This window comes from Mya arenaria, chromosome 7 (genome assembly GCF_026914265.1).
Source record: "Mya arenaria isolate MELC-2E11 chromosome 7, ASM2691426v1".
Taxonomy (NCBI): Eukaryota; Metazoa; Mollusca; class Bivalvia; order Myida; family Myidae; genus Mya; species Mya arenaria.
In genome coordinates this window covers 9,447,807-9,591,985 of record NC_069128.1, presented here as the reverse complement: position 1 = coordinate 9,591,985, position 144,179 = coordinate 9,447,807, and the positions used below count along the sequence as shown (strand labels likewise).

Below are 144,179 nucleotides of genomic sequence, written 5' to 3'. Positions count from 1 at the left end.
TATTCAAAACTCTGTCAGAGCATTGAATATGATTAATATATCTAAACAATGTCAATTTATTCGTGATTGCCCTTATACATTCATTCAGAACATATCATCGGTTAATATCGTTACGGTAACTAAATTTCTTTTTCAAGATGTACACATCTTCGTTTGAATTATCCTGTTTGATTATCCACATACAGCTAACCTCGGACAAATAACTAGGCAAATATGAAATCAACTAATTAATAACATTATAATAAAGCTTGTAAAATAAACGACTTATGACCGGTAATGACCTTAGACTAACCTTAGCAACTAATAAATTATACACATAACATTATAAAACACCTTCCCGTACCCTAGATGTTAACATACACAATGTTTGTTCATTCACTTTGATTTCTCAGTCTCAGTAAAATCAAATTATTATTTATTTTAGTGACTTTAACATACGTCATGTACAGAAACAATTTCGTAACAACTTATGTAGAAGCAATATTTAACAACATTGAATTCATTCATGAATTTTATTACTTCTATACATCCTTTCAAACATATTTTTCTAAAACTAATCAGACTCTGATTATCATTCAAGTGCCATTCTGACCCTGCAAAGAATGAAAACACATTCTAAAACAGGTGACTGAATTTTCGAAACATCATAGACAGAAGTGTAACATCGCTCATCCATCAATATGACGAAGAACGCACGAGTGCCAACTGTGTTGATAATTGAAAAGTCAGTCCCATTTGATACCCAGACGTAGTAAGACTTCATTAATTTATCATTGCCTGAACTCCTTTAAGATAACTCTTCAAACACGGATATGGTAAGGCAAAAAATTACATATTGTTTCTGTTCGTTATAAAGATCAGTTCAGAATGTTATGATACACCTGGAGGGATGTAAGCGTAAAGGTTTTATATGCAATTGTATAAAGAAACATGCGTGCTGTAAGGCCTTAACCTTAAACTTTTGGAAAGAGTGTACGCGTAATACTTGCAAATCCTTTAATCCAAGAAATATATAGTTATGAACAATTATCAATGTATTTAAAACAAAAAAGCAATAAGTAATTAAAGATATATATTGAATACAAATCAATTGCTTATGATCTTTAATGAGAAGCATTAAACGACCAAGAAATAGCATTAAAATATTTTACCTTCAGCGAGCCCTACACGTTACCTACTGCACTATGCTGTCGTTCTTACATATAGTTTGTGTTAAGCAGTTATACCTAGCTATATATTATAAGGTTTGTAGCTCCGAGAAGGAAATTCTAAAATTACACCTATTAATAAATCTAACAGTGAAGTTGTTCAAAAGGTCAAAGCTCACTGGTCAAAATCGTACTTTGCTTAGTTATAATAATACATTGATATGTTTCGTATTACATAGATCAGATTAATTTTCAGGGAATTCAGCTCTTTAGTTTGATTAATTAAGTCACACGTTACAGAATGGACTATGCCTAGACTATGGTTAAGTCCATTTTAAGAGAACAAAATGTGTTCATAAGTACTAAATTATAAACACATGATGTTAGGTGGAATTATATCCTATTTAATGGGCCGCTCGACGGAAGGCTACATGTTTATTGCCTATGATCAGCATACATTATTGCAGGCGTTTTACAAACGCCTTCTTGTCATAAAATGCTTTATTAAGCCCTTGTAACTGTGATTCAGTAGAGACAATGTTTAGGGGTTTCATATACGTTTATTAATTCCAGCATGTCAATCAGTTTTGTTTATTTGATATATAACCACATAACTTATTACATTGTAGTTGTTGATTGTGTTAACATATCTAAGAGACCAGATAAATATCTAAGTCTTGACTTTTAATCGTCCTCTACTGTGAATCCTGCTCGCATTTTCGTAATGAAAGGCCCATCACTCTCAGTGTCAGATAAATTTTGATCACGGTTCCTTGTATTTTTTTTTTAAATTGCGTTAAAATCGATTTGAAAAACTATAATTCAATATAATAATTACTATACATAACAGATATATCATTGTATTTTAAAACGTTACAATATTACCGTTTTGCCTAAGAAAACTTGGCAGATTGTGTCTAAATTTTAAAAGGAGAACAGGAAATCGATTTATTGTCAAAGCCTTACGTTAGTATCGTCGTGCAAAATACACAACATGAATACCGGGAATATAATCTTCATTACACAGCAATGTGTAAAAAATAATAAAAAAATAAAGATGTGATGAATAAAAGTATGACACCCGGGTTTTACTTTCATTTGGTTTAGATTTTTACCTTTAAAATGGACTTGTTAAAGGTTTGTAAAATATCACTTTTTATGGATGTTTTGCATTACAAAATAAAATTTAGCGAATTAATAGGAATGTTAAAACTAAGATACGAACGGCTGGAACACTTCAACAAAATGTTTATATATGCTCATTTTTAATTAAATCCGCAATTTATAAATGCGATGGTAACGCGATTCAATCAAATGAATGATTGGTTGATTAGCATTATCATGGGATGCTTTCAATGTTTCCAGTAAAAGGTAAAATATCCATCAGCTTAAAATGGATCACTATGACAGAGTGGATAAGGTATCGGTTTGTTCATTTATTTTCTTTCACTGTACCGGCGTGGGCTCGCTCCTTACTACTATCAATTTTATTATTAAATAGTTTAATGAATTTGTTTGCGATTTCGGAATCAAAGAGTTAAATAAATCAAAAAAATCAGCAGCATTCCCGGGAAAAATAATTTTGGTGCATAAACGTGAGCAAGTCCATTTAAGGGCGGAGGCCCTGATGTAGGAAGCGTACATACAAATGGTCATAAAAGGGGTAGCCCTGGCGACGTCGCTATTTATTCAAAAACTTGTTTGTATAGTTGTTCTATCCTCGTCTTAGTATATTTCTCTGGATTGAATACATATGCCGTTTTTTTTATAAATGAAATGAATAGTCTGGTTATACGATCGTATATATCGTGTTAGCGCTATTCATTAATACGGCTGCAGGCGTAAAAGTTTGCAAGACAACCGTTTCAAATCGGCATTAAATGTTTGGAGTTAAAAAAACCACATTCGCAATACAGTTAAACAGCAATCGTTCAGTATGTATTTTTTACCAATGGGGAAATCCAGCCGTACTGGAATAAATGCCTAAGATTTTATTATGGATTTTTGTGCCGTTTCTGTGATCGTTATTGGTATTACCCATCCTGCTTACTATGACATTGTGTTACATTAATAACGTTAACTTAAATTGCTTCCTTAATAAGGCTGACTAATCTCCTTAATGGCATTTAAATCCTATTTGAACCGAAGTTTTTACGGCATTATTCTAAATGATAAATGTTTGCCAGTATTTTAAATGTAATCGCTTAAAAAAAACTTGAAATTAACGTTGTTTATAATCTTTTCTTTATTTCCAAACGAGCTGTAGTGACTTCCTCATTCAGCTTAATATATCACCTTTGTTGGCAGATGAAACTACGTCAAATTGGATTTATTTACAAGTTTTCCTAAAACATTAAATATATGAATCATTTCTAGAATGTTAATAACATAAAGTTCTGCTCGGAAATTCGTTTAAGACTCAAATTGAAAAGAAAAAATAGTATAAAAATGATTTTTTTTAACACTTATATCATGATTACAGACTGCATCTATGCGAAAGAGGTTGATTTGGTGTGTTCAACGGTTCACTGCAAAGTATAATAAAATAAAACCTCAACCTCAATTTACATTCCTTAAATGAACTGCCTTTTTGCAAATGCAAATATTTTCCGATCATCGGATATGTTCGTATCGCGAATTATCGAATAACAATATACGAGATGTATATTGAAAATTGTGTATCTTGTTATTGTTTGTATTATGTCAGCAGGCCCTAAAACACTTTAATCTACATGTAAGAAAGTGTTAATTTATGATATGCTAAATGTATTGTAGTCATTAGTGTTTCAATTTTACGTTTAAAATGAGTAGCCTAAGCAGTAATAAATCACACACAAAGGTAAAGAATACCTGTCCGATGCACGATATGCTTACACACACAATGTTTTTTCGTTAACCTGATTTGTGATTGTACAAAGTTTATCATGGGGAATGTCTCAGTCAAATCAAATGTCATTTATAATGACGTGAATATATGTCGTATCTCAAAGTATATACCTATTGTTTTGGTAACAAAGTACTTATAACCAATATAAAACAACAGTGATTAACATTTCATTACTTCTTGACAAACTTCAAAACATATTTCTCCGGAGCTCCTGAGACTCCGATAATCATTCAAATGCCATGCTGAATAATTACACAATTCAACACATTTGACAACACGTGACTTAAGTTCTGAGTTCTTAACATCAAAGACCGAAAGGTAACTTCGCTCATCAATCATTATGATTAACGCCAAGTGTTGTTTTTTCATTGAATGATAAGCTCTATTTGACACCCAGAATTCTACACAGACTTGATTAATTTACCATTGACTGAAGCCCTTTGAGACCACCAACATTTTTACTGGAAGGCAATAAATAACACATTTTTTTTCAGTTCGTTGGAAAGGTTAGTACATGTTGTTTTGAATCCGATACAGTTTATGAATATCCTTAGAGCACCCGAAAAACATGAAGGCGTTACATAAAGAAACGTTTAAAACATGTTCGTTTTAAGGCCTCAATGCCTGAGTCTGCCTGGATGAATATACGTTTTATGCATGCACTTCAGCATAACCAACTATGCAAACAATCTAATTTTAAATAGGTACAACTTCAGTATTCTGCTACATTTTTATTACGGTTAATAACATTAAACTTTATCCAATTTACTATTCGTATAAACAATGCGGGTCATTCTCATAAAATACTAATGTTGTTTATTTAATATTGTTTTCTTCTCTTATTTCCACTGACGACTCATCCATTTCTTGATGATCCTTATCATAACTGTACCAAACAGTTATACACCACTGCTCAAACATTATACTATCGCTATGATTGCGGACGTCAGGCAGAGGTTTATCTGTAACAAGGTGAAGAGTGTCAGGTATTTTGAAATTTAATAACAAGTGCATATACACTCTTACCGGGTAGTCAATAGGGAACAGAAGAAACGCTGGAGAGTGTTTGCATACTGGCAGAACAGTTTTCTCAATTTTTCCTTTCTATTTTTTCATTACCACATTTGTTTTTATATAAACGTCCTTCAAGTTGATTGACCAGCTTTCTCTAAAAACCTATTATAATTGCGGCTGCTAATGCATTTTCTTGTCCAGGTTTACAATAGCACCGTTGCAAATTAGACCCAAACTGACAATTTACTCCAATCCTTGTTTTGAAATATCAAAATGGCTTTTGCCTCTCAGACCAATACACGTTTCACGCTAAGATAAACGACCGAAGATAAAGACAATTTGGCTCTGGTTTCTCAACGGGGAAACACTTTAATACCGGAACAGCCTAATGATGGTGACAGAATGGCTCATTGAAAACTATTGCTTTTCAGATTTTAACCAAAACAATAAATACCATTCATGATTAGTTGACTAATATTGCTTTACAAGCTTTTACCATCGATGCAAAAGATTAAGAATGAAAATAAATTTATTATGTCTAAATTAAAAATCTTCTTTTAAAAAGATATGTTGTTCATTCATTTAAAACAAGCATTCTTAAATCGTTTGTTTTTTTCAAACTATCTTGATTTGTCGCTATGTGTATGAACACTATGTAAACGTTATTTTTGTTTTCATTCGAAACGAATGATTAACAAACATGTTTTGCTATAAAAGAGATGGAAATATTGAGAGAAAAAAACTTGAAATATCCAATTTGATACAGTGACTTCTTGTTTAGATGTCACTGACCCTGCCAAGACGGTTATACCAACAATTACCAGCGATACCTTGGGATTTGTTTTATGTTTGGCACAGCTGTGTTTCTTTCTTAGTGTTGGTAAAAAGGTGAAGAACCAACGTATATTTATTTTCGTTCATATTTGATGTTAAAACATGTTTTGTGATATATCATATATTTTTGAAGTTTATGTTGGTCTTAGTGACAGTTTTGACTGACCGTATCCCGAATTTACCAACAAATGAGGCGTTGGTAATATTCTATACAATATCGTCAAATTTACCGACATTTATCGCTTGTATACCTATTTTGTGAATGGTATAAACGATAAATAATAATTTCACTTTACCTTGTACCATTCAGAACCATTACACGATGGCTTCGTTTAACTATATAGGAAAGATAAATTGCAGTCATGAAACGAAACAGCATTATTAAATTTAAAAAAAATCAAAGCATTCAAGTCGTGGATGTTAGATTCACTCGAATCATAGAAGTAAAGCGTTGATTATTTTTAAATATTTCTAATGCAGCAATGCCTTGTGATGTGTCTGTAGCACTAACTTCTTCACATAAGAGGAGGTTTGCAACACAATGTGTTTGTACACTGTTACGTGCCGCTACACGTACAGGAAAATGTTTTAGTTGAGTCACAAACAAGTACGCACAATTTATTTTTCAATTTGAACTTAAATTGCTTTTCCCTTCTTTGGTAGTGAAGTTCTAAACGTGTATATATTTTGTCTGTATGCTTGCTAAAAGGATCACGTAAAACACGCCAATATGTTCATACGTACACGTTCCTCGGGATCCTCTTTTTTGTTTGGTAATTCGTGTCTTAAAGGGGAACATTTTAAACTGTCAAAAAAGAATTGTAACGTGAAAAATGACAGTACCGCATCGTCGCATCATTTGAAAGCAGCTCATTTTATGACATACAATTAATAATAGGTCTAGGAGAAGACACTCCTTTTCAAGAAGCAATATTTATGCATTGAATTTGTAATAAAGATTGCATCTATTTGATCCCGTAATTCTAGCCCAGAAGTAAATAAGAATATCCTTAATCCTACAATGATGCACATACTCTTATTATTTGCGTTTGAAATAAAGTAAAGAGCAAACTAAACATTGTCTGTTGTGATAAGTATAAGATGCTTTATATTACAAACGCAAGAAAAAGATATAGGAGACGATGCGGAAAAATGTCTTGTATACTGCACTTTCTCTTAGTGTGTTTAACCAGTGTATGGAGTTTAATTGTCGGTGTATGTTTCCAAGTTATACCCCGGACAAAAAAACAAAGGGCAATAAATTAAGTTATTAGTTTAGTTTTATCATTATATATTTTACAACCGTGAAGAAGGCTATGATAGCTTATACTAATTCACTCTCGTTGGCACGATGTTGCGCGAGAGTGTGGTCTTGTGTAATTAAGTAATTAGCTGGAATATATTTATTTCGTAGTTATGGTACTTCTAGAAGGCAATTCCTATCAGTGTGCTTAACTAGTGTGTAGAGATTGAATAAATTTTGATTATATATTTTAAATTAGACTCCGGACAGGAAACAAAAACAATGGGCAATAACTTTACAATTAGCTAAAATTTAGTTTTGGTTCGCATTCACTGCACTTCCTCTGGTTGAAAAAATTATAGAATGCCATTTATAATTATTTACTAGGAATTGTTGGTAAAAAACATCAAAAAGCGACATGAAATATAGTTTTTTATGTATAACAACTCATAAAATTATATTGTTAAGTACGAACGAAAAGTTCGCTTGTAGCCAATTATTTTGAAAATTACATATACACAATAACACCATTCCAGTTTTCGTTTCACTGCTGTTGTTTAAATCAAATACATTTCAAAATTAAATTTCCTCAGTAGGTTAAAACTCTGAGACTGATTTAAATTAAAGTGTTAGTGGAGGCATTGTTTTACTTTTAGCGAAAATATTCAAAATAAAAAGTCATTCTGAATTCATTATAACGTTGTCATATTTGATAAACGATGTCTATATTTATCTTGCTTGAGAAAGTGCATTTTTGTGGTGACTTTTCTTGAATAACACTACAATGGAAATATATTGTTAAAATAGTTGAATTAGTGTGATAAACACAATAAGGGATAGTATTTCGTTCGATGTGCTTAACTGCCGTCGTCTGTAGCAAAACGGGGGTAGCATTGAAAGCGTTAGAACAATATAAATATTAGTTATTTACCATACTTATTTGAATTGCAGTTGGCAGTTGGTTCCTATATGAGTCACTAATTTCCCTTGACAAATATAAAACACTGAATGAACAGTGGAAATGGTTGTTTTTTGCTTGAATGTTTTCAAGATCATAATAAACATCAGAAAACCAGAAAATGACATTTCCTTGTTGTACGCATTGTATTGAGTAACAAGGAATGATATTTCCTGTTTGTACGTACTTTATAACCGAAGTAATAATGAAAATTGTTAATTTGCCATATGCTACCTACTATTTTTCGCAACCATGATACTTACAAAAGTTTTCATCACTCGAGTAAAACCTCTGTTCCAAATGACAGATCCAATTGGACACTTTAGTTTACCGCTAAATATAACACTTCAGGATCATGTGTTGTCGTTATTTCCTGGTTATTTTAATATGTATATTACCTTTAAACCTCTTCTTTTCGAAATGATTCGCTATTCACTATGTATCCCACTCGATCAATCTTTCCAGCCACTCTTGCTGAAAGCCGACCCCATAACCATTCAGCCCTGTATAATTGCAACCACAAAGTGCCGCAGACCATGTTGGACACTACCCCTTATCAATCAGTTCAAACTCATATATTGCATTCTGTGAAACTACGCGATGATGCACTGATGCATGGTTACACAATATGTCAGAGTGCCAAATTAGTTGTTTAATTAGTTAAATGAATTATGAACTGATCTTTTTGAACTACAATTCGAAGAACGTCCTACCAACAAGTGTTGACTAATACATGTGTTACATGATGTAATTGGTGTTGACATAAACATGTTTTCGCTAAGAGCAAACTTACCATACATTTAATTTTATTTACAAGGACTAAATATGTACAAATGGAATTACTGCATCTAAAAAGCGCTTCGGATGCCGACATATAACATTTTGACAGGTCTTATCTAGCGGTTTAAGTTAACGAAGGATCGATAGGAACGATATATTCCGGATCTATCTACAAATATTAGGCACAAGTACTTGATTTCATCAACATTGTGACCATGCATTTAAAACTGTTATTTTACAGCTTACCAAATATATTCAAGTAAATAAAGTAAGAAAGCTCACATAAATATGTACTTAAGAAGGAAAACGTTTTTTAGTACATATCATGAACTAATGAAGCAGGAATATACAGCTTGATACAAATATTCAAGGATATTAAGTAGCTAAGTATGCATTTGTTCACATATATACATATATAAGCAGGTAAGCAAAGCTTATTTCACAATTTCAAGGATATGAGCAGGTACATATATCACAGAACACCTATTAACTATAGAAGCAGGTAGGCACACATTTTCAAGACAATAATATCATCATATTAAATCACATATTTTTTCATGGCGAAAATTATAGCTTTCCTAGAAATCGTCTCGAAAGTAGAATCTTATGAATATGTTTCCCAATGGAACACTTGTACATTTATTTGCTCTTTATTTGACAGACTGTTGTCTAGTTGTTATTCATTCGCACATTGTGGAATCTTCTTGACAATGCAATGTTCGACGAGGAAAATTATTGCTTGATTTTGTACTTTTGTCTGTAGGTTAGAACAAGTCTACATGTGCAATATTTGCAAGGCGTTTTGCATACTGTTGAACTGAGGTTTAAATGTAAACATGCGTTTCAATGTGAAATATCTCTACTCCAATAGGAACAAATATTTGAGAAATTTAAAATGATGTTGAAAGTCTACTTTGGTATGGATTTTTAAATATTTTCTGTTGTTTTTAACAATAAAGAATTACAAATGATAAACCAACAATGATCAGAAAACTCAACGACCAAATACCTTAAAACGAAGATGATATATTCGTTACGATACGACCCTGTTTAAACAAGATATTTCATTTTTATATTATTAAGTGTATTTAAGGCTTTGACTTTTGATGAAACATTATATTTTTATTATATTATATTATATTATATTTTTTATATTTAAAAAAATCGAATATCATAAAAATAATAATCGAGAAAAGTTCGATTCTACATTAAAAAATATAAATGTATAAAAGATTAAAGAAAACGTTCACAATACATAATGTCAAACGTGAAATGAAGCTTTCTCGTCTTTTCTTAATGTTCGGAAATATTAGAGAAAAAAAACTTTTAAAAGAGGAGATATTAAGGTAGTGCAAGATGCTTCCAAAGCATGAAACTTTACCAGTCAGCGACTTTTAAAGAATAATTTATCAGGAAAGTGAATAGATCCATGAATCGGAAAGACATGATTATAAATAAGTTCAAAGAAGTTATTATTTCATTGTAACACCTAAAGGATGAGTAAAATGGCATTGGGAAATATTTTGTCTTAAAGGGACTGTACACCAGATTGGCACCAAAAATGTGTTTTTTTCTGTAACGAATCTCAGGACAATTATTAAATAAATTGTTTTCACGAAATAACATCGACTAGCTAATCACGCATAAGGAATGAATTCTACTAGGTAGACATACCTAGTAAAAATGTAAATGTACAAATACGAAACAAACTGCAAATAAACGTACTACAGCCCCTTTACACATCAAACATTTTCTAATGATACTCTTTGAATTAAACTGATGGCGCAACATGGACTTTCAAAGGAGTTCAAAAATCAAAAAATCAATAACGTTCAAAACTATAGTCAGGTAAATGAATGAACTAACATGTTTTATTTATCTGGTCCCTTCTGTTTGGTAACATCGTGTATTTTAAGACCAAGATGTAGTAGTTTGAAACGGTCTGGTAAAACATGTTTAATCTGGATTGATCGTATTTCAAGCTTGAAGTACTTTGTACTTTTTTAACATATTTTTCTCCAGTTAAAGTGTGTTTAATGAAACATATGTTTTACTCAGTAAAATTACTAGCGTGTCCTGAGTGTGATTATTTTTATAAATCCATTTGCCATATTGTTGTGTATCATGTTTGTAGAAGCATATGTTAAGGTTTGGGCCTAAATATTGGCCTACCAGTGTTTAAGTTCCAAATATAATATTATTGTCTTTCCCGAAAGGACAATATATTTCGACTCTTAATAGTGATTAGGCTAATGTTTTACGAGACGAGACGATGTGTATTTTCATAGTATTTTTTGCATGTCAATCAATCGAAATGATGCACACTGTCAATCAGCATATGGTACAGACATTTAATGGTAAATGACACCGAACCACATTTATATAATTCTTTCTATAAGCGGTTTATTCGTCACATTATTACCATCGACATTTTATGCACATCGAATACGATTAAATTCATTGTTTAATGAAACTGATTTAAGCGTCAGATCAATTTCGTTATCAGATTAAAGCCTATTTCATAAAACTATTTATTCGTCATATCAATGTCGTATTATGATTTAAGCGTCAATTTACGACCGCCCTCGATAGTTACCCTTTTTGATTAAAATAATAATACATTGAATATAATATCACGCTCATTTGTTTTGACAGTTCGATTTATCTGAGTTGAATGAGAGGAAATAGCTCATACAAACCGTTTTAACATTGGCAAAACTAAGTTTAATTTACTTTCGCGATTTGGGGGACAGTTTTATTAAGAATGCAAGGACCGTGTATTGTCATTAATATTGCTACATTGTTTTATACGTGTCACACTCAATAATTCATGATGAAACGGACTGCTTGAAATGAAATGTATATTGAATGCTTTATCACATCTTTAACTGGTGCGAGCTTACGTTGGCAGTATTGAGGTTTACAGGACTGACACTCAAACCGAAACTTATTTCAAACTTCTGGTTTTATTTGTTGTTGTTCCGAAGCACTGCTTATCCGAAATGCATTGCACAGCCTTATATAAATATAATAAGGCCACATAGTACTACACCTGATAACACATCAGATAACGGCTATATACTGACATCTAACAGGCATTATTAGAACATACATAATGTTTAGATTTATAATTGAGATGTATTAGAGAGAGAGAGTTTCAAAGATAGCTTTGGGTTTTCTTATAAAAACAAATTAAGACATACAACTAATAGTCGTTACCCTTCTTAGCCTTTTCGATGTTATAATATTTAGTGTAAAGCTCACGAGCTGAAAGGATGTGTTATTTATGTGCTTCTTATTTTAGGGAATGTTTTCTCAAATGTGTTCACCTATTGGAAAATCTAGCAACGCTCAATAGAATGTCTTGGTGTGAAATAGGGCTTATCGGGCAATGAACGAGGCAGTTGGCTTTCGTGTTATGTTCGTCGTTATGATTGATGGAGTTTGTTTTAGTGCGGTCTCTGAGGTAACAGAGATTTAATAACCTGTTTTCATAGCAGTTTGCGTGCCAAAAAACCCTTTGAATTATAATAGAAAAAATGTCTAGAAATTAAATCAGTGTAGATAGTTATTGTTTATAAAAAAAGATGAAACATAAAGTTAAATTTTAGACCAGACTTGAATCCAAAATGATGCCTTATTCCTAATTAAATGACTAATTAAGCTAAAAACAAATGCCATCTCGATTTAATGAGACTTTCCTTCTTCAAATATATTAGGAACTTAACTGCATGAATCCAGTAGTCATTGTATCGACCATTAGGTAGCTACTTGTAGAAAGTAACCAAATAAAATACTTGTCTTGCCACGTAGAGAATAGTTCGTTAACTTAAACATTTCTTGCACGCCAGATAGACATTTCGGAACGTTTGAAAATTTCATACTAGATAAGTCGAGCATTACAATGCGCCATTACTCTTATGTCTTTTACTTTTAAATGTAATGGTACAACGATGGTCAAATATACAATTTTCCGAGAAGATATTTGATGTACACGAGCACACGTTATGCCACAAGTTAAAAGTCGCACGCGATTTTGTTCAAACGTACAATACATGTAATTTGTTCCTCAAATGGATCATTCAAATGGTGTAAGGAAAAATATCAGTTAGGACTTTTTGGTCCAGATCAAAAACACTGATCCGCTTTTCCGGTTAACGCGCGTGCCTTTATCTCGTACTATCTATCCGTGTCGGATACACATGATATTAATGTTATTATTAATCTAGAATGACAGCCTAAGCTTGGTAAGGAATACAAAAATGGTGTTTCAATATTTATTATTTCAGATGTATGAAACTCCAAACACAGGCAAGACTAACAGTGAACTTCTTGAACACCATCGTGCCAAACAGCGTTACACCCTCCACAATAGTTGGACCTAGAATAAAATTATAATACAACTGGAGATAAGATTCGTCGTTCTACGAAATTAATGAAGTTAGTGTTCTGAACAAACTGCTGCGAATTCCGCATGTCGCTGTAACTTCACTTATTTGATTTCGTAAATGATCTTTATGACAAAATATCCATCATAGCCAGTACAAGTTTTTATACAGTTCATTATGAAAGGAAAACTCAAATACATAACTCGTGCAGCGAAGAACATGACTATATATTTAGGTACACATGTTGCAACGTAAAACTATTTGAGAAATTTCTTCGGTGTACCCTTATTTGCCTATAAGTTTTTTAAGCATGAAACATAGTTCGTCGGATACCTTTATGATATTTAATGGATACGTACAAAAATAATTTATAAATACCAACCGTAAAAAAATAATGTCACACAAATTTTAAAGTTTGTCAATATCAAGTTATGCTTTAAACTTAGAATGCACTTTAAATCTAAGCTATCAGGCATAGGTATTTAAGATATCAAAGACGACTCCAAACGAAGTTTTATAATCTTACATATCTTAATCTAGTTTAATAGCACGAATGGTCTAAAAGCCATATGGCTATAAATATGAAAAAGGATATGTTTTATATGTAAAAAAAACAGACTAAAAAGAAAAAAAGAAATAATAACTCAAATAAATATAATATGGTTGCGAGTTGATTAGATGAGTGATTCTCACAATGTGTGCACACAATTTTAATAGTTTAGAGAAATCTTAGATGTATTCGATACTCATTAGTACATTCAAAATAAATATTCATGTATACAATTACAAATTAAATGATAAATTGATGTTCTTACATTTTCTAGTTAAAGTAATTAGCAATACTTTTTGTGTAATTGTGTTAATATAGCTGAAATATTTTTCACTGTGATTCACAGACTGTAACTTACTGACAGACGGCGTTAGGATATGCAGGACAGCCTCCCGACATTATCTCTGACTGACAGGGATCGATAAAACAGTTGACAAGACCGCCCAAACATAAGCCTGCCTTAGGAAGGACCGCTAGCTGCACACCTATTATGTATTCAAACATTAATTGAAAACAATGACTGACATGATCAATTGAACAGTTGACTCTGCCACCTTAACATTCGTCCGATATCTGCACACCAAATTCCTGAGGTTCCATTTCAACACCGACGATCAGAAGCCTAGTTGCACTAGGGCATTCAAATGTTCATGCTCATTGTATTTGACGTATGCAACTATCTCGCATATCTATACTGCTTTGAAAAGGCAGCAGCCAGTTCCCCCCTAAACTTTGATAACAATACAGTGATAGATAACATTATACGGACGTTTTCACTGGTAACAATCAGCACCGGACAGGACCCCAAAGCAACCTAACAAGTCGCAAAATATCAATGTATATTTATCAACAGTAACAGCGATGACCAAACATGCTCCCACCTTGGGCTGCTTGCTGCAAAACTGAATTGGAACAAAACGTGTACACTATTTTCGGATCAGTAGTGCGCGATTAAACAGTTGGTAATACCGTCAGAAAATACTCGGTGTTCGGAAAGGCGACTTTCGGCACATTTGTAATTTATTTCATCATGATATCCTTATTTGCAAACATGTATCAACAAATATGTCCAAATAAAATATTCCTGCCTTCAGTAGGGTTGCAAAATATACACATATACTAAAACATGTTCTAAATTGTTTTAGGAATCATTGTTTACAATAATGTTATGTAGGCATTTCTAGCATCTGGTAGTTCACAAAACAAGGGTTGCCTGCTACAATTTAATAATCATACTATTGCAGTCTTACAAGAATATGTGGACATTGTCGAACAAAATATTTATTTATTTAGTCTAAACACCGAATGATAAACGTATTGTTACAAACGGGTAATTTATCAGAATATTACCCATCATTTGTTTTCAATTAAACACTAAAAAGCACGAACTATTTGTTTCTAAATCATTGTTTCAAATAGGCTCCATCAGTCATTCGAAATAAATATGTATTTATCTCGTTATAGAACCTGTAGACATTTGTCTTTTTAAAAATGTGTGCAGATATGGGTTCAATTGACAATTTTCTTTAAACGATGGTCTTTTTCCGAATGATGTACGTTAACTCATTGGAAGTATATTATTTTACCAGGCATCACATAGTTATGTAAACCTTAAAATATTTTTAATTGTTACCTGCAACGTAAAATGCCAGCAAAAGGAAAGAACATGAAAACTTCATGATTATAATTTGTATGTAAGTCCGGCACTGAAATTCGGTAAATGAAATATGTCACATTGAATAAATTAGATTTCAGATAAGATTCTTAATATGGAAATTGCACTAAATTCATGACATTCACATGCGTCACTACGACAATAATAATATTCTACTTTACGGTAAGTTCATGTTAGAAAGATAAAGATTGATTATATTACATTTTCATATATCTGTTCTAAATTATATTTAACGTCATTAACGTATTATTTCAGATCCATGTATGATAGAGTATTAAGGATATATGCTATTTTAAATGCAATTATTTACATTGCCTAAAGTTGAGAAGGACAACATCAGAAAAGTATTTACATCAAGTGAAATTCATCCAAATTATACATCCCTCCTTTATATAAAAGTGTAAAAAAACCTTTGTGGCTTACGTTGCAATCTAGCTCGGAGATTGCAGTGTACGGGCTTCGCCGTAACAGTGATACAATACTAAACAGTTTGCTAAGTCTGAATTGTAATTTTGATTATATAACTCTGAATTGTAATTTCGATGTATAATTGAATCGTAATAAATCACTGTGTGGTGTAGATTGCCATTATCTCAATATATATACACAATCTAACATGTCTTAGCAGTCGTGTTCGTTGTTTTCCAGGAAGGTTTACATTCCTTGACGCCAGATGGCCAGGCTCATCGCACGACAGTTTTATTTATCGTGCAAGTGATCTTGCGGACCACATGGACGCAATGAACAGACGTTGGACTAATGGCATTTTAATTGCTGACAGTGGGTAAGTAATAATAACATTCAACACAAACATATATTGTTTTCACATGTTGTTAAATATGCATACATTTAAAAAAAACATACACGTTTACCAACTCTTTTAAAATAACCACCAAACATAACAAAACTATAATAACAACTTTAAATAGTCTGCATATTATATCATACTATTTAAAAAAAATAGAGTAGCCGTGGGGATGGAAGTGTTTCACCAAATTCTTCAAGTCAGGGGTTGAGATGGCAAGGGGAACTTGAGATGTATTATATCACTGGTCTGAAAAGAAAATATTTAACATTGTATATTAAGGTATGCCTGTTCACGTGTCATGATGACACCATACAGAGTGGCCGATACTCAGCAGAAAATTAATTTCAACCGGGCACACTCAAGGACAAGGGTTGCTGTGGAAATGGCTTTTGGTCGCTGGAAGCGACGATTCGGAATTCTACATGGAGAGGTAAATATAAAATACGAATAAAGCAGATTAGATTAGTAAACTATATTATTAATAAAAGTTGTGTTTTTTTTAAATAATATTACGGTGTTCAAAACAATATCAACTGATAGTTGGGCTTTTTAAAACGTCTTAAGCAAAGGGCTAGTAATTCAATAAACATGAATATCATAGTGTTATGTAACCTCGAATCATTTTCTATTTCCTTCCTTCTACATTTTCTTTGTGGTAAAACATGGCCTTGACATTCACGGAAAACGAAACAACAAAATGGAATATAAGTTGCAGTTGAAAGAATTTTGATATATATATGTAGGGAAATGTGTTGAACTAACTTAAACATCCTGCTATATACCTTACATTACGGTTTGTTTACAAAAAACACATCCTTGTTATGTCATTATTCATTTAATCTTTAGCAAAATGATGAAATGAATAATGAAATACCACCATTAGTTACTATGTCTTATGAAAGTTAAACAGTATAAGTGGATTAAGCCTTCCAGTGGATGGGGTAAGTTTAATTGTTTTTCGATACATAAACAAAAAGGTCCTTGGTTTGATTACCGGTTGGGGAGTTTTTAAATCAGATGTTTACTTTGTACAAAATTCCGTAATTGTTCAATTAATAAATCTTAGGTGTATTTCCCATCTAGCTACGTCTGAAGCCAGCTAAAGCGTCTAAGGTCACTGTAGCCTGTGCTGTACTCCACAACCTTGCCATCGACCTAAAGGAGCCTGATGTAGATGACGTTGTTCCTGTTGCGCCACAGCCAGGCGAAGACTACAGAGGACAGGAGCAGGGGCAGGCCATAAGAGATCATATTGCTAGAGCATACTTCAATTAATATAGGATAATTGTTTTTTTTCAATGTAAGATCTATTTCAACAAGTTAGCATCAAAAGATAAATTTCACAAGTGGCATAGCTATGAGTTAAGTATTTACTTTTGGTGTTCACGAGGTGAAATATATTTTAATTACACTGAAACATTTTTCGTGTTTTATTAAATGCCTTAAAATGACAATAAATCAGTCATCAAAATTAGACTTTTGGATGAACAAGCCCATATTCTTATTCTATTGCTTGGCATCAAATTTTTTAACAAGCCCTAGTATATAAAATTCAGAATTTGAGCAAGCCCGAAACACATTTTACCAGTGCAGGTCTTGCAGGCTTGTGTAAATTTCGACCACTGATAAATTGTTGTTTTTCAGAAAAGCGTGCCAATTTTCATGCAAATGTAACATCATTTCTGAAATGCGCTGAAATTTGATTTGTAATTGAGAGCATGCTAAAACTAAAACATTTGAGAAACAGCAATTGAAACAGTGAAATAAGCTTTTTATTTCACTGATAAATCTTTATTAACCACATGAAGGCATATAATAAAAAGTGTTTTTCGTGTTTATTATATGCATTGCCATTAGTGAAATATGGATAACACAATATAACAAGTCACACTTATTCTCTTGATCAAATATCTAGGCTTACCCATGAATCCCGCTAGTGTTTGGCTGAAGGATTGTTCCTTCCCTTGCATTTTTTCAGTGGCACACTTGAAGAATGTCTCCATTGCTGCGAAGCTTCGGATCTGGACATCGGCCAGCTCATTCTGAATTAAAATTGCAATATTGCAGTGAATATGGAAATCTAATTTTAGGCATTTTCTGTCAAAGTAAAAATTGCAATATTTGGATGGCTTCTAAGAGAATTCTCTATGATGCAACAAACTGCAGTAATTTAAAGAAAAAGAAGAATGTCTTTCAATTAAACAATTTTATTAACACCATTAAATCTTGCAACCCCTACCCAAATCATTGGCAACATTTACTGACAAATATGAATATATATTTATATGTACAAAGACTAGCTCATTACCTGTTTTTGGAAAAAGATGTACTGCATCTTGTTGATGTCTTCTGTTGTCACCTTTGTTGTTTCCTTGGCAGTTTCGTAAGATTTTCTTAAAAAGGGAAATGTATTTAAATATTGAACTGGATAAGTTGTCCAAATGTTATCTTTTGGCCAGAATGTTAATCTATATTATATGACTGGCTAGAAAAAACCATTGGACCATAAACATGGTTGAATTTCCCAATTTGTAGTATGTCAGGCAATTTCATATCACTTCATAACAATGCTTAACTATTGTGTTGAGTTAAAATTGTAACATAATCAACTACTACACATTGTTGAATTCACCACATCCTCTTGAAACCTTATTAAATTTGTTACCTTTTATGTCCACCAGGTATGCTGACATTTTCTTGTCCACTTCCACTGACAAGGTTGTTTATCTGTAACATTAATAATTTAATATTAATTTTTTTCAAAACTGCACTGAGAACTAAAGGGACATACCTGATAAGAAAAACAATTAAACAAACAAACATTCAATGAAAAATATCACATGGCCATGTTTGATGGTAACTGTGTCATTATATGAAAGTGAAAACAGACATATGTGCATATCAACATTTAAAATAGAAGACTTTTTTCCAAACTTAAAGTTTTTAAAGTTAAATTTACATGAGTCTATGTATAAAATCTGTACAGAACTTCAATTAATATAATTTTTTAACTAATGCTTCTTACGAAACTCATCCGTTCCTCTTCAGCTATGTAACTGACACTGCGTCTGCAAATTTATCATTTCCCGCAATGAGATGGTTTAACATGAGAAGAAACATGTTGAATTTATATCAGCTATAACAGAACACATTAACAAGACCTCACTGGAAATATGTTATACAACTTCTCTATCATTAAATATAATATATATATGCAAATTATATATATTTTATATACATGTCTTAGTAAAAGCTAGTTTTCAAATGTTTATGTAAAAAAGGCTAAATATCTGTGATAATGAATTATATGACTGTTCACAGTCCTATATTAACCTTGTGCAATCACGAATTTATTTTACATGAATCATTATGCACTTCAAATTACACTTATTCTGTTCATACATTTCTTAAATTTTGTTAATGATTTTTGTTATAATGCCATTTAATGTTATTATCTATGTTATTCAAATATGAGTAATAAACATTATTGTATCATATAGGTATTGGAACTCACGACTTCTTCACGGAGGGGCCTTGATTACCACATTCGTATGTCGTACCTGCATTCTGAAGATGCAAACAAATTAATATAAAAAGGCATTTGTTGGGGTAATTCTACACAGGCATTTGTTTAAAAAGCATACCCAACAATTTCAACATATACGAACAATGGTCTCTTCACCTGGCTTTCATTTCATCCTATTGCATTAATTATTTTTAAAGCCCCTATGTACTGTAGTGTGTGTGGGTAGCCTACCGGCTAGCTCAGTTGGTTAGAGCCCCTTGTTATTGTCCCGTCACCGGGCACACTTTTCCTCCCAGGTTTACTTGGTACATATAAGTATCTAGCATTTATTCTTATTAACATGTGATGTTCAAATTATATATATTGCGTATAAATGTATGAACGTTATACAACTGATTGAATTATCTATAAAACACTCACATCTTGTTTTGTAACTTCAACAAGTACGTTGGGAGGATGAATTACTGTAGTATCGCCAACAGTGGTCTCCTCAAGCAGTGAGTCTAGAAAAGTGCACACATGTTAAAATAAGTAAGTTAAAGTAAATTTTCAGTTTTTTTATTCATGTAAGCCTTTTAACTATGTAAGGTCATAAGACATTAGTATTGTGTTTGCAGCAGTACTAATCCGTTATCGATCAAAATCAAGAATTGTAAATGTACGGAAACGAAACGGTTAACGGGACCAGAGGTGTACGAAACCGAACGGGAAATAGAAGACCGGAAGTTTCAGCGAAATCATCATCGCGTGGAGGACAAAGTTTTCTAATACAAACAATCAGTTACTTTCAGGAATGTGTCAACCAAAGGTAATGTAACTTTTCATATTTCCGTTTTGTGTTAGATATTCTTTGCTCTTAATATGACGTTTATTCTTAATAAATGCCAGTTCTTATTAGTTCGTCTTCAAAATTTGGAGACTCCCGAACATCTATTTTTAGATCTTAAAAGTATATATTTAGAAAGAGGGCTTTTCTTACATGACAGACGAGCATTTACAATTTTCTAAAGATATAACTATGTTTTTGTCATATATATCGCCTTGTTTAAGTGCTAATTGGCTATAAATATATACAGTCTGACACTTACCAAGTTTTGTTGCTACTCCCCCAACAATTCCGGCATATTTCGTCGAATTTACCGTGGCACTTTCGACAACCATCTTGGAAATAATTGATGGGCTCCTTGATAGAAACCCACCTCCTGTGCCCTTCTGGTGTTTCTTGTAGCTAACATGCTCTTGCTTTGCTACCCTGTGGACATTTGCCCACTTATTTTTACACTCTTTTCCAGTTCTTAATGAAATCCCAACACTTGAAACATCCTCAGCAATCATCTCCCAAATGTTTTTCTTATCAACATTGCTACTTTTCAAATACTTAAGTTCTCTTTTTCTGTAGCTTTGCGTCAGCATTTCTAACTCTCCAATACTGAAGTTTTCATTCCTTTTTTCTTTTGTTTACTTCAGGAACTGAATTGACAGATTGTACAGCCTCCATCTTGGATTAAAGCAGACGACAGGAAATTGTTAAGGATTATGGGAAAACAAACAGGAAGTGAGCTTAACGCTGATGCTAACGCTAACACATAAGCGTTACATCAACGTTAGCTAACGCTTACATCAGGAGGGATTTGAACAACAGGATAACGCTAATGTCGTTAGTTAACGTTGACATTGATGATTTAACGCTAACACGTTAGCGTAAGTGTAAGTAATTTAACGAGTGTTTTGAACAACCGGGCCCTAAGGTCCTAAATGTAATAGTCAGTTAAAGGAAAGTTTATTTGATTTCAAAAATTAAACTTATAATTAAGTTGAAATAGTAACAGGTATTCAGTTGAATTTCTAGTTAATTGGTGAACGCTTTTTGATACGATCCCTTCATTGTTTGCTTCACGTACAGGTTAACATCTTGATAATACAATGCCAACAACAGGGGCAAGCGACGCAGCAGATGTTAACATAATCACAAAAGTCGTACAACTCATACATCAACCTGAGTCATGAAACAATTACCATCCTCCAACCGACAGTCTGTGTTCATAATATTACCATCTATCATATCTGTCTTTGAAAGTGAATCATCGAACAATATATCACCCTAGAAGATATTTAAATGGTATAAACATCCTAACACCTATCAATTCTAAATGTAACGAGTGCTTGGAACTTAGTTAAAAAATAATGTTTTGATGTACCTTGCCTTCTAACAACGAAGTAACAACGTTTCTGTTGACTATTTAGCTGAAATATTTTTTACTTGATAAGTTGATTTTTTTATGGTGGGTGCTGTCATTTTGAAGGTTCTGGACGATCCGCATTTTGACCCAAAACGCATAAGGAACATAAATATCAAAGTATTTAGTATGTACTGTCTTAACCTGTGAGTTACAGAGTCACTGTGCTGTTTGATATAATTAAGTATGAAGTGAATGGAAATGGAAAAAAAAAATCCTCGACTTTTAACATAAACAGTTACAGACTTAAAGGGACTAGACACAAGATTATACGATTGCTTGAATAAAGAAAACATGTTAAAACCTTCTAAGAATTGACATCATTGTGTACATCGCACTAAATCTTACTGGTGTATCACATCGCTAACCACGCATGTACCTTTCGACGTTTTTGCGCAGTCTTTCATTTCGAAATTTGTTGGAGTTGGGTTTTTATCACGATTGGATTAATATCATTACCAGCCCTGATCACGGTATTCATATTATTACCATCAATCACACCTGTCTTAGAACATGTTTTAGTTAAGTACTTATTGTAAGCGACGCAACAGAAGTTAACATATTCAAAGTCGTACAAATCATACACCAACCTAAGTCATGAAACAATTACCTTTCTCCACTTACAAGTTGTGTTCATAATATTACCATCTATCATATCTGTCTTTAAATGTTAATCATATAACATTTTATTACCCTAGAAGATATCTAAAATATATTAACATCGAGCCTATCTTTCAAAAAACGATTACTGGAAACTTCGTTAATAAATCATAATCTTAGGTATCGTTATCTGCCAACAACGCTGGTGTTACCAATAAATTATGAGCGACATCCCGAAAAACTCATAAGATTATCTAACCTGTTTGTTATTTTGTAGTAGTATAAAAAAGTGACAATTTGTTGGTAAAAAGAACATGAATTTACAGAAGAATCTTTCATTGAAAGAACATCACATTTAACGTAAAAATGCTACAAAGCTTATTCGTAATAAAAATGCAAAAATACAAAAAACTGATTCTTGCATTTTTTTACAAATTCACACTGTTTCATATGATTTGCATGCACTTTGATATTTGCATCCACTATGATAAACAGAACTGTCATAAGTGTACCATTACACATGAGAAAGTGATCAAATCTTATTTACTGAGTTTTCGAAAGTCTAACATAATGTATAGAATACACATACATAAGTATTTTAAGAGTTAATAACTAGTTACATGATTACTATGGATCAATAAAATGTCCTGTCTTAAGATTCAATATATTATTTTGTTTATAAGGTTATAATCGAGGGCGGACGTAAGCCTATTTAAACATCATATGAATTTTATTTTATTTAAAGGTTTTGGCATTTCCACTAAAATTTAAGAAAATGCTAAAATAAGAAATGCACCACAATATGCAACGTAGATGACTTATAGACCAATGATGGACATTGGTGATAATTTGCCCTAGATAAAGACAGAACATGCTGTAAATACCTCATAACCGATTTATGACAGGGCAGATCTTCAACGTATTTTAGTTATAACAAATGTAGTTTCTTACTTACGATGCAGAAGCAAATGACGACGCCATGATCCGCACCAAAGCCTTTTCAATATTAAATATCAGTTAAATAATTTATACCGTAACATTATCAACCTATTATTTAAATAGCCCAGGTTCACAAAATAGTCCCAGCGACCGGCGGAATATAATTTAAGTATATACAAGCATTTTTCATTTAACACTGCCTTTGGAATTTAGTTGTTACGGACACCACAGGTACGTCAATAGCTTTAGGAAAGCGAGACTATCTGGATGAGATTTTCGAGATGGATAATTACCCTGATAGCGAAAACTGTACACGGACATGCTTTCAAGTTCAAGTCTTTTTTTGTCGCTGAACGCCGTCATCTCATGGTAGTGGACAGCTGTCTTGCATACTCATTGCCGGGTGATTTTGCTAGGGAAAGGAGCGTCTGCCTAGTTCGACATACTTTTAAAAGTCCAATGTAATATATGATATGTTGAATCACGTTATATAAATATACAAATATCCTATGACTATTAACCTGTTTACCTGTCGGTATATGTCAAATAAAATTATGTGATGTTAAAATTTACATTCATTCAATGTGAGTAGGTCTGTTGAAAATGACAAATATAAATGTTTTACTCATTTTATGTTAATGTAACAAAGTTTGGTAATATTAAATAAAGCATCCGAGTTGTAACTTAAAAAGTTTTTGTTTATACAAAATTTACAGACCATGTTGTAAACAGAGCATTATGTGCACAATAAGTTCATCATGACCTGGATAATACCAGGTATTTACCTGTTATCCAAACTGTATATTACTGTTTATAGTTACAACATGTCTATATTAATCATTGATAAACATTGTGTTCTTAATTTATATCATTACACTGTCTGCATTATTGGTCGGCGACCTTAATTACTTATATAATACGTACTAGTAAACTCTTCGTTTCATGTCCACTTAACGGGGATTTCTCTGAATTATTCCGTTGATACAACAACAATGATATGTTTTTTTCTATAATTATGTTGTTATTGAAAGGACATTATAAGAATGCTCTTCATACGAATAAATTGCTGTAATTAATCTTGGGAACTGATACTTTGATGCTGGATTAGTTATTAATTATAATACAACTATTACCATTTGAATAAGTATCACATTGTTGGGTTTATAAAATAATGTTCAGTCATAATAATACAAGGCATACAAAAAGGTCCACTTTTTAATGAAACTTGGCTGTGTAAGCTTGATACCAGAACACTTCCTTTGAAACATTTACTGAAAACTAAAGCGGCAGATGAATCAAAAGCGGAATTTCGAATTCCTAACGCACAAGCAAACAAAAATTGTGCATACGTTTCTCATCAATATTCATATATCGGTTATCTATGACATATTTAAAGTAACCGCCCTGGAAAGGTCAGAGATTTGAACCTGAGCTGAAAATGGGCGAATGCAATGGTTATCGAAATTTACTAAAAGGTGTTTTAATCCTAGTTATAAAGGAAAACAATTCTGTAGTTAGTGCACATTATTTTCTGAGAAGGCACCATTTTTTTTTATAAATATGTGATTCGCATTAACTGATTCTGACGTCTAAAGTGTACTATATGTCATGGCGACACAAACGTCGTCCAAGATGGAAACACAACGACGATGGCAATACCTGGAGCTACTGTCCTTTATATGCATCCATTAAATGTAATATCATGTATTAAATGATAGTAAGTAAAATTAAGGTTTGCAACACGTGTGAGCGAATAACACATGGGATAGCATAATAATTATGTGAAACAAGACAACAAGGACGCGACAGAATCGTTTAGTCTTAGAGTATAATTATTTTAGGCAATTCAGATGTTTTAAGAACTAAACAACTATTAGATCCTTTAAGTAGGCATTCCATCAACTGACAATCCGCCAATCATATATTGGTTATACTCGTATGTACGAAATCCGGAGGACGAGGTACGGGCTTCAATAGTTATTTCTTCTTACCAGTTTGTCGTTTTGTGTTCTTCATCTGGGAATTTTACGTAAACTATGTTTTGTTTTAATAATTCAAGTGTACAAGTAACAAATACAATTAATTATACGGATTTCCGTTGAAGTAAAACGTCTCATAGATTGCTTTTAGCGTCGCTCTAGAAAAATCAATAAAGAGTAGGGAACGTAATTTGGTAAAATGATCTTTATAGGTAATATTCAGAGATTTAAGTAGACAAATTTGATAGTACCTAGCCGCTGAATTGTGATTGAAGGAAGTGGTAAAATCATTTAATTCATAGGTATTTAAGGTTAGCTATTGCTGTTACTGTGAGTATTAAATGTTTAAAGATGGCAGTCTTTCCTGCTATACAAACCAATTTCATTAATACGCGGTTTCCACAGCATTTCTATGTAAGAAAAACTACTTTTGTGTGGATAAATTTCCTTCTTTGGCATCAAACTTTAACTTCACGTCACCCAAAAGTTTGTGGCGGAGTCAACTCATAAGGCAGCCATATGAATCGGGGAGGCCATAAGCAACGCTAAGAGTTTGTAAGTAGTTATCCTGAGCATCGGATACAATTAATATTATTTGCTTACTAATCAGGGGACAAGGAAGAAAAGAAGTAAGATACATTATACAAGAAGGTTGTTTTATTTAAACCGTTCGGAAAACATTTAAACAGTAGATCTGAGTCTTTATCTAGTGTCACCTAGAACCGCGTTCATCCACTTTGTAAATCGAGTTCATCCGCCAGATGTTCAATGAATCGACAGAAGACCATTTCGGATCGAAAACAATCGTTTCTGACCTTTTTACCGTTTCATTTGTTTTGTTTCAAGTCAATGAACTAGACATGTGTTATATAGAGTTTTTCTCACATGATTTCACTGAATGGTAAATCAATCAATGTCAAGCTGAAATGTCTAGATGTTAAATAGGGTGTGTCAATCAATGGACAAGACAGTTGGCTTCCGTATATGATTTGTCTTAATGATTGATTATAAGCCATGTAACTCCTTGGAGAACTAATGACACTTGTTGTCAGAAGGTGTTGCCATTGTTTACTCTTTCGAAAAGAAGTTTGCATGATTCAGCCTAAAACTATTTCATTTCTTTTTTAGAGAAGTATGTTTTCAATAAAGTCTGCAAATAGAACAAAATTAATGACTGTATATATAATCAGTGTTGTAAATCATTGTTCATACGAATGTAGTATCTATATGCATATGTAGACGATATCATACAAGACGTATGTTAGATTCATTCATGATTTATTACTTAACTTATTTCAAAAGATACAAACTTGATCAGCCAGTTTCCTTCGAAAACAACCTCGAATGTATATGGACGGCTTACAACGTCAGAATGGTTTACTTTAAATTACACTCCAATTTGATCGCGTAGTAATTTCAATTTGAAAGCTAAGCCTGACGACTATAATTTTCGGAATCTAAATGGTTTATAACAACAACAACAACAACAACAACAACTTTTAATGCATTCAGGCAATAATGCCTATAGCATACAAACAGTTTATGAGCAAACAGGTAGAACTAAGCGAGAAGCATAAAAATAAAATGTGAACATAAAGATAAATGATTGTTAGTCAGTAGTAGTAAATTATTTTGCAATTAAAGGTAAATCTAGAATGCTTAAATAAAACATTTTGTTATTAACAATTTGATAGAACAAAAATTAATTCACCAAAGTCCGAGTGTTTGTTTAACAAAAGTTAGTATTTATCCAGTCGTAAATATCTTGAGCTAACTCGTGTTTTTGTATGTACTCAATGACTTGACACCCACGTGCTATGTGGTACTACAACCAACTTTCTATGAATGAAAAGTATTATACATTTGTGAATGACATTCCAACCGTGAACATATAGTGAATTAGTTGCAGTATTTTGTATGGGATTATTCATATGTAGACTGTCCAACTGGTGAGATTGAATAATGATGTTATTTATTTTAAGTTCATAGGTTATTTGCATGATATATATATTTTGCCATATTGATGGTTGTGTTAATGGTTTCTTCGCATAATAATTTTGTAAACTTGTGTATATTAGGCTGGATTCCCCCCTTTAAAAATTGGAACAATAATGCCAACCCCCCAAGATTTAGGATATTCTCCTTCGCGCAATAGTTTATTATATAAATCTAACAGAAATAGTATTTCAAACGTATCTTTAAACATTTCTGCAGTAATTTGATCAGGCCTTGGGCTTTTTGAATTATTTTGTGAAAATACTGCGTTTTTTAGTTCTGTGATTGAAAAAGGACTATCGAGTGTTTCATTTTGTATATTTCCTTCTGTTGAATTTTCATTTAGTTGGTTGTTTCTGTTTGGTTCGTCTCCGTAGAGCGAATTGAAATGATCGAATAATTCATTTGTTGGCGGTGCAATAAAACACTTCACTTTGAATCAATTTAAACTGAGTAATACGAATCATGTTAAAACAATCAATGTCTTTATTATAAATTGTACAACAGACTTGTTACTACTGCATCGGCAAGCATACTGGGAACGTCATATGGCGGAAGAAAAAGCCGTGGTATTCCGATCGAACCTTTATATGACTGAGGCTTCAATTAAACGGATGAGGAGCTTTATACAAATCCAAATCCAGTGATTGGACGAATATTGATTTCAGTTGTTTAAACCCTTGAACGAAATCCTAGTGGTAATATTTGACCAACCAAGTGGTCTTTTTTCTATATCGAAGTGGCCGTATTTACCGCGAATGCAGTTTTTGGTTCTGGGTATTTGTTTAAACCCGTGTTTCGGGGCTTAACATTTCAATTTTCGATGAAAGCTTGGTTATCTTACCGATGTCTCCTGATATCACACTCTGGTTCTCCACCTTATTGTTATTGATATATAGATGACACTGGATACTGCGATTACGTCTACCACATATAACTTAATAGCATTTAAAAACAGTTTTTTTTTTGTCGTGATGACACTTAAATTGGTCAATAGTTGATCTAACAAACATTCAATGGTAGTCATTTGGTCAGAACAAATACATATAGGTTTAAATATTTATTGTTTTCAAATGTTCACATGTCAATACACTTGAGCAAGATGACAATCGACCTTCACATCATTGACGTAGCAATCTGCGTGGCACCCTCGGCAGTATTTATCGCTTAAACGTAAACATATAATTAACATACAGGCAATACGAAAAACATGTCATGAAGAAGTAAATGAGAAATTAAATGTATAGTCTGCATACGCCAGTCCAAGTTTTACCATTTTGTTAATTTCTGTGACGAAAATGTACTTTCTAGTTAAACATCAGGTAATATTTGGATATTATATCATTTGTCAACTTAAATCAACATCTGCTGTAATAAAAACAACACTTTTGATGGATTAGGACTAAGTTTTTTTTAAGGAAAATATATCCATTTATATATCTGGTGCTCACATACTTCATATTGTTAACATTGCGTCAAGCGGCTCAAGCCTCACCGATGAGAAAGTACGCTCATTTATGCTTATTACCCTGCATCTTAATTATTTCCTGGCGTAAAAAGTGTTTTTTTAACTTTATTTTGCACGAAAAATCATCCATATACTGGTTAGATGTTATTAGCTTGCATTCACTAAATTAAATGAGACAAGGGCGACACATGCATGCATACTTATCACTTTTAACCAGCTGAAATAAGGTTTTGCCTACTGGCCTACCCAATTTTTCAATTAACCGTTTCATCTTATTTAAGTTTCTAACGACCGACTGCTGAATTACCAAAATATACGTATCACCTTATTCGACAAAGACATTACGAATACCGGGTATTAAGAAAAATTAGTGCCGAGCACGCAATTAACAATTCAAAGTTTTTAATTTCGTCAGACATTTATCATCATGTTAAAATACTACAAATTTCCATGAAAAATTGTAATCAATAAAGGTAAAAGCTTTTTTTCCGAAATGTCATTCAGTCATTGCAATCAAATGATGTACTTATGTTATTATTTTTAACAAAACGAAAGTCTTCCTCAAGATAAGGGTGACAGCGGCTTTATGATAAATAAATAATCATAAAGATGTTGAGATAAGCCAATGTCTTGATGGAAAATAAGACGTCAATGGTAAGTAAGCATCAAATTGCAGCAATTATAATGCATGAAATTATCATAAACTTAACCTAGGATGCAAGTATATATACTATATCGCGTACAATTTGAAAGTAAGAGCGGTCTAGTGGTATAGAAGTTCACTTCTTAGCAAAATAGGTAAGAAACTAAACAAAATAGACATTTGTTTTTTAAGTTTTTAAAGCATAAGGCAGCTGGCGTTCGGATATGCCGCGCAGCCAGAAGCCATTGCCAACTCGCATGGTTCAATGAAACAGTAGACAAAACCATCCAAACAATGTCCTACCTTGGGAAGGGACGCTAGCTGCACATTTGAATATAAGTTACTATAAGACTTACTTACAGGGCTCGAAAAATCAGTTGAAACTGTAACTTAAAACCCACTTCGGTAAAGGCCGTTAGCTGTGCAATTTAATTTTATCCAAATCTCACTAGTGATCGATATGAATAGCTGGCTCAACCTTTACTATATTTAACACCGTGTGGCCGATATTATAAAGCGATGTGCAATGGTGCAGAACACCTTTGAACGACCGCTATTGTAAAGCAGTGGTACCAAAACTACCCCTGAAAGGGCCTCTACCTTACTTTCTCGACACACACACACGACAATCAATTCAAAGAGAAAAGGCTTCTTGGCAACAAGGCAACATACACCCTTCATGATTATTTCTTTTGTAATATGACACTCTCTAAATGTGATATTTCAGAACAGCTAAGTTGTCATTCCAACTGATAGGATTCTCTATATAGAAAGTGCTCTAATTTGGCGACATAAAGAGGGGAGTCAGAGTATTCGACTTTATAAAGACAACCATGATATTAAACTTAGTAGTGAGCTCATAATAGTTAAACTAGTATCAAGGATAGGTTAAATCACGTTTTCTTCGTTTGTGCTATAAGTTAAATTTGTTAAAAAATATCATCAGGCGAAGAGGTATGATAGAACCGTACTAGAAGAACTATCTTAATACCGTAGTTGAATATGTGTTTTTTTCTATTCGCAAAATATTTATTAAATCTAATCGAACCGGAGACTGTGCTCTTTATATACTCTTGGACCGATAAACCTATTAACGTTAAGTTGGTCAAGTTAAAGAATCATTGCTTTCTTGACTAAAATTGTCTACAGCGCTTATTGGATAAATTTCGAAAGAATAAAAGAGATAATTTTCAGCTTATCATAGTATCAATTTTGTCTTCCTACGACGACTAGCTGCGTATGTCAATCTGAGGACATGTCCAAAATGACTCGATGAACTGGACATAGTATTTAATACTTCATCATTATAAAATTTAAGAACAAACCCACAAATAATCAAACTAGGTGGCTTGGAGATTCTATAAAGGCCAAACCGGGATTATGACTTTGAAAATGGATTTCAAATAATATATATTTGTGCTCTTGTCATACTGAAACTCATCATGCAAACCACGAATCAGTTGACATATGTTTAGAAATATAAATAACTGTATATTTAGCAAAATTTCAAGTTATCAAACTCTACAGAGCTATAAAAAAACTCAATTGGCTTTCATAAAACGGATCGATAACATTCGGAAAGAAGAGAGGAATTGTATGCCTTATTCAGTTGAACACAGAAAACTTGTTTTGAAAGGCCGAGGTGTGCAAGCAAATAGGTTATTACGACGTGTCTTTGTATGATATGTCTTAAGATTCTTGCAGACAATCGCCAAGACGGGCTGAGCAACTTAGGTCGACCCTTTTGCATGCGAGTTATTGAATTAATGAATTGTGTGATTCATGTCATTATCGAGGTATAAACACAATTGTGGTGGTCAAAGTGTGTGGAGTCCCAAGAATAATATAACATTAACAAGAATAATGATTGTTACGTAATGTTACATTTTGGCCTCTAGTGTGTTTGTATGTAAGTCATATGTTGTCAGAACATGTTGCCAATGTTTTGAGTGTCATCATAATTATCGATGTCTGAAATGTTTTATTCGTTTTCTTCATAGATATTTTTAAAAGGATGTTTATTTCTTTGAAACAAGACGTATATGAGAATCATAGTAATCATATAACAAAATTCAGTTCGGAAAAGTTGTATATTGAACACCACCCTAGAACTCCTTCCTTAAAACAGTCAAAATTACGATCCGTATAAACAGTGCGAATTTTACATTTCATTTATTTCAGTGAAGGCAAATCAGATTTTTGTTAAGTCTGTAGTTTAAAATTTGTCAATTTTATCAGTTGTCAATGAATAACATTTATCGAAGACGTTCCACGTAGATGAGGGTTAACTTATTCAGGCAAACATATCCTTGGACATTTCTGGGGATAGCTGAACTCATTTTTAATAATGATATATAATACCATATAGATAAAGATACCTTTCAGCCATGATAGTAAAATGTATTTTTCTTTAATTGATAAATGCAACATGCTGACGATTATTCTAGATAAATATTTGCTGTAAGCGTGCGTTTCCTTACTAGCCCATTACATAAAAGCTTACGGTTACGTTGCATTTCAAAATGAATTGGCTTGGGACATTGCATACTAATAACTATCTGAGTGTTGATATACGGCAAACGTTATCTGCTCTGCCGCTTCTTTAACATCTCGTAGCTTACTTCTGGTGCACATCAGTCTGAGATAAAACAAAACATGACTTCCATCTCCTGTGACAATGTACAGATTAAATCAGTATTCTACAATCAAAGTCGCATATTCGTATGCAAAACCTTCATCTTTGTTACTATAAATACTAACGTACGTATTCATATCAGGTTTATTAAACATTACTAGTATATTCAATGATCGACAACATTAGGAATTGCATGCTTTATTCGGTAAAACTAGGCAGACATACTTTATGTGACGAGTGGTTCGTGCAAAATTAATAAAAGCTAATAGTATTAGCTCTGTTGTCGTCTTACAGCAGTGTGTAATTAGCTCAGGGAATGTCCCAAAAACGATGTTTATGTTTATGGACATATGACAATCTTACAACAACGTGCGTTTATATAATAATTTATAACAGAAAACCTCCAAGACGGACTTGGCGACTAAAGCTTACCCTTACCTGACTACTTACCCTAAGTTATTTTCCTTCCACTCTAAATATGGATCATACTGCGATTTATCTCCCTAGCAAGTTATCCTTTTTTATTATCCTATGAAGTATTCATATATGACCAATTTTTAAGATCTTTTTATTAACTCATATTTGACGCAGTCGTTTCTGCCAATAACGGTGATATCAGCTAATGCAATTATGTGCGAATACCTCGAAATGTTAATTATATGTTCAGTTTAAGAGTATCTCCATTATTTGTTTTTCTTAGAAAAAAGCACATGAAACGAACCAAGTATTCATAATATTAAAACAAACAGTACCATTCATCGTACATGTACATGTTCAGACCAATTGTTTTATAAATATTATTGTTTTGAACGGATTCTATTTAAATAAAGCTTTACAATTGCTTTTAAATAAGCGTGTACTCCTTAAACAACTACATTTTTGTACAACGGATTGTCATCTTTGATTGCTCTTTGAATTAGTTGTTCTAACACAGTGTATGTTCTTAATGGATTTAACTTCATGAACACCAATAGGAAGAATTTTACTCATGACGGGAGCAAGCAATCTAATTCTTAGAATGAAAGACTGATGGGGAATTCATATAAACATAATACAAACAGTTCTTATATTTCGCGTCTCAATAATATTAAACGATTTTGCAAACACATTTGTGAAGTAATAAATCGAAATGTGTTAAAAAGGAATTCCCAATGACTTGATCGATAAAAAGCATGAGATAGCTTTTTAACAACATCAAGAGCATATGGATTTAAGACATGGACAAAACGATTATAACACATTTTATCATTTTGTTTTTCTCAAGGCTACGATATCTATTTGAATTTTTCATAAATATGGCAATAAAATACGTGATAAAGAAGCGTCACCTTTTTGATTTCTGAAATAGTATGTTCATGTACAGGTCAATTTCATGCATAACTCTTTGAGATTTTTATTATGGCAATAAACCATCCACTCCTCTATTATTTTAGTTTGTCAGCACATTTGTATCTGGCCAACAGTACAAAATGAAGGACATTGGGGGCAGCCTAGTTAATACAATTACCATAATAGGCGGAGTAGATAGTTTCTGAGACAATTAGGGCCTATGGGAGGTATCTGCTCTAGCCAAATTCCATATTCTTGCTATCTCAAGGGATATGGTTTAACTACGCAATAACAGTTACTCTCGATGTTCGTGCATAAAATCAGCATTATGAATTGATTAACCACTCCATAATAACTGAGAAGCAGGGTTTGCGAAACAACGCTCATAGAAAATTGCACACGAATTATTTTTGAGACATTACTGCACAAAACTGATAAGGTAAAACTATAAATAAAGCACTTCGTACGAAATACAACTATCCTTTGCTTTGTCTGTCTATTATTACAGATATCATTCGGTGTAAATGTATCTAGTATAGTTCGTAAACATATATTGTATACATAATAATGATTGTTCATATGTAAAAAAAGTCCATTTACATTACAAAACACAACCAACTACCCCTCAATCCATGAAATGAATAAACTCATGTCAAACATATATAGCATAGAGATCGACATAAAGGAATGTAGGTATTTTTTTCCTAACCCGGGATACTTAAACAACGGCATCATATCTCACGCAACACATCCGTGCATATAAAAGTTGCATTAAATTCGCTTTTATCCACCGTTGAATCAAAGCTGTAAACAAACGGCTTGTCTACAAACGGAACCCTTTAAAATGTTCGAAAAGTGACAAGAATACACACCAAATCTAAAAGACATCATAAACAATAAAGAGTATTATACACAACGAAGAAGATATACCCTGAATAAGATTTGCTTCGAGGTTTCGCCGAAAAGGCCTGAAAAACATGAAATACGCAAGCGGGCTACTCGTGTTTTGTTGAACTGAATGGCAAGCACATTTTAACAAGTTTAATTGCAAACAGTAATATCGAATCGATAATCGTAAATGAACGTAATAAACGCAGAAAACGATGCAGTCAAGAAATTTAAAATGTTGTTAGTTGCAGTAAAAACGTCCTTTTGAGAAATCTTTAGAATCGTTAGAAAAAAAACAAGGTAGGGAATCATGATAGATACCCTGACACTGAAACAAGGACTTTGTAACTTATTGTCAGCATAATGTAAAGTTTCCTTATACTTGTAGCATAATTGGCCACAATTGGGTTGACACACTTCGGTTGGCTCGAATTTCTCATTCTCTCGTTCTTTAAACTAAGGATCAAATTATTAATATATAAACCAAAATTTACTTAGTATGCATACAACAAGTCTTTATTTCGACTGCTTTGATTTTTCCACTGGCTAAGTTCTTTCTTCGGTTTTAGGTTCTGAATTATATTCCTATGTTTTGTCGCGTTGTCTTAGATGAAACTATATCTGTGTGAGTTTTAACAACATGTACATACGTTATTATTTATTCAATAACATGTGTGTTTTTCTACATTAAACAGCAACGACAGATACCACAAGAGCTGCCAAATTTCAGGATATAAAAACAGAATCGAAAATATCTTATACCTACATTCATACATCAGATCTTTATTTAACACATTCAGGCGTTATTTTCTTGACAGGCTTCTTAATATGAACCGACTAATTCGTGACATATACTACTATTTTCCGGCTTGTCCTTTTCTATAACAAGATTCATTCTAAAATGTATGAATTTTAACGTTACTGTGGCTCTAATTGGAAGAACAGTCATGCATTGGTATAAATCGCCTTGCACCAAGCTATTCATACTTGTGTACTATCAATACAGACACATACCAACCGTTGGCGTGAAAAGTATGATAATGTCTGAAAACAACACCGACAAATTTAAAAATAAGAAGTCACTAAGAACAATAAAAAGTAATTATATTACTATAATATTTAAATACATTGAACTATATTGAGTTAAACACACAATAATCTGTTTCACTGTTTTTTCTGGTCCCTTTTGTGATGGAGAGGGATATAAAATGACCTAAAACGGAGTATACAATTTCTTTGCATTGGAGCGATATGTTTGCTTTAATCCGAACATAGTTTACAACGTCCGAAAAATAAATCGAAATTATAAACTATAGTTTTTCTTCAGAAAAGAAAATCAGTAATGTTGTAAGGATACAAATTGAAGTATAATTTTTCACGTCCAGTGTTCCAAATTATATTTTGTCCAATGTGATGGCAATTTTTTTCCAATCTGCATGTTAACTGGATTCAGCAGTCAACCGTTATTGATTTCATTACAAATAATTGTAAGATTAAAATCCCAAATAATCATATTAAAACAAAGCATGTTAAATGTATATTAGTATGAATTTACCTTTAAACATTACTTAAATCTATACGACTTACAAACAGATCTGAAAACATTAAGTATTCTTCAAAACGCTACACCTCCGTGAAAAAAGTTAGAGACTATATCTCAACATATATTTTAATAACGGGATGCAATTTTGTAATACTGCAGTTTCATCTTTCAATTTTATAGCCGTTTTATTGCATGTCTTTTGGTCCTAGTGGCAACAAAGTGCAATTATTTGAAACATATTATATAACTGTAAGACTTCATGTAGATTAATTAAACACCAAATATAAAAATATATTAGAAATACTTTGTTATATCTTTTTACATATCCTGTCTATTCAAAAAAGCTTTTGTTGTTATCACACGCCCATACATAACACGTCATTTACCACGTTATCCCTAACTTAATACCAGAAATTTATGAGTGCTAGTTTAAACTTTTTGCTACTGAGCGTGTTTCTGTAGCTTTTTGCATATATATTAATATTTACAGCAGTTTTTTGAGTTCCGTGTGGAAGCTGTAAAAAGTCGCCCCGCACTTACATTTAATGTTGTCATAATTTCCAGTTTACAGAGAGTGATTTATGCACTGTGCTGTTTGTAGAGTTGTGTGCTGTTCTATGTTTTTTGTTTGTGAATTTGTGTTCTATGTTTTTGGCGTTTGCCCATTGCCACTAAACCGGGTTTATGTTTAAACTGTTTGCTACTGAGCATGTTTCTGTATCTTTCTGCATATATACTAGTAATTTATGACCTTCTTTCATATAATATCAGATCCATATGTGAGCACTGAATACTAACACCGTTTGAGTTTTATAACATTATTGTAAATACTTAGAATAACTGCTTTACTTGAGTGCCCTTTCAAATCGTCGTATATATTCATGAATAGTTTCTGATATATATTCATGTTTTAATTCAATGTTTGAATTGGTGGTTGGTTTATGTTCATGATCGGTTTTCGATGTTCTACGAGTACTAGGAATAGCTTTTCGGAAGATCTTAGAAGGGAAATATTTTCCGGCTTAAAATCCCGGAGTTTGGTCTGGAATAATTACAATTTAATCAGGTGGGCTAGAGGAATTTCCTTTGTGTGATATGCGACTTAAGTTTGTTTGTGAAAGCTCTTTTGATGACAAGTCCAGATAAAAAACACCCTGTTTTCAGGCAAATGATAATCGTCAACACGACACCAAAGGAGAGAAGTCTTAATTTAATCTCAGACAAAGCCTGTAATACGTACAGAGCTATCCTCTCATGAAAGAAATCGGTGAAATATATAAAAAAAGATGGGAAAACATGTCACATTCGTTCAAACTCTTTAAACATCTGTCAAAACGCCGCGGTGTGTGTGTAAATTCTAACAACAACAAGTGTTTGTATAATAATATATAATGCTTTTACAGAAAGCCTTCGGGACGGACTTGGCGACTAAAGCCACCGCTTACTTTTCCCTATAGTTTATTTTTCTTCCTCTGCGAATACAGCAATTTATCTACCTAGCAAGTAATTATATTTTTATTATCGTATGTAGTATTCATATGTGACAAGTTTTAGTGATCGTTGTTATTAAATCATATTTGATGCAATGGTATCTGCCAACAACGGTGATATCAGCTAATGCAAGTATGCGTGAATACCTCGAAATGTTGATTGTATGTTCAGTTTGAAAATATCACCATTTTCTTTTCTTACAAAAATAAGATCGAATAACTGATAAAACAGGGAGTATTTTTTTCAGGACAGGAGCAAGCCAACTAGCACAATGATGAATGACTGATGGTGAATGCATATAAACATAATTCACACAGCTAACGAGTTCATACTAATAGTCTTCACGATTTCGTACTTATCCTTGACGATTGTGTCTTCAGTTATCTACGTTTTCGGACTTTAATAGTCTTTACAATACCAGTTTTAATTAAACAAAATAATAAGTTTATACTCACTTATTCGTGAAGTTATAAATCGAAATAACTCGTTCGTTATAAAGCATGAGATGGCTTTTTCACAACAAAATGAACATATGGATATAAGACATGGACAAAAAAAAATATGACATATAAATCATTTTGTTCTTCTCAAGGCTACGATATTTATGTGTGTTTTTCATTATAAATATGGTAATAAAATACGTGATAAAGAAACATCACCCTGTTGCTTTCTGAAATTTTATGGTCATGTACAGGTCAATTTCAGGGATTCCCCTCTGATATTTTTCCGCCATTAATGCAATAAACCATCCACTCTATTATGTTAGTTTGTCAGCATACTAGTAGCTAGCCCACAGAACGGAATGTAGGGCATTGAGGGCAGCCTAGTTAATACCATAATAGGCGAAGAAGACGGTTTTTGAGACATTTTGGGCCTACGGGAGTTGTCTGCCTTAGCCAAATTTCCCATTTTGGCTATCTCAAGGGATATAGTTTAACTTCGCAAAACCTATCCACGTTCGTGCATTATGAATTGATTGAACCACTCCTTAAAGTTCCCGAAGGAGAAGCAGGGTATGCCAAAAAAAAACGCTCATAGAAAATTGCACAGGAATTATTTTTGTGAAGTAACTGTACAAAATTGATAAAGTACAATTATAAATAAAGCACTTGGTACGAAATACGATTATCCATTGCTTCGTTCGTTTATTTTTACAAATATCATTTTTTGTTAATGTTTTAAGAACAGACATAATTCGTAAACATATACAGTATATATTATAATGATATTTATGTGTAAATGAAAGCTCATTTACAAAACAATATTAATGTGATAAACTTCAGAAACAAGCTCAGTAGCCAAAAGTTTTCACATAAACCCCTTTTAATGTCACAGGGTTTACGCCAAAGACATATTACATAAAACAGAAAATCACAGACATGGAACAACAGCACAAAACTCAACAAACAACACAGTGCATCAACTCCAGAGACAAAGAACACAAAAACGAACAATTAGCCAACTATCCCTCAATATGTCAATTGAACATCAAGTCAAGTCAAAAATATTAAGTCTGTTGATCGACATAAAGGAATGAAGGTACACGGGAAACTTAAACAACGGCATCATATCTCCCGCAACGCATCCATGCATGTACAAAGTGCATTAAATTCTTTTTACCCACCATTTGAATCAAAGCTGTAAACTACGCTTGAATAAACCGCGTGTCTACAAACGGAACCCTTTTAAATGATAGAAAAGTCACAATGAAAACGCACCTAAACTAAAACACATCAAAAACAATTAATTTTTAGAGATTATTATTCACAACAAAGAAGATATAACCTGAATAAGATTTTCTTCCAGTTCTCGCCGACAAGTCCTGGAGTAACATGAACTACGCAAGCGAGCTACTCTTGTTTTGTTTATCTAAATGACGAGCACATTGTGCAAAGTTTTTTTTTAAATATTTACACCTCAACTTTCATTCCTTAAATGAACTGTTTTGGGGCATTTGCGTTTATCAATCGATGAACCCAACATCTTCGGATATGTCCGGATCGCAAGTCATCGCGTCAGCAGGTCCCGTAAAATATAAATCAACATTTTAGTAAGTGTTAATTTATTAAATTTTAAATGTAATGTTGCCAAAGGTGTTTCAATTTTACTTTTAAAAGTGATTTCAAGTAGTTGATCTTTTCCCGCGTTATTGTGACGTCATTTGAAAAAAATGTTTCCGTTTACAGTCGGGTCGTTCCATACACAGAATGGGTAAGAAACGATTTCTGAAAGGTTTTCTTAAATGAAATTTAGTAATTGTTTAAGAATTATTGAATGAAATAATGACTAATTGGTGTAAATATAAGTAATCAATTGCGTGGTTGATGTCATTATCGGGGATATGAACGCAATTGGGCTGGTCAAAGTACGCGAGGAGTTCTTCGTACACCACACAATTTGACCAGCCCAATTGCGTTCATACCCCGATAATGAGATCTACCCCGCAATTCATGCCTTAAATAGTAGTTAACTATATCTTAATATACTGATGTAAGCTGTTTGCTTCGTCCAAGAGTTGTCAGATATATATGTTAACGACTTATTTTAAGCAGCAACTAAGGTGAATTTAAGGATGATAACATGTCAGAATTGCTGCTTACTTATATGATGTCACCGAATTCTATTGTATTGATCAAAGCCAATTGTCCGCGTTTCTTTGATCTGGAGTGGGCTGTTAGATGTCAATTCCCCCGGAAACTATTAATCACATTGTGTTAACTAAGATATATATCGAACAATGATACAGAATGATATATGTAGGAGCAATTTGCCCTTGTTATAATGATCTTTGTACTCTTAATTGGCAGCAACTGCAAGCAATTCTGTGTGTTTGATAAATGACAGATGGTTTTATTTGTAGATACTTAAGAATATACATTAACGCATAGTTTATGGATGCCATTTACCAAGACACATATGCCTGATTATCAAGTCCAGGGCATGGTAATCTCACAGTAGGAAACGATAATCATATTGCCGGGACAAATTTCTATCGTATATTGTACTATATATAGTTACATATGTATTGGTATTTATTCATGCCCATTGATCCCTTTGAATTGACCTATTTATAGTTAAGTCATTTTGATTATGTTCTTTGTAAATATGCTCACCAATTCAAATAACTTTATTCCATTTAAATTGATCCAGACGAAAACTATCACTGTATTCATTGATAAATGTATACACGTGATGCCGAGGACGATACGCGCATCGGGGATAAAATGCACATTTGTAGTAATGGCCATAACCATTAAATAACCAAATAGATATTTATTAATGACGCGTAATGCGGAGTAAAACTTTGGAATACATTATATGTGTGCATTGAAATATTTCATACACCAGTGTCAATACCCACATGTATACCAAAAACTCTAGAAATGTTTCAATATGCACTGCAATTTACAGAAAAACAGAAGTACATTATACTTAGAATTACATTCCACTCATCTGGCGTTGTTTTGAATCGACGCCTTAACATAGCATTACTGTTATTTATGGTAACAAACAAGGTTCAATACAAATAGTGTTATGTCAAGCCCAGTTGTTTCAAATTTGTTTTAAATGTGCTTTTTTCAATAAGCCATATGATTGCTTTCGCGGATCCGCAAATTACAATAACCCTAACCCTTACCCCCATTAAATATGAGTCATTTTAACTCGGGTAAAAATAACTTCATATCAGACAGTCGTTGTGTTCTTTGAATACGACTTTAGGTCATGTAATGTGAATACTACTTAGGAGTGTTGACTGTGTTGGACGTATCATTAATGTTAATGAAAAGTCAAGAGGTTATACTAAGCCCAACCTTTTGAGACTCGTTTTCGCTGATCAGGCTTCAGCCGTGTTATTGAAACTCAACTCATTCGTGACTCGATTCGGATCTCGCTGGTCATTTTACTGCAGTATTATGTTTAAAAAATCACTTTTACAGTAATGATAAATATGATTTCTTAGTATCTGGTGAAAATATATTTTATAAATGTAAATAAACAGCTGTGTTATCAGATAATTTGAAGACACACTCGTTTAGGCAACTATTTTAACTGTCTCGTGTGTAGAGTTGTTGCGAGATTTCGTCATAACTAAGTACATATTTTAAAAGAAAATATTCAAAACTGCTTTAGCTCAATGCCCAATGAGGACCGGACATTTTCATGTAAATATTAACATGATTTATGCAAATGCTTTAAAGACCTTGAATAAAAACTGTTTAAGAAATCATTTTAATTTTTTATGCCTATTTGTATCGTGATAATTTGTCCTCACCTTATGCATTTTTAACATATTTTCACGGTAGTGTTTCGTTTTGTTGTATTACCTTTTGGATTCTTCTACTCTTTCAAAACAACGTATCATAATTTTAAACATTGATTTATAATGGAATGTTAAATAATTTAATCCAATGGACATAGAGAGGGACGAACGTTAGATTTTCTTTAACACTTCTTCACGCAGTTTTGGTTGATATCGAAAAACAAACTTAATACTTTATTCCTCTCTGAATAGAATTTTACATAATTGTTATATTTGTATACTGGTTAGCGACCTATCATTCGCCCGTACCACTTTTTCGCCCACCCAGTTAAAACCAGTCAAAACGAAATATTTTACACAAATCAGTCTAGCGTTTCATTGCGGAATCTGTTTTGACAGATATCAGCTGTTTTCTGCTTGGGCTATCAGACGACATTATTTCTTTGTCTTTATAAAGTATAAAACCGGTGTTAAATTATACAAATACCCTAAATTGCTGTATTTTAAGTTCAATTTTTGAAAAAGCAAGTGGTAAAACCTGAAAACGGTTAAGTAATCGCCGAATTTTTTCGTCTAAGGGAAGCAACTCAAATTTGAATTAATCATTACATTCTTGTACGGACATGCGTTGTCCCTCTTCGGAAGTCTATAAATATGCATACATTGTAGGTAATGTTTCAAGAAGGATATCCCAGTATTATTTTTTTAATTTTCTGCAAAGAGAAGGCTTACCGAGTAAGTGTTGTATCATTTTAAACATACATAAACAGTATGTAAGAGTTAACATATTATATTTATCGATCAATTGTCGTTTTAAACAGTCACTTGACTGGTCAAATAAAATAAAATTGTTTGAAGATATATTTTAGAGAGAAATATATGAAAAACATCGTACGAACAGCGAATTTATGGGGTGGGCGAATAATTGGTACAGTAGGGTGCTTATTTCAGCGAACGTATAGGGGTACTTTGCACGTGGGAATATTCGGAATCCCTAGCTTTTTTAAAAGACAAATTACACAGTTTTTGTCGGAAGAGCCAACCTGTCTGAGTGTAAAGTTTTATCGTAATAGCTATCTTGTGTCAAAAGTAACATAGGAAAAACCTCGATTTCCGGCCGAAAAGGGGTCGCTAACCAGTAATTAATAAAGGTAAAGTGCACACCTCATTTAAACTTACTTTGCATCTTTCAAACAAAACATACTATACTTTACTTATATCTGCACGGTAAAGTTTTTTTTTTAATTTATCTACCTGATATAACCCTAATAACGTTCAAGAAAATAATTCAGAAAATTGTTAAAAAAAAAATTAAATTGATATCGTTGTGTAAAACGCATTATTATCTGATATATTACAGGGCTTCGGACACCTGTCAGACACCTGTATCTTTCGTAATAGCGTGACTCTTTACTTTAGAGTGCTGATTTTTGTTTTATCCCAAAACACATTTTTTGCAAAGAATCGTATTTTCTTCTTTCAATTCATTAAATGTTTAATCGAAATGTTTTAAATCCCAGACAGAAAAAACAAACGGATTTCCATTATTTTTTTTACATTCTTGTTTAAAGGAGTGCCGGCATTCGAGACATGCAATCATATAAGTTTACCAGACTTGACTGATCTAAAAGATTGGTTACTATCGTTTAATCCTCAGAACTGGAATTTGGTGGCTCTTTAAAAAGACAATATTAAATTGATGTGGACTCATTTTTGACGCGGAGAAAGCGATATTTAAGACAATGAGTCTGATACATTACAATTCTAGTTCGAATCATATAATATTAATCATAATATGTTATTATTTGCGTCATAATCGTCAAAAGCAGTGATACTTTATTAGCAATTCAGTCATCAACATTTAGCAATTCTGGGATGAAGGTTTAACTTCGTAAATAAACCAGAGCTAATTTGTCTTTATTATCGGTTTTCAACGGCAAACAAGACATCGCGTTAAAAGATATTTGGTCTCAGAGCACACCAACAGTGTAATTGTATACTCTTTGGCAAGACAATGCGTTTGCATTCGCTAAAATGGGTAGCCTTCAGAGTAATCTGGTCCATCATCGACGTTTATTCTCAGAAAAATCCTTAGTAATGAGAAAGGGCACCGGAGAGAGGAACAGAGAAAGACAGTAGGTAGCCATTCTGATAGATTTTGCAGGTTTTACGGCGTTCCGAAATTTTCTAGTTATTGTTCGTTTTGGAAAGACATCACGCCTGTTCCTAATTTTTGTCAAAAAAACTTATTGCATTGTATTCCTACTTAAGTAAAAAAAAAGTGATTTATAAATCCGTTTTCTCTTTTTTTCGTCATTTTTTACGCATTGCGTTAAACCGATACATTTGAGTTTTTGTTGTGTTAAATATGTCCAGAGTACGATCCAACCAATGACACACATACCCACACTTTGTCCACCGTAAAGAATATCCAAAGAACCCTACCTGAAATATTTAACCTTCGATACACCCACCTGCATGTAACAGACTGACATTTAAGGGGGACAGAAATCAGCTGGTATGACACGATGATAAATTGTATTGAATAAACACAAATAAATGTTTGCTTCAGACATCTTTTATCTGTTTATAGATGTTACATGACGTCAAGGTCCTTGAGTTCATTAAATTTTAACGCATTTTTCATCTTCATTCGAAAAATTGAGACGAATATTACGACCCTGTATTAGTTATAGAATTAACATTTCGTATGCAGGAGACGAAAATATATATTGCCGTTACTTTCAAAAACAATTTTTAGATATAGTTTGCATGTACGCTCATTCGACCAAATAGAAGTGCAGTTCATATATATTGAAAGAGATATCTGTAAGAGTTAGAAGTTTCCAGTTTTTCTTTAGTAAACTCGTGCCATACATGCATGACAAAATGAGTATTGCAGTGAAGTTAGCAATAGTATGAGTGTTTGAGAATAACCCAAAACGTTGATCGAGAACGTCATACTTGTAACTACCTAGTTCATTTCACGCTTGTATTAAAGTGCAATAAATGTATTAATCATTTTCCTAATCAAAGGACAAGGAAGTAAAGAGAAAAAGTTGTAATAAATGAGAAGTTTGGACAGTTTAATACCGTTTGGACAGTTATTAAGCAGAAGTTCTCGTGGTTTAAACTAAACCTCTGTTCGGACAACACTACATATATTTTTTGGTAGATTTAAAATTTGGTCATGTGTAATTTCCCTATTGAGAAGACTGAATACATAACAATAAATATGACTAGCAGCGAGGTGATAATTACAGTAGTAAAATTTGATGCAGCTAACTATATACATGTTTCCGTACAGCATCCGTTTGCAAAGTATTACAAGAACATTTTTAAGACGTGTTCTTAATGCTTCTTGATATAATGACACGTAGAACCTTTACGCTTTCATCTCTCGAGATGTTCTAAGGAGATTATTAACAACCTGTTCTAACATTTTTAACGAACTGAAAATGTGTTATTTATTGTCATACTGTATACTTTTGTCTCACGGGTTTTCAGTCAATGATTAGTAAATCAAGTATGGCTGGATTTTTGGCTGTCAAATAGGGCATATCATTCAATGAAAAAAAACAGTTGGCACGCGTGCATTGTTTGTCATAATGATGGATTAGCGATGTAACATTTCTGTCTCAGATGTTTCAGAACTTCAGTCACCTGTTGTCAGAATGTGTTGCTATTGTTTATAGTGTCAGAATGACATTTGATTGATTATCAGAGTCTGAGGAGTTCCAGAGAAATATATTTTAAAAGAATTTACAGAAAAACTACAATGTACGTTTTAATAGAAACTTGTCTGACATTGTTTATAAATACGTTGTTACTAAATAAACAGGTATTTGCTTTTAGACAAGACGTATGTCAAAGTCACTCACAAAAGATGACAATTTGTTTTTATTGGGATTGTCTTTATAAGACCTTGAACAAGAACACATCGAGTGAATGAACAAACATTGTGTACAGTATGAAGTATATCGGAAAGGAATTCTAACTTTCTGTGTGTGATTAATTGCTTAGGTAAGTCTTTGGCCATTACCCAAAGTCGTTAATGTTTCAACCCTAATACATATTTGTTCCATACAGATATTCAATTAAGGTAAAACCAGGATAATTACGACGAAGATGTTAACATTTTGAAAAGGGAATAGTACCGATATTCACTACGAGCTTGCACTTATATGAATGTATAATGTCCACCACGAATCAATTGAAAACATGTTTTTAGAGTTACAAATCCTATTCCATTTTCAGTCAAAGTTTTCAATATGCAAAGATATATATATACCGCAAATGCATTCCATGTACGCATTCGATGTAACATAAACTTTAAAAAAGATAGCCTTTGCACGCCTTATTCTTTCAAACAAATATTTTAGAATAACTTAATAGTATTACCTCTGTTGTCGTCCTACAACATAATGTAACAAGTTCAGGATATTCCTAAAAGTCGTTTAATTACTGACGTAAGTGCTATAACAAATAAATACAGGTTCTGTTAGAGATTCAAATAAGGCCTAAACTTGACCATTACAATTATGAAGCTAGTGAAAATATTTGGCATTTGATTATGTAAAGTGTTTCACTTGTAGAATGCTCTAACAGAGATTCAATGCCGAAATATTGGTTTATGAATAGAAGCACAATACATTGAATAATACAGCGATAAGCCAAGACGACGACAATTTAAATATTAATCCAGTTTACACACACAAGGTTAAGAACAAACCTGAAGGAGATTAGACTAACTTCATTCTGAAACATCTATGTAACCTGTAACATGCCCTCTTAGGATAGTAATCGGTGGATTATGAAATACGACGGGAGAACAGGTTTTATTCGGTCCAACTCATATGTTAAAATGCCGATGATTGTGTGCAAAATCATTATAATAAAAATACATTTATATATTTATTTACAACACTGTTGAAAAAGAGCTTCGACACGGACTTGGGACTTAAGCCTCCACTTACCTTTCCTCAAAAAACACAGTACGTATTCAAATAATACCGTCAGTTTGTGATCCAGGACAAGCGCAAGCATGATAAAATGAACAATGAAAATTCTGGTTTTGACCATATAATTCACTGATTCATACTTCCATCTCCTACTTTACGATTCTTCTTCAAGACTTAGTTTCACGAGTTTTTACTTCAAAATATTCTTTGAACAAAATCACGATTTCAATTTTAAAACTTCTTACTTCAAGAGCTTTCGAAAACAATGTACATGTGCAAAGTAATTATTTTGTACTTCATAAATCCGAACGCAATACATTTCGAAAAATACGGTAGTCCGTATTTTACTGCAGTGCAATACGTCCGTATTCCACACTACTCGGTTCATATCATAACAAGTATCATAGTCCGTATTAATAAATTTATTACTAAAACATGTGTGAATTAAGTGTTTTTTTATTAGTTATGCGTTTTGATCCTGATGTCAAATTCGAATCTCGTCAATGTTTGCGGACTTCGATTTAACTAGCCCAGGGCCTCGTGAAATCCGAATCTTGAAAGCTATTTTAGTAAAATATAACCTCACGGAGCCAACTGCAGTACTAATTACGCTCTTTAATAACAAGGCATCATATTGTCCTAGCCAAGGGTTCAAGTTCTGGTCTTATTTTATGTTTATAAATATGGCAATGAAACGCGTGAAAACGAAACATCATCGTCCCTGAACTAGTATGGTCATGTACAGTTTTCCTCTGTGATATTTTGCGGCAATTATTACAAAACATAATACACTCAATTATTCAGTGTTCTGTCGAACACACTGTCATGTCCGCTTTGTTTCTATTAAAGCCTTCAATGATGTTCATAACACGTGTGTCTTACGTTAACCCCATTAGCAAGAACAACACTGCGCTCCATATTTCCCAACATAAAATGTCGTGGAACATAAAGAGACTTGCATAAGGAAAAACAGTTTTTATTTGTTTCAAAATAACAACCTTCAAGTTTTTTCCCTAAGCGATTACATTTTTTATACTGACAAACATTTATTATTTATAATAATGTCGAAATAACTTCGACTTAAATAAGATTTAAATGGCATTGAGCAAGTTAGTCAGCCTAATTAAGAAAGCTATTTAATTTTGTTTTTAAAAATAGCCATAGAAAGCGGGATGGATAATTCCATTAACGATCACGGATATAAAACAGCGCAATAAGCCCCTATGAACTGCTAAATCTTTTACTCCAGTACGGCTTCATTTCCTCATTGGTGAACAATTACATTCTGGACGATTTTTGTGTAACTGCTTTGCTAATGCGCTTTGTTTAACTCCGTTGCGAACATGCGTTGTTTAACTGGATTGCCAGCAGGTTTCGATTAGAATCGAACACAGTTACATTTAGTTGATATTTGAACGTACCATGTTGTGAACAAATAACTTCAATAACTGGCATGCGAAAAATTAAATATCGCTGTTGTTTATCCTTTCGCAAGAAACTGCATTATATGACAGAAAATGACAATAACTCATTTGCATCTTTCATTTTAGTATGTGTGAGCAGAAATTTCAATGTCATTGCATTTTAATATTTATTCTGTTTTAAATGTGTTTATCTCTGTATATTATAAAATACAATTAAATAATTACTATTGCATTGTAACGATCGGTACTGAAAGCAATCACCATGTATTCAAACAACAACAACAACAACAATCCAACAGGTCAAATGCGTCTAATTAAAACGAAATACTACGAAACAGCACTTCAAGATTTATATAAAACAAAGTTATACTATCATTTAATATATGTTTATATTATTACGATAATATCTATAATAAAGCATATGGCAATTGAAGCTTTATTGCAAGACTGGTTTTCAAATCATTACTAGAAGCCAAATTTCTGCAGCCTAAAATGACTATGCTTTTAGTCAATGACATTTTAGAGATTTATATTTTTCAATGCAACGTAACACGTTCTATCGTGCTGATATTAAGTTTTCATGTCGTAAATCAGTAACGAATACAATAATAACATGTGCTTCTTTGAAGTTCGTTTTCAAAATTCATTGCATACCGTTTAAAATGTTCTAACATGATATATTATCGTGTTTATGTAATCAAAATGGGTTGCTTTAGTTTTATTCTCGTTTGCTCATTCCACGAGGATCAAAGTCGTCAATGTAATTTCCCTATACTCCATTTTGTCAGTAATGCTAACAATCTTATCAGGATTGCGAGATATGTTTTAATCATTTTGTTTTGTATCGACTTAGTTTTAGGTAAAACAAGGACCTTGTGATTCATACAAAACAAAAATCCGGCTGATAACAAAAACAGACACGGATACAATAGACCCTGTTATTGGACAGAACGGGCGAGATAAATGATTCATTTTACGGGACAGTATAAACAAAACCAATTACACTATGTTTAGGTTGTTGACAGTGCAGTGTATTGCAGTTAATGAAAAATGTTGCGCAAAGCGATTAATTCGTTCATTGAATGCATTTCGTAGTACCAAAATAGCACCACTTTGCAAGTGTTTTAAGATTTGAGAAGAACAAGACATTTCTTTTCACGTTTCGTTTTTTTTTCTATATCTTTAAACTAACCTTAGTTTTGTTAAAATTGAAGGAAATATCAAATTTTACTCATGTAACCCAATTTGTCTTTATATTAAATAAAAACACAGACATTGCTTTAACACAAACATCAGTTCAGCCGCTTTAAAAAGTCTTGTTAAAAGTAAACATGTAGACTTGACCTAACCTACAGAAAAGTATAAAATCAAACCATAATTCTACTCGTCAAATATGACATTGTCAAGAAGATACCAATGCGAATGAATAACAACTGGACGACAGATTGTAAAATAAAGAGAACATATGTAAACAAGACTACCATCAAGAAATATGACCATCATATCGTACTTCCCTGGCAATTTCTATGCAAGCTTAAATGGTCGGTATGAAAGGATATTTGAGTTAATATCATCAATTCACTATTGCAGGCCAATGCCTTTATAACCATTTACTCCGTGTCTATGAAATGATATGTCATTGACTTCTTATAGCTGCGCGTAATGATACGTACTTTATAATGTCAACATTTGTTCATGAATATATAACGTATAACGTTAACGTGTTTTCGGGGCAAATCGAATTTGACCGTCGAACACGCTGCGTAGTCGTTATTTCTGCCGACCCAAATAACGGATTTTGTGTGTGCCTTGCGGTTGTTTATGCTAATCCGGCTTACACACACTTGAAAGATATGTATACTCCAAAAACGAGACCATTCTTGTCATATAGTACATCTTAACAGCAACAGGCAAACTGGTTATTTACTAGTTTAGTTTTATTTCAGAAGTTTTGAGCAAATCATATTTTGTTCGTCTTACAAAATAAAAAATATATATATATTCTTCCAATGTTTCCATGACCTGATATGGTTGAATGGGCACCACAAATCAAATATCTCTGTAGAGGAAAAATGATGACGATATTCTTTCCTTTGTCGTATTTACAATATAATTTGCCTATCGCAGTGATATTTACAAGACGAACATTTTTGTGAAACGTTGGAAATGGCATTTTTGACATGTTCGTTTTCCAAACTAATCAAACGACCCTTACTGCATACTCCAAGGCATTATGCTCTGCAATAAATAATGTGCGAATTCATAACTAATACAATTGTATGCGTTCATGTTTCAACTGTTTTAAAAGCGAATCAAATGTGTACATGCGTATAGATCTATATCCCTGCTTACACTCTTGTATTTGCTTTCTTCGCTACATGTACCTGCTTACATACTTAAAAAATTGTATTTAGTAAGGCTTACCTGTGTCTATTCTCTAGAATGTATATTAAGCTGCGCCTGTACTTGTATATGTGAACTTCGCTATATGTACCTCATTAAATACTTGACAAGTGTACTTAGTAATACTTACCTGTGTGTATTCTTGATTATGTGTACTAACCTGTGTTTACCTGCTTCTATACTTTGATATGTGTACTGAGCTATGATGTGTACTGGAATATGTGTACCTGCTTATATGCGTGATAAATGTGTTCTTAGATGTACGTTCCTAATTATCCTTGAATAAGTGTACTGAACTATAAAATAACGGACACCAAAGGCATGTAAATACTGAAAATAAAACGAATTTCTCTTGCATAAGGCAAGAACTCTCAAATTGCGGGATACTTTAACCTTTACCATTAGCTTTCAAAATTGCATATGTAAGCTACTGAAGCGCTGGTAAATTGCAGTTATTCTAATTGTACAAATTTGGCCCATGCGTATAAACGTAACTAATCTAAATGTATAGCAAGTTTGCTTTTACCGATAGCATGCTGATGTCAACAACAATTACAACATGTAGCAAAAAATTGGTTGGTATGCCGGTTTTCGAATTGATGGTCAAACAGATGGATGCAAACTTTATTTAACTAGCAAAGCAATTCTCTTGGCATCATGACAGAAAACGTTACTATGCATCATCGCATAGTTTTACAAAGTAAAACAAATGAATTTGAACTAATTGATAAGGCGTAATGTCTAACAATGACTGAGGCACTGTGTCATGGCAATTATATAGTGTTGTAGAAACACCGGGTCGACATTACACACTGTAGTGGCTGGACAGAAAGATTGAATGAAGAGATACCAAAAAAATACTTATAAACACAAAAGTTGAAAAGGTACTGCTTAATGTAACATATACATCTTCAAACTATCTCATACCAATTACGAAAATAACGGTTTTTTGCCCTGATTATTTCCACGCATGGTAAAACACCGAAAATGAAATATTTATTTCCGTTTCGTATGGATGACTGTCAACAAACTGGTAACCACTAGGTATCCACTATAATACATAAGATGTTGCCAAATATCGGATTTCAATTGAAATAAGGAAATTGCAATTACTATATTTGTTATGGTGTATTTGATTGTCCATTTCATTTATAAGTACTGAATGCCCCTTCAAGTGAAGCATACTTACATAGGAATTTCAAGCATCAAAATTTGAACAGTAGTTACAATGGCAAGCAAAACAATGACAAAATATTTAGTATTTCGGATACATAAGGTTAATGAGAGCAAACCCAGATGAAAAATACGAATGTCGCATTTAAACAATAAGAGTTCATGGCTAAAAAAAGGGACAACTTAATCAAAACCGTTCTAATAATCCAACATAAATCTTTCTGTAATCCCCTTCAATTCTCGTTACGTATGTGAAAAACTACAGAAACATGCTCAGCAGCCAAACGTTTAAACATAAACCCCGTTTAATGGCACAGGGTAAACGCAAAAGACTTAGAACACAAAAACAAAAAATCACAAACAAGAAACATGAAAAAACAGCACAAAACTCCACAAATAGCACAGTGCATATATACTATATAAAAAGTAAGTATGTTTATCAAGGATTGTTAGTTTTAACAACGGCGAAAAAATTATGAAAAAAGATAAATGTCTCTCTTTGGTTCACAGTTGTTTTTTATGTTTTTGAACAGCTTTAGGCAGTTCCATTTTAAGATTTAGTGCCCATGCATACAAGAAGCATTCCATTGTATGATTCAGTTTGTATATGATCTAATTATGTGAATAAAAAGAACGAAACGTAGGGCAGGTTAGATAACAACCATCAGAATTACCAATGCCCACTGTTCCTCATAAGGTGGGATACAGTCACCTGATAATGACGTCATTTGTCAAGAGATATTAGTGACCTATAAAACACTGGAATATATCTAAATATTAAGTAAGATAATAATTGATAAATGTTGTAAAACCATGCTTCCAATTCAAACCTACCTTTATAATAACGACGAGAATAAATCACCTCGAACGAAATACTATCCCTTCTTGCCTTTAACTAACTGCATCTCTGAGTAGGAAGTGCTTTATCACACTTACTGCACTTTTACAATACTTTTACATTGTAGCTTTTTTGTAAATAATAGGCATTCGCCTCCTTTTATACCACGTACAAACTTTATACAACTTTGGCTTTTCAATAATATAGAAATAAAAGATGAAATTGATATTCACCTATTTGGTGTGTTTTCATCAATTTTATTTAATCATGTAAAAAGTATGTTGACCTTTACAAGTTTTACCAAGTTTCGACACACTTCGTTCCAATGGGTTTGAGATGATATTCCTTGATGCAATCATCATATGTTTTTTTTGTCTATTCTCCCCAGAACAACATCCCTACCTTCCCCTTTACATTTCGTGGTGATTTATTGGGAACGACTCGTATTAATCGATTTGGTTGGGTGCCTATCCTCCATTTTGTATCCCTAAAATAAGTAATATAAAATGTTCATAAATATTTTGGCTATGCTTTGGTGTTTCAATAAAACGTTGTTCGTGGTCATGTTTGTAACTACCTTGCTGATTTGACGCTTGTTTATTGTTTGTGATTTCATGTTATATGTCTTTGGCGTTTACCCAGTGCCATTAAACTGGGTTTATGTTTAAACTTTTTGCTACTGAGCTTGTTTCTGTAGCTTTTTGCATAAATATTCATGTAAATGTACAATGGATTTAGTTACATTTTTCCTAATCAGAGGACATGGAAACCCAGAGGAAAAATGTATTAAACAAGACGCCTGTTTCATAAATACAGTTTGTACTGTTATGAAAAAGAGGGTCGTGAGTTTTAAACACAAAACCCTTTCGAAAAACGTTACATTGATTGGTGGTAGATGTACAATTAAGGTATGTGTAATTACCTAATTGAGCATACATAATAAAGTACAATAATAATGAACAACATCGTGAAAAACATTGCAATGGTAGCATTTTATGTATCTTACTATGTAAAATGTTCCCATTATCAGTGTGCAATATATAATTGAATATATTAATTACGATATATTTCTTTAATTTAAGGACTCGCATGTACAAATACCTGCATTCTCCCAGATAGATTCAAATTGAGGCTTTAAAGCGAAAATGATCTAAATATTTCTAGATTAAACTGTATATAGAACCATTTCGCTTTCATCTCACCAGGTGTTCTTGGGATAATTATAAGACTCATCGGTCTCAAAACAGCCTGTACTGACCTTTTCAACGAACTGAGCAAAGGTTATTTATTGCTTTATCGTAAATGTTTTAGAAGAATTGTCTCAAGAGGTTCCAGTTAATGGTTAATAAATCAAAGCTGACTGGAATGTCTGGCTATCTTATAGGACTTATCATTCAATGGATAAACACAGCGGGAATCACTCGTGCATTGTTCGTCATAATGAGTGGGAACCGATTTTTCATTTCGGCCTCTGATGTTAAAGAAGTTCAGTCACCTGTTGTCAGAAAATCGGGATCGGGAAGGCGTTCTATGCATGTCTGTGTGTGATTAATATGCTACCTAGGTAGGTCTCAGGTCATTTCCCATAATATCATCAATACAATTATTCTTCCATATAGGTAATCAATTAAGATCGAAACAGAATAATTACATCAATTACAAAACAGATGGATGCAAACTTCATTTAACTAGCAAAGCAATTCTCTTGGCATCATGACAGAAAACGTTACTATGCATCATCGCATAGTTTTACAAAGTAAAACAAATGAATTTGAACTAATTGATAAGGCGTAATGTCTAACAATGACTGAGGCACTGTGTCATGGCAATTATATAGTGTTGTAGAAACACCGGGTCGACATTACACACTGTAGTGGCTGGACAGAAAGATTGAATGAAGAGATACCAAAAAAATACTTATAAACACAAAAGTTGAAAAGGTACTGCTTAATGTAACATATACATCTTCAAACTATCTCATACCAATTACGAAAATAACGGTTTTTTGCCCTGATTATTTCCACGCATGGTAAAACACCGAAAATGAAATATTTATTTCCGTTTCGTATGGATGACTGTCAACAAACTGGTAACCACTAGGTATCCACTATAATACATAAGATGTTGCCAAATATCGGATTTCAATTGAAATAAGGAAATTGCAATTACTATATTTGTTATGGTGTATTTGATTGTCCATTTCATTTATAAGTACTGAATGCCCCTTCAAGTGAAGCATACTTACATAGGAATTTCAAGCATCGAAATTTGAACAGTAGTTACAATGGCAAGCAAAACAATGACAAAATATTTAGTATTTCGGATACATAAGGTTAATGAGAGCAAACCCAGATGAAAAATACGAATGTCGCATTTAAACAATAAGAGTTCATGGCTAAAAAAAGGGACAACTTAATCAAAACCGTTCTAATAATCCAACATAAATCTTTCTGTAATCCCCTTCAATTCTCGTTACGTATGTGAAAAACTACAGAAACATGCTCAGCAGCCAAACGTTTAAACATAAACCCCGTTTAATGGCACAGGGTAAACGCAAAAGACTTAGAACACAAAAACAAAAAGTCACAAACAAGAAACATGAAAAAACAGCACAAAACTCCACAAATAGCACAGTGCATATATACTATATAAAAAGTAAGTATGTTTATCAAGGATTGTTAGTTTTAACAACGGCGAAAAAATATGAACAAAGATAAATGTCTCTCTTTGGTTCACAGTTGTTTTTTTATGTTTTTGAACAGCTTTAGGCAATTCCATTTTAAGATTTAGTGCCCATGCATACAAGAAGCATTCCATTGTATGATTCAGTTTGTATATGATCTAATTATGTGAATAAAAAGAACGAAACGTAGGGCAGGTTAGATAACAACCATCAGAATTACCAATGCCCACTGTTCCTCATAAGGTGGGATACAATCACCTGATAATGACGTCATTTGTCAAGAGATATTAGTGACCTATAAAACACTGGAATATATCTAAATATTAAGTAAGATAATAATAAATAAATGTTGTAAAACCATGCTTCCAATTCCAACCTACCTTTTATAATAACGACGAGAATAAATCACCTCGAACGAAATACTATCCCTTCTTGCCTTTAACTAACTGCATCTCTGAGTAGGAAGTGCTTTATCACACTTACTGCACTTTTACAATACTTTTACATTGTAGCTTTTTTGTAAATAATAGGCATTCGCCTCCTTTTATACCACGTACAAACTTTATACAACTTTGGCTTTTCAATAATATAGAAATAAAAGATGAAATTGATATTCACCTATTTGGTGTGTTTTCATCAATTTTATTTAATCATGTAAAAAGTATGTTGACCTTTACAAGTTTTACCAAGTTTCGACACACTTCGTTCCAATGGGTTTGAGATGATATTCCTTGATGCAATCATCATATTGTCTATTCTCCCCAAAACAATATCCCTACCTTCCCCTTAACTTTTGTGGTGATTTATTGGGAACGACTCGTATTGATCGATTTGGTTGGGTGCCTATCCTCCATTTTGTATCCCTAAAATAAGTAATATAAAATGTTTATAAATATTTTGGCTATGCTTTGGTGTTTCAATAAAACGTTGTTCGTGGTCATGTTTGTAACTACCTTGCTGATTTGACGCTTGTTTCTTGTTTGTGATTTCATGTTATATGTCTTTGGCGTTTACCCAGTGCCATTAAACTGGGTTTATGTTTAAACTTTTTGCTACTGAGCTTGTTTCTGTAGCTTTTTGCATAAATATTCATGTAAATGTACAATGGATTTAGTTACATTTTTCCTAATCAGAGGACATGGAAACCCAGAGGAAAAATGTATTACACAAGACGCCTGTTTCATAAATACAGTCTGTACTGTTATGAAACAGGGGGTCGTGAGTTTTAAACACAAAACCCTTTCGAAAAACGTTACATTGATTGGTGGTAGATGTACAATTAAGATATGTGTAATTACCTAATTGAGCATACATAATAAAGTACAATAATAATGAACAACATCGTGAAAAACATTGCAATGGTAGCATTTTATGTATCGTACTATGTAAAATGTTCCCATTATCAGTGTGCAATATATAATTGAATATATTAATTACGATATATTTCTTTAATTTAAGGACTCGCATGTACAAATACCTGCATTCTCCCAGATAGATTCAAATTGAGGCTTTAAAGCGAAAATGATCTAAATATTTCTAGATTAAACTGTATATAGAACCATTTCGCTTTCATCTCACCAGGTGTTCTTAGGATAATTATAAGACTCATCGGTCTCAAAACAGCCTGTACTGACCTTTTCAACGAACTGAGCAAAGGTTATTTATTGCTTTATCGTAATTGTTTTAGAAGAATTGTCTCAAGAGGTTCCAGTTAATGGTTAATAAATCAAAGCTGACTGGAATGTCTGGCTATCTTATAGGACTTATCATTCAATGCATAAACACAGCGGGCATCACTCGTGCATTGTTCGTCATAATGAGTGGGAACCGATTTTTCATTTCGGCCTCTGATGTTAAAGAAGTTCAGTCACGGTCAGAAAATCGGGATCGGGAAGGCGTTCTATGCATGTCTGTGTGTGATAAATATGCTACCTAGGTAGGTCTCAGGTCATTTCCCATAATAACATCAATACAATTATTCTTCCATATAGGTAATCAATTAAGATCGAAACAGAATAATTACATCGAAGATGGTCACATCTTGAAATAGAAATGAGTAACGATATTGACCCATAGTATGCACTTATATGGATGTATAACGTCCACCGCGAATCAATTGACATATGTATAGAGATAAACATCTGATTTAATTATCCAACATAAGTTTCAATATGTACAGAGCTATTTAAACCGAAAATGTATTTCCTGTACACAATTGATTGAATATATAAAGAGGATAGCAACAGCATACCTTATTGGGTCAAACTCGGCTAACTAATTTTGATGAATGAAAGGTGTTACCTCTGTTGTCGTCCTACTCTAGATTGCGATAAGTTCAGGGTATGCTCAAAAGTCGTTGAACAGCATAATTTCGAACTATTACTATCAAATACAGGCTAAATCGCATATTCAATTAAGACCGAAACAGGTCCACTACGACGATGATGCTTGTGAATATATTTGGTAAATAAATATGCATTGAGTTTTACATGAAAGTGCTTTTTCAGAGATCCAAGCCCGAAATTATTGTGTGTTTTTTTTGTTTAGAAACATAAAACAATACAATTTTAATACAAAGCTAAGCCCAGAAGACGACATTCCCAACATAATCCCTGTTTAGATAGACAAGATAGGTGTCAAGAAAGGGGAAAGTCCTACTTCATTATCGGTAGTCTGTGCACAGTTATCAAAACGCACATTCCTTTAAGGAGAGATAATATTAATATAAAAGGGAGATGGAATCAATGCTTTTTTCGGTCAAACTCAGTTGTTATATTTTTAAAATGCTGAAGGTTGAGTGAAATAATTTTTATGCAAGTCTATTTATAGTATTATCATTAGTCGATTATCTTAAGCAAGTGCAAGCAAGGTAAAAAGAAGAATAAAAGAAATGTGTTGACTTCATATGTAGTTATAAACATAATTTACGATTTTACACTTCCATTTTTTTTTAAGATTGAGTTTAACACTTATCGAGTTATTACTTCGCGATTTTCTTTGAAAACAAAATCTCGATTTCAAGGTATAAAATTATTACCGCAAGAGTTTTCTTTAAAAAAAACCCACACGATTTCACTATTTGCGACGGTATTTTTAGATATCGATTTCTCACGCCAAAAAATACAAGTATAAAGTTTTTATTTGTGAATTGTGAATAAGGTGGCTTATTAAAACAGTTAGAGTATATGGATTTTACGCATTTCATATCGCAAATAAAACGGTAGACCGTATTCCAATCCACACGGTACAAAATGGCAGAATGTTTCAATTCAGTGATTTAAACCAATAACAAATCTCGTTGATTCTTTCAGACCGTGACATCGCTCTGAAAGCGCCTCGTGAAACCCGAATCTGAAAAATCCATATGAATCAAATACAACCTCCCGGTAAAACCGCAGCTCTATTTCCCCTATTTTTAACGGCCCACATGGCATCAAATTGTCATGCCAAAGGGTTCACTATCTTCTCTAATTTTCCTGATAATAATGGCAATTACAAGTTTGTGAAAAGGAAACATAATAACTCCTTTGTTTTCATAAAAAATTGTGGTCTTGTACAACTTGAGGCCTTTCCCCTTTTAGATTTTGCGGCAATTATTGCAATAAACCATCCACTCCATTATTCAGATTTCTGTCTATCACACTGTCATATCCACTCTGTTTTTTTTATTTTAAAAGCCTTCAATAATGTTAATAATACTTGTGTTCAACGTTATTACTCTCATCAGCATACCAAAGCCATTACACTCCATATTTTTTCAATGTCAAATACCGTGGATCATAAAATGACAAACATGAGGCAAAAATGTAGTTTTTGTTTTCAGAAAACAACGGTCTTGTTTTTCCCTAGGTGATCACATTTAAAATGCTGGCAAACATTTATCATTTAGTATAACGCCGAAATAACTTCGGTTCAAATAAGATTCAAACGTCTTTTAGCAGAGTAGTCAGCCTTATTTAAAAAGCTATAAAAGTTAACTTAGATTTTATATCATCGCCACAGAAATCAGGATGTGTAATACCATCAGCGATTACGGATTTTAAGTGGCAATTTTAGCCTCTCCAGTAACGCTTCATTCCTCTTTGGTGAAAACTCACATTCTGTGCAATGTTTGTTTAACTGCATTGCGAATATGCTTTTTTTAACTTCAAACATATAATGGATTTTTTAAAAAGTTGTCATGTTAAAGTATTTGCTTGCGGCCGTAGTTAATAAAAAAGCGGCAAAAAAGATTTATTACGAGACGAATAATTTCATTAATTAAAGATAACATGTTGTTTGTTGGCTTATTCAATCCAGAGAAAGACGAGGATAGAACAAATACACTTACACATTTCAGGTGAAATAGCGACGTTTCTAAAGCTATCCACCTTTAGCATCAAGTGTAAGTACTTTGAGTCATAAGGGTTACCACCTTCGAAAGGACTCGATTATGTTTTGACACCAAAAGTATTTTTCTCGTTAATGCATCTGATTTTTGTTTAACTCTTTGATACCAAAAATGCAGAAAAATAAACTTTAAGATTTTATAAAAACAACCTGATTGTAGTAAGCAGCGAACCCACGTCGGTAGAGTCTGGAAAATAAATATAAAACCGACACCCGCCCACAGTAACCAATTCTAAGATGATGAATAGTTTACCCTTTATTGGAAACATTGGTAGCATCATATGGCAATGTCAATAAGCATATCATGTTACAGCCTTTGATTGAATATTTGAGCATATATCAACATTATTTTGTTAAGGGCTCCAGCCGTCTGTATCTTAGTTTTAACACATCTAATAATTTGCCACACTTTAATTTGTATTACAGTTAATCCAAAAAAAGTGCATTTTCAAACCATTAACAAGTCCCTTTGAAGGGTAAAACAAATCAAAATAAACCCCGGTTGTTTCATTCCCACACCATATCCTAACATATATTGAATCCAATTTTACGCCTTGCCGAGTCATGTACATAAAAGTTACGGTTTGTATATTGTGCCTATATCTATTTTGCACAACGTAATTAACGGAAGGCTATAGGATATATATATATATTTCCTGTTTTGTTGTTTGAACACACTGTGTCAAGGTTTATCAGCAAACACTGTACTATTGTACCAGTTTATAATACAATGATATCAACTGAGTTCAAAGCAATACAACATATACAAGGAACTATGATCTAAAATGTGCATTGACACTGATAATAAATCGGCAATTCACTAAGAAAATGTGTGCAAGAGAATGATTAGATAAAAAAAAAAAATTTTAATATGACTTGGTCTAGAAAATATGTTCATGGACGCAACAAATGGGTAGGACAAAAGGTTTCGAGTTCAAATCGTTGGGGGTAAACAATTTATTGCCATTTCCTTGGTCTTGTCATATTAAATTATTAAGATCATTATTTGCTTTTATTAGAAAATCTTCAATTATCAATTGCTATTTATTTTTCGATGTCCATCCATTAATATTACAAATTATTTCATAGAAAATAAAATCAATGTTTTTAAAATATTATGTTTGAAACCGTTTAGTAAAAAGTCTAAATTTGCATGACTTTCACAAAAAAATGTTAGAAACCTACATGTAATAAATGCGTTATTTTCGTTCTTTTTATTCTTAAATAGCTGTTGACAAAATTTATCTTTAAATACTTTTATGAGAGACAACACAAACAAGAGGATCCCGAGGTACGTGCACGTATAAACGTATTGTGGCCTTTAACGTCATCTTTATAAGAATCATTAACAATATATTGTACAATTTTATAATTACTTGCCAACAGCAGAGGAATGTGATTTAATGTATGATATATGATTACAGCGTGTTTACATATACAAAATAAAATATTATTTTTGAAAACTTATCTGTAACTCAACTGTTACATTTACCTGTACGTGTAGCGACATGTACAAGTTCACGCACACGTCGGTTTGCACTGCCTCTCTAATGTTTACAATTTAAAAGGACACGGCTACATTACGAATATTAAAGAATAGTGAACGCGCTGTGTCCCTATGATTCATTGAGTCTAGTATCTATAACTTAAATGCTTTAATTTGATTAATACTGACTCATAAGTGAATTGTAATTGTTTGCATTTATACTTAGGCAAAGATATATATTTAAATGTTTGAGAATGGTATACAGTAAGGTAAAGAAAATACCAATCCGTCGTAACATTTAAAAAGTTGGTGTACCAATAGGTCAAACCTTTATAAACGAATGCATTATTAAAATCATAAATATACAGTTGATTTCCAACCTTGTGATCATTTGTTTTCGTAGGCTCAGACTTTAACATATAACACAGACTGTAAAAGAATACACATCCCAGTAAATTTCATGATCATGCACAGGACATAATCAATGTAGCATTTTATGGTATTTCCGGATGTGAGCAGTCAAAGACGTCACCCAAACCAACATAAAGTGTCTAATATGTATTGAATATATTAACGTCAAATATAAAGAAAAGAACATACACTAAGCAAAGAACACAGCGGTGCAAAACAACAAACATAACATAGTAAACATACCGGAGACACCAAAAATATAGCTGGCAATTGTTGGTACAACCGATACCGTGCCAACTATAACAATAATTCGCTGTATCAAGTTGCGATTAAATATTTCATGTTTTCCTTGTTTTATAACATTTTTTAGTCCATCACTATGATTATTATTCGTAATGAACAAAATTATATGGGACGTTCATGCTCAAAGCAACAAAAGGACGTAGTTTAAAAGATCACGATTCAAACATTAAAAACAACAAAAGCAAAACCAGTATTTAAAAATCAGACATAATGGCTGGACCTTTTACTTAATCTTTTGAATGAACGGTAAAAGGCTTTAACCCACTTGGAACATGAAGCAATATTAGTTCACCCGTCGTTAATGTTATATTATTGTTTGCGTTGAAGACTTTAAAGCCGCACACTCACAGATTTACCGTTTTAACATTTTGTTTTTTGTTTTGGAAGGAACCAATTGCGTAAATATCAGAAAATCAGTGATATGAGACTGTTTACAAAAAATCAGATCGCAGATTTTCTTTTTTTCCGTTCGAAAATTAATGTTGTATGGTTCAAACCGTTATTAACGGTTCAAGGAAAAGGCAAGAAACATCATTTTATGAACTTAAATATAAAAATCTGCGATCCATTTTTGGCAGCAGTCTTATATATTTGGTATCCATGGATTTTTGTTAAAATTAGTTCGTTCCAAGACAAAAAATTAAAATTTTACCAAAACGTTCAATCTGTGAGAATTCAGCTTTAAATGGAAATGTATTCAATCAGACATCATTTCTCTAATTTTAAAAAGTTCTGGTATTAAAGTGTTTCTCCGAAACTAAACCTAGAGCCAACATGTCTAAATAATTTAACGGCCGTTTAACGTTTATTGGTCTCAGAGGCAAAAGCAAGTTTAATATTGCCAAAAACTATTGAAGTAAATTTTCAGTTTGAGCCTAATTTGCATAACGACGGTGTTATTGTTAACTAATTGGCAAGAAAATGCATTAGCAGTCGCTGTTATTTAAATGGGTTTAAGAGAAACTTTGTCAGTTATTGACGTTTAATTAAAATAATGTAGAAGTGAGACAGCAGAGTCACACTTTTATGTCAGTTTTCAAAGGTTTTCCAGCGATTCTACTTTTCCCTATACCTTAAAGTTAAACAAACTTGATATATAAATAGTATCCTCTTTATTCGTCATTTGCCAATAACATTCAGTAAGACCGGTGTATATATATAGTCAATTGAACTGAAATGACCGGTCGACTACAAATGTTATACTTTTTAAATGTCATTGAAAAGTTTATAAATCAAAACAGTGAATAATAAATTGTAAAATTGACAAGTGTAATAAGACTGTCTTCAGTCTGGGATTAAGAAAATATTATTATTGGTCCCAGCTTCAGTTTAGGAACAGTTGTCCTTGACTTGTGTGGCCTAAAAATCCTTTATTCTCCTCCACCTTGCAAACAAAACGCAAAATAAAATCAATTATGCCTAATTAAAGAAGTATTATTCTGTAACGACGGAAATGAAAAGTCAGTTTTCTTTAAATAGTACAATGGAATTTATGGGACACAAATGCATTAATAGGACACAATCATGGAATACGAAATGGAATTGATGGGACATGGCCATTTGCCAAACATTCAACGCCCTGTTTCAACATCAAGCATTTTAGATTCGATTGATCCACGAAGACTCATTCTCAGATTTGAACATTCTTGCTGATGTACCTGAACAAATAATTTTTAAGATTTTGAATTCTGAAGTCACCGTACCGTATTCATAAAGAAGTTCAGTATTTCGGCGTTATAATTGGTCGAAGATGAACATAAAGGAAATTAACAGGTTTTGTACGCATTTATATGAAAATAAGCTAGAAAGTGGTCTTAATAGTACATGCAGACGGCTATTTTCAATAATCCTTTAAAGTTGAATTTATTCATCAAATAATTAAGTGTTTATTTTGGTCTAAATATTTAAGTTGGCAGGCCTGGCGCAATCAGACAACGACCTAAAAGATAAACAATAAATGCTGTCAAAGAGTTCAGCAGGAAATCACTACGAATGTCTTCATATTAGCCAGCGTACATGCACGAATTTAAATGCATCACTTTATAAAAACCAGTAAATACGTAAATAGAAATTTGACGATTGATTTCTGTACTAAGTAGACATTTTGCTGTTGTGGTTAAATCTGCTTCATGGAGCACTTCTAAATTATAAGATGAGGAATCTATTCGGCGATCGCATTTGTGGAGGCATGGACACGAACACAAAGATGCTTTTGAAAACGGCCCTATCGCCTCAGATACTAGACGAAATGATCCATAGTAGAGCTAGGCTCATTTTGTCGTTTATCAGCGTTACGGGAGATAAGAATCTAAACGTGATCAGTTCGGCAAGATCATGGTTCAACCAAAGACACCCAGACTCATACTTCATACACTGTAAGATGTATCCACAGAAAAAAATCTGAAATAGTCCATCTAGGATACACCTATATTCATTTGTTGAGACAGACTGCTATAAGGTCTTACATATAAGGGAAACAGAAATTAATCAGCTGACGTAAGACGATACTAAATTGTATTGAATTAACCAACATAAATGCTTGTTTCAGACATCTTTAAACTTTTGAATTTTTACATTAGATCGAGGTCTGTGAGTTCATTACACCTTTCTCGCCTTTTGTCCTATCAATGATTCGAAAATTGAGACGATTGACCGTGTAGTTGGCATCACTCAGGCAGGAGTCCATTGTATAATGCTTTTACTTTAAAAAAAAAACAGGTTTAAGTTGTAGTTTTCATATACTAGGCTTATTCTTGCTTCCACATAATGCCAGTGCAATTCATACATTCTCGATGAGATATCCCATAAATGAACGTTTGCAAACGACAGGCCAAGTATGATCGAAACGGTTTATTTACTGTCGTTTAAAATTATGTTAGGAACTGGTTTATAGCTTTTAATGGCAGTAGACACCATACTTTCATCAGTTCTTAAAAATGACTGAATTAAAAGCCTATTTTCACACGGTTGGTTATCATGAAATACCATTGGCCATGTTAAGGCATTAGTATTATTTCGTAATGAAATACATTACTGGCTTTATGTATGGACGTGATTCAGCCCTGTATTGAAAAACAGGGTCTTCGCAATTTGGATTTTAGTTTTCATTGTAGTATAAGTGTTATAGAAGTACCTGGCTATGATAAGACGATAAAGTTACAACCAAAGGCCATTTAGTGTTACATTCAAGCACTTTTCATTCATTATGTAATTGTCATTATTTTGATTCGGGCATGCTTGTCTTTCTTGCAACATAATTGCATACACAAAATTGAAATTTCAGGTTTGCTAACACAATGTGTCGTTCAATTGCACTTACGATTCGTTTGTCTCGCACTTGCAAAACACGGTCATCATCATCGGAAAATGTTGCTTATTACCATAATATTTGGCACAATTTGTACAAAACGTTGTAATTTGTTATTCCCCCCATGGCCACATCTTGAGGCCAATATGTGTCGCTTGTTTTATTTGCCTTGTTACGAAAGCTCCTGGGACACGACAAAAACATACCTATTATCTTGAAACATCTCCGTTTTACGTATTCACAATTATTGGCTTGAAATACTATAAATTATGAAGCCGTGGGGAATCTATATATCGTTTGGTGTTTCCTTGTAATTTCCTTCCGCTAAAAATAAATGTAAGCCTACGGATTATTCAGCACAACAATGATTTTCCTTATTCTGTATCCGCAACAAGTAATGTGTATCGTAGGTGTACGTTCATCATTTAAACATCGACGCTTACATAGCATGATGGATTTTGACACCGTACATGCGTACAACCTTATAATTGCATGCATAGTACAATCGTTCTTGGAGTCGATGATTCTGAGTTATTATAAAATCTATTGCAAATGTAATAAATTCAGTGGTCAGTTCAATACACTGGTTATGATTCTACAAGTAAAACCTTTGAACTTAGAAACTCACATAGATAGTAATATTTAAATAAAATTAATGATTTTTAGATTCTTTATCTTAAGCTCATTGAGAAGTCGGCGAAACAGTCCATAGTCTTTAAAAAATAGTGCGAGAACATATTATGTATGATTGAGAAGTGTAGAGAATGCGATTATACTTTTTTTATTAAAACGTGTTTCATGTTGCCAGGTAACAAACAATTAACTTAATAACTGTTGATCTGCAAACTCTAATTGTTTACGTTGTTGTGGTCATGTATTGGTCACCGATAGGAGATGTTATTTTGGAAATGAAGTTATACTATTAGGAGAAAATTTGGTGATACTTCTGAGATTATTTGTGATCGATTGAACTTAGATCACCAAATCTATTATAGACACATCATTTATCAGCACGCAGCATATACACATGAGATGCAAACACGTGTTAACCATCCTTATATAGTTTATGAAATGACGCGGCTATGCACAAAAATCAAACAATGACAACTACATTCACCAATTACAAACAAGCTTTGACAGTAATATCTCTATATCTACACCACTTTAACATATCTGAGGACTTAAATCAACTCTGTCATCTCCGGTTTGCAGGCCAATCTTTAGAGCACCCAGACTAATCTATGAAATCACTCAATATTTGACAGTCTGCTGATGTAAAAGAAGTATGCACGACACGCAGAGTAAATTATGATGAAGTGATTGTCTAATACTTCGACAGTTTACGTTTCAAAATATATAAATTCAATAGAAATTAATAAAATTATTTCATTAAATTTATTGTAAAATATAAATACCGAAATCGACAACTTTTTTGATGCAAATTGTATTTTGCTTTAACTAATTGGTATAATATCCGGTGCATTTGATAAACAGACAGTTTTTATCATGTAACTTACTTTTTCATCCAATTAAGTTGCTGATAGGCAATCATTCAAAACTATGCTTAATCATTAAGATTTATACAGTTAGATTATATTAAAAATCTTAATGATAAAGAAGGGCTATTTTGATACAATCACTCCGTCCATTCGGAATCATTAAGGTTTTACTTCATGACATCCTATTATTACATAGATGCCTTCTATTCGTTTTAAAATTGGTTTTAATTGCGGCCCTGATACAATATTCACAATATTAAGTTAATGATAAAATGAAAATCTTTAACCTGTTTTATTGCGCACTACCTGTGTGTAAGTTCGTACAGTTAATGCAGTGTAACAAAATTGGTCACATCATTTAGCTTTTTCAATATCATGAAGGGTATCATAAAATGTTAATATATGTGTATTGCCTGGATAAAGTGAAATATAGTTGTTCTTTCTTATTTGATAATTGAACGATTCGCTGACTACATTAGCTTATATAAATATTTAGTATGAATTAATATAAGGTGGTATACGGTCGATCTATTTAGTATTTAAGCGTAGGTTAAAATGTTTTATTAAAGTCAGATGACAAGACCATCTTTTACAGCTAATGGCTGAGTGTCTTGCTTACGAATCGACGACACGACCGCATATTGCCGAAACAATTTTTCGAAATTATTTATCGAATTTGATTTGATAATAATGCAATATAAAAGTAACGTAGAAGCCAATCGTTAAACAATGACCTCTTGCCCAAGACATAAGCATGACAGACACTAAACAACACACACAGAGTGTTCAAAGTAACCGATACAAAGCATACACGCCTTTCTAAAGGCACGAAAGTTGCAGTGCACACACGTATTCACTTTCTAACGGCACAAGGCAATGGCATAATATACCCTAAACGTCAGAAAATCATTGTGCAAAGACACATAGTCAGACCACGCACGCATATCTAAAGACACAAGGCTGATGCATGACCGTCATTGAAGGAAAGACGCACAGTGTACTAAGACGTACAGCCAGAACACACACATTAATCGCCTAAACGGACAAGGCTAAAAGTTTAACGTGAAACGCATTTACCAAGGAACGCATATTGTACAAAGACACACAGCCGGACATTACACGCAATACTTGTCTAAATGGACAAGGCTAAATCGTAATATACACTGAACGAAAGACGCAATGGTAAGGCCTGATAAACACTAAAACACTTAACGAGAGACAGCACACGCATGCGCTGCCTAAAGACGAGATGGTATGGCATGACATACACTGAACGAGATAAACACCAACAAAAAAGGACAATCATCCAGATTATCAGACATTTATACACTCACAGTGGTATAAATTAGAACGTGTTATTTATTGGTTGCACATTTTCGCAACGAGTCTCACAACATAGACTGGCACAATACGATTGTGTTATTTTTCATCATAGCATGATGGGTAATGCTGTCGGTAACCCGGGATGTCAATGGTACTGAAGACTAACTTTTATCTCTTTTGCGGGTCCAATATAACCAACACCATCTTAACATATAAAAGTATTGCTCGAACCTAAGACTTCTTGAATGGACAGCGAAAACATTATCCTCTTTCCCAACCATGTATTTCTTACACTGCCATCCGAAACATTTAATAAAACTAGTTACGTACGGCAAGCGAATTGAGATGAGGCTTTTACATAGACATTTTCTTCTGAAAAATGCAACTTTCAATTTCATGTCTTAGTGAACGTTATATCATCATCATATTGTTTTATTATATATAAAAAATCCGTAACATGACTGCGGGCGGTAATATGAAACTAAAGACTTCACTTCAATAAATTTAATAAAGGTGTAGGTACTTCTCACTTTATTGTTCTAAGCCTAAAAACTGATCACCTAAAACATATTTAGATTTTGATATTCCAGGCGTTCCACACTTCAAGAATTCACAACTCCTTACTAAAGGAAAACACGAATTCCAAAATAGTGGAGGGTTTAATCGTTTGCTTACATTAAATAAAAAAAATGCATTTAAGTCAAATGATCTGAAATCGCATAAATAACTAAATATGATCAACAATTTTAAACCGTCATAAATGTCAGAACGGCTTCTGGATAAAAATGGTATAAAAGATACTGAGAGGATAGGATTGAGATGAAAAGCAATATTTGAATACAATTATAATATTTTCGCTAATTGATGTTGAGCCATTGTCGTTGAAATTCTGCACTTCTTCCAAGATTTGTGAAAAAACTGGAGAGCCTGTATTCGTTTTTAGGAGATATTATTTGGAGATGATCAATACAAAGCCTAAGAGTATTGAATCGATTTTTTTAATAATTCAATGAAAACTATGGGACACGCCCCATAGCAAACTTTAAACGAAGACTCTTTTTAAGTTTGTACATTCCTTTGTTCAATAAGCAGTTATTCTCGAACATGTAGATGTACCTTAATGTATATCATGTTATAATGATGACTTCAGTCCAGCGACCGTATATATAAACCATGTTGGTGAAAGTTTCCAGCTAAGACAAAAAAATCTTACTTGATCTTAAAGAAAGATTACAATGTTCGTTCATCAATATTATACAAGTATGAAAATGGTCTATATAGTATACGCATACCAATTTTATAAATAGAAAGTAGAGGGTATCTAAAATAATCGTTGTTGAAATTAATGGTGTTTTCGCTGAGTCGAAGTGCAAGTGCCTTGGATACAAGAAGAATAGAACCATGGAAGAGCTAGTCTCTTTTTGACGCAACAGTTTAAAAGTAACATCTCAATGTATTCAATAAGGCCAGAGCACTGTCCATCCAAAGACATTCAGACTCACACTTTGTCCACCACTGTTAAGAGTATCGAAAGAGAACCCCTCCCTCAAATATCCTAATACGGGCCCATTGCCTCAGATACAAGACGAATCGGACTATATAAGAGCTAGTCTCGTATTGTCGCAGCGATTCCATACTAACATCTAAATGTATTTAATAAAGCCAGAGCACGGTCCAACTAAAGAAATTTTTACTCACACTTCGTCTACCGACGTGAATATTATCCATAGAAAATAACTCACTTAAGGAATTGCCTTTTTAATGCACCAACATACAGTTGGTAGTTACAGACGGTTACATAATGACATATAAGAGAGACAGAAATTAATCGGCTGATGTGAGACGATAATAAAATGTATTGAATCAACCAACACAAATTATTGCTGTAGACATCATTAATCTGTTGTGAGATGCTACATTAGATCAAGGTCATCGAGATCATTAAACCTTTTTGTTTTCAATTTGTTGTGTCATTGATTCGAAAATAAGACGAGTTTGGACAACGGTGTATTCAAATGTTAAGGCATCCCTCATGATGAAAGCGAATATAAAAAGCTGATAATTTTAATAAAGTTTGCATTAAGGTTCATTTTTACTTCGAAAAAAATCAAGTACACTATTATTTGGCAGTTTGAATCATTCTTTGGGTGACTGTTAGGCAAAGATCAACAAAAAAAACTAGTTTTTGCTATTAAACTGTTCCTGTTTTAACAGTGGCTGTTAAATCTGACATGTTATTTAAAGAAGGTAAAGCTTGTCCAGTTAATGAACATTTTGGAGTCTAGGTTCATTATAGAATGATGTGCGCCAAGATCAATTTATTAATTGTAAAGGCAGTAGGGCAAAGCAGACAAATACAGCCACGAAACAACACACATTACACAACTATCTGAATATGTGATTGGTCACTGCTGGGGTAACTGCTCGTGTAACTGCCATGGCATGATCAGTGTTAAGTAGTAAGACCTCGCTAGATATCCAATTTGTTTAATTAGCACGTGCGCATTATCTCAGACATACAATTCAATCACCATTAAAAATAAACTTTGATAGTTTGTGGGTTTGTACCTATTTACTAAATACCATCCAATACTTGATTTGATTGATCAGGTCAACTGTTTTAATCTATCGTAGTTGGACATACAGTCCATTATCTTGAAAGTCAATGGTATCGGCGACTCGGTTATGTCCTTTTTGAGTGTACAAAAGAATCAATATCATCTTATGAGCATATAAAATTGTATTCAGAGACTGAACGAGACACACACAGTGTTCAAAGCAATACAGTCTGATCACAAACGCACAAAGTAAGCCATACCATTCATGCGTCAACAATGATATAATGTAAAAGTGTGTATTTTGTAGGGTTGTACATTTTCACTAACAAACATTCAAGATAGACATGCCCTGAACAAATATTCTATTTATCTTTGCATGATTGAAAATACAGTCTGTTATCTGGAAAGTCATTTGTACTGGGCACATGGTTGTATCCTTTTTCAGAGTCAAATATAACTAATATTATTATAATATAATATACTTTTTGCCCGAACTAACGACATCTTAGATGAACGGCGGAAACGTAACCCAATTAATCAAATCTCACCCACGTATTTGTGAAACTGTAAACCGATATTTTTAATAAATTAGTTTTAAGTAAGTCGAGTTAATTGATGAAACAAGTTTCAAATAGTCTCTCAGTTTCTTCTGTAAAAAGCAATTATTAATTCTATTTTAGAGTAAACCAAATAAAAACATGTACTTTCATTATTCTAAATATCTCATTTAAATTAGTTTAATGACAGCGGCTCATAATATGTAGCTGGGGATTAAAAATGAGGAGATGCTGTTCTTACTTTATCTAATCTTATAGAAAACGTAAACATTTTTTATGTTTTAATTTCCCATGCGATTTAAGGCTGTAATTATCAGATCAGAGGATGCAAAATCATTTTGATGATTAAGTGCCGAATCATACGGGCTTGATTGCTTTTTTTTTAATTCGATTCACTCAATGAAATGAACTGCTGATGCAGCGTACTGCCCTCTGTTTTCTGCGATTTGGCTATTGATGGAAATTGCAGCATATATAATGAATCTACGAAAGTCGGGCAGCAACTTCATTATACAGAACTCTTACTCTTGGACTTCGCAAATACGTACTTAACGAGTGTTCAAAATCGTGTAACCATGACGACAAAAGGTAAAGTTAGAAATCACGTGGTGTAATGTTCCACAATGTGAGTTATCGTAAGAAATCGTAGCGTGTAATGTTCCATAATGTGAGTTATCGTTAGAAATCGTGGCGTGTAATGTTCCACAATGTGAGTTATCGTTAGAAATCATTGTTAGGCCTTCAATCTTAGTTTTATCTTATTTATTTTACAACGATTGTGAAACAAGTTATTACAACATTATATTAATCACTTACGTTGGCATGCTTTACGCGAGAGTGTGGTCTTGTGTTGCAGGGGAAACCGGAGAACCCGGGTGATACCAACCTGTCCGGCTGTGTGACCACAAGCCAAACTCACATGCGCCTAGGCCGGGAATCGAACCCGGGTCCTCTAGTTGAGAAGCGAGTGCGCTAACCACAGCGCAAAGCGGACAACATATTCAATAGACCTTCAATAGGTGATGTTATTCTGCGCCGGCATTACCCTCCATAAAACGTCGTGTTGGCATGAATTAAACATAACTTAATACATTAGGATATCTTTCACATGTGCATATGACGCAATATGAGATATTAATTGCCTATACCATGTTTCTTAAACCCGTGGATGTACGATGTAAAAATAATACCACCAAATAGTCGAATGTTTTATATGCGTTGCATCAAACTATTTATTTTGGTAATTACATACCAACAATGTTTAACCTTTCTGACCTAATATATAAATTAACGGATGCACCCCCCTCAAAATACGCTAGTGTAGTATTCACTCCTACTTAAGCGTTTTAAAAGTCGAATATATTGGAACCAACTTTAGAATTGAACAAGCGCATTTAAGACATTCATATGTAATGCTATAACCTTAGTGAACTGATACAACAGACGGTTAAAAAGTAGCAATTACTTGTTCTTTTTTAGTGTTTAATTCAATCACACCAATACTATGATAATAAAGATACAAACTGAATTAAAAGTGTGGCTCTCAAATAACATTTTTTTTATTTAAATATTTTCCAAACCTAAATCTCTAGCAAGATAAATATGAGTCGATAGTCAATCTTTAAAACCAAAAAATGGACACATATTTGGAATATTTATAGCTCTCATAAATGACAAGGACATTGACCTTTCAATATTCTCGTTTTGTTTCGCGACAAAAACCATAACGATCGAACGTTGTATTCCTGAAAACAAAATGACTATTGGGAGTAGGTGATTTCCAAATGCACTCGGTTTATTCAAATAATGCAACAATGTATAATATTTGGCATTTGTCATGGGGACCATGATAATTTGTTTCGTCACTACATCGTGCGTTAAAGTAAATGCAGTAACAAATGATAATCTTCTCTACATTAGATGGACCATGAACATATGAACTCAATTGAACGATTTCTTTTTAGATTTAATAACTGTAGAATTATGTTTTCAAACTTGTGATTTTATAAGCTATAATGTTTTAAATGTTGTAAGGTATTTTGAATGTAATGTGACTAACGTAGGTAGAACGATAAGTTCAACAGGAGTAGGAGGTTCGGTGAGGACAATTGTATTACTGTTTAGTGACCCTATAATGAAGGAAAACAGAAAATATTTATTTGACGTATACTCACAAAGTTTAAAGCCATAAATATATTTATATAATCATTGAGTGCAACAACAGTTTTAATGCATATGAATGAGGCGGGTGAGACATGTCTTCTTCAAATAATTTTGCAGGCTTATTATTTTTCAAGAATCCTGTTATGTCAGTAGTCTCGATGGCCTAACGGTGTTTACTGCTGATAATAATAATCCTACCAAAAAGCGGGCCCAGTTCAAATCCAGAAATTTATTTTTATACGAGAAAGCATCTGGAACCTGGCGAAACGAATGAAAAAGCCTCATTATGTGTTCATGATAATTAGATTTTCCTAGTCAAATCGCCCATGATACAAGCTTAGTAGGGTAACGGGGTTTCCGGCGATGTTATATAACGAGAATTCTACATGTCACATAATACATATTAGATACATGCAATTTCAGCAAATAGAAATGAAGAATTTGCCATGCGTGAAACAAAATATATGCAAAATGCGAATATAAGTGAGTGAGCTAATATAAACCGTATAAAATGGAAGTTCTATGGTCAGAAATCAATAATCTGTTAAGTATACAGAATTGCTATATAGACACAAAATGGAACTCATCTTCAAAATAGACTTGATTATAACAAATACAATTGCGTTTTTTTTGCGTGAAAAATAATGTACTTATAAACAGAGAATAATAGTTGTTTGCATTGTAAGATCACGATATATTTCACTTAATTACCACCAAAAGCTTTTAGTGAAATATGAAAATATCAGGGTCGAACGGAAATATCTCACTTTCCCCCATCTTTTGAAAACAAAAGTTTGGAACATGTTTGATGAATGATATTATTGATATTAAACTTTAAGCAGATAAAATAAATTACTTGAAGGGATACAACGACCTGAGGGTCAACACCTAATGATATTCCGAAAATGAACTCCAGCATATGTGTGATCCTTCAGTTATCCATGAAAGAAACAAAAACGCTGATGCAAACAGCTAATGCTGAAAGACTGAAGCCCACTCTTATGCACACCTTTCCAACATTCCTTGAGAAATCCGTTTGATAAAGTTGAAATAAACATCAAGGCTTAATAAAACAATTGCGCGAGACAAAACGACTGTCTATAATTATGACACTCCAACAGAACTAAGTATATTCTCACTATCATGTTTAATCTCATTTTACTTGCAACATCTGTCACTGCCGAATTATCATAATGGCCCTTGATATCAAAATTAGGAATTATCTTCGGGTGGCTCGAATTTCTTGTTTTATTCAGTTTTGTACAAAGGACAGATTGTTTATTTCGATAACCATAATGATTGTAACATTCATATCGCATGGCACGGTCTCGCCCCGTTCGAAATTTCCATCGTCTCAAGGACCTTTGATCGGTCCCAGATTATGTTTTGACAATGAAATGTTTTCTTAGATGTTGGCGCCCAATGTTGAGAACATATTGCCGGCATCCTGAAAACAACACGTTCAAAACTATCCCGTATGTGTGCCATATTGAAGCATTACCAATAGTTTTGTCTATTTTTGCGTATGATACATTCATTTAATAAAAATTGTTTATGTTGAAACAGACCAGCAACGGCAAAGCCAAACTGTTGAACAACTTCGTGTTATTCAGAATATGAAAACATTGTCCCTTACTTTTCTGGGGGTGTTTTTCACAGCTAGAATAACTCTAAAATAATTGAAATTTAACAATCACAGTACTTTGACTATAGTAGGAAAAACGAACATGTACTGATTTTAGCAAAGTGCAACAAATTTCACAAATTGTGGACAATACAGAACTAGGGCTTGACATGTATGACAATATCCAAAAACAACAACAAACAAAACACGTGAAAAATAACAGCCATGTCGCTAGAACATTTATATAAAATGAGTAAAATAGAGTTAAGTACTTTACAACAGTTATTATCTTATTTATTTACATTGGAATGATATGTGTGCTTTATTTCGAACCTTATTGACCTCTCATTTACATTGGAAGGATATGTGTGCTTTATTCCGAACTTTATTTACCCCTCATTTACATTGGAAGGATATGTGTGCTTTATTTCGAACCTTATTGACCTCTCATTTACATTGGAAGGATATGTGTGCTTTATTCCGAACCTTATTGACCTCTCATTTACATTGGAAGGATATGTGTGCTTTATTCCGAACCTTATTGACCTCTCATTTACATTGGAAGGATATGTGTGCTTTATTCCGAACCTTATTGACCTCTTATTTACATTGGAAGGATATCTGTGCTTTATTCCGAACCTTATTTACCCCTCATTTACATTGGAAGGATATGTGTGCTTTATTCCGAACCTTATTTACCCCTCATTTACATTGGAAGGATATGTGTGCTTTATTTCGAACCTTATTGACCTCTTATTTACATTGGAAGGATATGTTTCTTTTATTCCGAACCTTATTGACCTCTCATTTACATTGGAAGGATATGTGTGCTTTATTCCGAACCTTATTTACCCCTCATTTACATTGGAAGGATATGTTTGTTTTATTCAGAACCTTATTGACCTCTCATTTACATTGGAAGGATATGTTTGTTTTATTCCGAACCTTATTGACCTCTCATTTACATTGGAAGGATATGTGTGCTTTATTCCGAACCTTATTTACCTCTCATTTACATTGGAAGGATATGTGTGCCTTATTCCGAACCTTATTGACCTTGTACGTCAAAGTAATCAAACTTATATAATAATGTTTTATTTCGAACAAACACATTTAGTTATGTGGATATCAATTCAGTGTTCGGAATTAAAAAAAAAATCAGTTCAGTGTTCGAAATTACGTTTTGGCAAATGTGATGGCAGTATTCATCGAATCTACCTGTTAGTGTTATTCGGTACAACAGCAGTCAGCCTTTATTGATTTTATTAGGGTGAAAAGGTAGATTTTAATAAACTGAGGTTGGGTCAGAACAAAAAATATCAAAATCTAAGCTTGTTAAAAAGTTATTAGTATAATATTACCTTGAACCATAATCAGTTTAATAATAGGATCTTTTTTTAACATCACTACTGTGGTTTCTTCTCTGATTTTTTATGGCAGTTTTACGGTTTCATTGCATGACTTTTGAATTCATTTCCTCTCAGTGGCAATTGAGTGCCATTAATGGAAACCCAATATGGGTTTGTTAAACATTATTTTGAGAAAATTGAACTCCAAGTATTAGAATTGTACATAATACCATGTATTCTCTTTTTAAATATCCCATTTATATGAACTAACTTTTCTTGTTTGTACGTACATGCATAACACTTCTTTTACCTCGTGTCAAATTTAATATGACACGACTCTTCAGAGTACTAGCGTTTTATAATATTTCTTTACATAATACCCAGTCTATATGTTAGTACGTCAACTGTTTAAAACAAACTCTAGCATAAAATGAAAAAATAGTACAAAATGGTTTAACTTATCTTAAGCGGTTCAGTAGTACATTAAATTTACACAAGCGTACACAAAAGGAGTGAACAAACTCTTGACGCTTGAAACTCAGCACATTTTTGTTCGAATTATTGAAACGCTTGCTATTTAAGTGTTAAGCATTGTTTTTTGTTGTACACATTTGATTCCCATATTTACTGAAGGGTTAAATATTTATGTATTGCTTACGTTTTATTTTTCATGTATGCAAATTAAGACAGTATAACATCACTGCCTTTAGTTCTGGTAATCTGGTTACCGTACCAGGCGTAAGATTGTTTGAAATGAGATGCCATCTTGATAGACCAATTCTAGTATGTTCATGATGAATATGATTATCCACACTATTTCCTTTTATCTTAAATAGTAGCTAGTAAGTAGTAACTTTTCGAAGATAGCTCAATGAGAATCTATAGATAGCGAAGGCATGGGCTAAAAATTTAAAAGCGCATGAAACTGTAACGGTCTGACTATTGCATCACACCTTTCAATACTTGAGGAAACAAGCATATATGTAGATGCAAGATAAATAAAGCTTGTCGAAGGTGAAAAAAAGAGATAAGATTAAAAAATTAACAACATATCATTTTGAATATTAAAACATAAATACAATATGTTTGTACGTCATTGTCGATAACGGTACATTCAAAGCCTAACTATCAAATATTTAACCAAAACAGATGACCAAATATAATGGTTTAAGCAAGGCAGTTAAGAGTTTCCTATGTATTAAAATTACTCCCACGGATCTATTCCTAACATAATCTACCGTGCTGAATATTCAGTCTGTTTGACTTGTTTAACAGTAATGGATACAATAAGTAAAAAGTGCTTCATTTGAGTGCGCTTTGAAATCATAATTAATTGTATATTGCAAAAATGTTTTGATATATTTTTACGTTTAAGTTCAATTTCAGACTAAAAACTTCCCGCCTCCTTAGTGTGTTGCCCTACTTAAGTTTCTTTTTTATTTAGCCCAATGTCTTTCATAAAAATAAATTTCTCTTAAAGATGCACTCTTACTCCAAAATAAGCAGTACAACAAATAATGCAATTGTTAACATTTATCCAAAAGAGTGAATAAATATCAAAAACAATGGTTCTGAGGAAGATTACCGTGTTTAAATTGAAAGAACAGATATGAAATGGCGGTATTTCCACTTTAGAAATAATGTACTTTCGAATTGCCCGCCATCTTCCGTTCGTGTTCGGAAAATGCTAATTTGCATAATTTATGCCAGCCGGAAGTCACAAAGCGAAACGACAACACACACGAAAGTAAAACGCAAAAAGACAGAAAATGGACACCGTCAGGATCGTCGGTAAATATTTGTTTTTGTAGGTTTGTATTGTATTCGTGTAGTTTATATAAAGAAGTCTTAGTTTGCGTTTTCATTTCTAACTATAAACGTTGACTTTCTTAAATATTCGGGAGCGTCTAAGTGAATAGTAGTCGGATGTGTCCGAAAGGGTCACCAGTTTATACTTTGCTGTCTTTCGGTTTGTCAATAAAGCAGCATGTTTATATGCTAACCTAGAAATCATACCTTCTCTTAAAACACATAATTACGGACTTTTTTATTTGTTCTGTTTGTTTTTTTGTAAAGGCCCAAAACAGAATGTGTTAGATTTGGGACCAATAACAAAGGCATTTTGTTTTGTATTCTACTCCCATGTTATGTTAAACTTGCAATTAAACATTGTAAACAATGCAAAAATTAGTTTAGTTTGTTGTTGAAGATTGTAGAGTAAAAATATCCGATACCCTCATTTAACTGGACCAACAGCCATTTGAAAAACTGAAGAATAATTTGGTAATGTATCAGACAATGGCTTTTGCTATGAATGACTTCTTTACTCAAACACATCACAAAGATGATTGATTGTTTGATATATTTTGTAATCCCCAGTTCTTTCAAGTGAATCATCTACACAAAGCCTTCACGAAAATGGCATCTTGAAGAGCCCTGCGCGGGACCATCAAAGAAAAAGAAAAGTATGATCCAAAAATATCAGTAAAATCCCTCAAATGTTATTCATACAAAAAACTGAGCATGGTTTCAGTATAATTTATTAGAAAAGTTTAACAATGACAGCCCGAGATGGTTGCGATAACTATGAAAGTGAACCTGAGACTAGGAGGAGCTAGGTGAGTTCACTAGGGTTCAAACCCATAATGACTGGAACACAAAAACAACACTCTTACCAGCTGAATTGAATAAGACAGCTGGCTCATAGCAATCACAAGCTCTATAATCTTATTAATAGCATCCTGCCAATGCCATTGGGTATCACTGTATCATAAGTTAGCAATGTTTCACACAAACCAAGGTAAAATCGATTCAGTTACAAAAATGGTTGCGAAGGTCTTAATATCCTAATATATTTTGTAAACTTATTAAAATTTGCATGCTACTTTCAAAGAGAAAAGGAAACCCTCATTAAAAGAAATCTGCTGACCAAAGTGAATAAGTGATGATAATAAACTGACACGCAACCTTCTCTTTATTTCTATTTCAGAGCTCCAAGCCCCAGTGTCAAAAGGAAAAGCTGCCAGCGGAGGGAAGGGGAAAGGAAAGGCGAACGCCCCTGCTGCCTCGGCCAGGCGAAGAAAGAAAATCGATGATGAAGAGTTTGAGGAGGAGCAAGTTCTTTTGAAAAGAGAACAGGACACAATGAGGGTATGTCATGAATGTTCTTTAATATTGATGTTTAAACTGTTTGAGATAATAACGGTAATTTTAATCTGGTCAATATAGTTTTATAATGAGAAAATTCAATGTGGAGGAAAAGTGAAAAAGGGTGTCCCCTTATATTGTATCCATGACCTAATTTACAGGCTGTCGTTGGTCGACTTACCAAGAGGCAAATGGCAGATATTCTCTGCCAAGCCATCAATTCGGACACCGCCTCATGTTGCATGTGATGAAGCCAGCCGCACGCCAGGAGGCTACCACCCTCAACCAGGTGATGCTGTATTGCGCACATTTTATAAAAGAGTTATTTTTACTAGACAATCATTTTTTGGGAATTTCAGGCAAGAACATTTTTTTCTAGTCTTAGTTTGTCCTTAAAGCCTGAACTTTTTTAGTTTAGTTTAAACCATATCTGATTGACACAGTATCTTATTCAAACTGCAAATATACCAGTACATTCATAATTGTCTCTCATATATGACAAATTGGTGCAATGAATTCCTAAACTTTTTACAACAAATATAAATCAAATATTTGTGACATGTGCCATTTATACATGGCTTCTTGACAAGGAGTGTCTTCTCCTAGACCTATTATTCATTTTATATCGTGAAACATAGACGCTTTTAATGGATGCATCAATGTGACAGCCAGCGTTTTCGATTGTTTATGCTATATTAAAATCATTGACAGCTTCAAATATCCTCTTTTTTATGAGATGCTACAAAAACGTGCGATCATTTCGTTGAAACGAACAACTATTTCCACGACATCCATGAATGTCTACAATGTATAAATTAAAACGTTTGGGTGACTATACAGAGATGATAATGAAGAAATTCTACAAATTATTGAATACATTTGATTTATAGACCAGTCTTAAGTTCAGAGCTTGGCCTTGCTTCCATTCGTTTTATTAATGGGTTTAACAACTTAACCATACGTTTTATCGACCCCGATAACGAAGAGAAATACACACATCGGCGAATTTGAAACAAAACATCACCAAGCTACTGCTCGATGTTTGTTTTCTTGATAGGTCAGTTAACAAAGTCAATTATCCAACAGATGAATCTGAAATATATGAGATATCGCAATTCGAATATTTTCAGATTCAATAATACGAATATCTATTACTGTATTTGACATCTTAAGCACTGTTAAATGTATCTTGATTAAAATATATCACATTTAAAACACAATGGAATTTGCAGGGACAAGTATCAAACAAATAATAAACCCACAAATCAGATGCTTCACTTACACAGAACGGTAAAAGAATCAAACCCGGATCACATACGCACATACACTCTTTCAAGGCTGCAGATGCACTGTAACAACGTAATGAACACTTGATCTCTACAAATATTGTCAATAGCCCATTGCGAATGAGGAAAATTGACGACACCTATCATTTCTTTTTCACCTGTACCATATACCATGCCCAAAGGCGCCACCTTATCGATCAGTTAATTGCTATCAAGCAATTGACACTTTCAAAAGAACAAAAAATATTTATTCAAACCATTTTCGACACTTCATTTGTAACCTAAACTATTCTGACCTCGTTTATAAAACTAGGAGCAACGGTGATTCTACCTCTGACCTGAACTGTTCACGTCCCCCGCTCCCTCACCATCTCCACTGTCTCTCTGTTTCTTTTTATTTGTTAACTTCCAATGATGTTTACCTTTTACTACTCCATACATTTGCCATACACCTTCAAACTTAACCAAAACATTATGAAGTAAAACTATTCATAACAGTATTTTACACCGGAATAAGCAGCTTGAAAGAGTAAAAGAAGGGAGACATAGCATAAGTTTCAATTCTTCAGTAACACTTTGTATATCTTGGAAATTGTTTATTTGAAAAATGTTTTAACAGAACGATGTTACCTTGGACAATACTCACGTGTTCGAAACACCAAATATAGTTTTAAGTTTCTAGATCTAAATATACAACTGCAATTCGGTTGTTTTTCTAAACAGACAACGTAATAATGAAGATTATGATCTACAACGCGGCGAAAGTTATGATAAATAAAATGACTTATTCGAATCAGATTATTTTTAATAATAACTATATTATTGTTTACTTAATAATATTCGAAAGACAATGTATTTTAATCAGACATTCAGTCACAAACATTGAGCAATTATTGGATATTATTGTCTTTATTGTTGGTCGTCCAGTAACAATAAGAATACCTCGCTTAATATGTTTATTGGTCTCAGAGGCAAAATGCAATTTTGATATTTCCTCTTGAGATTGCAGAAAATTGTCATTTTGTGCTTAATTTGTACGATGGCGTGATTGTCGACCCATTGACAGGGAAATGCGTTAGTATCAGCTATGATGAATTGTCTTCAGAGAAACGTGGTCCATTATGGACGTTATCCTCCTAGAAATGGTAATTATGAGGAAGTGTATCGAAAAGTCAAACAGAAGGAAGATATTCTGTTAGTATTCAAAGGCTTTCCAGCGTTTCTTCTTTTTCCCATTGTTCTTCTTTTTGAAAGGTCTCCAACTTGTTCCTACTGTTTTTTCAGAACCTCTTCTTGCATTGTATATCTACCTGTTAGAAGAAGCAAATTGATTAATATATCAGCTTCTTCTGTATTCGTCAATTTTGATGACCGATTACATTAATTGCAACAAGCGCCGTCACAAAGACAGCGCGCTCGACTATTACGCCGCTTTTCAGTGTAAGGATTGGCGAAACATGGATCACTGTAAAATAAAATTAGATTACAGTGCAATACATGATGTATTTGCTGAGATATAAACATGAATGTGGTTCTATGCAAAATGTTAACCAGAATTTCTAAGTCCAATAATAAACGGCCATTATTTGCAAAATACAGTTATCTAACTTGTTTTTTCAAGTAGGTTAGGTGGTTGAGTACCATTGTATAAAGTTTCAATGCAATACATCAAGAAGTTGCTGAGATATTAACCTATGTGTGCTAACATGCAAAACCTTAACCAGAACTTCTAAGTCGCATAATAATGGGGCAAAAATTATATAATATGCAAGATAGAATTATATTTTCTGATTAATTAAGAAGGTTGAATGGTTGGGAGCCTGTGTATAAAGTTTCTATGCAATACATGATGTATTCGAATTTCTATGTCGAATAAAAACGGGCCATAATTTGAATTGAATGCAAACTAGAGATATCTTACTTGGTTAGTTAAGTAGATTGGATGGTTGAGTACCATTGTAAAAAATCTCAATGCAATGCATCATGTAGTTACTGAGATATTAGCCTATGTGTGTTTACATGCAAAACCTTAACCAGAATTTCTAAGTCAAGTAATGAAGGCCCATAATTTGCATTATATTCAAAAAAGAGTTATCTAACTTCATTATTTTAGTAGGTTAGATAGTTGGAAATACATACCCAACGTTTCAATGCAATACATGATGCATTTCCTGAGATATTGACTTAAGTGTGATTACATGCAAAACCTTAACCAGAATTTTTAAGTCGAATAATAAAGGGAAATTATTTTGCATTCAATGCAAACTAGAGTTATCTTACTTGGTTAATTAAATAAGTTGGATGGTTGAGTACCATTGTGTAAAGTCTCAATGCAATACATCACGTAGTTGCTGAGATATTTACCTATGTGTGCTTACATGCAAAACCTTAACCAGAATTTTTAAGTCGAATAATAAAGGGAAATTATTTTGCATTAAATTCAAGTAAGTGTTATCAAACTTCATTAATTTAGTATGTTGCATTATATTCAAAAAAGAGTTATCTAACTTCATTAATTTAGTAGGTTAGATAGTTGGGAATACATATCTAAAGATTCAATGCAATACATGATGTATTTACTGAGATAATGACTTAAAGGTGCTTGCATGCAAAACCTTAGCCAAGGTGTGAAGCCGACGCCGACGCCGACGCTTGGGTGAGGCGTATAGCTCTCCTTATACTTCGAATAGTCGAGCTAAAAATGAGACGAGTTTGACAACCGTGTTTCTAAAAATGACAATTAGCATAACGCATGAATGATACTATATATAATGCCGTTACTTTTTAAAAAAAGTATAACAATTATAGAATTTATGAATATACGCTCGTTTTCTCTTTGACAAAGAAGAATGTGTAATTTATATAGTCTTAAAAAGATATACCTTAGATAAAGATAAATGTGTACAAATAAATGTCTCAGTTCGATGGAAACATTTTACTGACAGTAATGGCAGTGTTACAGCGTGAACGCCTAAAGTAACAGCTTATACATGACACACACCTTGGCCGGATTAAACATAATATAAGACAGTGAACACTTAAATAGTGCAGTATTGCTCCACGCCGGTTATCCAAAAAATATCAAATATGTTTATTTTCATGCAACCTGTCGTTTAGCAGTTGGAGTATATGTGGCGCATCGATCAACAGATTATTAGCCAAGTTATTTTTGCATTTTACTATAACATATTATGATACTTAGGTCAAGGTTTTTCCCGTTGATCATCTATTACAATACAATACAATACAATACAAAGCATTTATATAGCGCAAAAATGTATAAAATATTCGGTTGCGCTGTACAATATCAGAACAAAACATCGCATACATACATAAACAAAGTTAGCAATGATATTAAAGAAATATTATTGAGTTTAGTATCTTTGATATAGTCATTTACACAACATTCTAATTGTTTAACCCCCCAAACAAGTATGTCTTAGTTTTGACTTAAACTGCTTTTCATTAGCAATGTCCTTCAAATAATTTGGTAATGAGTTCCACCACTGAGGTCCAACAACTGCTAGAGATCTATCAGCAAGTTTAGTTTTTGTAGTTGGAATGTCAAAGAGATGACTTGACGAGGATGATCTGAGTCTTTGTCGGTATTGGTTTTTAGATGAAATTAACAATTTCACCTGAATCATGTACCGTACCTCTCTGATGGATAGTACGGATACATACAAGCGATTATATACAGACGGAATTAAGTATGGGCTTAAAACATAACGAATCCGTTTATCTATTGTGGGTTGCATGATGTTTACCGCATTACATACGTTGGGACCATTAAGCGAAATCTCAAATATGTACTTTTCTATATTTCTACTTGGGTCAACGCATGGATAAACTTGTGTTTTTAAGGCATGGACAATAATTGAAATTTCATTATAACAATCACGATGTGTTTTTTAATTGGACTTATGATTCGTGAGTCTTGTACTTGATATTGGAAAAAAAAAATCATAAGGTCATTGTCATCGGAAAAGGTTGCTAATTACATGTGTACCATATTTCTTGGTACGATTGATATGAATCGTTTGCATGTGTGTTTCATCTAGGTCTCCTAGGTCAGACTGCTTAAATGTCAGCGCAAAACCATAAGGCCGATATGAATCAATCCGTTTTCTTTGCAATGCCGCTAAAGTCTCGGGGACAAATTAACAAGCTAATTGTAGTACAACTTGATGACAAACGGATCATTAGCAAATAACTGAAATTGTGACTTGAAATTTATCGGTTCACATACAATAAATGCCTTGAGGAACGTTAAATTATAAAGTACATTTTCACATCCACATAATTCGTCATACTTCTTGATGTGTTGCCTTGATTTAACACATTTTCGGTGCTTTCATTATACTAGTAATTTCAAAATCTAAAATGAACATGTATTCTCATTTCTTCCCTTAAATAAAAAAAAATAGCAAACGGATATTTCTGCAAAACTATAATTAAAATTCATTTACTCTGTATGTGCATCAGTATTTGTATATATGGTGTATCCATGAAGTTCTGTATTTTAAACATCAAAGCTTGCAAGGCATGGTGAAATTGGACTACGAACATGAGGGCCATTTTATCATTGCATTTATCTTAGGAACTATAAAAGCCATTTCAAAACTAATAACCGTATTGGTCAGTTAATTGCAATGTGAATTTGATTGTGCGACTTGCATTTGAGTTTGAGACACTTCACTAATATCAATGAAACTCGTGATTATACGATACTTTGACGCTCGCTCGTGGATCAGACGGAAAACATTCCATAGTCTTTAAAAATACCAAGAGAACATATGATGTAAACTCTGAATGATTAAAGCGGGAAGAGCGAACGGTTTTGCATTTTAACATGTTCCCTGTAACCTTTTGACGTAAAATCTGTTTCAAAATTTAAGTAGTTAACGATTATTCGTGGAATGTTTTATATACCGATAGCCGAGCCATTGGCTGCAAATTAAGTTATAAAAGCAACATCTTATTTCGATTCTTCCGAGACCATTTTTATTTGAGAAAATGTCCAAATATATTCTAGACAAATCATATCACAGCACGCACGATATACACACGAGACGCTATAACATGGTTAATGTCCTTGTCTGTTTCACAAAATGACGCTGGCTATGCATAAAATAAAACCATGGCAACTTCATGCACATATAGCAAACACATTGTGACAGTAACATATCTATTTTGCCTGCTTGTCTAAAAATACTACCGAGCTTATATAATCCACGATTTACCATATCTGAGAAATTACATTTACATATCTGTATTCTCATCTACAAACATATCCTGCGTGCGAGCTTTATTGTATCGTCTGGTAATGTAATAAATCATCTGCACGACTGCAGCGAATATATTTCGATGAAACGACGGCCTTATAATGTTTCGAAATACCTAAATTGATCTTATATTAAGGTTTGTTGATGCAGTATACCCTAAAAGGCATTGAATTGTCATGCTTACTAATATTGAAACCACCGTTGTATGCTGAGGTGTAAAGGAATACCCGCAATGGTCATGGACTAAACCGGCGGGTTTAGGAACGCATACTTAAGTTTGTTTAATACTACTTGGTACGCTGATAACCAAACCACTAACATGCAAACATTAGGTGGAAAGGCATACTCGGTCCGCCCTGTAAGATTAAGTGATAACCACAGAAGAATCAACACGGTTTCCGAGCTTCCAACATTGGATAAAATGTTTTTTCAGTACATGAATTATAACACTGGAATACCGATTTGGAAGAATGCCTACATTTGTCGATGCAAAATAAGGTTTTCCTTTTCTAGTTTGTATAACTTCTGGTACATCTAGTACACAGACAGTTTATAGTTGAATACTCTTCTTTTTCAAGTATTTTTATACAATCACATTATTAAGTTTAAGATACAATGAAATAAACGTTTACATTTGCTCTCTACCTGAGTGTTAGATCATACACAACCATAGTATTTAGCGTTTTTGATATCATAAAAGGTACTGTAATGCGATGAGATCAATTTTGACAGCTTATGCCAAACTGTCGACTTAATGAATGTAAATTGTCATAACATCTTGAGGAAAGTATTCAATATTTATCACAGATAGTTTAATGGTCATGCATTGGAAACTTCAAAACAGGCCAAGTAGCCAATAGGTTTGCAAAAACCCTTTCTAAAGGCACAATGAGTACAAAGACACACAGACAGATCACGCACGCATTCACGGTCAAAAGCACAAGTGTATGGTAATCACTGCACGAAAGGTCCGCAGTTGACACATGTGTTAACTATATATTGCAAAAGGATATGTTTCAACAGTTTCTGAATTTGAGACACACGGTATACCAGTCCACATAGTCTGATCACGTACTCAGACATACAATTGGTGCACCAACAATGGAATTACATTAAAGTGCGTTATTTTTAACGTTATAAATTTTTCGCACAACTTAGTTAGATTTTCAGAAATAGAATGGCATGGTACAATTGTGTTATTTTTATCTTAACATGATCGGACCTTGAAGGTCACTAGTACTGGTAAACGTGGTGGTATCCTCTTTGAGCACGCAGTAAAACCATTACTCTTATATAAAAATAACTAAGTTATATATACAAATTACATATATACCCAAGACACAGGGCTGACCCTTGTGGTTTATATTTTATTAGGTGTAAGCTTTGTCTAAAACTATCACTACATTGGTTTATATGGCATTTATGCATATTTTGAAAATACAATGGGAACTACACAGACATGCCCACAAGTAAACATTAATTGATGACATTTATTTGTTTCAAGGCATATAGTTTAATGTCTTAAAGCATACAACGAGATACACATCGCCTATATACCATAACTACAGATTATACACATCAGTTAATCTTGTAACATCTTGAAATGGTTCATGTGAGAAAATTGAATATATGTTATCTTAGGGATTTATGGTCACTTAACTGAGTAACTAACAAAATACGAGTATTAAGCATAACATTGCAACCCACTGTCCATTCTGTCAATATCGGTCGTCTACATGCGCATTTTAAAGAAAATATGCAAACAAATCATGAAAGAGGATTCATTTCACTGATTTATTTTTATGTCAACAAGCGAACAAATTCATGCATTTTTCATACATGAGATACATTTTAAAGTTTGATTTTCAATGCGTATGGCTTTATGATGATTTTAACTGGAAAGCATAACGCCATTATATTCAACTAGTCTGAGTCATTTGATGCCTTTTAATAGAAATTGCAATAGAAGAAAGTATTTGAGAACCATGGCTACGACTGACGGAACATTCGTTTTCCACTTATTTACCATATTTAGATTATAAGTGCCTGGTTTCAAGTAAGAAATGCATGTAAAATACTTTTATTTGCTGAAGATACGCACCGGCACTGAAACCGATATAGACATACAGACAATTAATGTCATTTAGCATTTAATTACATATATTTATGAGTTAATATCTTTAGTAATCGGTCATTTTCGGAACAAATATGGGCATTAAAATGAATATTTCAAACATCGCTGGAATAAATATGTGGGAAGCAATAAGGTGGGAAAAAGATCAATCGGTTTTCAAACATGTTAAACAATTAGAATAATACCAAATGTACAATGTAAAACTGTTACTTATATAATTGTGATAGTAATACTATTGAAGTCCACATTACGCCTTTATTCATGTTTTGTCTTGTTCAAAATCCCTAAGACGAATCCTTTGGGGTTATTTCTTAACTAGACGACAATGGTATTTTCCTCGTTATGTCAAAGATGTATACACTTTATAAATTGTATTGTCTTAATTCCAATACAGTGTATGTGTATGTCGTTCATCATGCTTATATATATAATATCCAAGGTATTTAAATGTAACGTTAGCAACATGATATATTATATATATAAGACATTCTTAAATATCTTTAATTGTTTAAACATTTCGTAAGTTTTAATAATACAAGAAAAACTACAGGGTCCAAGGGTCGAACATTCAAATATAAACCCTGTTAAGAGACATGAGCCAATGGTCAAATCAACAATGCACGAGACACACACAAGTATAAACACAACATACACAAATACAAACACTGCAAGCAGAATACACACTCATTTAAATAGCTTGATCGATAAATGTTCAGATTACCGCCTTTGAACTTAAACACGTGTCTCATTTCCCACATTTTATACTGAAACAATACGATGCATTGAATGATATGTATGATGAAAAAGAACTTGAAACTATTCTAAGTTGTTCTTCCATATTCTTAAGTTTTGTTGTAAAGATTTGATCAATGGAAACTTTTAAGAATACGACAATATGTAGATAAAAAGGATCGACGAGCTGAATGAAAATAGTGTTTATTATTATACTTTCAAAGTATTGTGTTGTTTTTTTTTGTATTCATTTTTTTGTATTGTGCATTCTACTGTACAACTTTAACTTTGTGTGCCTGTTTTTGTGTGTAATATCACCATAACCATGACATTTGAATGCCGATTGTTTGCCAATAACCAAGCAATGTGTCATGGTTTACTATAACAATGTGCTTACTTCTAATTCATACGTTTTCTGCAAACTTGTTTTCTAATTGTGTATGGTACACAATTACAGCTCTTGTGCAATTAAATGATTTGACATTAGATGTGTAAAACATGGAGTATCATTTGACGGATTGTCACGCAGAAATCACACGATCGAACGTTGTTACCATGTTAACAGAATGACCATTGGTAGTAGGTGTTTTCCAACCGTTTATGCAAATAATGCGACAATGTATGCTAATTGTAGTTTATCAAGGGGATCATGATAATGTGTTATCCTTACTACATCGTGTGTCAAAGACATTGCAATCACATTAACTAATAGCCACTACCTGGGAAGTACCTTGAACATATGAACTCAGTTAAGTATGTTCTTTTAAGATTCATTAGTTTCACCAAAGCAATTAAACTCAATATAACTTGGTTTTGTTTTTGTGAAAAAAAAATCTGTATTAAAGATTAAAGGTCCTACTTCGTCATGTTCTCTAACTAGCATAAACTTTAAACTAAATTAACTTAATATTGCATCATGTTTACGTTGATCTAAGGTTCGTATTTAGTAACCACTTTAGATCTAACCTAGGTTTAAAAGTAAAGTCTTTGTGTTTTGATTGGACTGTAAAAATAAATGGGCAATAGAATAATGGGAAATACAGACTGTGGCATAACGATGGATGGGATTAGGAGTAATATTGAATAATTCCTCAGTGAAGTTAATCATAATATCGAAAAATGACTTTACAATGCATGTGGTGAAAAATTAGGCAGGTGAGTGTTTGATTAAAACATTTTAACAAGTACAGAATGTATGCCTTATCAAAATGTCATAAAGTTTTTAGGGAAATTGAATCATCGCTTAAAGTTCAAACTATTTAATTGTTAAAGACTTAATGATGGATAACACGGTACATGCACCACGGTACCAATATTGTAACTGACCCCTATAGCTTACATTTTAATGACATGATTGCACAAAAAGATATTGCTATCAGACACATTCAACATCAAAGTAATATATTAGCTATTATCACATCCTATGATTACAGCCTCAAAACACTTGGGAAATTACTATCTCTGTTGTTTTTTTCATACAGTAATAAAATGTGTCTAATATTATTATAAGCGTCATTTTAAGTACGTAAGAAACAGCTTAAATATCTTTTAACTTTATTACGGTCTTGAATTGCGAATTCAGCCTTGTAAAACTGTTGATAAATTACACTTTAACACCAGAAAGGTTCTTTCTTCGTTTTTACATCTAATAAAATCAGTACAGAACAAACCAGAACAGGATCGGTATTCACAATGTATTTTTCTAACTGAATTCATTTCCGAAACTTGTCTTATGATAAAATTCATTTCCATTGATGCTATCGAGAGAACATATGTGTTTTTACTTAACACACTTGTACCTATATCAATTAATATGACAATTACGGAAACAGAGTTAAATTACGAAATAACTTAAGGTGCTTATCAAAAACCTGCACAAAATAGAACAGAGCAGACATATATTAAAACTTTTACATACGCACAAAAGTCTAAAACATTCACTTATTTATATATGTCAACTGTATGTATGTTCTAAATAACATGCATTGGATTTTATATAAACGAGATTAAGTATGGTTAAATGTTAACGTGTATGTATGTTGATAACATAATGATGTTGTCGTATTGAAAACACTATGGTAGAAATGTTGAACATTTTTAAGTAGAATCATTCAGAATACTAACATCATAAAAGCATAGTGATTCTTCATAAATTCAGAGCTTAATACGCTCATACTCCTTAACATAAGTACTTAATTTTTATTGTTTTTTTTAAACACAGTGGCGCATATAAAATAACGTATGATATATTTCTTCCTTAGAACTATTTACATCTGCGTATTCACACAAGCTGGAACTCATCTTTAATGGAAGTAGATACATTCACAACGTGTACTGATATGATCAAGGTACACAAGTCTTCAATAACTGTTTATAACCTTCTAATGATCTCAGAAACATTAACACATTACAAATGGACAGGAAAAAGGACTGGCGACGAATTTGACCAACATTAGTTACGGCCCCTTCCATAAACGTCACATAATAAGCAAAAGGAATACGTCGTCACATAAACAATAAAAACAAATGTCATATTCCACATGAATACACGCATATTTGTATTAGTAAAGATGTTTATACATTCAGAGAAGATACAAGTGTTATACTGTCATAAATCGAGCAATTTTATAGATATGTTAAAGCACTGTATATATGCGCTCGCAAACGGCTATGTTAAGAGATTAGCAGACAAAACAGATATCAAACTGTGAACAGTTTATTTTTTTCTTCGAGTTGTCAAAGTGCTGTATAGATATGCCGACGCCGATAATTATATAACGTGACAAGACAGATAGGCTGTACGGTAGGGACTGTGCCGTTTATGTAGTCATAAAGAAACCTTCGGTGTACATATTAAATAGCTTGCTAAACAAACATTGTGCTGATAAATTGAATCTTGTATTGTCGTTTTAAAAGTACAAAAATACGTTTTAGAGGAACTATATACCCTCTGCTAGGTTATTTTTAAAGGTGGTTGTGTTTTAAGCTATAAACACTTTGAAAAGAAAAATAGTCCTTATACTTATATAATATAAAGATATGGAACAAAAAATCATTTATATAAAATAAACAACTACATTGTCAGGATTTATAGTATCTGCAAATAGATAAGATATAGAAGCTGGAAAATGTCAAGAAGTTGCAATACCACATTTTAATATAGAATGTATTTCATGCAATGTATAAGAAGATGAAATTTATTCAATTGGAAAATGCCAGTAGTATAAAGATTTGAAGAAAAAAAGTTTCAAGAAATATTATTATTCCTTTTTCGTATAGACCTGGATATATTCCATTACTTAAATTGTCAATGTTATGAGATATGTTCATGTTTGTGTCAAACAATGATATTAAGGGAAATAATCATGTATAACAGGTATTAAAACACCATTAAACACTTTAGACTATAAATATTTATGTACTCATATGATTGGATGAATTGCATATAGGTTATTATGCACTTTAACTATATTTAAAATATCATTGGTAAATAACATGATAATCTATAATGCAAACCAAGGAACACTTAAATATCCCACATGTATTTAAAAAGAAGTTTTCTTGATTGAACATCCGTTATGCCACTGTAATACACGGATACAATAGTAATGTTTGCAATTGGAATTACATTTGGTTTAAACAATATCTATTCAAATATAACATATACATTGTGTATACACTTTGAGCATAAACATTAGTTATTTGCATGGGTAACAGTACATGAATAGAAGACATATGGTATATGCACAAAACAATAAATGTACAGAATAGAGAAGAAAGCTTGAAAGATTACACTATGTCTCGCTGCTGTTAATTACATTTTCGAACATATTTGTAAAACAAAATCGCTTGGCAACCTCCCTTGGTAACATTCCTTGATGTTTGATCCAAAATTTGTTCCCGTTATATTTAACCATTTATTAAACTCGTTACGTAAGATTCATAGAGCTTGCAGTAGACTTGCAAATGAAATTGTCCTTCACTTCCTATTCCATTTCATAAGTCTCTGTATTAGGAAAGTTCCTATTGAAGTAAGATTGTGTTGTATATTAAAAAAAGAACTTTAACATTAAAAGATAAAGCTCAGACATTCTAAGTACACATTCAGGTTTACTAATCTTTCGTTGAAAGAAAAGTTTAAATTACAAAATGTACTTTGTTAATCCTTTTGAAAGTATATTTAGGTAGCTAAAACCTATTTCCAAGGGTGTTATTTTCTTCTGTTTGTCAAATACACTTAATCTGAAAGCGATCTTAATGTATTTACAGTCAATTATTTTGGCCTTGAATCTCTGTTAGAGAATTTTACATGTGAAAGTCATTACAAATCCATTTACCAAATATTTGCAGTTGCATCATCATCGTAATGGTCACGTTTTGGCTTATTTGAATCTCCAATAGATCCTGTATTTGATAGTAATAGTACTCAAGTCGGTTCTTATATGACTTTTAGGAATACCCTGAACTTGTTACATTCTGTTGTAGTACGACAACGGAGGTAATACTATTTCCAGTCATTCTAAAAGATTTGTTTGACAGAATAAGGCGTGCAAAGGCTATCCTCTTTTTATGTTACATCGATTGCGTACATGAAATGCATTTTCCTCTGTGCATATTGAAAGCTATGGCTGAGAATGAAATTGGATTTATTACTCTAATAACACATGTCAATTGATTCGTGGTGGACATTATACATTCATATGAGTGCAAACTATCAGTGAATATCGGTACTATTCCCTTTTCAATATGTGCACATCTTCGTCGTAATTATCCTGTTTTGACCTTAATTAAATACCTGTATGCGAAATTATTTATTAAAGTTAGAAAATAAACGACTTTGGGTAAAGGCCTTAGCCTAACCTAAGCAACTAATTAATCACACGCAAAAGGTATAGAAAACCTTCCCGATATACTTGATTACATACACATTGTTTGTTCATTCACTTGATGTGTGCTTGTATAAATTCCCATTAGGACAGTCTCAGAAAAGACAAATTTTCATCTATTGTGAATGAGTTTGACATACGTCTTGTCTCAAAGCAAATACCTTTTAATTAATTTTAGCAAATTAATTTAGTAACAACGTACTTATAAGCAATAGCAAACAATAGTAAATAAAAATGTGCATTTTATTATTTCTGGACATTCTTCAACATATATTTCTCTGGAACTCCTCAGACTTCGATAATCAATCAAATGCCATTCTGCCACTATAAACAAGGGCAACACATTCTGACAACAGGTGACTGAAGTTCTGAATAAGCTAAGACCGAAATGTAACATCGCCCATCCATCATTATGACGCACAATGCAGGAGTTCCAACTGTTGTTTTTTTCATTGAATGATCAGCTCCATTTGACACCCAGACATTCTAGTCAGATTTGATTAATTTACCATTGACTGAAATCCTTTGAGGCAATTGCTTACACAAGCATACGGTAAAGCAATCAATTACACATTTTTCCGGTTAGTAAGAAAGGTCAATACAGGTTGTTTTGAATCCGATACGCTTTATCAATCCCCTTAGAACATCTGGAGAGATGAATGCAGTATGGTTTTAATGCCATTACATTTAGAATATTTTAGAACTTGTTCGCTTTAAGGCCTCAACCTGAAACTTTCGGGAAAAATGCACGTGTTAAACTTGCGAGTCGTTAAATCTATTAACTGTATCGTTATTAACATATCAATTTATTTTTTGCACACGGATGCTGTTCGGAAACATTTATATAGTTAGTTGCATCAAATGTTACCACTGTAATGATCTCCAAGCTACTCGTCAGCTTTATTGTTACGTTTTCTGTCTTATCTGTACAGTAATTTCACATGACTTAATCATAAATCTACCACAAAACCAATGTAACTTTTTCCGAACAGAGTTTCTGTTTAAACCACACGATATTCTGTTTAATAACAGTCCAAACATTCTTATCAATACAAATTTTCCTCTGTGCTTCCGTGTCCTCTGATTAGGAAAAATATTTCTAAATTGTATTGTTCATTTACATGAAAACAAGCTTCAAATCAGCTACGTATTAAGATATTGCGCTTAACCATCACCACTCAGACAAATCGTTCAAAATGAAAGTGTTACAAGGTGAGACTTCTTATATGTTTAAATTCGGTTAATAACGCTAAACTATCATCAATTTACTTTACTCATCAATGCTATGCGGGTCATTCTCAAACACTAATAATATGGCTGTGTTACATTATCGTTGCCTTCAACGATCAGACTGAATATACTGACTTTATCTATCTGAGTTTACGATGGTCTTCTCGCTTCAATATGGCTGTTTATAAGTTAAGTATTTCGTACACCCCTGTGTCGATTCAGGGTGAAATTTAACGACAACGATATTCAACCCTTTCTATTTGTCAGGATAATGGTTCAGAATTAAATTCATTAAAATCGTTATTAATGGAATCTGAAAGACTTCACATTGCAAATAATTTGTTAAGATGGAAAAGCTGTCATCTTTAGACACTTAGTTTTCACAATACAGTTTCGCTGTAAATATATAGGACGAACTCGTTAATACAAAATAAAAAGAGGTATCATTTACTTGTTACAAACTTTCCAAATGCATTAATTGTTGTTGTTTTGGTTGCTGTTGTTCTTGTGGCGTTTCACATTATAGGAATAGACTAGGAGCATGTGTGTATAAAGAAATATGTTACATTAACAGATTGTAAGACCACGGACTTACTGTGGATACTTTTGTTATTTGAATTATTCCTGTATCATTATAAATTGTAATTCCAAATATAGTGTCATTTAACTCATTATCAAATGTTAACTAATTAACCTTTTAAAGCTTGTTTCGACACATTATTCTGAATGACATTTTTAAAATGTTTAACATTTTCTAGGGGACATATCATTTCATGTCAACTGACCAAAATGCAGCGGTTTTACTCCATATTATTGGAAATAAAATAAATAATGAAGGGATAACAGCTTTAAAATAAAGCTTGGTTAAATTGAAGTTAATACAGTGTAATAAGGGTTTTTGATAAAAAGAAGGAACATGCAAGGCACCAAATAAAAGAAAACTAAAAAAAGAACAATGGATAAAAGAAGGAACGCTGAAAAGCCTTGCATATTAACAGAACAGTTTCCTTCTGTTTGTATCTTCTATTTCCATTTTCATTCCCAAATTTATTTTACCATAAACGTCCATAAACGTCCATGATTGACAAAGTTTTGTCTTAAAACCAAATATAATTGTGAATGCTAATGCATTTTATTGTCCATTAGTTTACAAAAACACCGTTTATTATGCCAAAAACTGACAATTTACTTCAATATTCGTTTTTAAATATCAAAATTGCTTTTGCCCCTGAGCCCAATACACGTTCCACGCCGAGTTATACGACCGAAGTTGAAGACAACTTGGCTCTTGTTTCACTACCGTAACGGTGAAACACTAAAATACCAGAACAGCTTAATGTCTGTGACAGAATGACTCATTGAAGACCTTTCTTAAGATTTAAACGCAAACCATGATATATCACTCATGACTGGTTGACTAATATTGCTTCAAATGGTTTATAGGCTTTTGCAAAAGATGGAGAACGAATCATTGCAGTTATTATGTGTGAAATTTTAATTTTACAAAGATAGGTTATGCTGTCCTTACATTCCGAAACATTCTTGAATCGTGATTGTTCAAACCATGCTGTTTCGTTGCAATTTATTTTAACACTATGTTAACGTTCCATTTGATTTCGTTCAAAACGGATTATTAACAAAGTCATGAACAAAGTTTTGTTATAAAAGAGATGAAAATATTGATAGAAAAACTTGAAATAGCCAATCACAATTTCATACAGTGAATTCTTGTTTAGTTCTCACTGACCATGCCAAGAAGGTTATAACAACATTTTGATAACTGTTTTGACTGTTCACAACTGGAAATAACCATATTATGTCCTGTACAAGATCGTCATTAACCAACACATGATAAATTGATTATATCCTGTGAACAATCATCAAATTTATACAGGTGCGTGTTATATTTTAATTGAAATTATATTTCTTAGACGACTGAAACGAATGATCTTAAGACTGAGCTTATGCTAAAGACTGGTATACAAATCAATTTATGTTTACAATTATAATCATAACATAAAGATAAATAATAGTTAAACTTACCTGATTCGATTCGTAACTATTTCAAATGAAACTTTGTTTAACTATAAATAAAGAACAATACAGTCACGAAAGAAATCATCATCAAACGAAATTAAAGCATTAAGTTAGGAAGCAGGAAAATCCACTTTGTACAGATATTCAAGGATGTAAGTAGGTAAGTATGCATTACTTCACATATGCACATATATAAGCAGGTAAGCAAAGCTGAGCTTACACTTTCAAGTACATATAGCTAAGTACACTTATACAAATATAGAAGCAGGTAAACACAATTTAGTACACATACATGTACACACAGGAAATCATAACTAAGTAAGCACGTTCAAGTATGTGAGCAGGTACACACAATTTAGTACACATACATGTACACACAGGAAATCATAACTAAGTAAGCACGTTCAAGTATGTGAGCAGATACACACAGCTCTGTACACTTTTATTACCAGAGCTGCTACATAATTTCGACTTTTCATTTCATAAACATCAATAATTTGATTAGTTATGACACTGCACGTAAGTAATTGCAGAGCAAATGTCTTCGGTGTGTGCATTAAAGGTTCGTTTGATTAGTTTGAGTATTCGAAAGTATTGATGTGAAATTTCTTTTCAAACGTTTCAAATTTATTATCGTCTTGTAAAGTTCACCGCGAATCAGACAGAATACATTTCGATATCACAGCTCTCTTTATGGAAGTTTAAGTGTGGTGCCAATTCAGGTGTCATTTTAAGGTTACATGAGGTTTTCAACATTGAAAGAAGTTTTTTTTTCTATTATTCAAATTGCGTTATACGAGCCCGATCTTTGATGTTTTAAATACTGCGGCATGCGAATGTCGAGTAACGATATTTTCTCACATATACTACCATGGCGGCAATTTCAGCTTTCGTAGATATTGCCTCGGAAGTATTATCTGATTATTAGAATATGTTTTCCAATGGCAGATTTGTGCATTTATTTGCTCTTTATTTGACAGTCTGTCTTCTAGTTTTAATTCATTTGCATAGTATCTGACACTGCCATTTACGACGAGGAAATTTATGACTTGATTTTGTACTTCTGTCGGTAGTTTAGTACACATATTTATGTATACCTTTTACAAATACGCAATGCACAATGGCCTGGTTTATAACAAAATATATCGCAAACAAGATTAAGGACATACCTCTCGCCAACCTGATAAGATTCATTATTTTTATTTGTGACAAATCTGAGTATATGATTTTATGAAAATTATATTCACGACTTGAATTGTTTGTTAACCCAGCCCAATGACACTAAATTGGTTACATCATAAAACGAGAATGAAAATACAACAACCCATTTCCAATACATGAACACGGTAATATACTGTAGAACATTGTAAACGGTATGCAATTAATATTGATGTGAAAGCGAACACCTATGAAACACAACTACGTATATCATCCGTAACTAATTCACAACTTAAACGGTGCATTACATGAAGAGGAATCTCTTATATGTCAATGACTAAAAGCATTGTCATTTTTGGCTGAATATCGTGGTAAACTTCAAACTGTTCAATCTCTACACAATACAATTTCTAGCGTGTGCAAACTTTGGACACAAATGTGTTTGGTTTCAATTACCGTCAGTCTTTACTCTTCGTGAGTGGTTTTGGTAAGGGTGCTCTAAAGAATATTGAACTTATATCAATGTTAAAGGCACATTGAATCGGACTACTGAAATACTTATAGGTGTCGCGTAAAATAATAAATTGTTTTCAAGCATTGCCCCTTGTAGCGTATGATTTTACTCTGGCATGACCATATTTAATGTAAATGATTTTGAACAGTGGCAATACTGACATTTGGATCGTTTTTATATATAAAAAAATTCATAAATGCTAGTCATCTGAAGTTTCATGTCACACCTTAAATACTAGGAAAAGGACATGGTATGTATGGGCGTATAAACGAAATAAACTAAATGATACTTTAAAAGATAGTACAATGTATTTATGTCATATTTCAATTCAATACGTTTTACAAAAAAATATTCTATAATTGGTTTCAATTAATTGCACTTAATTGCAACTGAGAGGAATTAAACAAATAAACATGCTAAAAAAAATAATAAAAAAATTGCTATACATAATGAAAGAAAAGCAACCGTATTGTTTTCTTGCAAAACGGCATCCGTTATGATAATTCATGATACAGTTTGTTTATGAGGTAAAATAAAATATGTAAGCAAGAAGGTGTCAATTTTGGAAAATACGCTTTTTTTTAGCTTTGTCCGCTAGTAATTATAATTTAATCAAAGAGTGAAGGTTAATACATACTTATACAACGTATCCATCTTAGTGTTTGATATGATCTATTTTCTACCTGTGTTTAAATGTACCAAATCAACTTTTGTAAATAAAATACAAAAGGCTTACGTCGATATTTGGTCCCTCATCAAAATATAACAACAGCCCTAGTAAAGCTCAGCGTGTGCTTAACATATGCTTTACTCAATTTGGCGCAATGTATTTTAAGGCTCTAGCAACATTACGGTTACTGTTCACGGTTCTAAGTGATCGTTTGATTTTCGTTTAGTCGTTGCTTTCGGATATTGACATACTAGTCAATATTTATATGAAAAACTACAAAAAACAATTCCAGTAATAAAAAGTTTAAACATAAACACCAATGACAAAAAACACAAAAACAAACAATTACAAAACAGAAAAATGGAACAACACCACAATAACCCTCATAACAACAAACTACATATATAATACAAATGATAAGGTGTGGTATTAAGGCTTCAGCCTAGGAACCAACAGTAAACTTTACTGGGGGTATAAAGTTGTTTATGTACAGCCTCACTGTTATCCCATCAATCATGAATGATCAATAAAGTAAAAACATTCCATAGTTTTGTATTTGCTTAATTGATATGTACACAATTACGAGAAATTTGGTGCATGTCGTTTTTACTCTTTGCATTGTTTTTTTGTTCCGATTACAGCCACAGTAATATCAAATTCCGTATATTTTAGAGTGTAGATAAGACAAGCAGGAAAATAAATATCAGAAATTAGCAGTCTCCGTGATGAATTCGTCCGTCTTGTCAAATAATAAACGCATGAATTCGTTACAATAGAGATCAAATTCTTGATTGTAGTGACAAGATCTGGTTGGAATAGCCTGAAATTTTCTCAGCAGTTTTGGATTTATCGTTAGGTTGCTGTTTTATCTAAAAATAACCGAGTTTTGTTGAATACATACGTTTAAGTGTACAAGTTCACTTTGAATAATGGTACAATATGACACATATACGGGATAGTTGTTGTATGCTTAGTCTCGAGGTTGTCGGCAATATTTTGTACCATTGAGTGTCAATATCTAACTACAAATTACATAGTGTGAAAACAGTAACCAGGACGGCAAAAAGTCTTCGAGCCAATAAATCATAACAGGCCAATCAAAGACATGCGGTATGAATATTTTATGGAATAAAACGATCCTTTGTTCATACATCGAGGGAGCCGGAAATTCGAGCTAACCGAAGCGAGCTCGAGTCAAGAAAGTTCGACTGTATAGATGAAATAGCACTATATAATAATGCCCAATTTTAATATTAAAGTCTCATTTCCACTCAGGACTAAATAATAAGTGAAAAAGGTGAGTATCTTACTATGAACGAGTATCATATAAGTTCTGATAAAATCCCGAGGCCTTATTTAAAGGAAGCGAATGGGAAATACCAACGAATTCCCGAACTGAATCACTGACTCACTTTATGCTAGTGACGCAGATAAGTAGGTAAGTGGGCGGAGTATAGCGTTTTTCAAACAGTACCTGAGCGTTTGCCGAATAAGTTGTCTATTGAAATGTCGTAGATAGGTACTCTATCATGTTTATTGTAAAATGCACTTTTTTGTGTATGACGAAATAAAGTGTGGCAAATTATTAGGGGTGTTATAACAGGGATACTAACAGCTGGAACCTTTCAACAAAATATAACGTTGATATTTGCTCAAGTACCGTTTTGGAATACCACAATTATCATAATAGCGTGAACAGCTTTGTTATTACGTGATTTGTTGATTTACATGATCAGGTAATGTTATCAGTGTATGCTTAAATTGTGCAAATATCGAGGAGAAATAAAACAAAGTACCGGTTGTCTAATGGTTCATGTGTTTCTTTAACTTATTTTTCTTGAAATAACCGTCGTTGGATCGTACCCCAGTATAAACAAAATATTGTTTATACTATAACTGTTTTTTGTCTACAATTTCGATGTTAAAGAGTAAAGCATAATTATTTCACTATTATTATTATTTAACATCATTTACAATAACATAACTAAAAACTGCTTTATTTAAAAAGGCAAATCTTTAGTACATAAAGAAACATAGAGTTTTAGGTATTCAGAAAGACAGGTTTTATGGATGTTTCGTAATGACGTTTTGCGTGCTTAATTAAGATAATACTATATGTTTAATTGCATTTTGTAATTGTGATAAGTGCATTTGTTATCATTCTGGGGTTCAAACAGGTCAAACAAATTAAGAGAGGTCATTTGGATATGCAAACAAAAGGTTTACATCACTAAAACATAATAAGACTTTAAGGGGATAGCTTAGGGGACGTCAATTTTGGCTATGTGTGAAGACAGTCAACCCAATTGTCTTTGCCAATGATGCTACATTTTATGTAACATCGTAATACTAACTATGTTCCATTTTATCTGACTTAAACTAGTTCATCTTAAATCATGTTTTCTATTTTGCAATTAATAAAAAAACCTTTAACGGCCATACTACAAATACATTTATGTTTTAATATACATAAGATAATCTATACTGTATATATTTAAATTCGACATTTACGAGTGAAATACCACTAACAAAAATTTTAACTGTTTAACACGCCTTCAAAAATACTTCCAAAGAACATTTGATACTGTAACATTTTGCATCATCTAAAGATTAATATATATAATGGTGTACTTTGAGTGTCTGAGCTTTAATTTGTATCATAATATTAAAGCTTTTTTTTTTAATAAAATTACTGTCTGGGGTTAAGTTTGTTTCATATAAATATTTACACCTCAACTTCCATTTCTTAAATGAACTGCCTTTCGGAATTGCGTTTATCAATCGATGAACGCAACATCTTCGGATATGTTCGGATCGGAATTCATGGCATAACAATATACATGAAAACTATTGCTCTTGTTATTGTTTGTATTGTGTCAGCAGGTCCCTTAAAATATAAAAAAAATTTTTAGAAAGTGTTCATTTATAATATTTTAAATGTATTGTTGCCATAAGTGACAGATTTGTCATTTTGTCATAAAAAGTACCTCTGTGTGTGATAATGGCAGTCCTTTTTTTGTAATCAGCACTGCGCGTGACACCCTCATTTGGTCCAACATGTACTTTTCTTGCGTCAACAAAGCCGGAAAGAATAAATACACTGCAGAAAAATTTATATTACCGATCAAAGCTGAAAAGGTAATAATTAATATAAAAGCGCATTTAAATATAGAAACAGTTTTGGTCCTACAAAACAACAGAAAAAAATGGTTACCTGTTTCACCTGTCAAGAAAAGGCTAAGGGTATCATGCGTGAATAATGAGATACAATCGAATCAGCATTCAATTAAAGCGTAGAAAATTTGACATTGTATGCATCAAATTTCAAATACATATGCAAAAGATAGATACTCAAGAAAATTATACGTTTTAACGTGTATAAAACTTTTTTGATAATATATAAAAAAAACTACAACCATCATGTAATATTATCCTTTTCTAAATACTGATTACAAATCATTATCTAATCATTATGTGTTTATCATCGGGTGAAGTTTATACTTTATATTTAATACACCTCATTGTCTACATTTTGTTTCATACACTTAGGACACATTCATCCATAATCTAGCTTCATTAAATTCCGCTGCCAAACCGGTTTTTTATAGCAGTTTAAGTATAAGAATCCGTAGATACTTGTTTCAATGGCCTCTCTGATATGTTCCCTTTTAAGACAAGATACACTCTGATGTTACCAAAGTATTTGTAATTTGCTATTCTCCGAATCACTGAAAAAAGCTTTGTTTGGTGTACTGTAAACGATTTTTAAGGACTGGTTTATCACATGATTGTAATATCCGGACCCGCGAAAACAATCATTTGGCTTAATGCACAAACCTCCTTTGAGAACACATTCGGGATAACTAGACTTGACGTTAGTTGACCAACCATTAACGATTGTAATGGACTCAATTTGTTTAACCTTATTTTACGACAAGAGAATGTAAAGACAATAATCCACCATTGTTGTCTTCTTTTCAAAACTCTCGTGGGTGAGAGGAACAAAAGTACTTAGGAGAATCCAAATCCCAACGCCCGTCTGTGTTTGTAGGATTGTCCGTGTATTGCAAGGCATTATGAACATTCTAAGCCATAGTCATGGTTGTCGGTAGCATATTTTCACTGCTACATAATGTTTTATGAAGGACTTGTTTGATGAAGTTAACTTGAGTTATTCGATGGGGTTATACTTTTCAAAATTGTATCCAGACGTAAATTGGTCATAAATCAGCATGTATTAAAGCTTATGTCGCCATATGCGTACTCAACCAATGTAAATATTTTGAACCATTTTTGAGTTATGGCAATGATTCAAGGTTTTGCACGATTTGGTTTAGGAGATCAATGTACTTGTATTTAATCATCGATTTGCATTGATTTGGTTATAAGCCTACTTACTCATACATAAACACAAATAACGACAACACATGATCCTAACGTATTATATTCAGTGGTAAACTAAAGTGTCCAATTGGAGCTGTCATATTAAACAGACAATCATCTTTCCGAGGTTTTACTCGAGTGATGAAGATGAAAACGTTTGTGAGAATCATGGTTGCGAAAAATTAGTAGGTAGCATATGACAAATTAACAATTTGCAGCATAACTACGGTTATAAAATACGTACAAAAGGAAATATCATTCCTTGGTACTCATTACAATGCGTACACAAAAGAAAGGTCATTTTCTTGGTTGTCTGATGTTTATTATGCTCATGAATATATCTAGGCATTAAAGAATATGTTTTGTTAGGTTGAATAAGCTTAATGCCATTTAAATCCTATTCGAACCGAGGTTTTTACGGCATTATTCTGAATGCTAAATGTTTGCCAGTATTTTAAATGTAATCGCATAGCGAAAACTAGAAGGTTGTTTCGGGAAAAAAAATCACTGATGCTTGTCTGATTTTTTCCAAGACATTTGACGTTGGGAAATATGGAACGCAGTGTTGTTCTTAACCTAAGCAACTAATTTATCTCATACTTAAAGGTATAGAATACGAATACCTTCCCGATATCCTAAATTAAATACACACTGCTTGTTTATTCACTTTATTTTGCTTGTGAGGACAGTCTCAGTCGAATCAAAATGTTATTTATTATATATTGAGTAACTTTTACATACATATTGTCTCAAAGCAAATACCTATTGATTAAGTAATAACTAAATAAAGCCATATTACACAACAATAAATTAACACGTGCCCTGTATAACTTCTAGAAAGTCTTTACAATATATTTCTGTGGAACTATTCAGACACCGATAATCATTGAAATTCCTTTCTTTTCGGCACAAAATTAAATTTTGTATTATGTACAATTTTAACCACTGCAATCGAATATTAAAGGGGTACATTTGAGTCACCCTGCGGTTGGTTTGTCGTTAGGAGCGTTTTCCGGAATATTTCGAGAAAATTACTAAATGAATTTTGTCTAATTTCAAACAATGGTAAAGCCCAATGAGGGGAAGAGCAAAAGATAAGAACCACAACTATAGTGCAGTTAATTACAGAGTTACTGCCCTTTGCTATGTTGTCTTGTCCGGCGTATACCTTGATACATAATATCAATTTTGGTGGGATTTCCGAATAGTTTACTGACACTTTTATGAGGGCGTGTTCTGGGTGTATTTATCACAATCATTGATAGCTCTAGTTTGGAAACATATTGTTCAACGTACCCTGTAACCATCAAATCCGTTGCCTTTTCTGTTTGATTTATAGTCATATAATTTTTTTTGCAGTTAAACACAACAAATAATAACGCTTAACTAATTTTAAATTTCAATGTTTGAAGATTTGAATAAGTCATGAAATCCTCATAAAACATGGTTTTAAAATCGAACGTATTAAGATGATTGCAAACAAAAAAATGTATATACTATACCGTCCCTTTTCTCTGTGAACATCTATTTTTTAATGGTCAAAGCAACGACAATCGTTTCGTAATTCAGGTAGGATAATATTACTCATGACAAACTGTCCATCTTTGCATGCGCTTTAAAGTTTAAGCATCGTGTGATCTTCACATCAGACGGTATTTGGTCGGCACAAAACCTCGTTTCCGACGCAATTTATACAAGCATCATTTACGATATTCCTTATTTACTATAGGTTAGATCTACTACATAAACAAGATCCAATGTGTATGTAATATATGCATACATATCGCTTCTTGAAAGTGTGTTCTCCTAGACATATTATTAATTGTATGTAATAAAAGCGAGCTGATTTTAAATAATGCTACAATGTAGTATTTTCATTTTTTGTAACATTAATTGTTTTGACAGTTTAAAATGCTGTTTTTATGAAAAACCACTCACACAAGAGGATCCCGACGAACATGCACGTATGAACGTATTGTTGTGTAATTCGGGATGTGATCAGTTAAAACAGTCACTAAACGAATACTGAATATTAAAAATGTATGAGATATCACAATTCCAACATGTTGAAAATTCAATATAAATAACAAAATCGTTGGTTTAACACCTTTTCACCTACACTAAGCAAGAGGCACAGCAGTACAAAACATCAAACAAAACATAATAAAACATTAAACAAAGACCATGATATTTCTGGTGATTGTTGGTATATTACCGTCTTGGCAACTGAAAACTATAAATATTGCATATTTCAAGTTTACCTCTCAATATTTTCATCTCTTTTATAACAAGACTGTACATGCCTCATGTGAATCATTTGTTTTCAACGAATTCAAATGGAATATTTATATGCTTAGCAACGAACAATGTCTGGCTAGCGCTTGTGATAATTTGAATTTTGAAGCATTTTCGTCGTATACTGTTTCTCTCGACAGGAATACCGGTTTAACGTGTATATAACGGGCCACTGCATCTATGAGCCAGCTATTTTGTTTGTAGCTTACGAAGAAGTTATAATTTTCAACGAGAATTGGTCTTTGTTTACGTTTTCGCCGGGCGAACATTCTTCACTTGTTTCATATTACAGTATAGGGTATTTTTTATTTTTTTTTCAAATATCATTTTATGTTTATGGCAATGTATTTTATTGATAATATACATGTTCAAGTATATATAATTTTGGCTAATTGAAATTATTTATTGTGACTTTAATGAGCCTTTGTCATCAAGCCACTGTGAATCGAGTTAAACAAAGCACATTGCAATGTAGTTAAAGATGCACTTTTACTCCCAAATAAGATTTACCACAATTAAAACAAGTGTTTTGATATACCAAAAAAGGGTGAGGAAAAGTCAATACAATGGTTATTATGAAGAATACCGAGTTTATTTTAAAAGAAATGTGCAAAAAAACACGGTATTTCTACCTTATAAGACGATAGTAAATCACAGAAAATCTTTTAGTATTCACCAATCTTTTAATATTTTTTGTTTTCAGCTTTTAAATACACGGTAACAACCTTGATATCAGTTATTTCTATTGTTCATAAATACATAAATAGTAGTTAAAGGTTTACCACTCAAAGTTAATATTTGTTATACATGTATTTTTACTGATTTTGAATAAGTGTGTCACTTAAAACAAAAGATGTTCAGATTGTACTTTTTCACTAAAGAAGAAATCAAGTCGTGTTTGAGTTGAAGACTCGGCAATTCTAAGGGGCTTAGTTTGCCGTTTTAAATCCGTAATCATTAATGCTATTACCCATCCTGCATTCTATGGCGAAGTTTTAAAACAAAAACTTTGTAAATTTAAATAGCTTCCTTAATAAGGCTGACTAATCTGCTCAATGACATTTAAATCTTACTTAAACCGAAGTAATTGCTTCATTATTCTGGAATGATAAATGTTTGCCCTTATATAAAATATAATTGGGAAAAACTAGAAGGATGTTTTTGAAGCAAATAAAATAGTTTGCCATTATGCTTGTCTCATTTTGTTCCATTATCAAGATGCAGAAGAATCGTGAAATAAGGAATGAAACTGTGTTTAATTGTAGACTATGCGTAAAATGACTTATGAAGCCAATACCGGTCTTTTATTATTCGTGTTGTCTTGCTCGTTTTTGTCATAAAAGGTCGTTGCCATAGAGTATAGTTGTTTGTTTTCGTAAGAACGCAATGTATATCACCGAACAAGCAATACAATTATTATAATTTATCTAAAAAATAAAGTTGTTCTGAACATATATAGGTACGATACATAGTACAATACGTTTTTAAATCATAAATACATTGTATATTATATATTGGTTGAAACATCCATTCACACTTACATCATATAATAAACATATCGAGGAACTCGCGCAAATCGCATTAGCTAATATCACCGGTGTTGGCAAAGACAATTATGTCAAATATGATATATTTACGAGGATTCCTAAAATGCATATCCTTTTTAATGATTTTGCACACAGCCCCGGCAGAGTTTGAACAAATAATACACGGTCTACCATTTTCATTCTATAAATAACATCGATATATTTCTTGAAAAACTATAACTTGTGTGTACAAACAGTGTCCACGTTTGAAATGGCCTATATGTATAACTCTCTGCTGTATGACATAAAAAGCGGAAATACTATTAACTGTAATTAATAAAAGATTTGTTTGCTGAGTAAGATCGAGTAAGGCACGCAAAGATCTTGTTTTCTCCCACCTCAGATAAGTAGATCCAATAATTTTACCATGCCAGAAATTCTTATCTTGCCCACGGGCGAAGATAAAATGCCCGTATGGAACTCCTTTTTTAAAGGTCACCATATTGTAATTACCTCCCTTGTTGAAGACTGTCGTATGTAGCATCATCGCAACCTTGTCTTGTGGCAATATTTAGAACGCAAATGAATTATTTCTCGCTTCAAATGTCACCCTAGAACAGTTTTCACGCACCTTCCAAGAAATAATGCTTCACTCTCCTCAGAACTATTTAAAGACCGATTTGACTATTAACATAATCTGAATCACTGCGCGCATATCCATGACAACCGCGAATTATCGCACATCCATACGCAATTATTTTCACTAAGCACAAAAGAGTTCCAGCAAAAAAAATACTTCTTTACTTAATTTTGTTTAACTGAGTTGGGAGAAAAAGCATCTTCCATGGCAGAGAGTGTAAGATAGGTTCATCCCAACCCTCGCGCAGGGTGTTCTGCGGAAACTTGGTAAACCTCGTTTCCGCAAAACACCCTACGCTCGGGTCGAAATGAACCTATCTTACACTCTCTGCCATGGAAGATACATAGTCTTTATATTCCATCGATTGATAGCTCTGTACATATTGAAAGCTATGTTTCAGAATGGAATAAGATTTCTCATCTATAAACATATGTCAGTTGTGGATACTACTTGTTTATATGTTTAATTATTCCCTTTCAAGATGAGCACATATTCCGATAAGTTATCCTGTATTACATTAATTGAATACCTGTATCGGAAACTAGTTGTACCAGAGTAAGTAAATAAAAAAGGCTTTTTGTCATGGTCAGGGACTAACTTAAGCAGCTAATTAATCACACAGAGACAGGTATAGAATACCTTCTTGATTCACTACATTACATATACAAAGTTCATTCACTTGATTTGTGTTTGTACAAATTTCTCATGAAGACAGTCAGAGTTAAATCTTATTGTCATTTGTTATGGGTGACTTAAACATACGTCTTGTCGCAAAGCAAATACCTTTAGTTTAATGTAGTAACAACGTACCTATAAGCAATTTGAAACAACATTCAATTAACACGTGATTATCATTATTACTAGACTTTCTTTAAAATATATATAACTCCCGGAACTCCTTAGACTCCGATAACCATTCAAATGCAATTGTGACACTAAAACAATGGTACACATTTTAATAACAGGTGACTAGAGTTCTCAAACCAGATGCATGAGTGCCAGCTGTTTTGTTCATTGAGTGATCAGCTCTAATTGACACCCAGACATTCCATGCAGACTTGATTAATTAACAAATGACTGGAACCCTTTGAGACAACTCTTTAAACAAGTATACAGTAAGGCAATAATTAACACATTTTTCATTTCGTTACAAATGTCAGAGCATGTTGTTTTAAATCCGAGACGGTTTATAAATCATCTTCGAACATCTGGAGAGATGAAATATGTTCGTTGTAAGGCCTCGACCTTAATCTGTCTAAAGAAAGAACATTTCATACTTGCGAGTCCTTAGATGTCAAAAATATATCGTTAGTAATAAGTCCATTATTTTTTGCAAACGGATGCTGTACGAAATGATTGATATAGTTAGTGTCATCAAATTTTTCAACTAAAATTATCTCCACGATGCTAGTCAACTTTATTGAAAGATATTCTGACTCCTCAATAAAGTGATTAGTCATGACCGAATCTTAAATCTACCAGAAAATGTATGTAACGTTTTTCGAATAGATTTTTAGTTTGAACCACGTGAACTACTGTTTAATAACTGTCCAAACGGTTTCAATAAATAAAACTTCTCGTTTTTTTTACAAATTTTCCTCTGTGTTTCCTTGTGCTTTGATTAAGAAAATGATTACTTAATTAATTACACTTTAATACAAGCGTCAAATCAACTAGGTATTTACAAGGATAACCTTCTCGAACAACGTTTTGGGTTATTCTCAAACAAAAAAAATATTGCTGACTTCACTGCACTACTCATTTTGGCATGCATGTATTACATGAGTTTACTGAATAACAACTTGAAACATGTAGATCTTAGGGATATTCCCTTAAGAATACATGAACTGCACTGTATTTTGTCGAATGAGCGTATATGGAAAGTATACCTAAAAAGTGTTTTTAGGAAGTAACGGCAATATATATTCGTGTATATCAATTCTTACAATTAAAAACAGAACAGTTCACCAGTTAGCAATCAATTATTATTGGTCTTTCTAAAAATAAGTCGGTGCCGGACTGCGCCAGACCTGTCGACTTATTTGCTTAGAATACCAAAAATTAATTCCAACTCTGACTTAAGGAACAGATACAACTTTAAAAATTGTTTTGAAAATTCCCTTATATTTAACAAATGATACATTTTAATACCCCTCAAACTTTCATTATGATGGACCAGGTTTCTCTGAAGGCCACTCATAATAGCGGATGGGAACGCATTTTCTTGCCAAAATTTCTACAATTACACCGTTGTTGTGTACATCAGGCACACAATGGACAATTTTCTGCAATCTTAGTGGAATATCAGATTGCTATTTCCCTCTGAGACCAATAAACATATCACGCGGTGTCTTGTTCGTTGTTGAAAGTCCGATAATAAAGACTAATTGGCTCTGGATTTAAACTTTCATCCAAGAGTTGCTTAATATTGATGTCTTAATTATAGCTGATTAGATGCGATTGCTTTTGAAGATCATTACGTAGACAGTAAGATAATTATGATTAAATAATTATCTGATTCGAAGTAGAACTTTCATTGCATTATATTAGACTTATTTTTTTCAATTTAGATTTCGCTGCGTCCAACATGAGTCATGTTGTCTTTAAGAAGGATCACCTTGTTTTTTTTCACTCGTTAATATATCGCACTTAAATTGCGCATACAGGCTTATAGCGTTTCTTTCTGAAAATCTTTGGAAATTTTAGTTTTTATACGTCAAAAAGGTCAAGGACAATTTACCCTCAACTGCAGAAAATCTTATAAAATGTGGGAATAAACATTTTTCATTCACTTTTTTAGTCCCGATTTCTTAAAGCTGTTTTGAAACTCTGTTCTGAATGACAGTTTAAAACACTTTTAAGTGGACATGACTGTTCAGGTCAATTTGCTAAACGTACAACGGTTTAACACGATGTCATTAGCCAAACACTGCGTTTGCCTCTGAGACCAACAATCGCATCACTCTAAATCTTATACTAGTATTTGTTGTTAAATAACCGATAGTAGAGAACATTTAGTCTGTAATCGGAAATACACATTCATGCCAGAATTGTTAATGAGGGTGATGTAATGCTTTATTGAATTAATTTGCTTTTGAGGGTTATAAGGCAAACAATAGGTATAACAGCGATGCCTAGTAGACTAAAATATGTGCATGTTCCGAATGGTTTAAAGCCTTCTACCAAAATGCAAAAATGACATTTAAAACCATCGATTTTTCGAGATTTAAAGATGGAGAGTGAGTTTTGGGATGAAGCAGAATGTCCTCGCGTGCACGTACCTCTTAACGTCATGATCCAATAGATTATATGACTACACCAACATCTCTTACAGAAGTACAAATAAGTCTGGCAAAATAAATCATAATTAAAATGCCGCATTGTCGCATCATTTAAACGCAGCTCATTAGTTTACGATATACATTTCATAATAAGTCGTGGATAGGGCACTCCTTTAAAGGAAGCTATGTGTATGCATGGAACACGTTAAAAAGATTTAATCTATCTTCTGTCGGACAACTGGCCAATAAATGCAATTGGCCACTAATCATTCAAGGATGTATGTACTCGTACTTTTTGCATTAGACACGAAGTTTTGTGCAAACAATGGTTAAAATAATAAGCGCATGCATATTGAAGAGGACGATTTATGAGACATATCACGCCTGAAATAAAAACAAAAACAAACACAGATTGATTGACTAATATTTATGCGACAATTTAAATTGACTAATGCAATCATTTAAATGTGAAAACTTGCGTAAAGATAATGACCCATTCCTTCCTGCGTGTTAGCGGACAGTGCACTCGAGACCTGCAAACGAAGTAGTATACGACAAATTTAATGTGTTTAAAGCTGTTCCCACCGCCTCCCGCAATTGTGAGTAACAAATATTCATGTAAACCCATTGTACACAGTGGTGATTCCAATATATGTATCCAAAACAATTCATCGTCATTTAGTGTAAACTACAGTAACGGTACTAATTTTACGTTTAAAGGACATTGTTATAGATATGCCGACAATACAGATATGAAAGTGTATTTATTATGTATCTTAGATTATAACCTAAACATTGAGCCAAGGACATCGATTATCTTATTCAATGTATACCACGGTCCATCATTAAGATGAAAGTTTTACAACTTAATAGACAAATTTAATATATTGGTTCCTCGCTTACTAAAAGCACGTTATAATCTACAATCACACACTTAATTTTTTAATTAGAAATATACATATTATCGGGTAAACTCGCATTCGAACCAATGGGCAATTTTATAGTACGATTTAAAAATCAATAATAGAAACGAAACTACACAAATTACTTCAACATAAGTTAATGGGCCAAACCCTTCATTTAAATTTTACCAGCAGTGACTAGTATGTGGGTGAGTGTGTCTTTGTGTGTGTTGTCTGATAACGTCGTTTGTCTCGCATTAATTGTATATTTGACCTTGAGTCAGGTGACCGGTCAACGTCTATGCTGCTAAGCTTCCATTATTGTATTAAATCTTAAAAGTTACGAATCGAGAGACACAAACTTAAAATTAGAACAAACGGATATTGCAATCATTTTATGATTTTGCTATTTATAGATTATAAAGAATTAAAGTAGTGAACTGCGTAAATGCACATTTCCGGTTTGCAAACTTGAAACCTACTACCTACTTCTGCTCTGTTTTTCTAGCAAAATGTCTACGATTACTATCGATTATACAAGGGCTTTTTATAGAAGGAAGAGGCATTCATGCTTCAAAAATAAATATGCATGCTAATTATGATATGATGGTTAAAGTTCATTTTAAAAGCGTCTTTCGATGTATAATATGTTCACTGCAATACAAATTCTGCCATGCATGTATGACTTGGGTCTGCTAAATAAAACACTTAAAATGTGAAAATCTTATGGATGTCTCCTCCAGAATATATTAACTGCACGTGTATTTTGTCGAAGGAGCGATTATGCAACTTATATCTGAAAACTGTTTTTAAAAGTAACGGCCATATACTTTTGTCTCCTGCATACGAAATGGTAATTCTTACAACGAAATACAGGGTCAACAAATTCGTCTAATTCTTCAACTGTAGATGGAAACAACTGGTAAAGGTTTAATGAACTTAACGACCTTGAAGTTATGTAACAACTAAAAACAGATAACAGATGTCTGAAGCAAAAATTTGTCTTGGTTTATTCAATACAATTTATCATCGTCTCATGCCAGCTGAGTCTCCCTTAAATGTCAGTCTGTTACAGTATGCTACATGCATGTAGGTGTATCCAAGATTAAATATTTCAGATAGGTTTTCTTTGGATATTCTTTACGGTGGACAAAGTGTGGGTATGTGTGTCTTTGGTTGAATCGTACTCTGGCCTTATAAGACACATCGAGATGTTACTTTAGTAACGCTGCTTGACAAAACGAGTCAAGCTGGTCCAATTTAGTAACGAAATCAACAGCCAGATTTCCATTCAGTTATTGTCTGGTCTCATTTCTAGAGTTATCTAGAAGTACGCGCATGCACACTTGCTAATATGAATCATTCTTGGGGGTTTTCACGCTGAATTGTTTCCAGTTAGAATTTATTGCTGGTCTTTTTAACAAAAAAAAACCGTGCTGGACTACGCCCGACATGTCGACTTATTTGCTTAGAATACCAACACTGAATACTTACCTTAACTGCATATAGTTTTTCTTGTTGTCTTTTTTCAATTTTTGCTGAAATACCTTTTTAATCAAGTTGAACGTAGAAACATACAACACTTCAGGTAAGGTTGACATATTCACTAAGATTTCTCATAAATATATTCGCTGGAGTAAATATTACAACAAGTAATTAGTTTAGGTACATCTGCAAGCATGTTCACGTTTGTGAATGATTGCTCGTCGAATAAGCGAATGTACAATTTTAAGCAGGTTTTACATTTTGACTGACGGATTTAAACCGTTGAGCAATTTTTAGTGGACAAGTCATTTCAGGTCTATAGACTCAAATATATCGGTTTTACTCAATGCATTCGGTCCATAAAATGACGAAAAAATGGGAAACAAATTTATCAATCGTCTTTCTGACTGACCTAGGAATACAGTGCAATTATTTTTAAAAATAGGGACAAGAAGAATGCCTTTCCAAAACAAATTTGGAAATTTCGGAACGCCGTTAAGCCTGCAAAATTCATCAGAATGGCTACCTACAGTCTATCTCTGTTTTCTCCCCGGTGTTCTTTTTCATTATCACAGATTTTTTTCAGAGAATAAACGGCGCTGATGGACCAGATTTCTCTGAAGGCCACAACGACGATGATGGACCAGGTTTCTCTGAAGGCTACAGCGGCGATGATGGACCAGGTTTCTCTGAAGGCCGCAACGGCGATGATGGACCAGGTTTCTCTGAAGGCCACAACGCCGATGATGGACCAGGTTTCTCTGAAGGCCACAACGGCGATGATGGACCAGGTTTCTCTGAAGGCCACAACGGCGATGATGGACCAGGGTTCTCTGAAGGCCACAACGACGATGATGGACCAGGTTTCTCTGAAGGCCACAACGGCGATGATGGACCAGATTTCTCTGAAGGCCACAACGGCGATGATGGACCAGGTTTCTCTGAAGGCCACAACGGCGGTGATAGACCAGGTTTCTCTGAAGGCCACAACGACGATAATGGACCAGGTTTCTCTGAAGGCCATAACGGCGAGGATGGACCAGGTTTCTCTGAAGGCCACTCAAAATATGCAAACGCATATTTTTTTGCCAAAAAGTCTACAATTACACCGTTGTTGTGCAAATCAGGCACAAAATCGACAATATTCTGCAATCTTAAGTGGAAATTTCGAAATTGCTATTTGCCTCTGAGACCAATGAACATACAATGCGATGTCTTGTTTGCTGTTAAACGACCAATAATAAAGACAAATTGGCTCTGGTTTTACAAAGTTTAACTTTCATCCCAGAATTGCTGAATGTCGATGACTAAATGGCTCATTAAGTGCATATTGCTTTTGACGATCAAAACGCAAATTATAATATAATTATGATTAAAATAGTATCTGATTGGAACTATAAATGTCATTATATTGTATCAGACTCATTGTCCTAAATATCGCTGTCTCTGCGTCAAAAATGAGTCACATCTATTTAATTGTGTCTTTTGAAGGCCAACACAATTCCTGTTCTGAGGATTTTACGATAATAACCGGGAACAACTTTTATATCAGTTATGTCTGGTAAACTAATATGATTACAAATCTCATATTCCGTCATTCCTTTTAACAAAGTTTCAAAATCTAAGACGTCCGTTTTTTCTGTCTAAGATTTAAAACCTTTCCATTAAACGTTTAATGGATTGATTCACTAAGAAGCAATCATTTGCAAAAGTGCAGTTTTGCGATGGAACAACAATTTAGCACTTCTTTGAAATGTGTTAGGTTATGTATGTAAAAAGCAGTATGTTCGTTTTGAGAAAAGCGTTTATCGGTCCATGAAATTACCAGTAAATTCAATCAGATATCACATAGTCCAAATGTCAAGTAATAATAACACTCATATCAAAAGGCCGAAATGTTTTAACAAGTCCTTAATGAGAAATACGGCGTGAATTCACAAACATACTTAAGTCGCATATCGTACAAAGGAAAATACCTGTAACCCACCTGATTACATTGTAATATTCCAGATCAAACATAGTAAAGGATTTTAAGCGGGAAAATATTTTAAATTCTTAAATCTTCAGTGAAACTAGCCATAGGACTCGAAGATGGAACATCGAAAACCGATATTGAATATTAACAAACCAATTCAAACATTGATTAAAACATCAATATCGTAACCTTTTCATGACATACGTTCAACGACGATTTCAAGGAACTCTCAATTGAAGCAATCATTCTTAGTATATCCGTTATTGTTATAAAGATCAAACCGTGTGAGCATTTATCATAGTGGATCATGTATGAAGGTCAATCAAAGGTATTGATTGAATAAGAATCTTTAAAATGCCAATTTAAAAAAATAAATGGGTTTTTGGCTGCAAATATTTGGCATCCTGGAAAATGATATTATAAGAAAATTGTCAACAAGGCTCTCATTATACTAAACTATGTGATGACGTCTGTTATATTTGTTGTATTTTGTTGTAAACAAACATTTCATGTTGTTGTTTTTTTCCAATTCTGTCAAGCCTTTGTATGGTATCAACTACCATTATGCTTGATGCTCTCATTTTGCACTGGCCAGACCGGTACAGTTTAAGGAACTTGTACGTATTATGCTAATGCATCACCTTTACTCGTTATATATAGGTTCTCATGGAGCCATCCTTAACATTTGTTGTTTTTTTCAGTTCAACTCATCGAAAATGCCCCAACTGTAGACATATGTGATTCAATATACTATTATCCTTTCAGGTGTAAATCAGCAATCGCTCAAAAATCCCATTTACTATTTATGCTATGGTATTGCATGGACGTTTCATATCTTACTTGTATTTCATAATCGGAAGAAGACTATGTCATGATTCTTTTTTAATGACAATATTAGCGTTTTGTATGCTGACTGGTATTGACCAGCCTACCTCAGCCGGATTCAGTGGTATAAAGTGGAAGGATAACCATGTATTAATGTAAGGCGTTGAGCACTAAATACTTTGTTGACACATTTATCATTCCAGTAAGAGTGTATTACATTTAAAAATAAAACGTTTTCACTACAACTACCAACGTTTCAAAACTTCGGACACAATTGAGTTTAGTTTCAAAGGGCGTCAGTCTGCAAGAAGGAGAGTCTGTCAAAACACCGGAATTCTATAAAGTGTAAAGGTTTACAATATACGTTAAATAAAATACTATTTTTAAGCCTTGTACCTTGTGACCGATGAGTTTACCCTGTACGGTGTATGACATGTTTGTTCACTCTTTTGTGTATAATATTTGCCTGTGCTACTGAACTGTTTAAGATTTCGTGGCAGTGCTGACATATGTATCTGGTATTATATAAATGGAAATCATAAAATGTAAAGACTCTCAAGTGTCATGTAATGAAAAAAAAAAATACCGGTCAAATATGGGCGTACAAAATAACAAAAGCTTATTTGACTACAAGGGCTATTTAAAAAGATACAACACAGTATTGCTATCATATTTTAATGCTTGGTGTTTATTACTCGATATAATATCTTACTGTTCTAGAATCGGCTTCAAATAACTGCTTTTTTATTGCCACTATGAGAGAAATGAAAACAAAAGACATAAAGCTATACAACTTTAAAACTGCTATAAAAAATGAAAGAATAAACTAAAATATATAAACGGTAATATTATAAAACTGGATCCCGTTAATAAAATTTATAAGGAAGTCACGTTTTCAAAAATACCTTCTATTTTCAAATTTAATTGTTAGTAATATTGTTTTATGAAATTGTTACTGTTAAAGACATAATAACATCTATTTAACTAGCATTGTTTTCGATTAACTAGCGTTGTTTTCGATTACTCCGAATAAACTCAATAGCAGCTGACTGCTGATCTACCAAATTGAAGTAATATGCGCATAAAAAAATATTGCCGTCGTATTGAATAAATTATATTATAATTATGAAACATTGCACGAGATATTTTCAACTTCAATTCATATGCATACACTATTACCGAATATGTGTGTACTAAGTAGTACTCTAGTTAATAACTTTACGGTTTACCTCCAGATAAGGTTATTTCCCCCCACAAAAAAGATCAGCAACAGCACTGAAATGGTGCTACGTGTGTTTAACTAAATATAAACTTTTTTAATGTATTAAAATGTTCTAAAAACTTAGCTGTTATTTTATTTGCTGTTTTATTTTGTCGTTGTTTTCGGACATAGTCATACTTGTGACGTTAAATCTCTGTATTGATAAATACACTCAAGTAAGAAAAGTTTGGTGTAAGTCGGTTTAAACCAATGCACGGTTTTTTCTTCCGATTATATCAACAGTAATGTTAAACGCGATACATTGTATGAAAGGTTTCATGGACAACTTGTATGATGAAGCTAACATGAGCAATGCACAGATGTAATGTATTCAAAAGTTTTATTCATTATCACGGGTCAAAAGTCAACATTTATTAAAGACATGGCCATGGCCATTGCTACTTATGTGCAAATCAGTCCTCGGTAATACATGTATAACAATACATATGAAAACAGACTGAGTGGTAGGCTTCGTCTGGATCAGAGAAATAAATTAAGTTATTTGAATCGGTGAACATAGGTACATACTCAAAATGCCTTGACTATAAGTAGGTCAATTTAAAACAACAAGGGGCATGAATAAATACTTAAACATATACTACTACACATAGTACTTTATACGAGAAGAATTTGTTTCCGCCGAAGAGATTATCGTTTCCTACTGTGAGATAACCATGCCCTGGATTTGATAAGCAGGCACATGTGTCTTGTTTAATGGCATCCATAAACTATTCGTTGATGTATATCCTTAAGTATCTACAAATGAAGCCATCTGTCATTCATCAAAACCACAGAATTGCTTGTAGTTTCTGCCAATTAAGAGGACAAAGATCATGATAATAAGGGCAAATTGCTCCTACATATATCATTCTGTATCATTGTTCGATGTATATCTTATTTAACACAATGCGTTTAATAGGTTCCGGGGTAATTGACAACTAACAATCCACTCCAGATAAAAGATACGCGGACAATTTGCCATGATCAATACAATAGAATTCGGTGACAACATATTAGTTAGCACTACTTTGACATGTTATCATCCTTGAATTCGCCTAATTTGCTGCTTAAAGTAAATCGTTAACATACATATCTGACAACATTGGACAAACCAAACATTTTGCATCAAGATATGATTAACTACTGTTTGCCTTTAATTTCAAAATATTTCACTACTGCATATCAGCAATTATTAATATTTTGTTCACATTTTATAATTATGCTTTTCGCTAAAGTCTACCTGCAAATGAACTAGGTAAAATGTGCTCGTCATTCAGATAAACAAAACACGAATAGCCCGCTTGCGTAGTTCATGTTTCTCCAGGCCTTTTCGGCGAGACCTCGAAGAAAATCTTATTTAATGTATATCTTCTTCGTTGTGTAAACTAATCTTTATTGTTATTGATATGTTTCAGTTTAGGTGTGTCTTCATTGTCACTTTTCCAACATTTAAAATAGTTCCTTTTGTAGACACGCCGTTTATTCGAACGTTGTTTACAGCTTTGATTCAAGACTTGGATAAAAGTAAATTTAATGCAACTTCTACATGCGTAGGTATCCCGCGTTCAGTTAAAGAATACCTATATTATTTTATGTCGATCGAAAGGCTATATATGTTTGACTTGACTTTATAATCATTTGACGGATTGAGGGGTAGTTGGTTCTGTTTTGTAAATGGGCTATTATTTACACATTAAACATGATTATAATCTATACTATTTATGATTACGAATGACATCTGTTCTAAATACATTTTCAACAGAACGGTATTTATAAAAATGGACATACAAAGCAAAGGATAGTAGTATTTCGTACGAAGTGCTTTATTTATAATTACCCTTATCAATTTTGAACAATTAAGTCACAAAAATAATTCGTGTGTACTTTTCTATTAGCGTTTTTTTTCTTACCATGTTTCTCGTTCAGGGGCATTAAGGAGTGGTTTAATCAATTCATTATGCTGATTTAATATACGAACGTGGAGAGTTGTAGTTATTACGTAGTTAAACCATATCCATTGAGATAGCAAGAATATGGAATTTGGCTAGAGCAGACAACTCCCGTAAGCCCAAAATGTCTAAAAAAACGTATACTTCGCCTATTCTGGTGATTGTATTAACTAGGCTGCCTTCAATGTCATTCGATTTGTACTGTTGCCGTAATACTATGATGCAGACACACTGACGAATAGAGCGGATTGTTTATTGCATTAGTGGCCGACAAAACTCAACGGGCAATGCCTAAAGCTGAACAAGACCATAATATTTCAGAAAGAAAAAGGATGACGTTTCTTTATCACGTATTTTCTTGCCAATCTATAACGAAATATATCCTAAATATCGTAGCATTGAGAATAACAAAATAATTTATGTGTAGTTATTGTTTTGCCCATGTTCTAAATCCATATGCTCTTGTTGTTGTTAAAAGGCCATTTCATCCTTTTTAACAAACGAGCCATAGTAAATTCCTTTTAATGAAATTTTGAGTTTTAACTTAAAGAATGTGTAAGCAAAATAATTCACTATTGAAAAAAGTTTAAAATAATTATTTTGTTTAAATAGATTTAGTTGTAAGAACTCTTAAAGTGTGAATACGTAAATAATTGAAGGCACAATTGTGATGTATAAGTAAGATATCGTGAAGACTATTACTAGCGAATCACCATTAGCTGTGTGTTTTGTGTTAATATGAATTTTTATTAGTCTTTCATCATTGTGCAAGTTGGCTTGATAGGTTTATTATCATTTGTTTTATTGTTAAGTTTCCTCAAGGTAATGCATACTTTGATAAGATTGACCTTTTGCGTTTTATCTTTATTTAGAATTGTTGGGACAAGAGTGAGGTTTGTGCACATAAACTGGTTTAAACCCCAAGTAAATTTACATTTAACTGACATTTCCAAGGCGGTACCTAACAATTCTGATAAACATACCTAGTTCTTTTATATATTGTATGTATGCACTGTGCTGCTTGTGAAGTTTTGTGCTGTTCTTGTTTCTTGTTTGTGATTTTATGTTCTATGTCTTTGGCGTTTACCCAGTGCCATTAAACCTGGTATATGTTTAACTTTTTGCTACTGAGGTTGTTTCTGTAGCTTTTTGCATACATATTGCTCCTCTCCTGAAAGAAATACTCCTGTTTTATTTCGTAATTTGATCTTATTATTCTAAGGAAAAAAGAAATGGTGATATTTTCAAACGAAACATATAATCAACATTTCGAGGTGTACGCGCATAATTACATTAGCTGATATCACCTTTGTTTGCAGAAACCATTGCGTCAAATATGATTTAATCACAAAAATCACTTAAACAGGTCATTTATCATAATGAATACTTCATAAGATAATACAAATATCAATAAAGTGTAATAATTATTGTATAAACGCACTTTGTAAGATTGGCATATATCCCTTAACATTACCAAGTTTCTCGGGCTTGAATCTTTGTTAGGGCATTTTACATGTGAAGCACTTAATTAATTAAATTCCTAATTATCTTCAGTTGCACTATCCTGGTAATGGTTACGATTAGGTCTAAAATGAATCCGTGATAGTACCCGTTTTTGATAATAATAGTACTAACCTTCGTAATTAAACGGGATTTTGGCATTCCCTGTGTTAATTACACACTGTTATAGGAAGACAACAGAGCAAATACTATTAGCTGCCATTAATTTTGCACGCAGCCCTAGTCACATAAAGTATATTTGCCGAGTTTTACCGAATACATCATGAAATGTCTAATGTTGTTCCTCATTGAATCTACTAGTAATGCTGAATTAACCTGACACAAATGCGAACGTTTTTAATTATAGTAGCAAAAATGACTTTGATTGTATTATGCTGTTTAAGTCTGTGTATTGTGCCAGGAGATGAAAGCGTTTTTTTTTGTTTTTTATGTCTTAAACTGCTGTGCATTTATTGGGAAAATCAAAAGTAAGATAAGATAAGTTAAAAAAGCGGCTGAGAAGATAACATGTTTACTATATAAACATTCACATAGTTATTAATATGCGATGTTCCAACCCGAATTATTTTGAAAAATGCAACGTTGCCGTAAATTAATCCATTATACAATGGGTAATTAAGGAAACCCACGCTTATAAAAAAATGCCTTGCAATAATCGTCACCATGTTTCATTTATTAATTAAAGGAAAATACAATTTTCATCAGCATCAAAATGACTATGGATGAAAATTATTTTTATTTGTTCGGTATATATAGTTTTATCATTATTTTAAAATGAGTTCAACCGAAACCAGAAATGTCCAAGGATATGTTTGTCTGAATAAGTTAGCCCTCATCTAGTGGAACGCCTTCGATTAATGTTATACATTGACAACTGATTAAATTTACAAACTACAAACAGACTAACTGGAAACTGAATTTCCTTCACTGAAATAAATGAAATATAAAATTCGCTCTCTTTATACGGATCGTAATTTCGACTGGTATGATGAATGAGTTCTGGGGTGGTATTCAATATAAAAAATTTCCGAACTAAATGTTGTCATTTATTAATAATGATTCTAATATACGTCTTTCAAGGCATATAATTTCAGTGACAAAACAATAAGCTCCAGTGAGTTTGCACAGTTATTGCTTTACTTATAGACCTTTCTTTAATAATTGTTTTGAGGAAAACGAATGAAATATTTCAGAAATCGGTTATTATGTTGACACTGAAAACGTTTGCAATATATTCTGACAACAGATGACTTACATACAAAAACACTAGAGACCAAAATGTAACATTGCGTATCATCATTATGGCGAACAGTACTCGATGCCCAACTGTTTTATTAATTGAAGGATAAGCCTTATTTGACACCCAATTATATATAGACGTTGATTGATATACCATTGAGCGAAATCATTCGAACCACACACACACTCACACGCTTTTCCTAACGGAAGAAGATAAAGCAATACATGCTCCATCCTTTATGCCGGTTTAAAAAAAACAAGAAAATAAAACATAAGGAAAGTCAGTACAGATTGATTTCAATCCTGTACGGTCTTCATTTACACGACTAACAAAGTTATTATTGCCATCTGGATGAGTGAAAACGTTTTATGTTAAATTAAAAAAGATCGGATAACAAAAATCTGAAAAAATAAATAAAATCATACGAGTTATTTTTTATAATGATCACACTCATTAAAAGGGGCACACTTAAGTGCATTATATCTGCTTCTATGCTCTTACCACTTTTGCTTTCGAAGGCATATTATTTCAATCTCAGATATATTAAACATATATGCGTTATATTGACGTCGATAACCAAGCAACAATATATAGGTACTGCTATAATGCTATGATAAATATATAAACATTTTTTCTTAGAATTGATATCTTGTTACTTCATAATTGCATGCACACTGAATAGAATATAACTGTTTATGAATGTTGTAAGGGCCCAATGGGAAAACCCCGACCCCATAGTTCCTATTACGGGGCACATGGATGGGGTATCATATTTTCCGCTTTCGCGCATTGACTTCACACCTAGTTTTTTTTATATAGTATATATGCACTGTGTTGTTTGTGGATTTTCTTGCTGTTGTTTCAGGTTCTATTTTCTGTTGTTTTTTTTGTTTTGTTTTGTGTTCTTTTTGGTACTGAGCTTGTTTCTGTAGTTTTTTTATATACATATTAAATCCGTTTGAAAAAGTTTAAGAATGTACTTGTAAGTCATTCATTTTTAGAATACATTTCACTTTTGCACACCGATGGTATTCGGAAACTTATTTAGTCAGTTTAATGAAATATTGCTACCAAAATGGCTTTTGACAAATATATCTTAACTGATCCCCAATTGCATTGTTATGTATTCTGTGCTCTCGATTCAACAATATCTCATTTAATCTATTGTTTTCCGAACGACTTTAATTTTAACACGATCAACAATTTAATAATCTTCCAAACATTTTTTGATGGACAATCATCATGTATAAAACAAATCGATGACCTACTTTTTAATAAGGACTTTGAACTCTGAGGCCAATTTGAGGTTTCAGGATGATCCATATCTTTACTGTCCTGAACAGTTGTACACCTCTACTCAAAGAATTTCTAGTAAACCATAAGAACGTATATCGGTGAACGAACTATTGAAATGATTGTGATAACCAGCCAGAGGTATATTAAAAGGCATTAGGTCCCTTGTATTTCGCTTCATTAACCAGCGTTTATCAAATATCTTTTTCACCAAACAATGACTAAGAAGAGGCTATTCCTGATTTACGCTAGTTACCTTTACTGTACCAATCGACGTCCACCGTCTAACTTAAACACTCGCCTAACGGACTCGTTCGGACTTGTTTAAAGTTCATCGATGCGCTCCGTTGTCTCCGCCCATTAGACCGAAATCTCACTTCCTCTTATTGATTTCATGATGGTCTTCCCGCTTATACGGTTACATTACGAACTGACCCAGTCAAACCCACTGTGTGAAGGTCTGTTGAAACTGATACCGAAGAGATATATTCAGCCGTACATGTTTGTATGCTAAACGCCGTACTAGTAATTGTATGGAAACTGCGATATGTAAAAATCTAGATGATCACACCGCGCCGATTGTTTGGAAAGGCTGTCCTCTTGAAAAACTTAATTCTAACAGTTAAATGACTGATTTATGTGTTGCCTCTTATGCAGACGATTCAACTTTTGATTATCCTTAAAATCGATTGAAAAATAGTATGTATACAATCAATAAATTTTCTTTTTGACTTGTCTTCATAGTTTTGTTCTGGTAACCTATATAGAAAAGTCACAAGGCGTCTTTTGTGTGGTAAAATTGTTTCATAAACTTATCATTTAACTGCATATTGATTAAAATATGATAAAACATTTCAATGCAATTATTTCGAAAACCTCATAAATTCAGTGTGTAATGGAGACATGGGAAACGGTATAAACCACATAATGTAGACACTGGTGGATGCGTTTATATCCGCAAACAATTACTTGTTTTTTAGACAGTATTTCTTTTCTTAACGGCTATCAAACACACAACAACGAACGTCTGTTTGCAGACATGCATTAATCTCATCAATCAAAGAAAACATAAATACTCGTATTGAGGTCAACAAGTGCAGTTAGGTTGAGCAAAATGTTGTCTGCTGTTAACAATAAGTAATAGTTACTGCATCCTATCTTATCCCGAGGAATTACAATTAGATGACAACGGACACACAGTGATAGTTATGCATTTCTTGAAGTACTATTGGGAAGGTGTGGTAATAGTTTTATTCCGTGTTGTCCATCGGGAAATGAGACGGTAAGGTTGCTTAATCCAATCAAATTATTGCTTTTAAAAGCGCAACAGTGTAACCATCCTTTACTCAGCTAATATCCATTTACATCGGAAAATATTGGAACCTTTTCAAGCTGGCGATCGTATCTCTCTGATGCAAAGATTGTCTAAAATCCGACTACGTTGTCTTTTATGATGGCTTTATGATCAGAACTATTCTAAATTTCCTTTTTTTACCTTAGACACCTAAAAGATATGTGGAAAAATTTCATAATGTAGTGAATGGTTTATTGCATTTTGTGCTAAGAACTATCAACGGGGAAATAGTCCAACCATCTGAGTCGGGCAGTTTAATCTCTAAAAAGATATTTATGAATTTATTACGGAATATATTTTATGGCTTTTTTATAGTTCACCTGACAGTGTGTCCAGACATTGTTTCCGTCCAATACTTATATGAAAATCTACAGAAACAAGCCCAGTAGCCAAAGGTTTAAACATAAACCCCGTGTAATGGCACAGGGTAAATGCCAAAGACATAGAACACAAACACAAAAAAATGACAAACATGGAACAACAGCACAAAATTCCACAAACAGCACAGTGCATATAAACTGAATCTAATTAATGTGACTGAGACTAGACTTTAACGAATGAGTATCTGTCTACAAAATCAAATCCAGTGATTGGACGAGCATTGATTTAAGTTTGTTAATTCAGTTAATATTGGAAATCCATTTATATAATTCTAGTATTAATTTTTTAAAACAACACAACCCAGTGGCCCTTTTTCGATATCGAGGTGGCCATATTCACCGCAAATGCAATTTGGGGTACTTGTTTAGGTTATAGCCCGCGTAGCGTGGCTTCACATTTCAAATTTCGAAAAAAAAGCTCGGTTATCCAACCTATGTATTCTTCTGTCACACATTCATCTCTATAGAATTAATACATAGATGTTACTGGATACTGCGTCTACATCATATCAATAAATAGCATTTAAAACAGCTGATGTCGTAACGGGCGCGTTTTTGGTCTGTACAAATACATTTAGGTTTAGATATTTATTGTTTTCAAATGTTCACATGTCCAGTCACTGAAGCGGGATGACACTCGACCTTCACATCATTGACGTACCAATCTGCGTTGCACCCTCCGCAGTAATTGGAGCTAAAATGTAAAGAAAACAGTTAACATTAATTCAATACGAAAAACATGTCATGCAGAAAAAATCAGAAATCCTTTTTAAACCATTTCAAACGTAAAGTGTTCCTGCGTATGTCCGCGTTCTTTCAACGTTTTACTTTCAATGACGTCAAATCACTTTCGATTTCAAAGTCTCGCATTATTTATTTATGATTTCATTAGTAAGCAAATTAGAACACAATCAAACAAAAGAACAAAAAAAAACAATTAGCGTGCATTTACCGTAATGAATGATACAAAGGCTATGCATGCATGCATATTAGTCACTATTAGCCAGCTGAGCGTTTGAGATAAGGTTTGTCTTCTGGCCAGGGCAATGTTTCGATCAACCGTTTCTCTTTATTTTAACTTTAAACAGCTGACAGCTAAGTTACCGAAATATACGTACTAAACAACCAAAGTAGAATAATGTAATCCAATTCATCATTTTGATTCTTCGGAAAGTATAATACGTTTTAATTAATATTTCATTGCGTCAGACATTTTTCATGTTTTATATATTACAAATGTCCATGCTAACATGTTATAAATAAAAATAAAACGCTTTATTTCGATTAGCATTTCAGTCGTTACAATCAAATGATATAATGTCTAACAAAACGAAAGAATTCCTATAAACAGGATTGACAGCGGCATTATATATGTAGCGATTTCAAATCCATGCAATTATCATAAACAAAAAGGCAGACAGGTAAATCATATGTACAATCAACAAATTGAAAGTACAAGTTTTCTCGTGGTATAAAAGGTCATTTCTAGCGAAATAGGTTAGAAACTAAACAAAATAGAACTGATTTTTTCTGTTTCGATATTTTAAAGTATTACACTTACTGGCAGGTGGCGTTTGGATATGCTGCGCAGCCAGAAAACATTGCAGACAACTTAAACACTCGCCTAACGGACTCGTTCGGACTTGTTTAAAGTTCATCGATGCGCTCCGTTGTCTCCGCCCATTAGACCGAAATCTCACTTCCTCTTATTGATTTCATGATGGTCTTCCCGCTTATACGGTTACATTACGAACTGACCCAGTCAAACCCACTGTGTGAAGGTCTGTTGAAACTGATACCGAAGAGATATATTCAGCCGTACATGTTTGTATGCTAAACGCCGTACTAGTAATTGTATGGAAACTGCGATATGTAAAAATCTAGATGATCACACCGCGCCGATTGTTTGGAAAGGCTGTCCTCTTGAAAAACTTAATTCTAACAGTTAAATGACTGATTTATGTGTTGCCTCTTATGCAGACGATTCAACTTTTGATTATCCTTAAAATCGATTGAAAAATAGTATGTATACAATCAATAAATTTTCTTTTTGACTTGTCTTCATAGTTTTGTTCTGGTAACCTATATAGAAAAGTCACAAGGCGTCTTTTGTGTGGTAAAATTGTTTCATAAACTTATCATTTAACTGCATATTGATTAAAATATGATAAAACATTTCAATGCAATTATTTCGAAAACCTCATAAATTCAGTGTGTAATGGAGACATGGGAAACGGTATAAACCACATAATGTAGACACTGGTGGATGCGTTTATATCCGCAAACAATTACTTGTTTTTTAGACAGTATTTCTTTTCTTAACGGCTATCAAACACACAACAACGAACGTCTGTTTGCAGACATGCATTAATCTCATCAATCAAAGAAAACATAAATACTCGTATTGAGGTCAACAAGTGCAGTTAGGTTGAGCAAAATGTTGTCTGCTGTTAACAATAAGTAATAGTTACTGCATCCTATCTTATCCCGAGGAATTACAATTAGATGACAACGGACACACAGTGATAGTTATGCATTTCTTGAAGTACTATTGGGAAGGTGTGGTAATAGTTTTATTCCGTGTTGTCCATCGGGAAATGAGACGGTAAGGTTGCTTAATCCAATCAAATTATTGCTTTTAAAAGCGCAACAGTGTAACCATCCTTTACTCAGCTAATATCCATTTACATCGGAAAATATTGGAACCTTTTCAAGCTGGCGATCGTATCTCTCTGATGCAAAGATTGTCTAAAATCCGACTACGTTGTCTTTTATGATGGCTTTATGATCAGAACTATTCTAAATTTCCTTTTTTTACCTTAGACACCTAAAAGATATGTGGAAAAATTTCATAATGTAGTGAATGGTTTATTGCATTTTGTGCTAAGAACTATCAACGGGGAAATAGTCCAACCATCTGAGTCGGGCAGTTTAATCTCTAAAAAGATATTTATGAATTTATTACGGAATATATTTTATGGCTTTTTTATAGTTCACCTGACAGTGTGTCCAGACATTGTTTCCGTCCAATACTTATATGAAAATCTACAGAAACAAGCCCAGTAGCCAAAGGTTTAAACATAAACCCCGTGTAATGGCACAGGGTAAATGCCAAAGACATAGAACACAAACACAAAAAAATGACAAACATGGAACAACAGCACAAAACTCCACAAACAGCACAGTGCATATAAACTGAATCTAATTAATGTGACTGAGACTAGACTTTAACGAATGAGTATCTGTCTACAAAATCAAATCCAGTGATTGGACGAGCATTGATTTAAGTTTGTTAATTCAGTTAATATTGGAAATCCATTTATATAATTCTAGTATTAATTTTTTAAAACAACACAACCCAGTGGCCCTTTTTCGATATCGAGGTGGCCATATTCACCGCAAATGCAATTTGGGGTACTTGTTTAGGTTATAGCCCGCGTAGCGTGGCTTCACATTTCAAATTTCGAAAAAAAAGCTCGGTTATCCAACCTATGTATTCTTCTGTCACACATTCATCTCTATAGAATTAATACATAGATGTTACTGGATACTGCGTCTACATCATATCAATAAATAGCATTTAAAACAGCTGATGTCGTAACGGGCGCGTTTTTGGTCTGTACAAATACATTTAGGTTTAGATATTTATTGTTTTCAAATGTTCACATGTCCAGTCACTGAAGCGGGATGACACTCGACCTTCACATCATTGACGTACCAATCTGCGTTGCACCCTCCGCAGTAATTGGAGCTAAAATGTAAAGAAAACAGTTAACATTAATTCAATACGAAAAACATGTCATGCAGAAAAAATCAGAAATCCTTTTTAAACCATTTCAAACGTAAAGTGTTCCTGCGTATGTCCGCGTTCTTTCAACGTTTTACTTTCAATGACGTCAAATCACTTTCGATTTCAAAGTCTCGCATTATTTATTTATGATTTCATTAGTAAGCAAATTAGAACACAATCAAACAAAAGAACAAAAAAAAACAATTAGCGTGCATTTACCGTAATGAATGATACAAAGGCTATGCATGCATGCATATTAGTCACTATTAGCCAGCTGAGCGTTTGAGATAAGGTTTGTCTTCTGGCCAGGGCAATGTTTCGATCAACCGTTTCTCTTTATTTTAACTTTAAACAGCTGACAGCTAAGTTACCGAAATATACGTACTAAACAACCAAAGTAGAATAATGTAATCCAATTCATCATTTTGATTCTTCGGAAAGTATAATACGTTTTAATTAATATTTCATTGCGTCAGACATTTTTCATGTTTTATATATTACAAATGTCCATGCTAACATGTTATAAATAAAAATAAAACGCTTTATTTCGATTAGCATTTCAGTCGTTACAATCAAATGATATAATGTCTAACAAAACGAAAGAATTCCTATAAACAGGATTGACAGCGGCATTATATATGTAGCGATTTCAAATCCATGCAATTATCATAAACAAAAAGGCAGACAGGTAAACCATATGTACAATCAACAAATTGAAAGTACAAGTTTTCTCGTGGTATAAAAGGTCATTTCTAGCGAAATAGGTTAGAAACTAAACAAAATAGAACTGATTTTTTCTGTTTCGATATTTTAAAGTATTACACTTACTGGCAGGTGGCGTTTGGATATGCTGCGCAGCCAGAAAACATTGCAGACAACTTAAACACTCGCCTAACGGACTCGTTCGGACTTGTTTAAAGTTCATCGATGCGCTCCGTTGTCTCCGCCCATTAGACCGAAATCTCACTTCCTCTTATTGATTTCATGATGGTCTTCCCGCTTATACGGTTACATTACGAACTGACCCAGTCAAACCCACTGTGTGAAGGTCTGTTGAAACTGATACCGAAGAGATATATTCAGCCGTACATGTTTGTATGCTAAACGCCGTACTAGTAATTGTATGGAAACTGCGATATGTAAAAATCTAGATGATCACACCGCGCCGATTGTTTGGAAAGGCTGTCCTCTTGAAAAACTTAATTCTAACAGTTAAATGACTGATTTATGTGTTGCCTCTTATGCAGACGATTCAACTTTTGATTATCCTTAAAATCGATTGAAAAATAGTATGTATACAATCAATAAATTTTCTTTTTGACTTGTCTTCATAGTTTTGTTCTGGTAACCTATATAGAAAAGTCACAAGGCGTCTTTTGTGTGGTAAAATTGTTTCATAAACTTATCATTTAACTGCATATTGATTAAAATATGATAAAACATTTCAATGCAATTATTTCGAAAACCTCATAAATTCAGTGTGTAATGGAGACATGGGAAACGGTATAAACCACATAATGTAGACACTGGTGGATGCGTTTATATCCGCAAACAATTACTTGTTTTTTAGACAGTATTTCTTTTCTTAACGGCTATCAAACACACAACAACGAACGTCTGTTTGCAGACATGCATTAATCTCATCAATCAAAGAAAACATAAATACTCGTATTGAGGTCAACAAGTGCAGTTAGGTTGAGCAAAATGTTGTCTGCTGTTAACAATAAGTAATAGTTACTGCATCCTATCTTATCCCGAGGAATTACAATTAGATGACAACGGACACACAGTGATAGTTATGCATTTCTTGAAGTACTATTGGGAAGGTGTGGTAATAGTTTTATTCCGTGTTGTCCATCGGGAAATGAGACGGTAAGGTTGCTTAATCCAATCAAATTATTGCTTTTAAAAGCGCAACAGTGTAACCATCCTTTACTCAGCTAATATCCATTTACATCGGAAAATATTGGAACCTTTTCAAGCTGGCGATCGTATCTCTCTGATGCAAAGATTGTCTAAAATCCGACTACGTTGTCTTTTATGATGGCTTTATGATCAGAACTATTCTAAATTTCCTTTTTTTACCTTAGACACCTAAAAGATATGTGGAAAAATTTCATAATGTAGTGAATGGTTTATTGCATTTTGTGCTAAGAACTATCAACGGGGAAATAGTCCAACCATCTGAGTCGGGCAGTTTAATCTCTAAAAAGATATTTATGAATTTATTACGGAATATATTTTATGGCTTTTTTATAGTTCACCTGACAGTGTGTCCAGACATTGTTTCCGTCCAATACTTATATGAAAATCTACAGAAACAAGCCCAGTAGCCAAAGGTTTAAACATAAACCCCGTGTAATGGCACAGGGTAAATGCCAAAGACATAGAACACAAACACAAAAAAATGACAAACATGGAACAACAGCACAAAATTCCACAAACAGCACAGTGCATATAAACTGAATCTAATTAATGTGACTGAGACTAGACTTTAACGAATGAGTATCTGTCTACAAAATCAAATCCAGTGATTGGACGAGCATTGATTTAAGTTTGTTAATTCAGTTAATATTGGAAATCCATTTATATAATTCTAGTATTAATTTTTTAAAACAACACAACCCAGTGGCCCTTTTTCGATATCGAGGTGGCCATATTCACCGCAAATGCAATTTGGGGTACTTGTTTAGGTTATAGCCCGCGTAGCGTGGCTTCACATTTCAAATTTCGAAAAAAAAGCTCGGTTATCCAACCTATGTATTCTTCTGTCACACATTCATCTCTATAGAATTAATACATAGATGTTACTGGATACTGCGTCTACATCATATCAATAAATAGCATTTAAAACAGCTGATGTCGTAACGGGCGCGTTTTTGGTCTGTACAAATACATTTAGGTTTAGATATTTATTGTTTTCAAATGTTCACATGTCCAGTCACTGAAGCGGGATGACACTCGACCTTCACATCATTGACGTACCAATCTGCGTTGCACCCTCCGCAGTAATTGGAGCTAAAATGTAAAGAAAACAGTTAACATTAATTCAATACGAAAAACATGTCATGCAGAAAAAATCAGAAATCCTTTTTAAACCATTTCAAACGTAAAGTGTTCCTGCGTATGTCCGCGTTCTTTCAACGTTTTACTTTCAATGACGTCAAATCACTTTCGATTTCAAAGTCTCGCATTATTTATTTATGATTTCATTAGTAAGCAAATTAGAACACAATCAAACAAAAGAACAAAAAAAAACAATTAGCGTGCATTTACCGTAATGAATGATACAAAGGCTATGCATGCATGCATATTAGTCACTATTAGCCAGCTGAGCGTTTGAGATAAGGTTTGTCTTCTGGCCAGGGCAATGTTTCGATCAACCGTTTCTCTTTATTTTAACTTTAAACAGCTGACAGCTAAGTTACCGAAATATACGTACTAAACAACCAAAGTAGAATAATGTAATCCAATTCATCATTTTGATTCTTCGGAAAGTATAATACGTTTTAATTAATATTTCATTGCGTCAGACATTTTTCATGTTTTATATATTACAAATGTCCATGCTAACATGTTATAAATAAAAATAAAACGCTTTATTTCGATTAGCATTTCAGTCGTTACAATCAAATGATATAATGTCTAACAAAACGAAAGAATTCCTATAAACAGGATTGACAGCGGCATTATATATGTAGCGATTTCAAATCCATGCAATTATCATAAACAAAAAGGCAGACAGGTAAATCATATGTACAATCAACAAATTGAAAGTACAAGTTTTCTCGTGGTATAAAAGGTCATTTCTAGCGAAATAGGTTAGAAACTAAACAAAATAGAACTGATTTTTTCTGTTTCGATATTTTAAAGTATTACACTTACTGGCAGGTGGCGTTTGGATATGCTGCGCAGCCAGAAAACATTGCAGACCGGCAAGGATCCATGAAACAGTTGACAATGATGCCCAAACAATCTCCATCCTTGGGAAGGACCGCTAACTGCACACCTTAATAGTATTAAAAAATGTTTCTATTATACGTTGACTTACAGGACGAAACTCAAAATGCCACTCAACACAAGCCTTAGTAAGGTTCACTAGCTCTGCAGATAATTGTATTTTAAGATCACTAGTATACACTGATTGACAGGTAAAGCTGACTGCAAATGATATAGTATTCAAACATAATTAGCATACACTTATGGACAGGGAGACCAGGCGCGAACTTCATTATTTTCAAAAACGTGTATGTTTTGATCACTTCGACAGTCATTCATAAATGAATGTAAACCAACATTAAAGAAAATTCAATCCTTTATAGTATTATGAAATACTAGTTTGTGAAAAGAATAACATTGTTAATGAACTTTCAATGGAGCCAACACCAATTCTGAAATGCCGGTATTGTTAAGCAATGCAAAATGTTGAGACTAACTATGGTAGGGCCCCGATTGTATAGTACTGTACAATGGAGCCGAAACCACATTTTTTAGCGCAACCATTGTAGAGCAGAGCCAAGTGTTGAACCTAACTCCTGAAGGGTCACCATTGTAAAGTAGTGTACAATGGTGCCAAAGCAACAATTATAAGCGCCGCTATTGTAAAGAAAGCAGAGCCAAGTGTTAAATATAACCCTAGAAGGGCCGCGTTTGTGAAGTAGTGTACAATGGTGCCGATATCTATTTCTGAGAATGCTTCTGGAATGGTCGCTATAAAAAGCAATGTACAATTGTTTCGAACAGCTCTAAACGGCCGCTATTGTACAGCAGTGGTACTGAAACTATCCCTGAAAAGGCCTCCATCTTAGTTTCTGAACAGTCATAAACGACAATCAATTTTAAACGTATTTTTTTTTAGACAAGGCTGTTAGCGGAATATCTGTTTTCAAATACTCACAGTATTTGATGACAAAAGAGGTGTCTATTAAACGGTTTATAGTGCAGACTTATCTGGGTAAGGTAAGTAAAAGTTTGAATTATACACTGGCCTGCTGTTAATATTATTAGGGGTGCCATACTTGGACCGCTTATGTTACTTTTACATATTAATGGTTTGTTACTCAGTAATATTCATATCAGTTTGGATTTGGCAGTGTATAAGTTTGTCTATTTTCTTTCTTAAAAATAACATTATTAACAATTGAATTATTTCGCTTGAAAACCAACATCCGGCGCTTTTCTCCTCGAAAGACCACACGGTGATACCACGGTGATGACTTTGATATGTCACCAAAGTACAAAAAAAATACAAAATAAGAAATATTCATTACAAAAATGTTACCTGCAACACAGAAAGCCAGAATAAGGAAACAACAGACACCCTTCGTGATCATTTCTTTTCAAATATGAAAAGTGTGTGTAAGTCCAATAAACACAATCTCTTAATGTGATGTTTCAGAACAGCTTAGTGGTCATTCATACTGATAAGATTCTTTATATAGAAAGTGTTCTAATTTGACGACAAAGAGAGGGGACTCAGAGTGATCGACTTGATAACGACAATCATGATATTAAACTTAGAAGTGTGCTAATAATTGTCAAATTATAAAAATAGTATCAAGGATTGGTACTATCACGTTTTCTTCGTTTGTGCTATGAGTTAATTTGTTAATAAATAACATCCGATTAGACCTAAGAATAAACACTACTTGCGAGATTGTGTTTTCCTATTTGCAAAATATTCATTGAATGATCTAATTGAACTTGATACGTTGTGCTTAATTTACTCTTAGACCGATTAATCTATCAACGTTAAGTTGGTCAAGTTAGGGGAATCATTGCTATCATGACTAGAATTGGCTAAAGTGCTTAAATAGATGGTTTTAATATCACCTTTCAAATCGTATCTAGATAGAAAGGTAAACGAGTAATGACTCTTATGCAAAAGGGATGACCTAAGCTACTCAGCCCGTCTTACCGTTTGTCTGCAAAGGTATTCAGACATATAATACAAAAGCACGACGTTATAACCTATTTTCTAGCACCTCTCGGCAATTAAAAACATGTTTGCGGTGTTAAATAGAAAAAAAGGGCCAAGATGGTCCTATATCGCTCACCTTTGTGCTATAGACTTGTTGATTATTAAAGGGCAATAACAGGGATTTGGCTTCTCTGATGTATGAAATTGTTACCTCGAGAGTTTTAACAAGGTATTTCCATATTAGGGCTCTGTGGCCTAGTTTTTGACCCCAGATGACCCATATTCGAACTGGAGCTATAAATCATCAAAACAACCTTTCTCACAAATTTCCAGGATATTTGGGCTAAAAATGTTACCTATATAGTGTTAACAAGGTATTTCCATATTTGGGATATGTGGCCTAGTTTTTGACCCCAGATGACCCATATTCGAACTTGAGCTAGAAATTATGAAAACAACCTTTCTGACAAATTTCCAGGATATTTCAGCTGACAATGTTACCTCTAGAGTGTTAACAAGTTTTTTTTATATATTTGGGCTCTGTGACCTAGTTTTTGACCCCAGATGACCCATTTTCGAACTTGAGCTAGAAATCATTGAAACTACCTTTCTGACAAATTTCGAAGATATCTATGCTAAAAATGTTGTCTCGAGAGTGATAACAAGGTATTTCCATATTTGGGCTCTTTGACCTAGTTTTTGACCCCAGATGACCCATATTCGAACTTGAGCTAGAAATCATTAGAACAACCTTTCTAACAAATTTCCAGGATATTTGGTCTTGCAAATGTTACCTCTAGAGTGTTAACAAGGTATTTCCATATTTGAGCTCTGTGACCTAGTTTTTGACCCTTGATGACCCATATTCGAACTTGGGCTAGAAATCATTAAAACAACCTTTCTGACAAATTTCCATGATACTTGGGCTGAAAATGTTACCTCTATAGTGTTAACAAGGTTTTTCCATTTTTACGCGCTGTGACCTAGTTTTTGACCCCAGATGACCCACATTCGAACTGTTCTGAGTAATTACTGGGAAACATTCTGACAAAGTTTTGTGACAATTGAGGCAAGAATGTTACCCCTAGAGTGTTAACAATCTAAGAGTGGACGGACGACAGACGACGGACGACATACGACGGACAATCACCGATCCTAAAAGCTCACCCTCAACCTACGGCTAAAGTGAGCAAAAACGTCATACAAATCCTCTCCTCTTTTCAAGTATGATCGCTTTGTTTTCTGAAAGCCATTTGAGAGTCATATATAGCTCTGTAAATTTTGAAAACATGAAATTTTGCTAAATATTAAGTTATTTATATCTCCAAATATATTTCAACTAATTCGTGCTTGACATGATAAGTTTCAGTATTTCGGTAAAGTGCATTCTACAAATATGCATCATTTTAACTCCCTTTTCCGAGTCATATTCCCGCTTTGGCCTTAATTAAATCTCCAAGCAACCTAGTTCGATTGTTTGAGAGGGGTTCGATAATGCTGAAGAATTAAATACTAGGTCCAGCTTATCGAGTCATTTTAGACATGTCCTCAGAATCAAATAAGAGGTTTGTCGCCGTAGGAAGGCATAATTGATACTATGATAAGCTGAAGATTATCTCTATTATTCTTTCGAAATTTATCCTATGAGCGCTGTAGAAAATTCAAGTAAAGAAAGCAATTATTCTTTAACTTGACCTATTTAACGTTAATAGGTTGATAGACCCAAGAGTATATAAGTAGCACAGTCTCCGGTTCGATTAGTTTCAATAAATATTTGACGAATAGAAAAACAATCACTCTAGTACGGTTCTATCATAGATCTTCGCCTGATGATATTTATTAACAGATTTAACTTATAGCACAAACACAGAAAACGTGATTTAACCTATCCTTGATACTAGTTTGACAATTATGAGCTCACTACTAAGTTTAATATCATAAGTGTCGTTATAAAGTCGAACACTCTGAATCCCCTCTCTTTGTCATCAAATCAGAGCACTTTCCATATATAGAATCTTATCAGTATGAATTCACACTAAGCTGTCCTGACATATTGCATTTGGAGATTGTGTGTATTGGACTAACGCACACATTTTCATATTTGAAAAGAAATAATCATGAAGGGTGTCTGTTGTTTCCTTACTATGGCTTTCTGTGTTGCAGGTAACAATTTCGATATGAATCTTTTTAATATATATTTTTTTCGTTTTATTGTTAGAAAGGAAACTTCGATTATTGGTACCAACGCTTTGTCTTGAGAAGAGAAAAACATGAATTTTTGGTTTTCAAGCGAAATAGATCAATTGTTAAAAACATCCTATTATTAAAAAAGAAAAGAGATTGACTTAAACACTGCCAAATTCAAGCCCAAATGTTTATAACTAAGAAACAAATCATTAATTTATACATATAACTAAGTAACAAAAGCGGATCAAGTATGGATAACTGTGACACCCCTGATATTATTAACAGAAGGCCAGGGTGTATGCTTAAAAATTTTACTTACCGTTCCCAGACTATGGTGGCAGTGTAGACCCTTTAAAGATCTCTCTTTTTAAGGATATACTGTGAATATTTGAAAACATTACAGGTTTGCCGCTAACACTTCTTTCCGTTTTGAATTGATTGTCATTTATGGGTGTGGTGAAAGTAAGATAGAGGCCCTTCCAGGGTTAATTTCGGTACCACTGCTTTACAATAGCGGTCGTTCAGAGGTGTTCTGCACCATTGCACATTGCTGAATAATAGCGGCTCTTACAGAGGCAGCCTCAGCACTGTACATTACATTTCGTTAGCGGCACTTAAAACTGTGCTTCCGGCAACATTGTACACTACTTTACAATAGCGGCCCTTTCAGAGTTAGTTTCAACACTGTGCTCTGCTTTACAATAGATTAAAGTGGTTTCTGCACCATTGTACACTACTTAACAATAGCGGCCCTTCCTTACAGTGTTATCAATTTCATAAACTAGTAATGTATTCATACAATTAAGCTGTTATATTGCTGACCTTCCGGGATTTTTCTTTAATGTCTTTTTTTACATTCACTGTTTTATTGATCATTACATACACGGTTTTGAACATAGTTAAGGTTCAACTAGCTGTCCATAAACAGGTAATTGTAACATTTTGTAATACTATTTAGGTGTGCAGCTAGCGGCCCTTCGCAAGGTCGGAGATTGTTTTGGTGGCCTTGTCTACTGTTTCGTTGAGCCATGCCAGTTTGCAATGTCTTGCGCGGCATATCCGGACGCCACCTGCCAGTAAGTCTTATGATTAAAAACTTGAAAAAGTAAAATTTATGTCTATTTTGTTTAGTTTCTTACCTTTTATGCTAAGAAGTGAACTTCTATACCACAAGACCACTCTTACTCTTAAATTGAAGACAAGGCATATAACTTAAGTATATCAATTGATTGCATATACTGAAAGGTGTTTCGAAATAAAGCTTTTATCCTTTATTAATTACAAGCTTTCATGTAATTTTGTTATATCGTTAAAATGATCAATGGCTGACGAAAAGAAACAGATATTATTACGTAAGCTACTTTAAATAGTATCTAAAATGATGGATTTGGTTACAATTTTCTGCTTTTGATGTTAAGTGCGTGCTCGTCAATACTTTTTCTTAGTACCCGGTATTCGAAATAATATCTTTGTCGAATAATACGTATATTTGATCAGCAGACAGCCGTTATAAAATTTAAATAAGGTGAAACGATTGATTGAAAAAATGGCTAGACAAAATCTTATTTCAGCGCTAAGCTGGTTTGAAGTGATTAGTATGCATGCATGTTTCGCCCTTGTCTCACACATCTTGGTGAATGCAACCTTATAACATCTAACCATTATATGGATGATTTTTTCGTGCAACAGAAATTAAACAATACTTTTTACGTCAGGATATTATTAGAATGCAGGGTAATAATAATTAATGAGCGTACATTCTCCACGGTGACCCTTGATGCAATGTTCACAATATAAAGTATGTGAGCACCAGATATATCGATGGGTATATTTTCCTTTAAATCTAAGTCCTCATCCATAAAAACTGTTGTTGTTATTAAAGCAGATGTTGATTTAAGTTGACAAATTATATGATATCCAAATATTACCTGATTTTCACCTAGATTCTCAAAAAGTAAATTTTCGTCTCAGAAATTAAAAAAAGAGTTAAATTTCGGACTGGCGTTTGCAGACTATGCATTCAATTTCTGATTTACTTCTGCATGACATGTTTTTCGTATTGCTTGTGTATTAACTGTATATTTACGTTTAAGCGATAATTACTGCGGAGGGTGCCATGCAGATTGGTACGTCAATGATGTGAAGGTTGATTGTCATCTCGCTCCAGTGTCTTGACATGTGAACATTTGAAAACAATAAATCTCTAAACCTAAATGAGTTTGTACTGACCAAAGATCTGCCTGTGCCCGTTGGCTATATTAAAACTTTACCAATCTAATTGCCATAACGACATAAATTGGTGTTATGTGCTATTAAGTGATATGACGTAGACGTTATCGCAGTATCCAGTCTAATCTATATATCAATACTATAGAGGTGAAACAGAGTGTGATAAAAGGAGACATCGGTTAGATAACCGAGCTCTATTTGAATATTTAAATGTTAAGCTCCGCTACACTGGTTTTAACCAAGACTTGGTACCAAAAACTGCATTCGCGGTAAATACGGTCATTGAAATATAGAAAAAATGTCAATTGGTTGTATTGTTTTCAAATTTAATTTTTACCACCAGGATTTTTTGAAAGGGTCTCCAATATGTAAGAAATATTCAACTTAAAACAATGTTCGTTCAATCACTGAATTTGCGTTTGTACAAAAAACCTCATCCATTTCTGCCAGACGAGGAGCCTCCTATGTTTGCGTGTGCAGTAGTAAATAAGTAGTTTGTACAATTAATAATAGTAATATTAAAATTCTAGTGTTTTAACGTGATATTGTAATTTCTTCGTTCAAATTTATTCCAACGAAGTGTTTTATTGAAAAAAAAATCATTTAGCTTCCAAAGAGTATAGTTCTAAGGCTTAACTGTTAAATTAAAATTATTACGCGATCACGTGATCTCCTTGCCGTGTTGTTTAAATTACAGAATTATGTCGTTGGGAACTGTCCATATACATTCGATGTTGTTTACGAAGGAAAACGGCTTATCGCATCTTTTAAACTAAGTAGAAATGTATATTATGAATGACTCTTACGAACGTATTTTCCGATATAATACACATATACATAATAAAGTTACATTCGTATGAACAATAATTTACAGCACTGATTATATACACAGTCCTATGTTTTATTCCCAGGTATTATTTAAAACGTACTTGTCGAAAAAGAAATTTGAATATTTCCATGCTTAATCATTGTCAGTTGATGGATTGCCAACTTTAAGGATCTGATAATTTTGTTAATGGATGCATACAAAGGACAACAACTTAGCATCTATTATACTCATAATAGCTTTGACAACATCAAAACAAATCATCTACGTAGTCCTCTATGGATGCAAAAAAGGACAACAACTAAGCATCTATTGTACTTATAATAGCTTTGACAACATCAAAACAAATCATCAACGTAGTCCTCTATGGATGCAAAAAAGGACAACAACTAAGCATCTATTGTACTTATAATAGCTTTGACAACATCAAAACAAATCATCTACGTAGTCCTCTATGGATGCAAAAAAGGACAACAACTAAGCATCTATTGTACTTATAATAGCTTTGACAACATCAAAACAAATCATCAACGTAGTCCTCTATGGATGCAAAAAAGGACAACAACTAAGCATCTATTGTACTTATAATAGCTTTGACAACATCAAAACAAATCATCTACGTAGTCCTCTATGGATGCAAAAAAGGACAACAACTAAGCATCTATTGTACTTATAATAGCTTTGACAACATCAAAACAAATCATCAACGTAGTCCTCTATGGATGCAAAAAAGGACAACAACTAAGCATCTATTGTACTTATAATAGCTTTGACAACATCAAAACAAATCATCAACGTAGTCCTCTATGGATGCAAAAAAGGACAACAACTTAGCATCTATTGTACTTATAATAGCTTTGACAACATCAAAACAAATCATCAACGTAGTCCTCTATGGATGCAAAAAAGGACAACAACTAAGCATCTATTATACTTATAATAGCTTTGACAACATCAAAACAAATCATCAACGTAGTCCTCTATGGATGCAAAAAAGGACAACAACTAAGCATCTATTATACTCATAATAGCTTTGACAACATCAAAACAAATCATCTACGTAGTCCTCTATGGATGCAAAAAAGGACAACAACTTAGCATCTATTATACTCATAATAGCTTTGACAACATCAAAACAAATCATCAACGTAGTCCTCTATGGATGCAAAAAAGGACAACAACTAAGCATCTATTGTACTGATAATAGCTTTGACAACATCAAAACAAATCATCAACGTAGTCCTCTATGGATGCAAAAAAGGACAACAACTAAGCATCTATTGTACTTATAATAGCTTTGACAACATCAAAACAAATCATCAACGTAGTCCTCTATGGATGCAAAAAAGGACAACAACTTAGCATCTATTGTACTTATAATAGCTTTGACAACATCAAAACAAATCATCAACGTAGTCCTCTATGGATGCAAAAAAGGACAACAACTAAGCATCTATTGTACTTATAATAGCTTTGACAACATCAAAACAAATCATCTACGTAGTCCTCTATGGATGCAAAAAAGGACAACAACTAAGCATCTATTGTACTTAAAATAGCTTTGACAACATCAAAACAAATCATCAACGTAGTCCTCTATGGATGCAAAAAAGGACAACAACTAAGCATCTATTATACTTATAACAGCTTTGACAACATCAAAACAAATCATCAACGTAGTCCTCTATGGATGCAAAAAAGGACAACAACTTAGCATCTATTGTACTTATAATAGCTTTGACAACATCAAAACAAATCATCTACGTAGTCCTCTATGGATGCAAAAAAGGACAACAACTTAGCATCTATTGTACTTATAATAGCTTTGACAACATCAAAACAAATCATCAACGTAGTCCTCTATGGATGCAAAAAAGGACAACAACTAAGCATCTATTATACTTATAATAGCTTTGACAACATCAAAACAAATCATCAACGTAGTCCTCTATGGATGCAAAAAAGGACAACAACTAAGCATCTATTATACTTATAATAGCTTTGACAACATCAAAACAAATCATCAACGTAGTCCTCTATGGATGCAAAAAAGGACAACAACTAAGCATCTATTGTACTTATAATAGCTTTGACAACATCAAAACAAATCATCAACGTAGTCCTCTATGGATGCAAAAAAGGACAACAACTTAGCATCTATTGTACTTATAATAGCTTTGACAACATCAAAACAAATCATCAACGTAGTCCTCTATGGATGCAAAAAAGGACAACAACTTAGCATCTATTGTACTTATAATAGCTTTGACAACATCAAAACAAATCATCAACGTAGTCCTCTATGGATGCAAAAAAGGACAACAACTAAGCATCTATTGTACTTATAATAGCTTTGACAACATCAAAACAAAACATCAACGTAGTCCTCTATGGATGCAAAAAAGGACAACAACTAAGCATCTATTGTACTAATAATAGCTTTGACAACATCAAAACAAATCATCAACGTAGTCCTCTATGGATGCAAAAAAGGACAACAACTAAGCATCTATTGTACTTATAATAGCTTTGACAACATCAAAACAAATCATCAACGTAGTCCTCTATGGATGCAAAAAAGGACAACAACTAAGCATCTATTATACTTATAATAGCTTTGACAACATCAAAACAAATCATCAACGTAGTCCTCTATGGATGCAAAAAAGGACAACAACTAAGCATCTATTATACTTATAATAGCTTTGACAACATCAAAACAAATCATCAACGTAGTCCTCTATGGATGCAAAAAAGGACAACAACTAAGCATCTATTGTACTTATAATAGCTTTGACAACATCGAAACAAATCATCAACGTAGTCCTCTATGGATGCAAAAAAGGACAACAACTTAGCATCTATTGTACTTATAATAGCTTTGACAACATCAAAACAAAGCATCAACGTAGTCCTCTATGGATGCAAAAAAGGACAACAACTAAGCATCTATTGTACTTATAATAGCTTTGACAACATCAAAACAAATCATCAACGTAGTCCTCTATGGATGCAAAAAAGGACATCAACTTAGCATCTATTGTACTTATAATAGCTTTGACAACATCAAAACAAATCATCTACGTAGTCCTCTATGGATGCAAAAAAGGACATCAACTTAGCATCTATTGTACTTATAATAGCTTTGACAACATCAAAACAAATCATCAACGTAGTCCTCTATGGATGCAAAAAAGGACAACAACTAAGCATCTATTATACTTATAACAGCTTTGACAACATCAAAACAAATCATCAACGTAGTCCTCTATGGATGCAAAAAAGGACAACAACTAAGCATCTATTATACTTATAATAGCTTTGACAACATCAAAACAAATCATCAACGTAGTCCTCTATGGATGCAAAAAAGGACAACAACTAAGCATCTATTGTACTTATAATAGCTTTGACAACATCAAAACAAATCATCAACGTAGTCCTCTATGGATGCAAAAAAGGACAACAACTTAGCATCTATTGTACTTATAATAGCTTTGACAACATCAAAACAAATCATCAACGTAGTCCTCTATGGATGCAAAAAAGGACAACAACTTAGCATCTA

General features: G+C 33.1%; 3 protein-coding genes and 2 long non-coding RNA genes across 5 annotated transcripts; 2 read left to right on the top strand and 3 right to left on the bottom strand.

The window, feature by feature from the left end:
* Positions 1-16,586: 16,586 nt before the first annotated feature.
* Positions 16,587-17,560, top strand: LOC128240491 (putative nuclease HARBI1). The gene is made up of 2 exons (XM_052957141.1): positions 16,587-16,715; positions 17,369-17,560. The coding sequence occupies exons 1-2, from the start codon at positions 16,587-16,589 to the stop codon at positions 17,558-17,560; spliced, it is 321 nt and encodes a 106-aa protein (XP_052813101.1).
* Positions 17,561-17,945: 385 nt separating this feature from the next.
* On the bottom strand, positions 17,946-21,224 carry LOC128240490 (uncharacterized). The gene is made up of 8 exons (XM_052957140.1): positions 20,900-21,224; positions 20,232-20,314; positions 19,800-19,852; positions 19,311-19,353; positions 18,951-19,012; positions 18,594-18,678; positions 18,207-18,327; positions 17,946-17,977 (listed from the first exon to the last, which is right to left on the bottom strand). Exons 1-8 carry the CDS (start codon positions 21,222-21,224, stop codon positions 17,946-17,948), a joined length of 804 nt encoding a protein of 267 aa, XP_052813100.1.
* Positions 21,225-78,828: 57,604 nt separating this feature from the next.
* Positions 78,829-115,172, top strand: LOC128240489 (S-antigen protein-like). The gene is made up of 4 exons (XM_052957139.1): positions 78,829-78,862; positions 79,260-79,420; positions 114,448-114,904; positions 115,150-115,172. Exons 1-4 carry the CDS (start codon positions 78,829-78,831, stop codon positions 115,170-115,172), a joined length of 675 nt encoding a protein of 224 aa, XP_052813099.1.
* Positions 115,173-126,232: 11,060 nt separating this feature from the next.
* On the bottom strand, positions 126,233-127,268 carry LOC128240380 (uncharacterized). The gene is made up of 2 exons (XR_008262165.1): positions 127,221-127,268; positions 126,233-126,353 (listed from the first exon to the last, which is right to left on the bottom strand). It is a non-coding gene; the product is annotated as an uncharacterized LOC128240380 (long non-coding RNA).
* A 2,021-nt stretch (positions 127,269-129,289) lies between these two features.
* Positions 129,290-130,325, bottom strand: LOC128240377 (uncharacterized). Its single transcript, XR_008262162.1, has 2 exons — positions 130,278-130,325; positions 129,290-129,410 (listed from the first exon to the last, which is right to left on the bottom strand). It is a non-coding gene; the product is annotated as an uncharacterized LOC128240377 (long non-coding RNA).
* Positions 130,326-144,179: the final 13,854 nt, after the last annotated feature.

Bases quoted from the DNA above. Each gene is read 5' to 3' on its own strand.
- LOC128240491 (XM_052957141.1), top strand. From the start codon at position 16,587: ATGACACCATACAGAGTGGCCGATACTCAGCAGAAAATTAATTTCAAC. The intron at 16,716-17,368 runs GTAAATATAAAA...TTTCCCATCTAG, and splicing joins TCGGAATTCTACATGGAGAG to CTACGTCTGAAGCCAGCTAA.
- LOC128240490 (XM_052957140.1), bottom strand. From the start codon at position 21,224: ATGCTGACGCAAAGCTACAGAAAAAGAGAACTTAAGTATTTGAAAAGT. The intron at 19,853-20,231 runs GTGAGTGTTTTA...TTGCATCTTCAG, and splicing joins TTGAAGTTACAAAACAAGAT to AATGCAGGTACGACATACGA. The intron at 19,354-19,799 runs GTGAGTTCCAAT...ATAAATTTGCAG, and splicing joins GGCCCCTCCGTGAAGAAGTC to ACGCAGTGTCAGTTACATAG.
- LOC128240489 (XM_052957139.1), top strand. From the start codon at position 78,829: ATGACAGCCCGAGATGGTTGCGATAACTATGAAA. The intron at 78,863-79,259 runs GTGAACCTGAGA...TTTCTATTTCAG, and splicing joins TGGTTGCGATAACTATGAAA to AGCTCCAAGCCCCAGTGTCA. The intron at 79,421-114,447 runs GTATGTCATGAA...GATTTTTTTCAG, and splicing joins GAGAACAGGACACAATGAGG to AGAATAAACGGCGCTGATGG.